Genomic DNA, 131,786 nt, shown 5'->3' on the forward strand with positions numbered 1-131,786 from the left:
ACTAATCATGACTAACCTCCATGCCAAATATGAAGACTGTGGGTCAAAGGAATCTTAAGTTATTGGGCGGACAAGCTTTTTGAAGTCAAGGCCCCTGTGACCTTGACCTTTGACCTGGTGACCTCAAAGTCAATAGGGGTCATCTACTAATCATGACTAACCTCCATGCCAAATATAAAGACTGTGGGTCAAAGGAATCTTAAGTTATTGGGCGGACAAGCTTTTTGAAGTCAAGGCCCCTGTGACCTTGACCTTTGACCTGGTGACCTCAAAATCAATAGGGGTCATCTTTTAATCATGACTAACCTCCATGCCAAATATGACGACTGTAGGTCAAAGGAATCTTAAGTTATTGGGCGGACAAGCGTTTTGAAGTCAAGGCCCCTGTGACCTTGACCTTTGACCTAGTAACCTCAAAATCAATAGGGGTCATTTACTAATCATGACTAACCCCCATGTCAAATATGAAGACTAAGGGTCAAAGGAATCTTAAGTTATTGGGCGGACAAGAAAAAACCGACGCCCGGCCGTCCGGACGGCCGGACAGCCGGACGGACAAGCTGATTCCAGTATACCCCCCTTACAACTTTGTTGTGCGGGGGTATAAATATGTCCCTCGTATATCATAAATATGCCTTTTAAAAAGATAAATAACTAAAAATCAAATACAGTAGACAAAAATGGAAATAAGGCAAAAAGGAAAAGGCTTTATAAAACTATAAAAATGCTCACGAGTTGCAATACGGTACGTTTCGGTGATCTTAGTGAACATATACAATGAACCACGACCAAATTCATACTTGAACTCCTTATTCCTAAGATGTAACTATATGTCAAATTTGAGTTGAATTTGTACACCATTGGGGAGGTAATGGACGGAAACTAAAAATTTCTGATTTTTTTTTCAAAATTCAAGAGGAATAACTATGTCAGCTATCATAAAACATACCCATACGTTAAATTTGAGTTTAATATGTACAAATATTGGGGAGATAATGAACGGAAACTGAAATATTCCCTTTTCTAAAGTGAAAGGGGGCATAACTCTGCAAAAAGTCATGGAACCATGACCAAATTCGAACTTGACCTGTGCATCCTTTAACGATATATATCCATTCATCAAATTTGAGTTGAATGTGTAATACCGTTGGGGAGATAATGAACGGAAACTGAAACTTTTATATTATTTTCAAAGTGAAAGGGGCATAACTCTGCCAAAAATCTTCGAACCATGACCAAATTCGAACTTGACCTGTGCATCCATTGACATATCCATATGTCAATTTTGAGTTGAATGTGTAATACCGTTTGGGAGATAATGAACGGAAACTGAATTTCTTATATTATTTTCAAAGTGAAAGAGGCATAACTCTGCCAAAAATCATCAAACCATGACCAAACACGAAGTTGACCTGCGAATTCCTTTGACGTATCCATATGTCAAATTTGAGTAGAGCCTGTAATATTGTTTGGGAGATAATGAACGGAAACTGAAAAAGTTCATATTATTTCAAAATGAAATGGGCATAACTCTGCTAAAATTCATCGAACTATGACCAAATTCGAACTTAACTTGCGAATTCCTTTGACGTATCCATATATTAAATTTTAGTTGAATACGTACACATATTGGGGAGATAATGAACGGAAACTGAAAATTTTATTTTATTTTCAAACTGAAAGGGGCATAACTCTGCCAACAATCATTGAAACATGACCAAATTCGAACTTGATCTGAGCATTCCATTTACGTATCCATATGTCAATTTTTGAGTTAAATGTGTAATACCGTTAAAGAGATAATGAACTGAGACTGAAAATTTCATATCTTTTTAAAGTGAAAGGGGCACAACTTTGCCAAAAATCATCGAACCATAACTAAATTCGAACATGGCCTGCGCATTCTTATGACCTTTCCATATAATAAATTTGAGTTAAATATGTATATCTATTTGGGAGATATGCCGTTAAAGAGATAATGAACGAAAACTGAAAATTTCATACTATTTTCAAGTGAAAGGGGCATAACTCTGCCAAAAATCATCAAACCATGACCAAATTCGAACTTGAACTGCGCATTCCTTTGACGTATCCATATGTCAAATTTTAGTTGGATGTGTAATACCGTTAGAGATATAATGAACGGAAACTGAAAATTTCATCAAGGGGCATAACTATGTCAAAAATCATCGGACAGTGATAAAATTCTTGAACTGTTTTTTCTCATGATATATCCATATGTCAGTTTTGATTTGAATGTGTGCAACTGTTACTAAGATAGTGAACGGAAACTGATGATGACGGAAGGACGGAAGGACGAAACAGGGTAACACTATATGCACCAGCCATTTTATGGCGGGGGCATAAAAAGCCATTATACTCTTAAGGTCATGTTTAATTAATTCCAAAACAGGAAATATATACAGGGTTATATTTCTGTAAAGTGGTTTTACTTTCTAGTATGTCAATATGACTAATACTCTTTTTAAATCATTTTTACCAATGAAATACCCTAATGCAGATTTTACACCATGATATTATTTTTACGTAAGAATTTATGAACGGACATTTACACAAGCAGGAAGAATAAAGATAAAAAATGGAATGAATGAATATAAACATATAGATTTGCCTTCAAATTTTTTTCCAAATAAAAGAGACTCACAGACCTTTTCGAAGATGAAGTCTCCGGTCTCGCGAGACCGCAAAATAATGCAAGATGACGAGCTCTGGGTAATCGGTGTAACGAGATGGTTCACCATGTAAACAAATAAAGTTTACCACTAAAACGCTGATTTCAGGCATTTAACTAAGTTTTAAGTAAAGTGTTGTTATAGTTTATCATTATTGCTAAGAATTTTATAACACTATTAGAATGCATTCGTAAATTAGAGGAAGTACTGTCTCCAGTTCAAGTAAAACGTGGGTAGGGTAATGTAAACAAAAACAGCTGATTTATCATTTATATCATTAATTAATACTTCGATGTTTAGGGTTAATTACTGAATTTGTGGTTGATATTTATTTTATTGCATTGTTCATTAACTAGGTTTATGAAATTTAAAAACTGTGATAAATATGGTAAATAATAGGCCCATCGCATGTGTTATTTTTAACTGTAACTAATATATTTGTCACTCAAATTAAACTAACCAATTTATTAAACTTAATTTCCAGTTACTTTGGGTTGTGGTTATTGCTGTGTGCCTTTGTGCGACCATAAGAGAAGCCGCGATAGTCTATGTCAAACTTTCTACACAATACGCAGATAACCAAACTGGCTATATAAACAGTGGCAGACACGCATTTAAAGGTATTACTAAGATGACACGAGGAACAACTCAGAGGGCGTCCTTGGGCGTGCCGTTCTTTTTGTTCTTCTTTAACCGGCTCGCGGTGAAGTCGCTCTAACGACGCGAACACGGTCCGAGAACATTGTTCCCGGGTCAAAATTTCACACTACCTACTAACCGGGAGGACCGGGAATTACTCCAGAACAAAATGGCGGAAATTGAAAGAAAGACAAATGTTAACATAATTCATAGCGTAAAATCTCTCTTAAGACGTTAAAAGAATGTTGTAAATTAACGAATTACAACAGTATACACTGATAACCGTGAATATAGATTACATACAGTGTGTCTAACGTCATTGATAGTACATGTGGTTGGCTAAGGGCGTTTCGTACTCAACTTCTTCGTAACTGTCAAAATAATTTCATGGCATTAGTCAATTTAAAACAATATAATATTAATATATTTTTTATGTTACACTTTATTATTCTGCCCACATAATTCTCGTATTTTACTTGTTTTTGTACACGTGTAATAGTTTTGTTCAAGCTCACGAGGTGGGATTCCTTGCGCCAAAATAATGGTGGACCAAAGTGTTTTTTTAAATGACATGTACATATTAAATGTAAATCTTGTTAGATCTATTTATATGTTACATAAATGTGCTAGTCTAGAAAAATATTTTATTAATAAATAATTGAAATCTTTTGGATTTCAGTCATTCCTCTCAAAAAATTTGAGGGGTGAACTGTTTTACCAATTTAAGGGGGTGAGTTGTCTTCAGTTTTTGAGGGGTGAGTTGTCTAGTTACTTTTTTACCCCTTGTGGTATACTATGTCCAATACTTTAACATATTAACTTTTTTCTTTCAGATGTCTAATATAGATGGACGCTGGACTTGTTACCTTTGCCACCATTGCCCTTCTTCAGCTAATTATCAAAGCTTATCAAAACAAGAAGACAGTAAGAAAACGATTGTTTTTGTGGATACAGATTACAGGTTCTTATTTAATCATGTTGATATTGCTTGATTATGTAATAATATGTTAAAGATCAATTTAGTATGGCATGACAATTTATATAATGTGGCATGAATTAAATGTGCCGGCTGGATTTTAGAAATGTATAACTGCTTAACAATTTAAAAGGAACAACTCTCAGTGCAAGATCTATTTCATTGCGATAGAAAATAGAATCATATAGCATTTTGTATTACAATATAAACTTACAGTTTGAAAGCACTTCCAAAAACATATCTGGTTTTGGTAGTGTTGTTACCAGTGGAAGAGGTTTTTGATATAGTTAGTATAGTATATTTATTCTCTAATTCAAATCCATGTTGACTTGATCCAGTTGCCACCCATTAAAAATATTTGGATATATATTATTGTATTGTACTTTGCTTAAGAAGTTACGATAATGTAAGAGAAACTATTTTCAGGTTGTATCTGCGCTGTTGCCATTGTCATTTAGCCTTTCATCCTCAGTGTGAAGTGTTTGAGCTAGAGCTTATTCTTACTGGCGAAGTAAAAGAAATTTTGTGCACACCTTGCGCAAGCAAAAATGGCTGATGATAATAGGTAAATAAATGAGAAAATAAAGTTATCAAAATATTATATCTGCATCAAGTAATAGTCAACATCTTTGATGTTATAATGTGGCTGCCAGTATTTTTATTATTGTGAGGATATTATTGAATTTGGTTATTAGTATATATATTAGTATATGCATATATTAATATTGAAATATTTATTCATCATATTTATTTTTAATTCAAGACTTTGAAATATGAAAAACTTTTTAAACACAATGGTGAAGTATTAGTTTGTGAAATTAAGTCTACATTCCTGCTTGTGTATTTGCATGAATTTTCATGCCATTGCCACAGTAATTGAAACGCTTTTCATGTATCAGTTATAACTGTTATAGCACATTATCATAAAGATGTAGACAGTTTATTGTAATTATTCATCAAAATTGTTTAGTTGTTTTTGATAAATATTGGATCTCCTTAAAAGCTTTAAGTTTTTTTATCATTTTTTCAGACTTGGTAAAAAACATGTAACACAGATAATTGTTTGACTTCTTCTTTTCAGAGTCTATGTACAGTTGGAATCAAGTGGAGGTGGCCAGACTTTACTTTTGGTTGATAGTGATATGGCTAAACAATTACAGAATGGTATGATATATTATTATCTTAAATTTATGACATCATTATACATGTATGAATTGATGTATGTAACCTTCAAGTCAAAAGTAGTAACAAGCATACCTAGGATTCCAAATTTACATAAAAAACCAAGTTGATCTGCAAGACCAGTTTCTCTACATACCATCACAAACTCCAGTTTCTCACTCTCATTTTTAAAAATTTATAGTCTTTAATTAAGATATGCTAAAGAATAACTTAGCTACTAAGTTAATGTGTTTGTTTATATTCATCAACAGGTCAGCTCTGGGCAGGATAATGAACATGTAAAATTATTACTGGTAAAACCCAAATCATTAGTATGATCAAGTATTCTGTTATACCAACTGTTTCAGATAATTTGTTTCAGATGCAACTTTCCGAAGAAAATTTTCAAAGGTGCCTCCAAGGATCAGAAGAAAATAAAGCTGAAGACAATTCATGTAAATCTGAAGAAATAATGAAAGATGATAACAAAGGAGGTATTGTATACTGTATTACAAACTTCCTGGTAAATCTCAAAATAAGCTAATATATCTGCATAATGAATAAATACTTTTAATACTTTCCAACTGACTGGAGAGGTGCATGATATGTTAAACACGATATACATGTTTACATGTATGTTAAGTAAATGGCATAACAACTTTTGAAAAAGGAAGTAAGAAATTAGATGGCTTCTTAACATCAAAATATCATTAAATATGAAATCTAATGTACTGTCCAAATCCAATGATAATCCAGTGCAATATCTGAACATCCACAGCTGTTAAGTTATTAAAAGGTAATTTTCTGTATATATCTTTGCAGAGGTAAGATGGCAACCTCAAGCTACCCAGCTACTTGTTTCAATGCGTATTGAAAATGATGTAAAATTCCACATGCAGAAGACTCACTCAACTTTGTGGGATGAAATTTCAGCAGTTTTGAAAGAAAAGGGCTACATTTTCACTGGGAAACAATGTAGCAACAAATGGAAGTCTCTAAAGAGAGACTATCGGGCTGTTGTCGACCACAACTCCAAAACTGGCTCAGACAAGAAAACTTGTAAGTTTTTTGATGACTTTAATCAACTCTATGGAAATAAGCCAAGTACCAGACCAAGTTTTACTATCAATAGTGGTTCCACTACAAGTGCATTATCTAATCTTCAATGTACAGATGCTGGGTCAAGGTCAAATGCAGAAGTTTTCGCCAGTGAAATAGAAGATACAACTGACAGTGAGGAACCACCAGAAAAGAAACCAAAAACACCAGGCAGAAAAATAAAGAAAAAAGAAACTGGTGTTGTTAGAATGGTTAGCTTTCTTACATCTTACCAGGATGCCCAAAAGCAGATGCAAGAGGAGCATGAAATGTTTGTAAAAGAACAGAATGCTGAAAAGCTTAAAAGATTTGATCAGTTGTTGGACATTTTAGCCAAAAAGTAATATTATTTGTCTTCCATAGAAGATAATTTTAGTGACAATGAGGACCTTATTATGTGCCCATCATTTGTTTTCTTTTCTATAAATAGTTGGATAAGAGGTTTATCAATTTAATACATTTTTGTTTATATTTCACTGTTCATAAATAGTTATATTTACCATAAGCTGTTTTATTTCTTAGGATTGAAAGGCAATAGCACTTGTCAAAATTGTCATGAAGATTTTGTTATTTCCAACTAGTCATATTTGGTACTCATCATTATGCCATGTACACATTTGGAGAAATTGTTAGAGTTATATTCATTATTGTTGAAAGGCAATAGCACTTGGCAAAATTGTCATGAAGATTTTGTTATTTAAAACAGGTCTTATTTTGTACTCATCATTATGCCATGTACACATTTGGAGAAATTGTTAGCAATAGCACATGGCAAAATTGTCATGAAGATTTTGTTATTTAAAACAGGTCTTATTTTGAACTCATCATTATGCCATGTACACATTTGGAGAAATTGTTAGAGAGTTATATTCATTATTGTTGAAAGGCAATAGCACTTGGCAAAATTGTCATGAAGATTTTGTTATTTAAAACAGGTCTTATTTTGTACTCATCATTATGCCATGTACACATTTGGAGAAATTGTTAGAGAGTTATATTCATTATTGTCATGAAGATTTTGTTATTTCCAATTAGTCATATTTTGTAGTCATCATTATGCCACATACACATTTGAAGTACTTAGTTATATGTGTTATTGTTGTGATTTATTGATAATTATTGTGATATTTTGATTGTGTAAATGGCATCATTATTCAGTAAGAATTATGTTAATGATCTCATTATTCAGTAAGAATTATGTTAATGATCTCATTATTCAGTAAGAATTATGTTAATGATCTCATTATTTAGTAAGAATTATTTTGTATTTATTTATTGAGTTTATGTTGGAACTTGGCTTTCTACACAAACAGTGTAATAAAATTGAAGTTAAAGTTATAGTTTTGTTGCATTATTTTTTTTTTTTGATGTTTACATGTAAATTATACAAATACTTATTGCTCCATATAGATATGTATCACCAATCATACTATGAGCTTTGGATGAAATTTGAATTTTCAACGACTGTTGCCATGGAAAATGAACATATGTTTTTGACCCTCAATAATGTCATTTATTTTAAACAAAAAAGTATGCTGCATCATCAAATCTTACAAAGTATTTGCTATGGTATCCCGAATTTTTACAGCGTCTGCATTGTTTGCAAATATGTTGGGATAGTTGTTGACATCCTGAGCTTGATTCATGTCAATGAACTGTTCAATTTCATCTTCACATAAAATACATAAATTGTGTAAGACACAAGCTGCTAGAACTACTTTACAAATATCTTCAATGTTATGACAATACAATTTCTGCAAACGTCTGAATCTGCCCTTTAAAAGTGCATTAGCTCTCTCAACACATTGTCTAGCAGACGATAAGGCACGATTAAATCTCCTTTGATTGATTCTTAAGTGACCATTGTCACGGTATGGAGTAATTAGCCAGTTCTTCAGTGGATATGCTCCATCCCCAATGATGAATTTTCTGGTAGATAGTACTCTTCCAGTTTCTGCATTATTGAAGAATGCAGAGTTTCTTAAAACTCTAGCATCGTGTGTGCTTCCTGGCCATCCAACATACGCATCCATTATCATTAAATTGTCATCAACAACCAACTGCAACTGTACCGATGGAAATCCTTTCCTGTTAATATAATCATTTTCACCACCAGGACAATTCACAATAGGTATATGAGTGCCATCTATTACACCCACTATGTTATCAATGCCACATGAATCATAAAATGAATAAGAAATTTCTACTTCCCTCTGAGCATTAGCCATTTTTATGTAACAATCACTTTTATCACAAATGCACTGGGCTACACTGTGAATAATTGTATTAACACTCCATTCACTCAGTCCAAATAGCAAAGCTATTTCTCTTTGACTGTTTTGATTAGCAACATACCACAAAAATACAAAAATCTGTGTCTCAACAGAAACCGGTTGATAGCCTCCATGAAATTCTTTGATCAAATTTGGGGTCAGTTTGTCAACAATATGCTGGAATACATGCACACTAACACGAAAATGACGGCTAAACTCAGCACTAGACATTTGATTTACACAGTCCAAAAATGTAGTGACTTTTCGTCGTTCTGTTTTTTCAGCAAACAGTCCAGCACAACAAGCCAATGGATAATGTCAGAACTAAATGGTGCATTATCATTCTCAAATAGGTCTTCAAGGCACTGGTAAGTTGCTAACATACTAGCATCCATTTCTCAAATCATTAACCTGAAAAAAGTAATAAAATGCAGGTGTTGGTTTCATTCAAAACAATTTACAAATGAAAATATAATAACCAGCCAAATTAGTATTTCCATGTTTACACATAAGTAATGAGTGTATTTGTTAGATCAACGTCACTGCAGTACTGTAGACGTAAACATATCTTAGTTTTGTAAACATGCTTGTTTGTGTCCAGAATGAATGAAATCTGTGTGATTCTAATTGATTTTGCAGTAGAAACAACTGAAAAATGATGTACCATTTAATAAATGAAACATTACAGAATCGTGTTTAATGTAGGCCCCTACATGTATATTTACTAATTAAGCCTCATAAAAAAATATCGCGAATATATGTTAAATTAGGTTTTGCAAAAGAAAATAAGTTCAATGTAATGCATGTGTCCTAGCGAAATGAATAACTACGTTCTGCGCAATATTATTTTCATAAGGAAGTCATATAATCTTGGCAAAACTGTATATTTTTAACACTTAACGCCTCTTGCCATTTGTTTACTTTACCTGTGTTAGGGCATTTCGACACTAGTTACGTGTGACGACTCACTCGATTAAATCCGTGGAACAAGCGCCCAAGGACGCCCAGAAAGTGGGAAGCAACAGACAACCATCGTCTTCGTGACTGTCATTTTACGGAGGAAAAATCTAAAAGGTCGTAAGCCATCAATATTTCTTAATATATTGAAAAGCACAAAAAAGCAGAGAACCACCTCAAGGCAACCAATCGAGAATATATTCCTTCCAATGGCATATCAAAAGTAAACCAAAAACACTGCATTTTGTAAGTAGATCACCCTTTGTATTGCTTTAAATACACTTTGAACTTTGTATAACTTTTACTTTAAGAAATAAATACAAACAAATTGCAAAATAATGCAAAATATAACCTTATGCATGTATGTATGTGCTACATAAGGTCAATATGCAAATAATTACCCGACACACAAGTATTTGCTACATAAGGTCACAGTTATCATCGCATTTATTCATATAACTCATTTTTTTAAAGTTTAAATGATGTATTAGTTCTAAGTTTTCCATGAACAGGCTCAATCAAACCGAGCCTGCAACATTTTCAATTTTGTCGTGTTGGGCTTTCTTTAGGCATTCTGTATTTCTCTATTCCAGGCAACTCCATCACGATGCGAAAATTGTGACTTGAGTAAATTCTCTTGTAATTTTGTTGTGATAAGTGCTTTCGAGAGATCACTTTGTTTCCAGATTGTGAGTGACATAGCAACAGATAAACAATTAAGAGTTTATGTTTTTAAAATGAAGACTGAAAGATACTAGTGAGTTGACCAATTTCGCAATTTCAATTATGAACTTATCACAGTAATGTTGATGAATATATGTATATTTTAGCAAAATGTCTCACATAAGAGTGGCGTTGTGGTCGAGTAACGTGTCTGTAAGGCAACCTGACCGCGACGGTTCAAAATAGAGAGAAATAAGAATCCCTAAAGAAAGCTAAACACGGCACAATTGAAAATGTTACAGGCTCGGTCTGATTGAGCCTGTTCATGGACGGTACTGTCAACTGCAAACTACCGTCCACGCCCCCTAGCACCGGCTTAAGCAGAATTCAACATTTAACATGAACTGGTACAATTTTGAAATTTGAAACATCCGCAGATGTGTTCATATGGCGGTTATCATGGAACCTTCAATGTGACACTAAGTGCCATTCCATGAAAAGCGGCATAGGTCCCAAAGTAGACCACATATCCTAAGGGTGGAAGAATACTGGAACCACCCAACAAGAAAGATGCCAAAAAGAGAGAACGAAAAACCACAAGCACACAATAATGTCAGGGACAAAATATGATAAACAAGATTGACAAGGAAAGGCGGCGTTCAATAAACGCAGCCCCCACCCGACCCAGTAACAAGCGTCAGTGGCAAGGAGCCCAGGACCCAAACAAAAATAGGACAGGGCATAAGGCAGAGCACGGGCACATAAGAATAAGTAATTAGTAACTGATAAGGAACTAAAAGAAAACAAATAAATGATTGAATATTAGGCCCATAAAGTCAAAAGGCACAGGGAAAGGGGACATGAGACCCGGGGAAGGGGGGTACAAATAAAATAAATAAAAACTAGGGGCAAAGGGGAAGATACTTACCGTAGACGAGAAACAACAAGAGACACAAAAGTGTCAGCATAACAGTATAAAAAAACATAGATATACATCTGAGGAACACAGAGGGGCGCCGCCTTGGAACGGTCAGCAGCATAAATACTGCTGGGGAGTTTAAACCGGTTAATGGTGCACCAAACCTACAAGCCTTTGTTTCCTTGAGCAAGAAACTTTACATCATTGCTTAGTACTGGTAAGTACCAGGAGAACGGATTCAAGAGTGTTGCTATAAGCATATAGCTTCCAACACAACCGAACTAAATTAAATCTCTTTAAGCTAAAAAATATAGCTAATAAGATTGAATTACTTGTTTTGTTTTTGTAGTTTTTGTGAGATAATTATGTACAAACATTTTATTTAAATTCTATACTTTAAGTAGTTTACGATTATATTGCCTTTCATGTACCTTTAAAAGAACAAGATCACACAAAAAGTGTTTATAAAAAAGTATCCATTTAAGAACCTTTCAAAAACCTAGGTAAACTGTTGACTAAATAAATTACACAACGTTCTTATAGAATATTTACCCCATAATATTATAATAACTTTTTATTGACAGAGCCAATGCAGAGAATAATATATGATAAACAAGATCAACAAAGGAAGGCTGCGTTCAATGAACGCAACCCCCATATGTTGAAGAGGAGGAGATGTGGGCTCCTCATGGTCATGATTATATGAAGACACATACATTGGGTCATCTTTTGAACTCCTTGAAAGAGAACAGAGTTTTTAAGTGTGTGTTAGAAACTGCCAAAGTAAATGAAGATCTTGCAGATAATTTTAAGTCTGTTGATGACAATTGGCAGATTCTCTCCCTGCGTTATGCTAAGGCCAATCCAAAAATATTCAAGTACTATATAATCTTTTTTATCAAATGAAGTTTGTGAAGCTTTATATAAATACTTAGAACCTAATGCTTGTTTTAAGAAGTACCCATATGGAGAAAGAACATTTTCACATTCGCATTTCCGAATTTAGTTAAAAAGAGGAAATGTTTATGACTTTAGTACGTTTACGAGTCGTCGCAGACACGGCAACTAGATATGGTTTTGCTGAGTCAACATACTCAAGCATTTTCACCGCATGTATATGTTTAATGGCCATATAATTGGAGAAAATCTGCCGAGTAAAAAATTATTGTGACAATCTAACTGAAAAATCTGAGCGTTCTCTGAATTATAGAACCTGAAAATAATTTAAGATTATACTGAACTGTTTGCAGAAACGCTTTCTTTATTGGCAGCACATAAAAACGTTTTTTCTTCTAATGACAAACATCATAGTACTATGATATTTAAGTAGGCGTGTACACGGGTGTTGCAATAACAAACATAGCGGAAATGTATGGAGGACAATCTTCTGACATTTATATAATAACTGAAAGTGTTGATTTACTGGTTGCGCTTAATTCTGAAGAAAAGATGATGGTTGGCAGAAGATTTACTATGTCAGGAAGAAAAGATGATGGTTGGCAGAAGATTTACTATGTCAGAAAACTTACCGCCTAGTGTCAATTTGATTATGCCATCATTTAAGTACTAAAATAAATCGCAATCCACAAAGGAAGAAGTCAAACGAAACAAACAATCTCGAGTAGCTAGAAGCTAGAGTATATATAGAACGCGACGTATAAACAATTTAAAATATTTTGAAGAGATGAAAATGACACAGAAAGACATATATGAAAATAAGTTTCAAACATGTGGGAGTCTCGTCAGCTTTCAGGATCCTTCCCTAAAAGTAACTTTATGCTGAAATCCTGGATGAAGTAGTGTCTAGACATAAAAACATTCTTGGATAAAAAAGTCATTTTCATTTTCATTTACTTATTTGTCTTCTGTACTTCATTTGTTGAACCTTCCTGATATAAACTATATTGACCAAATAGAGCATATTCAAACTCGTCATTCTTGGTAGCACAAACTGTTAAAAAATGTAAGTTCATGTTTAAATGTTGAATTCTGCTTAAGCCGGTGCTAGGGGGCGTGGACGGTAACTTGCACATTCCAGTACTGTCCATGAACAGGCTCAATCAAACCGAGCCTGCAACATTTTCAATTTTGCCGTGTTGGGCTTTCTTTAGGGATTCTGTATTTATCTATTTAATGATCACATCCGTGTTATTTGTGCCGTGTGGCGGCTGTAAAAAGTCTCCCCGTACATTTAATCAATGATGTTATATTTTCGATCCTTGAAGATCGTTCAGCACGACATTATTGTTGTGCTTGTGGTATTTTTAGTTTCAACTTTTCGGCATTTTCTAGTTGGGTGGTTCCAATATTCCTACTTGAATAATGTTGAATCACCCTTAGGATATGTTGCCTGCTTTTAAATTTGTCTTTTGACGTCTTATCTGTGATACGCAGGCTTCATAACCTCTGATCCCCTTTCAAAATTCCATTTTATTTAGTTCCGCCCATTGTTTTCTCGTTTAGGGCACACGCTTTTTATTACTTGGGGACCATACGCCGCTTTTCATGGAATGGCACTGAAGTGTCACATTGAAGGTTCCATGATAACCGCCGTATGAACACATCTGCGGATGTTTCTAAATTCAAAATTTTACTATTTCATGTTTAAATGTTGAATTCTGCTTAAGCCGGTGCTAGGGGGCGTGGACGGTAACTTGCACATTCCAGTACTGTCCATGAACAGGCTCAATCAAACCGAGCCTGCAACATTTTCAATTTTGCCGTGTTGGGCTTTCTTTAGGGATTCTGTATTTATCTATTTGGATTCAAACTCGTTCCAGAACAGTTTATTTATTGCTCTTATATGGATTTTCTTTCCATCAAAAATAACTAAGTCACTTAATGGAATGCCTGTTACTCCCATCTTACCTTGTATTTGGCTGTAATATGTGTGGGTTTCTTTGAGGGTCAAACAGTGTCCTTTCTTAGATTTTAAATGGACGTGCCTTCATTTACACAATTGTAGGGACTTTTAATTCATCTAGCCTTTGTCCGTGACAGTCACATTTGAAAATTATATCTGGAGAGGCACCAAATAGCAATGTTTTTGAAAAATAATTAACCCATTTTCACTTACTACACAATTAGTGTGTCCTTATTGCATTCCTCATTTTAAAGTTCTGCACCCTTTGCTTCAATATTTATACCACATATAGTTGCAGCACTGCCAGAATATTTGTTTCTATTAATTATACTGTCGTCTAAATTTTGAGTTGCATTTTCAGCTTAACTAGATTTTTTAGTTTTCCTGACATCTGCCTGGATATCACAAATAGATGCTGTCAGCAAACCCTGCCTGTGCATATGCCAGTGGCCCGAAGAAGACTGGCCACGAGTTATGTTCTCTATATTTTGCAAAACTTTCTTTTCAGCTGAAAATAAGTGGTTTAAAGAGCTTTTTGTTAGCAATCTTTACAAGGAATCAGTGTTTCCCTTTCTTCATCTATACAGTCAGACAGTTCAATCACAGGTGAGCTTCCATCAACTTAAGTTTCATTGCTTGAATTCAGTGTCTGTGAAGCAATCGTCATACAAGGCACATTTGGGCTTGCAAGACATAATGAGGCATGAAGTGTTTGTTAATCAGAGATATTTATAGCTTGAAGATGTTCAGGTACTGGATTGTACTTGTGTGCACGATACTGTTTTTGTTCTTTCTTCAATTTTAGGTTAACATGTTTCAAAATATTTGGTTCCACTTCTGAGCCTCGTGGAACAGTCCACCTACACAGTTTTCAGTGCAGCTTTGGCCATCTGGAGGACACTTATAACTGCGCAGTATGAACTCATAAAGACCAAATATCAGACTACCCACATGAGTGCAGGCTTCACCAACACCTTCTACACACATACATGTAGCACCGATTGGTTCTCCAGTTTCTTTTAGAATTACTATTGTATTGTACTGTGTAACACTAGTGTCTGAAGATGGATTTGACTTACACTTGACTGCACAAAACCTTTTACCTCTGTCAAATCATGATACTGATAACCACATACATGGTAAGACACCCACAAATCAAATGACCTAAATGCTTTGTAGCACTTCAGTGTTTTCTCTGTGTATACTGGTTTTTACCTGTAATGTCATGAGATACCAATAATAATTCAACACATTTTCAATTTTACATATCTTGGACCTTCAAATGTCAGTTGTCCAATCATCCTCAAATTTCCGTACATGTTCAATTGTTGAATAAAAAGGGTCAACATTTTCTTGATTAGTTATCATGTTTAAACTATTGTCAATCACTGTAATCATGTGGTTCCGCTTTCTCTTTAAAGGTAGTAAAAGGCTTCTACTGAGTCCTATCAATTGTGTATTGGATAAATTACTCAGGGCCAGGAATGCGGATGGTCGTGGTTCTGCATCCTGTAGAAAAAAAAACATTTTATGTATGTTGTGCAGTTTCATTTCATAGGTTATCTTCCTTAAAAATCAATTGGGCCATTCATTAGATATTTTAATATTGAATGTCTCTTGTGTAAATATCATATCATGTTGTTTTCAGTGAGTCCTACATTAATTTCTAATCAGCATTGGCAGACAAATGATCATTAGACAAAAGAAACAATATATGTTTGAGACAAATTGTAACAGGGCAATTTCATCTGACCAATGATCGAACCCTTGGACTACAAATCCTCTGATTTCACATAGTGAGCCAAGCTGGCAGACTGAGTAATGTAGCGTTAGAAAATAATTTTGACATTTTATATAAGGGTTATTTGCCTTTCAGCTTTATAGGTTTAAAGTAGCAAGTTCAAAACCCGATCGAGCAGAACCACCAACCTTTTGTAAGGTTGTTGAATAGATTCTTAAGCAATAATCCAAAGACAGCAGAGGGAAATGAACCTGCAGAGGTGAATGACATATTTGATATCAGATACCATAAGCACTCAACCATCGCCGGCTAAAGTATGTGTAGTTTTTGATAATTACATGTTTGAACAAGGCTTTACTTACATTGAAAAACTCCTTTCCTATGTCGTCAGGGGGCCTTTTCCTCTTTGTTCAAAGGTTTTGGTAATTGGCAAAATGGTAATAAGTATATTAGTAATAACACTATGGTTACCAGGCTCACCTAATCTGAAAACAATCAAATATATATGCAAGAATGGAAATAGAATGCCGCGGTTCTTTTAACATGACGCTAGACACTTTCTGCTTTTAAAAGATAAACATTATTACATGTAATTAAAACATTTAAATTGACATCTATCTCTTTCTTCGTTCCTAACTTAGCATTTCCTTTTAGCGTTGTCTAGACAGCGTGGTTTCTACTGACATACCGCGGCTTTTAATTTCCATTCTTGCATAATGATGTATCGCCTCTCTTCCTAAAATTTATGCTAGTAAAAGGAACATTTCAATTCTTAGAATATACAGTGTAGTATTTCCAGAACGGCCCTCTGTCCAACAACAGTAACACGCTCAACAAATGCAATTTGTAATTAATACGAGGGTTGTCCCAAAATATCGTAGACAAAGTCTGTTACTCAATCAATTATAAAACAATAGAGTCGTCAAGCTAGGGAAAAGTCAATACACCATTTATGTGTGTCTATGCAAAATTAAATCAAAATACCTCCAAAAATGACCAAGTTATTAAAATTTAAAGAATGCTACCTATACATACCCGGCGCACGCCGTCATAAACGTCATGACGTTACAAGATTTAAAAAAAATGTTTTTCAAAGTATTCTCCGTGTTTCTCGATCCACTGTCGGTGTCGGGCGACCCATTTATCATAACTATTTTCAAAAATAGTCCTACTTTAATGTTCTCAAACACTCGTCGAGTTCCTTGCTTAGTACCTGAAATTTTCGAACCTCAGGGTGACCTCGTAATTGTGATTTCACATAAGGAAACACTGCAAAGTCTAAGGGCTTATGGAAGTCTCTAAAAACCTATCACATCAAGTTCAAGCTGTGTCTCCTGAGATCTATGGCAAAGTGCATTATCTTGATAAAATATAATGTTCTCCATGTTGTCAGTTAATGCTGGACGCTTCTTGAACTGAACACAGTATTCAATGACATCGCGCTGCGCCGCATTTTCATCTGACGTCGCCATTTTGGGAATTTTCAAAATAGCATTGCTGTTACATATTATGCTACAGATTTTTTCAAAGTAGCGTTACATAAATGTCTGTTTGGGATATGACGTAAAAATGAATGACGTCGTTCCACAGGAATGTATTTAAAGGCATGTTTTTAAGAAGCATGCTCTCAACACTGACTAATATTTTATCGTGCTCCGGGTATATTGTACTGTTTGATATAAAACCCTGATAAAAAGCGTTACCTTATATATTGGCTATTTACTTTAAGAAGGTAAATTAACAAATGGCCAAGGAAGATATCTGGTAAATTTTATTAAGTTATGACGTCAGGTTGAAGAGAAAATAATGTAGTCTACGACATTTTGGGACAACCCTCGTATATGTACGTTTCAAATATATAACTGATATTCGAACTTGATTAATAGATGTACGTCCGTGTTCATTTATTGTAGTTATTTAAGTAATTATAACGTAATATCTTCAATGCAATATATTTTTTAATGAATTCTAAAATTAATAAACATCTGTCAATTTTGTTGCGCAATATATTGAACAACTTCTTATGTCTACGGTGACAGAACATGGAAAATAACATATTATCCTCAGTTTTAACATTGGCAGAAATTTGCTTATTTATTAATATCCAAAATTTAGTGATAATATTGTATATGAACGCAGATTATATCTAAAAAATAAGATAATTTAATTTCCCTATTATTTCTTCAGAAGTTGTTACAATACTTTAATATATACTAGGTTCAAATGTCTTTATTTACTTTTATGAAATGTGCAGTACCCAACCCACATTTCAATTCTCATTAAGCTCTTAAACTGGTGAAATATTTGAATATGTCAAATTACTTGCCTTACAGATACCAAGTAGTGTGTCAATAACTGTATATTTTATATCATGTGTCCATATAATTGATGAGAATATTTTGCACTCTTACACTGAATGATAAATGTAGGCTTTGATATTATTTTCTTGGACGGTTTTAACAGACTGTTGTGTAATATATCTTACAGTACATTTTAAAGCATGATGGTATTTTGCCAATAGCTAAAATGCGTAATAAGGTGGTTTCATTCAATATATAAAAATGTTTTTATAAAACAGTTAAACTTTTACACCTTTTGTACTGTCTAAATAAATTAGTCATTAATTTCAGTTAATAATATGCTAAATCTGTTTACTTGCTTCAATTCTTGAAAGCAAATACACTTCAAAAGTAAAAAAACTGATACATTACATTTTTGTTGTGCAGTTCAAACCAATATGTCATAAATAAGTAAATGTGTGAATGTTTTCCGTCCCGGTTAACAGAATAGTTAACTTCCTTGCTTGTACTAAGTGTCTATATAGTATCACCTTTGACATAATGCATTGCTGCATGTGTACAACATTGGAATATTTGGAATGAAATTTTAGACACAGGAATATATAACTATCATTCAGATACCAGCCTTCCCCCAACGTGGGTGCCCGTTCGTGTATTCTTGAAATTCTTGCATGACAGAGCAAATAATGTCTTTGTCCAACGTGTAAGATTTCAAGACTTTCTCAATCATTTAAGATAAAAGTTTTTTCGCCGTATGATCTTAATTATGTCAGTTGGACTTAAATTATCATAAACTAATCGTTCAGATCTACTAATTATATTAATATTATAATTGCTTTGCGTAGCCTATTCGCAATATAATTGCTTTCTTCTCCCTACCTTCGCTTTTCGCGCATTTCAATAAATTATACAATATCGCTGTTTCCATTATTTGTATAACAAGGAGATACGTTTATTTCTTTGACAACTTCTACAGAACCTCAAGATCATGTCCACGACAAGTGTAATTATGTTTCCATCCTTCATTACAAATAAACATAAATGATATCTAGTGATATGTTTAGGTATTTAGTCTATGAGCCTGAATTTTGTAATTAATGTTTTAGCCGGTGCTAGGGGTCGTGGACGGTAACTTGTACTTTCCAGTACCGTCCATGAACAGGCTCAATCAAACCGAGCCTGCAACATTTTCAATTTTGCCGTGTTGGGCTTTCTTTAGGGAGTCTGTATTTATCTATTTTTTGACATGGAAATGAATCCTTACATGTACATTACAGTTCACTGCGTTAATATCTTTAAAGATTTTCTTAATTGCAAATAAACGTTTAGAAATATATATCACACTTACCATTGCATTGACAAACTGAAAGTGTTATCTTTTACACTAAGTTTAAAAAAACTGTGTTCCGTTTTAACAGTAAGTTTGTAGCTTAGTACTTTCAATTAGAAAAGTTAAAACTTCATAAATTACATGAGAGAAGTCGATATATAACTATGTTGAGCATAATTTTGCAGGAATTATCTCCTTTTCTTGAAAAACGAGGTCAATGTTTTCTTTCATAATGCACTTATTTGTAGAAAGTGTATTGATGATCATCTCAGAAAACAAGGGTGAGAACAATAAATGTCAATACTTATTAAAGAAAATTATCCTTTCCAAGACCGCCAAATATATCTTCTAATACCCAGCTACATTGATTTACATTTTTTAGATTAATATCTGATACGTTTATATGCTTTGATGTATGATTATTACAAACAACGTAAATCTGTTAATGAAAAGAAGGAACAAAAAACATCTAAACACATAACTTTCTGTCTATAAACTAAAATGTGACCATTTGCGTAACGACAGTAATTGTTGATTTGTTCCATAATAGAACTTTGTTATTGGGTGTTAAGATATGTCTAGACAAGGGGATTGCCTACTCTTTAACTGAACACAAAAATGGCACTTTAAAAACTGAAATGAATACGACTGTCACTACAGACGTATCTAATAGTGAAAAGCAGAATCCCTAAAGAAGGCCCAACACGGCAAAATTGTAAAATGTTGCAGGCTCGGTTTGATTGAGCCTGTTCATGGACGGTAATGAAAGTTGCAAGTTACCGTCCACGCCCCCTAGCACCGGCTTAAGCAGAATTCAACATTTAACACGAAAATGGTGAAATTTTGAATTTAAATACATCCGCAGATGTGTTCATACGGCGGTCACCATGGAACCTTCAATGTGACACAGGAGTGCCATTCCATGAAAAGCGGCGTATGGTCCCCAAGTAAAAGAATGCTTTTGCCCTAAACGAGAAAACAATGGGCGAAACTAAATAAAATGGAATTTTGAAAGGGGATCTGAGGTTATGAAGCCTGCATATCACAGATAAGACGTCAAAAGACAAATTTAAAAAGCAGGCAACATATCCTAAGGGTGATTATACAGTATTCAAGTAGGAATACTGGAACCACCCAAATTGAAAAGGCCAAATACAAGAAACTAAAAATACCATATAAAATGTATACACAACAATAATGTCGTGCTGAACGATCTTCAAGGATCGAAAATATAACATCATTGATTAAATGTACGGGGAGACTTTTTACAGCCGCCACCCGGCACAAATAACACGGATGTGACAATGAAATAGTGAAAAGCAGAATCCCTAAAGAATGTGAATATTGATCCTTACAGTTAACCATTGCGTTTTTTAAAAAAAAGTTTGCGTGCTATATTTTATTCCACCGCCACGATTTTAGAGCATAGATATTTGGCATGTGACATAACCCTTGGTCTACAAAAAATTAAGTTTAAAAATTCAGTTTCAATTGATTAATTTTACATAATAAAGGATTGATGAATTGTTGTTCCAAGAAACTATATCACTTTTTAATTGAGTCATGGACAGATCCTTAATAGACATTTTATACCGAAAATGGACAACACTTCATTTACATATATATAATATTTCCTATACAAGATTTCCTTGTAGCCAAGGCTGACATTTGAGTGCGGTTTATTAAAAGCGAGTACAGTACATTTCTACAATTTGTAAAATATCGGCTTTTGGATTAATCTCTGATATATCTATCAGTCTTGTTTTTTTTAAAATGTCAAATATAGAAAAAGTGTGTCTCAAATTACAGCTTTATAAGAATAATTTCTTAGTTGATTTGTGCTTGTTTAAGTGTTTTGTTATAATTTTTATATGGCAATTAAGAAATAGATGTTTCTCCAATAAAATTTTGTCAGTGTAACTATTAACTTATTGTGTAATATCTATTCTGAGCATACCAGCGGTTCTTACATAGAGCGAATTATAAGCTAAGCTTTCTTGAAAAGATCAAAAACCATATTATTATTTTGGTTTTGTTTCGTTCTTTTTTTTGTCATACAATTTACAAAGTTTTATCTTTGTCGTCGTAATAATTTTCATGTTTTTTTTATTATTAATTTGGCATCATGACATTTTTAATATATTACAACCCTATTATTTCCTTTCAGATATTTTGAGATCACTCCTTTCGATTTACCGCTAATCATTCTGGAGAATGCCACACAATACACTCAATTAATGCAAGACAATCATGATTAAAGATATTGACCGAATCTATTCAAACAACCTTTTTTTATTTTTTAAACTATTTAAATGAAGACCTGGACCTGTTTTGCGGAAATATTGTTAGAGAATCACATTCTTAAGTCATGCCCCGGTTGACCTGACTATTCACTGTTGAGAGTTTTACCGATTCAACATCTGGCAATTTGAATTGACAACTTCAAATTCAAATATCATCGCAAATTATCAACACAATTCAAAGGTCAAATGATGAAACGTGCTTTCTTATGAAAGATATTTGGACATTATTTAAGAAATTGAGTAACTCGGTTTTGGAATATAAGGTTTATGCTTTCTGACACAATGACATAAGTTGCAGACAGTTTATTAACAACCTTCTCTGAAAACAGTGCCGAGAACAATAAATGTCTATGAAAATAAAAGCAAATGTCTATCAAACATACAGCAGCCAAGAAATTCTTAGCAAATCAATAAAATACAATATATTGCTCTATAAAACGAACACTACTTACTAACAATTTGGCTAAGTAAACACGCATTTGCCTTTTGGTAGAATTGAACTTATCATGGCTAATTTAATAAAGTTAGTTTGCAATGTAAATATTGCATGTGCATGTATAAGGGTTAACACGTTTTTATGACGTAAATTGCAAAACTTCATTTAAGAAGGCATTAGATTTATGAAGGCTGAGATTCGTGCTTCCATGAACAGGCTCAATCAAACCGAGCCTGCAATATTTTCAATTGTGTTGTGTTGGACTTTCTTTAGGGTTTCTGTTTTTCTCTATTTTTTTTGTAAAAATAGAAAGTGTGCGACACAACAATATCTGCATACCTGTTTTCATTGCTAAACTTGTTGTGTTGCCCTTATATTCCCCATACTCAAGTAATTTTAATTTACAACACCTAAATTGGATCACAGTTTGATTACATTTTGAATATTTGTTTGTAATAATACATTCTCATGTTTAAATTATTGGATAGATTTTTTTTATTTTTGTTTTCTTAACTAAATTGAATATAGAAACATTTCTTTCACTCATTGTCAAACTATATCTTTATATATGTGTACGATTTGCTTATAAATTAGTATAAACGATCATTTAAATTTGATCATCCTGTAATGTACTATTTCCTTTCAACAAATTATGAGAGAAAAAAATCAAATAATACTGAGCATTGATTTAAATAAAAACTTGCAAGTTGCAAATGATCAAAGACAGCGACACTTTCCTTTGCTAGAGTATTAATCATTCAGATCATACTGGATCAGTCACGTTCATCTGCAATTTTGATTTCAGCATTATTTTTCATAACCGTCATTTGATCTGTACGTCCCATGTATTCATTGTCAGTGATATTCGCTAAGAGTTGGTACAACAAAATTTAAAATGAAATGTCAAAATCAAAATATAAATTATAAGTTATATAAGACTGAATTAAATCATACGCATAACAAATGATGGATATAATAAAAATCAAGCGCTGAGTTAATTTAACAGTGTTGTTGTTGTTGTTGTTTTAAATAACTAAAAAACGACAGAGTTATATCAAACGTCTTACTATTTTCCGAACATCCCTCGTATTTTAAACCGACATAGTAATGACTATCATTTTTCTAAATATGATACTTATTCCTATTTTTTAGTAATTTTGTTATAATTAATAGATCAAAATATCTTACTTAGAGTTTATTGCTCTGTCTTCATTCAATAACTTCATGTTCTGCAAGTCAAAATTCATAGCAGTTTCACCATTTCAGGCTTCATTTTCCGAAACAAAAAAAGGATTAATTATCTTTTCTATAATTTACGTCACTCATCATCATTAATCAATATGAGTGTAATTATCTTGTTCTTTTCAATACTGAAAATATGTGTATGTACATTAAATATTCTTTTATTGGAATGGAACTCCACTTTGGTTTTCTGAAATGACGGGACTGCAAACGATTTTCCAAGTTTAATGTTCCATTTGATGTAGGCAAATACTAATAACCACCGCAAACAAACTTCCTTTCCTTGTTGGTTTTGTTTATCATATTTTACAGAAAAAAATTAAACAAATTATTGACGGGAAATATGGGGGCAGGGGACATATTCGAATGATGGCCCCGGTCAATTTTTTAATAACTCAGACATGGTGTTTTGAAGGTACTGGAAACTTCTGATATTTCTCTGTCATTGTAATTCTTTCTTGTTTGTGTGTAGGAAACGAACAGTATTTTTGTTGTTTTTTTACCCGAAACTAAGCATTTTGGTAGCTTTGTATGTATTTGTGACTCTCCGAATGGAGGTGAAAAAGTTAAAAATCAAGCTTTGACAGTTGGCGCCAAACAAGTAAGAATTCCGGATAAATTTTGTGAAAAATCTAAACGCATGACAGACACTTTATTGGTCATTTTTGAAAATGTCATAGCTTGCACTGCGTGTTAGTGATATTTTTTAAGGAATCGGGCGGATTATGGAGTATGCTGCACCTTCATGAAGATTGCCCATATTGGTATAATTTAGGTGTGACTTTGGCTGGGTGGGGGTAAATATAAATTGCTGTCAGTCATTTTTTAAGGAGCAATGCATGCAAACTATTATTTTCTTCAATGCCTGTGAAACAGATTTGAAATATTTGGAATTGTGTTTCTAGCCACACTGAATTACAAAATTGTTCATTTTTAGGTCCCTTGCCCCCTTTGTGTTTTGATTTAATGCAAATGATGAGTACTCTTTAAGGGGCGGTAACTTTTCCATTTTCGCTTCAACTAGAACATTTCCTTCTTAAATTGAGGTTAGTATCCTAAACAAATGATAATTTCGCGCAGGATTGATTCCGTATGATTTGATGATGGGCCACTTAATTCTTACACTCCTGCCAATCCTGGTAAATATAGTACCATCAGAATAAAATTGAAAATTAAAACATTCCACAGACCATATTTTAATGATACTAAAACATTTTACAAAAAATGACTATATTTTCCTTTGGATAACAAATTAATACACCCATTACTCATTATACCAAGATTTTACGCATTTTTGGGACTAGCAGTTGTTAAGGGCCGATTTGGTTAGGGGCGAAACGTCCTGTTTGCTCGAGGTGATCTGGTTGCGTTAACGGAATATTTTACAAATAACAAGGTTATAAGGGTGCCCTCCATAACATTTGTACCAATGCATCTCCCATCATTTCCTTGTGAGGATTGTAAGGTCCTTCCTTAGCAGTCCTTTATCACGCAGACTGCATTATACTAGAAGAAACCGGAAACTAAAAATGTAATTGCACATATTTATACATAATTATGGTGTTTAAAAGTTATATATAGTTAACAAGTAAAGTCTGTTATTTATGTTATTATAAGTTTATTGTAATATGCCGCTTTTCATGGAATGGTACTAACGTGTCACATTAAAGGTTCCATGATAACCACCATATGAACACATATGCGGATGTTTCAAAATTCTAAATTGTACCAGTTCATGTTAAAATGTTATATACTGCTTAAGCCGGTGCTAGGGGACGCTGACGGTAATTTGCACTTACCAGTAAAAGTAAAGTTATTGCATTTTATAGTCTAAGTTTCATGCTTACGCACGTTCACCGACTTTATAGCTATTACCCCTGGTCATCGGGCTACTGGTTTCTTTCTATCAATCTCCCTAGGGACTCTTTTAACTCCGCTTAGTGCAGCCGACACTTTGGCGCAACGGAATTATACCACCCTCGCAGGTACCCATTTACACCTGGGTGAAGTGAAGCAATCGCAGGTAAATTTCTTGTTCAAGGAAATTAGCAGTGCCCCTGGTGGGGTTCGAACTCAGGACCTCTCGACCCCTAAGCGCGCGTCCTACCACTGGACTACCAGTACCGTCCATGAACAGGCTCAAATTTTCAAATTTGCAGTGTTGGGCTTTCTCGAGGGATTCTTATTTTTCTCTGTTATATAACTACCACTCAAGCTTTATTATTATTATTTAGCATGAATGATTATATTTGATCCTTGATCTCATAATTATTGTCATTTTAAAATGTCATATACAATGTATTCTAATTAATAGGACCCGTGGTTGAAAAGATATTCCTTGCGTAAACTTTAAATATTATATTCCTTAATATGTCATTTGCCATGTATAAATTTATAAAAAAAAAAATTCAAAGAAAATTATTTTTTTTGATAATATTTTGCCATGGCAAACTTTTATGTACTTGCCATGGCAAATTTTTTCCATGGAATTGCCATGGCAATTTTGCCATGGTAGAAATTTGCCATGGCATTTCCATGGCAAAAATTTGCCATGGCAAAATGAAAAAAATTAGAGATTGCAATAAAAACATAAAAATAGCACCAAGAACATGTCATAGGATAAGTTTTAGAATGTTTTGTGATGTTTAAAAAAAAAAAATAATTATTGCCAATTGCAAATTTGCCATGGCAAAAATAGGAAAAATTTTGCCATGGCCATTCTAATTTGCCATGGCAAAATATTTGCCATGGCAAAATGCCGTAATGCCATGGCAAAACACACTTTGCCATGGCAAATGCAAACTTTCAATGCATTTTTACAAAAAAGTATTAAAGATAGAAAAACAAAACATATTAACTTTTAAACCTTTCAGTAAATATGACAATTTAAGATAGTTTTCATTTTTTTAAAGCGTGTAAAAATAGGGGTTGAATTTGCCAAAAACTGGCGCGGCAAAAAGAAACCGGCAGCTATTACTATCTAAATGAAGACCTGGACCTGTTTTGCGGAAACATTGTTAGAGGAGAACATTCTTAAGTCATGCCCTGGTTGACCTGACTCTTCACTGTTGAGAGTTTTACCGTTTCAACATCTGGCAATTTGAATTGGCAACTTCAAATTCAAATATCATCGCAAATTATCAACACAATTTAAAGGTCAAATGATGAAAAGTGCTATCTTATGAAAGATATTTGGACATTATTTAAGAAATTGAATAACTCGGTTTTGGAATATAAGGTTTATACTTTCTGACACAATGACATAAGTTGCAGACAGTTTATTAACAACCTTCTCTGAAAACAGTGCCGAGAACAATAAATATCTATAAAAGTAAAAGCAAATGTCTATGAAACATACAGCAGCCAAGAAATTCTTAGCAAATCAATAAAATACAATATATTGCTCTTTAAAACGAACACTACTTACTAACAATTTGGCTAAGTAAACACGCATTTGCCTTTAGAATTGAACTTATCATGGCTAATTTAATAAAGGTAGATTGCAATGTAAATATTGCATGTGCATATATAAGGTATAAGGGTTAACACGTTTTTATGACATAAATTGTAAAATTTCATTTAAGAAGACATTTGATTTATTAAGGCTGAGATTCGTGCTTGTAAAAATAGAAAGTGCGCGACACAACAATATCTGCATACCTGTTTTCATTGCTAAACTTGTTGTGTTGCCCTTATATTCCCCATACTCTGATGTTTTTCAAGTAATTTTAATTTACAACACCTTAATTGGATCACAATTTGATTACAATTTTGAATTTTTGTTTGTAATAATACATTCTCATGTTAAAATTATTGGATAGTATTTTTTATTTTTGTATTTTTAACTAAATTGAATATAGAAACATTTCGTTGACTCATTGTCAAACTATATATTTATATATGTGTATGGTTTGCTTATAAATGAGTATAAACGACCATTTAAATTTGATCATCCTGTAATGTACTATTTCCTTTCAACAAATTATGAGAGAAAAAAATCAAATAATACTAAGCATTGATTTAAATAAAAACTTGTAAGTGACAAATGACCTAAGACAGCGACACTTTCCTTTGCTAGAGTCTTAATCATTCAGATCATAATGGGTTTCATATGTTAAGATAACCGATCAATCACGTTCATCTGCAATTTTGATTTCAGCATTATTTATCATAACCGTCATTTGTTATGAAATTTTCTGTCAAAAGGATCTGTACGTCCCATGTATTCATTGTCAGTGATATTCGCTAAGAGTTGGTACAACAAAATTTAAAATGGAATGTCAAAATCAAAATATAAATTATAAGTTATATGAGACTGAGTTAAATCATACACATAACAAATGATGGATATAATGATAATTAAGCGCTGAAGTGTATGTTAATTTAACAGTGGTGATGTTGTTGTTTTAAATAACTAAGAAAACGACAGAGTTATATCAAACGTCAACGTATTTTCCGAACCCCCTCGTATTTTAAACCGACATAGTAATGGCTATCATTTTTTCTAAATAAGATACTAATTCCTATTTTAGTAACTTTTATTATGATTAATAGATCAAAATATCTTACTTAGGGTTTATTGCTCTGTCTTTCATTCAATAACTTCATGTTTTGCAAGTCAAATTTCATAGCAGTTGTCACCATTTCATGCTTCATTTTCCGAAAAAGAAAGGATTTAATTATCTTTTCAAAAATTTACGTCACTCATCATCATTAATCAATATAAGTGTAATTATATCTTGTTCATTTCAATACTGAAAATATGTGTACATGATGTATGTACATTAAATATTCTTTATTTAAATTGACTCCACTTAAGTTTTCTGAAATGACTGCAAACGATTTTCCGAAATTAATGTTTCATTTGATGTAGGCATATCTAATAACTTGTGCGCAAAATGTCAGATCATTCGCTCACTCCTTTTGTCCTGAATAATTATTTTAATTGTGAAATATGACCCACAATTGAAAATCGTTGGGACGATCTTAACTCGAATTGGGACTAAAATGACACGAAAATATGATTAATTCATTTATTCTGCATGCGGTTCTTTATAATCTTTTACGTATCTTTCTGTCTGCAGTGCACCAGCTGATCGTAAATTTTTTTTATGATTTAGGCTTTTGGACCTCGGCAGACAAAGATTAAGCTATTGATGAAGACAAATCAGTCATTAAACCAGGTTTTATTATTGTTTTTATTTTACAGTATAGACGGCGTCGCTTAGTAATAGTCTTGTTACTTAAAGCTGTCATACAAGTTAGATTAAATTGCAATATTATTGATTAAAAAACATATTTTTCTATTATAATCCTGTAGAGATGTCAATTTGAATATTTAATTTGTTATTTTTATTCTATAATAATATATATATTTTTAACAAAAGAGCAAAGTCATGTTAATACATCAATTTCGATGCCTTATCGTTGTTGTAAGTAGTGCTCTTGTAACATGTAATTCAAATAACATGAGTGTCATCGAAATAAATGTCCATAAATTTATTGACAGTTTATAAAATTCCATTAGCTTTGTTTGCATATAAATATACTTGTAGCATTATTGAGATTCAACAGAACTAACACATTTCTTCAATTTCTTTTCTGTATTGTGAATACATTCAAATATTTATTGAGATCTAGACGATTTAACTCTTATACCTGTTAAATATTATTAATTCTGTATCAAAGTTTGGATACTTTTTCCATGTAAACTGATATACTTCTACTTGTACATGCGAATATTAAGCATTTTCTTAATTAGTTTCCTTTGCAAACTGATATATTTCTTCTAGGACATGTGAAAATGTAGCTTTTCCTTACTCCTCATATTTTTTTAATTTTATTTTTTTATTTTATTTTTAGTTCTTTTTACAATTTTATGTCATGCTGTCGTTACTCTAAAATACGATAAGAATTTTATTTTTATAGCAACGTGTGTGAAATAAGTGATACGATTTACTGTGATTTAAAATTACAAAACTTTCGTCCAGCCAAATGGAAATATTTGGTCTATTTAGTCACCTTATATTGACACATTTATAAAAATGAACAAGTGTAAGGTTAACTCATGTAACAAATAGTTTATCACAAGTTACTACCTGCGTAAATGTAATAATAATTACTACAATCATTGAACTGGTAAGGTTATACGTACTAAGTCAATTTGAAAGGACACATTTTCGGAAAATGGAAAACCTTGTTCTTTTTTCAACGTGTAGGTATAAATTTTGGAAAATTGTACCGATTTGCTTTATAAAAACTTAATATACGTATAGCAATAAAAGGTCTTTAATGTGTGATTTTCAAAAGAAATATCTTAAACATGATGTGCCTGTTTGAAGTAAATATTTTATTTTTCGAAAATCAAACGGTTTGTAAATTTAGGCCTATGTTATATTCATAAATGGTTCTTGATAAGAATTGAAAAATAAGTAAATTGTATTTATACTATTCAAACAATATAGCATTGAATGAACATTTCGTGAACTCTATCAGAATCGGGAATGATCCAGTTTTCTTCTAGAAAAAGTACTGATATTTCCAAAATTGTTACATGTAACGTCTTATATAATATAAACAAACAGTCATATTAAAGAAATAATTCAACAAAAAGAAATACATAACCGGTGAACTTACGTAACGTTTATATTCAAATTTGTAACGCGCAAGAAAATCATAATTTAATGACCATTCAGGCATGTGTCATTCGATGTTAACTAATTAATCGTAGTGACAAAATTGGTTTTACTGGACCAAACGGTACGTATCTAATATACTCACTGCACATCATATTTTAGATAGTGATCTTTTTTTCTTTAAGTAACGATGTTTGGTTAAAAGTGATCCCTCGGAAACATTAAAAACAGCAAAATTACATGGAAATTGCAGATTCGGTTTGATTATTAAATGGTTCATTTTCCCTCACGCCCCCAATCACTGGCTTGAACGGGACTCAACTCTCAACACATACAAGTGCTAAAATCAATGATCCAGAAGGACCAGACAAAATATAAGAACACTGCATTGAAGTGGGTAGCAATTTTATACGGCTGCCACATAGCACTTGACACCTGCAATTGTGATATATAAACGTTTGGTAAGACCATCAAAATTCCTTGAAAACTTCAGACCTGGTTTGATGATTTTATTTAAAAAATAATTTATTCAATTACATGGGAAGTAGAAATGGTTGTCCTTTCTGTCGTGTGGTATGTTTGTTTGTGATACATATATAAATATAGCAAAACATGAAAGATATATCTTAAAGCACGTTATTTTAAACCTTACAAAATGCAATTAAGGAACTAAACAGACGTTTTCAACATGTGGTATCCCATGTTCATCATTTTTGAGTCCAATCTTATAAATTTAGCCATCGTCGTTATTTTTTCCGAGTCTAAATAAATACATATTAAATTGATATTGTACTTTTCCAAACCATGTTTTCATTTTTAGAGTCAAAATATATCTATTGTATATCATATTGTACACGAAGAAACTTAAGTTATTTCTAAATGTTAGCAAATTAATTTGGTAGTGTTAATTTAAAAAGTTATTTTACATTGTCTAGTACAATACAGATTGTATCAAACTCTTTCACATCGGCAAAACATATATTGGATGAGGCGCTACGTTTGATATTACGCTGTAATATCGTCCTTTATAATTTAGTATTGTACTCAACAAATCATAACAACCTTAATATAATTACTGGCACAGCGTCGCTAAGCGGTAAGGACACACGTTCCTTCATAAACCATTTGTGTTTGGCTCTTGAAGATTTTATAAGAAAAACATCACAGTCCGCAACTCTAAACGCATATAAAAGTACAGTGGAGTAAAAGGAAATCTAAAGATTAAGTTATTGCGGTAATAACCTTTTTTTATTAGATAACTCTGGAGCTGTTCCGATAAACAAACATGTTTTTTTCGTGGCCTTAATACGTCATATTCTTTGTTCCGATTTAGTTAAAAGCGCACTGACAATTTTAAAAAATACTTATTTAAGGACAAGAAGCAATAAGAAATATGTCTTCAGGTAAGTTTATATTTTGTAGAAGCTGAGATTTAAAGATAACATAATTATATTGAAGTTAATGTTGTTATATACTAATTTATGTTAAAGTTATAATATGCTCAAATGTTGTATAAGAAAATATTGATAATTGCTAAACAATCTCTATGTAAATATAAAATAGACATATTTTGACCTCACACAAAGTAGATATGATATGTTTGAAATTCAACAAACAACAGACGGTCACAATTGTATTGTGGCTGATTTGGTACATTTTGCGTGTGCGTTGTCGATAGCGATAACACAACCTATATCGTTATCACCTTTTTGTCTTGTCGCTAGCGAAACAAGCCAAGCGGTGCGTTGTCGGACTTTTGTTTTGTCTTCCTGCCGCTAAAGAAACACGCAAAACGGTGCAGTGTCGTGCGGCGCGATGTCACTTGATCTATATATATTATAAGAGCCAATCCTTCAATTTTCAACGAGCGACGATGTGAAATCGCGAGAACACGCCTCACGACAACGCACCGTTTGGTGTGCATCTTTAGCAACAGGACGACAGTGCGACAACGCGCCGTTTGGTGCTTTGTCGTACTATCGCTTGCGACAACACGACGCACAAAAGTGTTCAAAATCAGCCACCGTACAATATGAATATATATCGTCAAACAAAATGGATTTTTTAAAAAAATTAAAATTATATATTGACCTGTAATACGGAGTGTAGCTTCCCATACATATTTTTTTTCTCAATAAGACATATTCAGTAAGGACTTCATACATTTCAATAAATTTCGTGATTAAAATATTTTACTCAACGATGTGCGTAGTTTGTCTTAAACAAGGTACGCACTACCAGTAGCGTTATCATTTTGGACATCGGTGTTTCAATTTATGCGCAACACATTAAACATAATATTATCGTATAAGTGTACATGTGTGTATAAATGGTATCATTTGTGTGTGTCAACACCTCGCCAAATATGTCTAATTAGAGGTTATCATGAGATGGACAAAAATAGCTGGTACGTTGCTATTGTTCGCAGATGCAATTCGATCAAACAGAAATTCAGAATTGCAGACATTTTTCACAGTTGCAAAAAAATCTCTGGTATGCTTCGTTTTAAGGAAGCAATTATGTAAATCTAATGATAATTATAATTTTAGAAATATGGCCTGTCAAAGATAAATTAAACGGGATTTGAATAATATGAAAACGTTTGAATAATAGTATCAATGACGATATTTCGTTTTAACTTTATGTTTTCGGGTAATTACGAAATATTATTTCATTTATACGATCTGATTTCTCATATTTTCGTTTGTACGAAATACATTTGGCTTTTATGAAGATTTTTTACAAAATGTTATTTCGTTTTCCAAAAATGGGATATTGAATGGGTGTAGTTTCAATTCTGAATTGATTAAATGGGTAAAATGATATTATATTAAGCCCGCAACAGACTGGCATAATATCATATTATTCACCGTATTACGATGTGTACATAAAATGCTTTTATATCATCTTAGACATGGCAAACAGAATTATTAAGTAACAAAGTAAAAAATAGGGCAAATATCAACAAATATACGCATTGTTAGTAAAGTCAACGAAGAAAACTTGGGTCCTAATGACATGTAATGAAATAAACATCAAATTACCTCAAAAATGAATCGTTTTACGCCTACAAAGTTAAACTATTTTGGATAACAACCATGATCCACAAAATAACCAAGTTAGTATTTGACAACTCCGTAAATTTAACTTTGGTACATGTGACAGTATCCAATCTTCAGATTTGTGTTCTAAAAGCTATAATTCATAATTATTTTACGTATCTTTAAAATAAAATACTTCTCTGACCTAATGATGATCGTCTGCAACATTTTGATATATTTCAATGACGGACATGTACTCATTAGTAGTGTCTTTAAAAGGAAGCACAAGGAGGCACATTATAATGATTTAAGTCGCTAGAAACTGTAAACATGCCACATTCAAATAGTAGTTTTCTTTACGAATTATGTAAATTCAGGAAAAGGAATGTGCATCAAATTTATACAAATCATTGGAAGCTTACAGCCTAGAGAGAAACTAAAACAACATAGTAATATATTTTACGATGCTCTAAAGTTAATGGAATCAAATATGTCTTCCGCTCCCTTACAATTTCACATATCAACACTATTATCAACAACTTGAAAAATTGAATGACAAAGTTTCGTCTGTTTTAACATAAGATTGTACAGTGCCATCTTGTTTACACCTAAATGTGAAGCTCTACTATTTTGGGCTCCAATTAGTTCACCAATCAGAATCGACACCACACATAGTTTATTGTCACGGATTTTTACACAAGGTGCACCAGATGACCCTTTCCCCCATTTTTCCGAATGAAACAAGATGTATTTCTCGCAATGTGACGACATATCAATATTTCTCCAATTCAGGCATGTTGTTCGTTCCCTTTTCAACTTGTTGTTAGAAGTATGCCCAACAATGTAAATGTTATCACCAGGGCTTTCATTTGTTATATACAAAATAGAATGTTCTTTCTTTAAATGGACTTTGTATCTCCAGCAATACTACATCCAGTTCTCTTTTGAAAAATATTAGCTTCAGCTTTTTGTCCTTTCCTTCATCTTTAAATATTACTTCAATTTGATCTTGGTCAGTAGCTGGAAAAGGTAACATATTACAATTTTCAGTAAATTTGATATACAATGTATAAAATATTATATTGAATATGACATTAATGACATAAGAAAAACATGAACCAAACATATAAACATAGAGCTGACTTAGAATTCATTTATGGCTCACAACTATGATCCTTGTTATCTCGTGGCAGCTAGGTGTTTCAAAATTCACTAACGCATGGATGGGGACACTGGAGAGCATCACTGTCGAGAGAAAACATGATAAACAGACTTCAAGTACAAATAAAATGGTTTGATTGCCTTATAATTTCAGGTCTATGAATAATATATCAGGAAATTTATTGATGTTAAATACACTAATTTATAGTTTGGGCTAACATGCCAAAATGAGTCAACGCCACAAGACGTATTGCCTTTTTTGTGGACAAATGACCACACTGCAAATCTGTTCGTTCATACTACATGTCTGGTCAATATTGCCCAGTACAATTATTTGATAAGTTTAACAGCGATTACATATGGCCTAAACAATGGACTCTACATTGTAGTATAAATGCACAAGGTAAAATATATTTTTATGCAGGTAGTCCTATTGTAATAAAAGCGACACGCGTAAAAATATTAAATTTTCATTTTTACAATTTTTATAAATATACACATATTTATTATCTATGCTAAACTTTGAACGTGTGGTGCAAATTACGTCATTTTACATCAATGGCATAAAATCTTACGGAAGAACTCGGTGTTATAGACCATTATTCAGCCTTTACGTCAACTAACAAAATTAATATAGAAGTAAATTGTTCTTGCGTTAAACAAATACATGTACGTATGTTAGTGTGATCAATAACATGAGATATCTATGATTTGTAAACTGATAAACTTATACTAGTACATGAGAAAATGTAGCATTTTCCTTTTGTACACTGATATTACTAACTGCTCGCGTTTTCTTTTTTTTTTGTGTGTGTGTGTTTTAAATATATGTTAAGCTGGCGTATTTTGAGTAGAAACCAAATATGTGAATTAAAACCAGTGGACCTTTTCAGTCAAATTATACTGACACATATCTAAAAATATAAATAAGGGTTTGGTAAATTTACGGATACAAGTTATTACCTGCTTAAACAGAATAATACTGGCTAAAATTATATTGTAATGGTTAAACGTATTTATCTTAAGTACGCATTTTCGGAAAATAGAAAACCTTGTTTCGTTTATTTTGTACGTTTATTCTATCTATTTTTGTTTCGGTCATAAACGCAGTGTAGATAAAGTTTAAATGTAAAGACATGAAATCTATACATTTCGGACACTTATTATACCTATACTTACGATATTGCACCAGAACAAACAGGTTTATTCGTGTATGTATAATTTTTGGAAAATTGTTTCGATTTGTTTTCTTAAAACTTTGTTCTTTAATGCGAGATTCACAAAAAATACCTTAAACATGATATGCCTGTTTGAGATAAGTTTTTGATTTTTGGAAAATCATACAATGTGTAAATTAAGGCCTATATTATGTTCATAAATGGTTCTCGATAAGAATTGATAAATATGTAAAATGTATTTATACTATTCAAACAATATATCATTGCATGATTAAATAAAAATTTCGTGAATTCTATCAGAATCGGGAATGATCAGGTTTTCTTCAAGAAAAAGTACTGTTATTTCCAAAACAGTTACAAGGTTTACATAATATCAAAGTATAGTAATATTAAAGAAATAATTTAACAAAAAGAAAGAGATAATCGGTTAAATTACATAACGTTTATTTTCAAAATTGTACCGTGCATGGAAATCATAATATAAGGAGCTATTCAACAATGTGTCATTCGATGTAAACTAGTTAAACGTAGTGTCAAAATATGTTTTACTAGCCAAATGGTACGTATCTAATATACTTTATTAGATAACGATCTTTCTTTCTTTAAGTATCAATATCTGGTAAAAAGTGATCAGTCGGAAGCATTAAAACAGCAAAATTACATGAAAATAGCATACTCGGTTTGATTTAGTCTATACATTAGGGATAATAAAAAAGTGCAACATCCCTCATGACTCTAGCATCGGCTTAAGCGGTGCTCAATTTTCAAAACTTAAAGGTGGTGGACTGAAATACGAGGCAGCTTTTCTTTAAATAAAACATGAACAGATATATTTTAAGACAAGTTGTTTTAAACCTTACATAATGCAATTATAAAACTTCGGACTATTTCACCAAGTTATCTCCAATGTTAACCATTTTTTGGTCCACTCTTATCAATGCAGCTATCGTTCTTATTTTTCGAGCTAAATACATATCAAATTGGTAATATACTCTTCCAAACCACGTGTTTATTTCAGAGTCATAATTTATCAATTGTATATCAAATCGTACACGAAGTAACTGAAGTTCTTTCTAAATGTCAGAAAATTGGTAGTGTGAATTTAAATGTTTATTTTACATTGTCTACTACGATACTGATTATATCGAACGCTTTCACATCGGCAAAACATATATTGCACGAGGCGCTACGTTTGGCAGCTGTGATATAATCCTATAGAATTAAGAATTGTACTCATCAAATCAAAACAACCTTATATAATAATAGGCACAGCATCGCTTGTCCATGCGTTCAGGACACAAGGTTCTGCATAAATCAGTTGTGTTTGGCTCTTAGATTGTATTAGAAAAATGTCACAGCCCGCACCTCTAAACATAGTGTGACTTGGCGTGTCAAAGTCAACTGGAGTAAAATGAAATCTAGATGTTATTGTTATAATAACCCTTTTTATTAAATAATTCTTGTTCCCTTCCGATTAACAAACATATTGTTTTCGTGGCCCTAATACGTCATATTCATTGTTCTTATTTAGTTAAAAGTACACTCACAAATTAAAAAAGAGCATACTTTAAAGGACTAGAAACAATAAGAAATATGTCTTCAGGTAAGTTTATATTTTGTAGAGGCTGAGATTAAAAGACAACATAATTTTGTTGAAATTTATAAAACTACATAAACATTTATCTTGCTATAAATGCTATGCTGAAATTTGATATTAGAAAATATTTATAATTGCTACACAGTCTCTTTGCAAATATATAGTAACACGTTTTGACTTCACACAAAGTAGATATGATATGTTTATAGTTCTAAACACTACAGATGGTCACAATATGAATATATAGAGTCAATAAAAACACGGAAGCAATTTTAAGAAAAGGTCAACATTACTTGACCTATAATAAGGAGTACAGCTTCCCATACATAGTTTGTTCATTATTTGATTAGGCATATTCATTAAGGATTTCATAGATGTCAATAAATTTCAGTTATTAATAAATTTTCCTCACCGATGAGCGTAGTAACTCTTTAACAAATTACGCACTATCAGCAGCGTTATCATTTTGGACACCGGCAATACATTTAACATAATGATATCTTATAAGTGTGCATGTATGTATAAATGGTCTCATATGTGTGTCATCACCTCGCCAATTATACCTAATTAGAACTTATCATAGCATGGCCGAAAATAGCCGATTGGTTACTATTTTTCGCATATGCAATTCGACCAGTCAGAAATTCTTACTTTTCCGCCATTTGAACAACTGAAGAAATGTTTTACAGTTGCAAAAAGATCTCTTGCATGCTTCGTTTTAAGAGCAAATTTAATAACTTTAAAATAGGGCCGTCAAAAATAAAAAAAAACGGTTTGGTTTTAAATATCATTTTTTTTCTTTTCAAAATTTCTCAAAATTATAAAACAAAAATTGCAGGCTTTATCGATGGTAATTTTTATTAAAAAAAGATATAGCAAAATAATTTCTTTTATATATGTTCTTCGATAATTACAAATAAAATGTCATTTTTGCACTTTTTTTCTCATTTTTTCTTTGTACAAAAATTTCGTTTTAAAAAAAAAAATTTTTTTACAAAATTTTAAATTTACAAAAAAAAATTTTTAAAGGGTTTTTAATATTTATATAACCCCCACAACGGGTTTAGTATAATTTTATTTACCATTTCCCCATAAATTTAATAAGAAGCAACAGGATTATCATTTTTTATTTATACAATCTAAATAAAACTTTTATTTTTTAAAATTTTTATCGTGCTTTACGCTTTTAAGCAGAAAGCCCAACCATGAAAAAAAAAACATGGACTAATAAAAATTTTTTTTCTCACATTTTATTTTGGATAAGGAATAATTATGATATTATTCAATATGTAATTTTAATTATCATCAAAATTTGGTTAGGCATTAATAATTTTTAAATATAAATGAAAATTCCTAGTTTAGTCGATAATCTAGGGATTTAAAAAATGAACAAACATTTAATTTAGCTCTTAAAAATAGATGGGTTTTACGTAATATATTTGTTCAATAAATTTAAATTTATCCCGGTTTACTGGGGCTTTAAAACATTTTTTTAAAAAAAGCGTATAATTCAATTTTATTTTTGTTATAAAATAAAAAATATATGTAGTTTTCTTTTAATTCCACATTCTTAATATGAATTATTTTTGTTTTGTAGTCAGTTACAACCCAAATTTTCCTACAAGAAAAGGTGGTTTTTTGAAAAAATACTTCTTTTTATGGAAAAACCGGTTAACAAATACAGTAACAGTCATTAAAAGAAATTGATCTTGTTCAACTTGCCAGCCCAAAACCCCAAAAATCCAAAGAAATCCAAAAAACCCGTGGGATTAAACAAAGGATTCGAAGATACCAGCTGTTAAACCTAAACAGGAAAAGATTTTCTTCGTTTTGCATGAGGCTTGTGAGGGCAAAAAATTTTTCCCCCCTGGCATTTTGTGAAAATCAAACCCGGGAAAAGGGTTGTCGTAGCAATAGTAATGTAACGTTTGCGCCATACAGAAACAGGGTCATATCAAGAAAAAGATAAAAACGAGAGCTGAATTTGGTTCATCCCCGCGTAAAGCGTACAGAGGAGGGCTTCTAATGACAGATGGAAAAGGAAACAAAGGCCCACTCCTGGATGAACAAAAATTAAGAAACATTTCGATTGGAAACTAATGACCAATATTCGAAAAAGAATTTTCCCCGGGGTGAAAAACTTAAAAAAAAAACCAAGGAAGATATGGCACATAACTTTCAACTCACATGGCAACAATTTTTTACTACGTTTTTAAAGAAAATAAGGCCGATCCTTTTTGGACTTTAGGCTTTAGGGTTTAAAAAAATTTAAAAAAATTTAAACATAGCGAACTTTTTATGACACATTTTTGATAAAGAAATCGAATTGTATCAAATAATATTAGTGCCTTTCTTACTTATTACATAATTTTAAAAAACACTATCATTTTATCAAATTATTATTATAAATTGTACTTACAAAAGTTTAAAAATACTTCTTCGTTACAAAAACAACAAAAAAAAACATTTTTAAACAAAAAACCTTTTAAAAAAATTTAATTTTTACTGAAAATTTGAAACTTTATTATATTTTTTGCATTTTTGTTAGATAATTTTAAATATCAAATCATTCTTAAAACGTTTTGTAAGTCTTACTGTTTAGAATTTAAAAATAGTGATTTTTTGATTTCCTACTTACGTCAATCAGTTTTGAATGTTGTCTGATAAATAACTGAAAATAAAAAAAAAATGTTTTTTCTTGATGTCAAAGGGATATAAAGCTATAATCCCTTTTATAAAAGCATAAAAAAATTTAAAAAAAGTTTAAAAATTAAAAATATGCTCGTAAAAAATAAAATGCTTTCCGGAACCAAATGCTAATATGTACATTTAGTAGGATTTTTCCCCATAAACAAGCCCCTAGTTAATACAAAAAATTTTTTTCCACTTTATTTTACTCCCTATTTTTTGAATTATTTTTTTCAAAAAATTTAAAAAAAAAAAAATTTTAATCCCCCCCCCCCAAAAAGATATAGTTTTAATCTTAACTAGCTTGGGGTGTATTTTATAAAAAAAATCATTGAAAAAAACAAAAAAGGTTGAATTGTTTTTCTTTTTTTTCGGGGGATCCGAAACAAAAAAAACCACTGAAGTTTTTATGCTTAGAAAATTATTAAAAGAGTTCTCTAAATTAAATTACATAAGGAAATTATTTGTTAAAACCAAAAAATTTTATTAATAAAAGCATTAAACCCCCTTTGTTTGATGAAAAAAAACAACCACCCCAAAACATTAAAACTCTTCGGTTCGTCCCATTTTTCCCCCCATTTCCTTGTCAATGCCCTAAAATTGGGCAGAAAATCCCTGGAAAATAAGGCAAAAAAAATTAAATCAAATTTAATCAGACAACTTTTTAATTTTTTCAAAGGGAAAATCTATATTATTATAAACCTAATAATTATTTTATTGAAAGTTAAAGTTCCATTAAAGAAAAAATACATGAAAAGAGAAAAAAATTTAAATGTTAGAAAGGCCTCGGATAAATTTCATGAGATAAATAGCCCCTTTCAAAAATTTGTCCGAATGCGAAAATACAAGGTTGAAAAAGAATTCCAATCAAATAAATAAAAATGATTTCGACCTTTCCTTTTATTCGGGGAAATTTAATTTTCATATATCTGTTTTTTTTCCCCTTTTTTTTTACAATGAAAAAAATATCAAGTTTGTAGCAAAAGGTTTTACATTTTTGAGAAAACATCGAAGCCCACGAAAAGTCATGGCAGAAGCCCAAATGTTTTTTTCTTTGAAAAGTGGAACAAAAAAAAGGGAAGTAAAAAAAATTTTTCCCCAATACTTAATTCAAGGGGTTATTTGAAACCTTTTTTCCCATAAACAAATTATATAAATTATACCCATATCAAAAAAATGGCGATGTGTACATAAATGTTTTGATTCATCTAAAAACATGAAACAGAATTTTTTAAGTAAAAAAAAAAAAAAAAGTAAAAAAAAAAAAAAAGGGAAAAAAAAAAAAATCAAAAAAAAAAAAATTTTTTAACCAAAAAATTTGTTTAGTAAAATAAACGAAAAAAATTTGGGGTCCTAATGACATGAAATTGAAATAAATCAAATTCCCTCGAAAAGGGAATCTTTTTTAAGCCTCAAAGTAAAACTTTTTTGGATTAAACCCAGGGATCCAAAAAAAACCCAAAATTTTAGTTTTTGAAAAACCCCAAAAATTTAACTTTAGTACATGTAACAGTATCCAATTTTGATTTTGTGTTTAAAATTTTAAAATTCAAAAATTTAAATTTTAAGTTTTTTTTAAATGAAATACTTCTCTGACCAAAGATGATCGTCTGAAAACATTTTGTATAATTTTTCCCCAATACAGACATTTTACAAATTTAAAGTAGTGTTTTTAAAAGGAAGCACAAGGGCCATTATAATGTTTTTAAGTCGCTAGAAATTTTTTTAAAAATGCCACTTTCAAATTGTATTTTTCCCTATACGAATTATGAAAATTTCGGGAAAAAAGGGAATGTGCTTTAAATTTATACAAATCTTTGGAAGCTTACGGGCCAAAAGAGAGAAACTAAAACAAAATGAAATATTTTTTTCGATGCCTAAAGTTAAGGGGAATCAAATTTTCTTCCCGCCCCCTTTAAACATTTACATTAAACACTATTATCACAACTTAAAAAAATTGCATGACAAAAGTTTCGTCTTTTTTTTAACAAAAGATTATACAGGGGCCATTTTGGTTTTCCCTTTAAAATTTGGGGAAGCCTACTTTTTGGGCGCCAATTATTTTCACCAATCAGAATAAAACCCCAAAACATAGTTTATTGTCAGGTTTTAAACCCCAAGGTGCCCCCCAATGCCCCCTTTTCCCCCCTTTTTTCCCGAATAAAAAAGATTATTTCTCGAATTGAAAACATATAAATATTTCTCCAATTCAGGAAATTTTGTTCTTTCCCCTTTTTCAATTGGGTTTTTTAAAAAGTATCCAAAAAATGTAAATTTTATTCCCCGGGGTTTTAAATTTTTTTAAAAATTATAAAAAATAAAAGTTCTTTCTTTAAATGGATTTTGTATCTCCAGAAATTTACAAATTTTCTTTTTTAAAAAATTCAGCTTCGTTTTTTGCCCTTTTCTTCATCTTTAAATATTATTTAAATTTTAATCTTGGTAGAAAAGCGGGAAAAGGAAACATAATACAATTTTCAGAAAATTTTTGATATAAAATGTTTATTTTAAAATATGACTTTAAAGGAATAACAAACATAAAACCCAAAATTTAAAAATAGAGCTAAACAAGAAAAATTAAAAGGGCTAAAAATAGGGTCCTTGTTACCCTTCGTGGCGGGCTAGGTTTTTTCAAAATTCACAAACCCATGGAAGAGGAAAACTGGGGGCCATCAGGGGTGAAAAAAAAATTGATATACAGATTTTAAGTACAAATAAAAGGGTTTTGATTCCCTTTTAAAATTTTCAGGTCTATGAAAAATTATCAGGTTTTTTTATTGATGTAAAAACATAATTAAATTTATAGCCCCTTTTTTAAATTTCCCAAAAATAAGTCAACGCCAAAAAGACGAAATTGCCCTTTTTTTGGGGAAAAATGACCACATGAAAATCTGTTCGTTCAAAACTCCCAATTTTCTGGTAAATTTTCCCTCCATTACAATTTTTTGTAATTTTAACAGCGTTTTAAAATATGGCCTAAAAAGGGGATTCAAACTTTTGTAGTATAAATGCACAAGGTAAAATTTATTTTTATGCAGGTAGTCCTATTGTAATAAAAGCGACACGCGTAAAAATATTTCATTTTTACATTATAAATATAGATATTTTTATTCCCTATGCAAAATTTTAAACGTTTTGGTGAAAAATTAGTCATTTTTAAAAAATCAATGGCAAAAAACTTACGGAAAAAAACTCGGTTATAGCCCATTTTTTAGCCTTTACGTCATCTAAAAAAATTTTAATATAAAAGTAAATTGTTTTCCCCCGGGGTTAAACAAAAAAAATGTACGTTGTTAGTGTGATCAAAAAACATGAGTATCATGTTTTGGAAAACGGATAAACTTTATATTTAAGAAAACATGAGAAAATGAAAGCAATCCTTAAAAAATATAAAAAAAGGTTTTTAAGAAAATTTTTGGGGGATACAATTTAAATTACCTGCAAAAACAGAATAATCTTGTTAAAATTATATTGAAAAATTTTAAAAACGTTTTTATCAAAAAGTAGCTTTTTCCCCGGGAAAATAAAAAAACCTTGTTTTTATTTGTACTTTTTATTCAAATCTATTTTTGTATGGTCAAAAACGAGGGGTAAAATAAATTTTAAATGTAAAGACAAAAATCTATACATTTCGCACACTTATTATCCCTATACTTAAGATATTGCCCCAGAAAAAACCAGGTTCATTCGTGTATGTAAAAATTTTTTGGAAAATTGTTTCGAATTTGTTTTTTAAATGCAAAAAAAATCCCTTTAAAACATGATATGCCTGTTTGAAAATAAGTTTTTGATTTTTGGAAAATCATACAATGTTTTTAATTTAAAGGGCCCTAAAAATTTTTCAAAAAATTTGGTTCTCGATAAAAATTTGATAATATGTAAAATGTTTTTTAATACAAATTAAAACAATATATCTTTGGGAAAAAAATTAAAAAAAAATTTCGTGAAATCTATCAGAAATGGAATGATCATTTTTTTTCAGGGAAAAATATTTGTTATGGCCCAAAACAGTTCGGTTTTTCTTTACGAAATTAGAAAATTTTACAAAAATAATTTAAAAAAAGGGAAAGATATAAGGAAAATTACATAACGTTTATTTTTCAAAACTGCCCGTGAAAATGGAAAATCATAATAAAGAAGCTATTCAACAATGTGTCATTCAAATGTAAACTATTTTAAAAGTAGTGCAAAATTTGTTTTACAAACCCAATGGTAACTATCAAAATAAAAATTTTATTTTAAGATTTTCTTTTTTAAGAAACCAATATCGGGGTAAAAAGTGGTCAGTCGGAAGCATTAAAACAGAAAAATTTTAAATAAAAATAGCAAAACCGGGTTTTTGTTTAGTCTGTACATTAGGGATAAAAAAAAGTGCAACATCCCTTTTGACCCTACATGGGTTTAAAAGCGGGCTAAATTTTTAAAAAATTTAAAAGGGTGGTGACTGAAATAAAATTTTAAAAAAAAAAAAAATGAACAGATATATTTTAAAAAAAGTTTTTTTAAAACCCTTTTCATAATCCCAATTATAAAACTTGGGGAAAAATTTTAAACCATGTTATCCCCAAATTTTAACCTTTTTTGGGTCCCCCTTTATAATGCAGCAAACTTTCTTTTTTTTGGGGAGCAAAAATACATTATGAATATAAAATTGGTAATTAACTCTTCCAAACCACGTGTTTTTTTTAAAGAGTATGATTTATCAATTGTTATCAAATCGTACACAAAGTAACTGAAGTTCTTTTAAATGTCAGAAAATTTGTAAAAGTGAAAAATTTAAAAGATTTTTGTACATTGTCTACTACGATACTGAAATTTTAAACGAACGCTTTCAAAATGGCAAAACATAATTGCACGGGCTCTACTTTTTTGGGAGCTGTGATATAAACCTATAAGATTAAAATTGTACTCATAAATCAAAAACAACCCCTTTTTAAAAATAATACGCACAGCACGGGTTTTTCCATGCGGTCGGGGCACAAGGGTTTATAAAAAGTTGTGTTTTTGGGTCTTTAAGATTGGGATTAGAAAAATGTCACAGCCCGACCTCTAAACAAAGTGTGGGCTTGGGGTGTAAAGCCAAATGGAGTAAAAAAAAATCTAGATGTTTATTGGTATAAAAAAACCCTTTTTTTTTAAAATTCTTGTTCCCCTTTCCCATTAACAAACATATTGTTTTCGTGGCCCTAATAAAGTATTTATTTGGGGTTTTTATTTAGTTAAAAGTACACCACAAATTAAAAAAAAGGGATAAAATTTAAAAGGGCTAGAAACAATAAGAAATATGGGCTTCAGGTAAGTTTAATTTTTTTAGAGGGTGAGTTAAAAGACAACAAAAATTTTTTTGAAGTTTGGGGGAAATTTCATAAACATTTATCTTTTCTTTAAAAGTAAAGCTGAAAATTTGGGTATTAGAAATATTTTATTTTTAATTTTTTTCCTTTTAAACCCAGTTCTTCTTTTGCAAATAAAAAAGTTTTAAACACCCGTTTTTGACTTCCAAAAACCAAAAGGTTTTTTGAAAAAATTGAAAATGTTAAAAGTTTAAAACCAACTAAAAGAATGGTTTCACAAATAAAGAATATTAATTCATTTTTTAAAGAAAACGGGAAAAGCGTATTTTTAAAAAAAAGGTTTAACATTACTTTTACCTTTAAAAAGGGAGTTTTCAGCTTTCCCATACAAAATTTTGTTCAATTTTTAAAAATTTGGGGTAAAAGGGCATATTCATTTAAGGATTTTCAATTTTGTTTTCCCAAAAAATTTTTAAAATTATTTAAATAAAAATTTTTAAACAAGAGAAACGTAAAAAACTTTTTAAACCAAATTAAAGACTAAGGTTTTTTAATTAGCCCGCGTTTAAATTTTGGACAACCCAATTTTTCCAATTTTTTAAAATAATGTTTTTTTCTTTAAATAATGTTGGTGCATGTATGTAAATGGTTTTATGGTGTCTTTCAAAAATCCGCCAAAATTTTAAAAATAAATTAAAAAACTTATCATAAACATTTGGCCAAAAAAAAAAGCCGAAATTTGGGTTTTTAATTTTTTCCGGGATATGCAATTCGAAACCAAATCGAAATTTTTTTTAAATTTTTCCGCCTTTTTGAAAAAACTGAAGAAAAGGTTTTAAAAAGTTGCCAAAAAACAGATTTCCCTTTGGGGATCTTGTTTTTAAAGGGGCAAAAAAATTTGATAAATTAAGAAAAAAAAAGGGAACGGGGATTGGGTTTTTATTTGATAATTTTTTCCTTTTTTTAATTTTGCTGAATTTTTTAAATAAAAATTTGCAAACTTTAAACTTTGGAAAATTTTGGTTTAATTTTTGGGGCAATAATGATATTTTTTTGGGGTTTTATGAAATGTTTCGGGGGTAATTTAAAGAAATAAAAAGTCATTTTTGGGATAAATTTTTTTCTCAATATTTTTCCTTTTGTAAGGCAAAATTTCATTTTTCGGGTTTTACCAAAAATTTGTTTTTTTTAAAAATAAAATTTTTTTCAAATTTTCAAAAATATTGGGATTTTTTTAAAGTTCTGAAATTAATTATGGGGTTTTTGATATTAAAATTATTCCCGGGCCCCAGAGGTGGTTTTAAAATTAAAAAAAATTTTTTTAACCGAATTTCCTTTTAAATTTTTTTATGGGGAAACAACAAGGATTAAACATTTTTTAAAAAATTTTTAACCCTTCAAAAATTAAAAATGTTTACAGTTTTTAGGGGTTTTCGTTTCCTTTTAAAAAGCAAATTGTTTGAAACCCTGCATAACCCTTTTCAAAAGTGCAGAAAAGGGAAAGTTAAATAAGAAAAAACAAAAGGTTTTTGGATGTCCAAAATCTAGGGGGCACCGGGGAAATTAAAATTTTTTTTTTTCCCTTTTACGGGAAATTTTTTTGGAAAAAAATGAAAATAATTTTTTCGTGGAATTTTTTTATCTTTTTTTGGGTTACCTTTATTTCTAAAGATCATTTTAATTTGTTTGGGAGTTTTAAAAAAAATTGTTTAGAATTTTCAATTTTTAATCCGGGAGGATTTTAAAAATAATTTATTTAATCTCACGGGGGTTTTAAAAAAATTGAAAAAAACATTTTAATTTGCTTTTTTAAAAAATAAAGCCCGGGTTTCTTTTTGATTAAAAAAAATTTTTTTTTTTTAAAGCAAATTTTAATTTTCCCGGTTTTAAATTTTTTATGGGTTTTTAAATCCCAAATCATGGGGTTTTGGGAAATTAAAGTTTTTATTTTTAATGATTTTTAATGAAAAAAAATTTTTTCAATTTTAAATTTTTTAATTTTTTAAAGGGAAAAATTTTTTTTTAAAATTCCCAAAAAAACAATTTTAAAAAATTAATTTTTCTTTTTTTTTGGAAATAAAAATTTTTCCAAAAACTTCAATTTTTTCTTTTCCCAAAAAAAAACCAAGAAAAAAAACTTTATTGTTGGTTTGGGGGTTGTTTTTTTTTGACAAAAAAATCAAAATTGCTTTTTGTAAAAACGAAAAAGAACCTTTTTTTGGTCAAACTTGGATTTTTTTTTAAAAAAAACGATTTAAAAAGCATTCAAAAGGAAAATTGAATTTTTTGTTTTTTAACTTTTGCAACCCAATAAACCAGGCCCAAAAAAAAAAAGAATAAAACCCTCGGGTTAAACAAAAAGGGGGTTTTTTAAGTTGGAAAAGTGTTTTATTTTAAAAAATACAGGAAAGATTTCTTTTTCCTGCTTTTTTCTGTAGGCTTTAAATTGGATCCGAAATTGGTCAAACCTTTTTTTTCTGCACATTTTTTAAAAATAAAACAGGAAAAAAGGGTTTTTTCGTTTTCCCAAAAAGATAATTTTATAACGTTTGCGCCCCCCCTCAGAAATTTTAAAAAATTTAGGTCCAAACCAAAAAAAATAAAATTTTCAAACAATTTTTTAAGCTTAAGTTAAATGGTTATCCCCCATTTAAAATGCACCCCGGAGGGCTTTTTTTTTAATTTAAAAAATTTATTGGTAAAGGAAATTTTTTAAATTAAAGGTGAGGACCCCGGTTTTTTGGGTTTCCCATTTTTAAAAAAAAAATTAAAGAAAAATTTCGATTGGGAAAAATTTTTCCCCAAAAATTTTGGGGTGAAATTTCAAATATCCTTTTTTAATAAAAAAACCCAGGAAAAAAAATTTTTTGCATGGTTCATTTTAAAAAGGGAAAACTTTTAAACATTTCCAAGGGGGCAGAAGTAAAAAAGAGAGGTTGTTTAGGAACCAAAAAACATTTTTGGGGAAAAAGATTTTAAAACGAAAATGGCAAAAAATTTTTATTTTGGGTTTTAAGATTTTTTTTTGAATGCCGAAACCTTTAAAGGCAAAATTGAGGGTTTTAAATTTAACAAATAAAGGAAAAAGAGAAAGAATTTTGGTCAAATTTTAAATTTAGTTTGGTTGCCTTTGCTAACTAAAAATACTTTAAAAAAATTTAATAAAATTGAAAATTCGTTTTTAATCAAGGTTTGGGTCTTAAAAAAATTTTAAAAAAATATTAAAAAAAAAGGTTTTGTTAGTAAAAATATAATAGGGGTAAATAAAATTTTTTAATATTTGAAAATAAAATAAAGTAAGAAAATTTTGTTTTTTAAATTTGAGGTAAAAGGGAGAAAGGGGGGGAAAAATAAGGTTTGGATTAGGTGGTTATTTGGGTAAAAAAAAATAATTTTAAAGTAATTTATTTGTTTGAAAAATTTACAAACAAAACAATTTTTTATTAACCATTGGAAAAATTAAAAAAAAATATGGTTCCTTTAATGCAAAAAGGGGGGAAATTATTTTTGTTTTTAAAAAATGAAATATTTGGAAAAACGGTTTTATAAAATTTTTTGCAAAAATTTAAAATTAAAAAACCTTTTTAATAAAACCAAAGGTTTAAAATTTTAAAAAAAATACAAAATGTTTGGGGCCGTCCAAATTGTTTTAAATAAATTTAAAAATGGCAATCTTAATTTTTTTTTTAGGAATTTTTTGGAAATAAAAAAGCTTTCAAAATTTGTGAAAATTTTTAATGGCAGAATTTTAAAAATAGCAAAATTTTTTTGTTTAAAAAATAAAATATTAATTGTTTTAAATTTAAAAAAGGGCAAACCCCTTTAAGGGGGCCAACTATAAAAAAACTTAAATTTGCAAAAAATTTAAAAAAAAAATTTACATTAGGTTTTTAAAAAAATGTTTTTTAAATTTTTCAAATTTTTTTTATAACAAATTTTTTATGGGTTTTGGTTTAAACAAAATTGAAACATGATAAAATTGTCTGTTACATAAACTTGCAGAAAGTTTTTTAATATTAGGTTTTTAAAAGAAATGGAAATGGGTTTCCCCGGGGCAAAATTTTTTTCCCTAAAAATGGGAAATTTTTTCTTAACCAAAATTTTTTTGTTTTTTTTGGAAATTTTTTAAATACAAGCAAAATAGTTTAATTTAAAAATTTAAAAAATTTTTTCTTTCGGGGGAAAATTTATTTTTTTTTAGTAAATTTTTATCTTTTTTAAAATTTTAAAATAAAAATTTTAAAAAAAAATTTGGGCCAAAAAATTCAACAAATTTTTTAAAATTTAAAATTTTAATGGGTTTTTAAAAAAATTTTGCCCCATGGTTTTTTTTGTTACTTAAAAATAAAAAAATTTTAAACAAAGAATAAAAAGGATTGAAAAGGGGGAAAACCCCCTTTTCCCGACTTTTCCAAAAAAAATTTCCGTTTTTTTAAAGGGAAAATGGGCTTTAAAAAAACAAAATTTTTACCGGGGAAAAATTTGGTTTTGTTTTTGCTTAAAAAAAAAAATTCTTTTTAATTTTTTTTGAATGAAAAATTTTTTTCCCTTTCCTCAAATTTGTTTTTTTAAGGCCCTTGTTTGCCCCAAATAAAAAAGGTTTTTTTTTCAAAAAAAAATTTTTTTAAAACAAAAATTTTGACCTTTTTCTTTTGTTTTTTCCTTTTTCGTTTTTTGGTTTTTTTTTTACTTGGAAAATTTTAAAAACAAAAATTTAAATTAAAAAGTAAAACATACGGCCCTTTTATAAAGTTTTTCAATTTTTTAATTTTTTTTTTTTGCCTTTTTTTATTTTTTAATCTTTTTCCGGTTTTATTCCTTGTCAAAAAATTTTTCAAATTTTCCGGGGAAAAAATTGGCCCGAAAGCAAAAACTTTCCTTTTTTTCAGGCTTTTTAAACAATAATTAAAATAAATTGGAATTTAAAATTTTAAAAAGAAGATTTTTTTCAAAACCAATTTTTTAATTTTTTTAAAATTGTTTGGGGGGGGCCAAAAAATTTTGGTTTTTTTAATTTGGAATAAATTTTTCTTTTTTTTAAAAAAAAAATTTTTTAAAGGCTTGGGGGAATTCTTTTTTTCCAAAATTTTTTCAACTTTCAGAGTTTTATTTTCTTGAAGATTTTTAGAATCATCATTGAAAAATAATATATTAACTATAAGGCTGAACATAATATGTAACAACCGTCTGCACGTGAAATTTGTTACGCCATAAGCAAGGAGTTATGACTGCCGAGCGGGTACATCTCAAATCGAACAATGGATTTTTATAAGATCATGATAAAGAGCAGCAAATGCAATAAAAAGGTTATGTTACTTAAGACGGTACCGGCATACTTGGGCGGCATTAGCCCTCGGGCCAATATTTGTGTAAGTGTGTCGATATGTTTCTTAAGGCAAACCTTCCTTGCAAAAACCTATAATTATTGTTATCTAAATATGTTTTTTTTTTCTTCTTTTAGAGACGGGTCTACCTGATCACAGTTTCTTGAGACATGTTTTAAAGATTTTTATCGTCAATTTTGATGGTTTTACCCTGCACCCGACCCTGTTCCCGACTATAAGCACACACTTTAACGCAATCTTCATTATTACGCTTAAACTTCACTTCATCTATAATGTGATTTTCAATCAAATGGGAAATTAAATCTTTGTATTAACACTGAAAATGCAGTGTTGAATCGGAAATATTTGAATAAATATCATACACAGTACATTATCAGCAAAATAGTATGGCATCGATAAACAGACATAAAATTTAGACACAAATGTCGATTTTCCGTTGTAATTTGCTCATTCCGTTTTGCAATACACTGTACACTAAAGTTGGGCTATTTTGCAATCCTTGTACACTTAAAATCAATACTCGGTACACATTATTGTTTCTTCTTTGGCCTGTATCCTTTGTACTTTCACACTTTTTGCCTGAAATATGGACTAAACATACTTGGGTTATGAATAAAAAATGCTTGATTCAAATGTTTTTAACATGGTTATATAATATTTTCTTACGATTCTTAAGTATCGCGGTCAGTATTTTCTACTGAGCAGCCGAACCTTTAGGGTTCGTTTATTCAATTTTACAAATACGTTACCTGTAATACTGTGATGTCTTTTAGAACTACAAAAATACCTCAAGATATATAAAACCTATTGAGATAAATGAAATAGCCATTACTTCGGAAAATATCGTCACTGAACTTACCTTTGTTCCCCGATCCAAGTCGCGAAATGGGATGAAAGTCCTCATAATACCGAACAATATCCGGGGTTCGGTATACCGCAGTGGTTTGGCAACCTTTCTGTTGAAAATGTGTCAGAGGTTAATCGTATACATATACATGCAGACTGTGTTTATTGCGTATTAGTTACCCGCACGCCAGAGCATGCTCGTTGACTGGCTCATTTTCTTGCTGCGGTTTACTTATTGTGACAACGGAGAAAGGGAAAGCGATAGAACTATCATATTTAGATACTCGTTCATATGTTACTTTTTTCTTTGGTTTCATATCATGACAACATGGAACTTGATTTTATGCTTGACTATGATACAAAGGAGACAGTACATCAAAACACTCGGCAGTCTGATCGATACTCAGGGACTACACACCTTCGTACACATCAGATAGTCTAGTGTTTCGATGTTGTTTCTATTACTAAACATTCTTTCTTTCTTTCTTTCTAACATCTGACAGACATTTTAATCTAGTTGATAATGCTAGAACAACAAAAGGATAACAGCTGACACATCTTGGGTATAAACCCACGCTCCTCATTTTCAATTCAGTTCACAGTACTTCGAGTCAGAATAAACATTCTATAAAGTAAGTAATGAATTAGAATTGTTCGACTTTAAGCAAAGATAATAACTGTTAAAATATGTAATAGTATTATAAATCATAAATAGCGCGCATTTTAAGCTTTATGTATGGTGGCTGATTTGTGCCATTCGCGTTGTCGCCCCGCGATCCCGCTAAGCGAAAAGTCGAGAATTAACAAGTTAAAATGGCGGGGATGCGGAGCGAAAAAAAAGCTTTTTAACAGGGACGCGGGCGAGATTCTAAGACAGAAAACGGCGGGCGCGGACAATAATCACGCTAATTACCACAACCGCTTATAAGCGTGTTTTTCGTTCCGCTACCCGCCATTTTGACTTGTTAATTTTCGAGGGTCGCGGGGCAAAAACACGAATGGCACAAATCAGCAACCATAATTATGACATTGCATGTTTGAAGTTACCCATATTAACTATGTATCAAAGCTCGTTGCATCTCCTCTAGTAGATGATGCCTCGACAGGTGATACAAGTGTATGCGCCTGATTCAGCTTCCACTAAGACTGTCTTTTACAGGTTTTGTGGGATATAACCATACAATCGCCACAACCTACTTGGCTATGTTCGGGACAGAAAATTTGATAATCTCGTTCAAATGTTTAGTACAGGTACCAAAATTCGTTGCATCTCCTCTAGTAGATGATGCCACGACAGATGCGACAAGTGTATGCGCCTGATTTAGCTTCCACTGCTTATGAGTATCAAAACTTGTTAGACACATTTCTTCTTCACACTGTGAGAAAAACCATCTGAGAATGTCGTTGCCTTGCGCTTCTCACAAGGTGCACAGTAATTACGCTTCTGTTCCAATACCTCCATATTACATGGTCTAAGTTCTGAAACATAGCATTTACAATCTCAATATAAGTGTTTTATCTAATTTTACATCTAATTTTAGAACATGGGTTTGTGATGGCTTGAAATTGTCCATCTGACATTAATTGATAGAAAATGTTCAGTTTTCAAAGCATGGAAGACAGTAAGTCAAAGTTTAGTAAACAAAATACTGGAAACAAATAAATCCCTCGGAAGCATTAATCACAAAAAAATTACACGAAAATAGCAGACTCTGTTTGATTGAGTCTGTACATGAGGGATAATGAACAAGTGAAACATCCTTCACGTCCCCTAGCACCTGCTTGAGTGGTACTAAATTCTCAAAACTTAATAGTGCTGGCATTAAAGATACCGAAGGACCAGAAAATATAACAACACTGATGAGAAGTATGGGGTATCTTTTATAGCTGCTTCACGGCACTTGATACCTGCTGTTTTGTAGTATAAAAATCTTGAAACAAAGTGATCCCTTGGAACAAAATTACATGAAAATTGTAACGACCATTGGAAACATGGAATTTATTCAGAAAATCATTAAAATAATAAGACAGACCCTGGTAAAAATGTATATCATTCTATATCATACATATTTTTTTTATCATTTTATATCTATCACTCTATATATATTGATATATTCAGTATTATACGATATTACGTTATCTGTTTCATCGCAAAATGTGTAAAAATGTTCATCTCACTATATGTTTTCTAGATTTGTTGAAAAAGACCGTGCAACTGTCTTCCCAGCATCATGTTTTCAGACGAATACAATTGTTCTATTCTCGCAGTTATTTTTCGTGAAATTTACCAATGTTCTGCTTCAATGAAAGTATAATATCTTGCAATTACCCTGTTTAAATGCTTTTCGATAAAACACTTGAAACACTTAAGAATCACAATAAATGTCTAGGTTATTTGCTAGGTTGCTAGGGGTTGTCCAATCCCTGAATAAGACATTAATATTTCGTTAGATACATTTGTAATCGCCTCCGTGGTCGATGGGTTAGAGTCGATGAGTACATGTAAATACCAGTCATATTAACACGTCTGTGAATATTTCAAAGTTTAACCACTTTATGTTAAATCTTGAATTCTGCTTAAATTAAGTGATTGAGGACGTGTACAACATATTGCACTTTCCAGTAAGATCCTTCGCCCATAAAAGTAAGAGAAACGGAAATGCTAAAGAACGCTCAAAACAACAAGATTGAAAATGTTGCAGGCTTGGTTTGATTTAGACTTTTTATAGACGGCACTGACAAGTGTAAGTTTCTTAAGATATTCTGTTGTTTTTATTCTGTTTGTTTTTGGTTTTGTTGTTGTTGTTTTTTGTTCTATTTTCTAGACTGTGTTAAAATTCTGACAAAGAAGGCAGTGTCTTGATAATAGAGTTATTTTATTATTTACAGCTTGAGTTTGATTGTTCAGTGAGTCTTAAATACATATCAATAAATGTTGAAATAATAATGTGAAATTAATTAACATTTTCCTACTGAAACAAACTTTTTCAGAGAATTCTATAGTTTTGTTTTTGAATGTGATACCTATACATTGACGCTGTGCACTTTCACTTTAAAAAAAGCATATTTAATCACATTAAAATTGACAAATATCTCTTCTGCTTTCCTAATATAGCATTTCCTTTTAATATTGTCTAGACAGCGTACTTTTCCCTGACATACCGCTGCTTTTTGTATTCATTCTTCCATAATGAAGTATCGCCTCATTTACTACAATTTATTCTGGTAAAATGAACGTTTAAATTCTTAGAATATACAGTTCAGTATTTCTTGAACGGTCCTTTGTCCAACAAAAGTTCACTAAATACCAGGCTTTGTAATCAATATGTGTATGTATCGAATATATAACTGATAATCGAACTGGATTAATAGATGTTCGTCTGTGTTCATTTTTTATAAGCTAACGTCATTTCTTCAATGCAATGTAATTTTAATTGAAATGTACAATTACTAAATATCTGTCAATTGTCCTACGTAATATATCGACATACTATAATAAAAGTGTATTTTATGTCTACGTTGAAAAAAAAAGTGGAAATAACATATTATTTACAGTTTCCCCAATAGAAAAAAAAATGTTCATTTATTAATATCCAAAATATTGATAATATTGTATATGAACGCAGATAATATTTTAAAAGATATGATAATATTACTGTCCAATTAATCTTCAGAAGGTCTTAAAAGACTTTGGTAAATTTTATATTCAAATGTCTTTATTTTATTAAGTGTTTTTTTTATAGAATGAAAGTACCCTGAATTTCTCAAAAAGCTCTTAAGCTGTTAACGTTTTATGAACACTTCAATTACTCGCCTTCCAGATACCAAGTATTGTGTCAATGACAGTCTATTTTCTGTGATGTGTCCATATAATTGATAAGAAAATTGTGCACTCTTACTGAATGTTTCTTACATGAATGAAAACCTAGACATAATTTTCTCGGACGGATTTAACAAACTATTGTGTAATATACCTTGCAGTACATTTTGAAATAGCACAGTTACTGTAAAGATATTATGGTATAATGCCGATAGCTAAAAAACGTAGAAAGTTGGGCTATCTCAATATTATGGAAATGTCTTTATAAAACAGTGAAATTTTTACACCTTTGTACTAAATACATTAGTCAGTTATTTCAATCAATAGTATGCAAAATCTACGTACTTGCTACAATAATTGACAGCGAATAAACCTCCAAAGTAAATCCATTATTATACATTATATTTATATGTGCAATTCCAGCAAATATTATATTATATTATATAGATATTTTAAAGCTAAATTTTGTCGGGGGCTGCGTTCTGTGAATGTCGCCTGGTCTTGTTGATCTCTGTTCTCATTGCCATGGTCCATGTACTTTCAATTTAAAATAGAAGATAAAAGTTAATAAACTGCATAGGACAAGTAAATCTATAACACTATTAAGAATCATTTGACAGAGTTCCTTTCCTTGAATAACAGGGTAAATGCTTTCTTTCATAATCCAATTATTTGTAGACAGTGTATTGATGATCGTCTCAGAAAACAAGGATGAGAACGATAAATGCCAATACTTATTAAACAAAATTTTCATATATCTGCTCATACAGACTATACTGATTTACATTTCTTTGAGATAAATATCTGATATGTATATCCGCTTGGATGTCTGATTATTACAAAAAAAAGTTCATATGTTATATAAAAAGGGAAAAAAACATCTTAACACATTACTTTATGTCCACAAACTAAAATGTGACCATATTCAGTAATGGCAGTATTTGGTGATTTGTTCCTAAATAGATTTTTGTTATTGTGCGTTAAGAGATGTCTAGACATGGGGATTGTCTTCATCTTAACTGTACACTAAATGGCACCATAAAACCTGAAATAGATACAACTGTCACTACAGTCGTATCTAAGTTTCAATTGATTTATTTCACATAATAAACGATTGATGGGCTGTTGTTGAAAGAAACTATATCACTTTTAAACTGTGTCATGGACAGATCCTAAGCAGATATTCTATACAGAAAATGGACAACTCTACATTTACATATATATTATATTTTTTATACAAGAATTTCTTCTAGCCAAGGCTGACACTTGGGTGCAGGTTATTAAAGGGGAGTACAGTACGTTTCTGTACAATTTGTAAAATATCGGCTTTTAGATTAACCTCTGATATATCTTAAAGTTTCATTCTTTTTTCCCTTTTTAATAGAAATAGTGTGTCTCAAAGTACAGCTTTCTAAAAATCATTTCTCCAATTCTCTTCTAGTGTTGTATGCTAATACTTAATGTAATAATAACACTATCTAGTAGACAGTTTACTTTTAATGTAATTCAAAGATTAGATATAAATGATACCTATGCTATTTGCCGTTAAAGAAAATGTCTGTGCACAGAACATTGATCCTTACAATAAACCATTGCGTTTCAAAAAAGTTTTGGTTCTATATTTCAGTCCACCGCCACGATTATAGTGCATAGATATTTGGCATGTGACATACCTTCTGGTCTGCAAAATAATGTGTGTGAAGAATTTGACATGCAGGGATAAACGGAGAATTGCAGTAATGTTTATACTTGCGTTATCGTACGTAAGTCAGGTGGTTTTGACACCTGGTGATGCTTTAAGATTGTAACATCTGATATTGAGCTTATGACACACCAAATATGAACTAATTACTTTATTCTGCAATTTTTAATTTGACCTTTCCAAGCAAAGTATTTCAGGAGGAAGGCACACCAAGGTCATCATGTCTTTCTTATTTTCTATTAAAATTTAGTGGGAAAATATTGTTTCTCTATAAATCCTGATAGAGACATTTTTGTTTTATTACTATTTATATTATAAGTGATATTTTTGTTTGCTTATTTGTTTGTCTGCTTGGTGTGTGTGCTGGTTAGTTGATCTGTTTTTGGTTTCGTGTTTGTTATATATTTTTACAAGTTTTATTTCTGTCTTCATTATAATTTTCATGTTTTATCATTAGAATATTTTATTAATAATTTGGCATCCTTACATTTCAATGTATTACAACCAACCCTATTATTTCTTTTCAGTTATTTTGAGATCACTCATTCTGATTTACCAATGATTGAAAGTCTGCAGTATGCCATACAATACACTCAGTTAATGCAAGACCATCATTCTATTTGCTATAAAGACTTAAAGAGATTTTGTTTTGACAAACACTTATTTTGTTTGACAAGTTTCATCTGAAATAAACGAGTGCTTATATAAATGTTTTCGTACAATAAACACTTTGAAACCAATTTGTTTCACAATAATTGCAAATATTTACTAAAATTACTACACCGTTTCCGTCAAATGTACACAAACACTTAAAGACATAGGTTTATTAATTATATATCAGCAATATATGTCCATGTTATCAGTGCATCTTCTTTCTGGTGAATATATTTAAAGAACAAATTACCAATATAGGATTTTCGTTATATGAAGTGTACCATATGTCTGCTATATTAGCCAATAATACAATTTAGACTGAAAGCTCTTGGAATCGGCCTTTAGACACAGTTCACAAAGATTGATATCCTATTTTGAGAAGTAAATAAAATTTATGAGAAAATAAACTTGAAAATATTTTTGCTGTGATAATTCATGTAGTGCAAGGCATACACCATATCTAAAACCGAATTTATTAAGTAAACCTTAAATGTATTTACCTGACAAATAATAAGATCGTGTATCCAGTTTAATCATCATCTGGAATAAGGTTATTACTACATTACATAATAATTATAAAATGTCACTTCAAAATAAAATTAGAATGCGTTACACACCATTGACAATTAACCTTAGGACAAAGAAAACTGACTATATTTCATTTCTTATTAAGAATTATGACCGTATGGAAAGACAACCAGTCAGCTTTGCTTAAAATAATACAAACCAAACAAGGCATGGAAGAACTTAATCGATAGACATATGTCTGTAGTTTGTAATGCGGCTGTTTCCCTTTTATTTGTTTACTTGGTTTAGTCGTTGCGTTCGCGGTAAGTAAATATAGGCGCAATGTTTTAGACATTCAATGTAAGTGATTAAATAAACACTTAAGAAGACTTTTTATAAGTAATAAATTCAGGTCTTACATGTAATTTGGCGAAATGGCTGTTCAAAAACTAATGTCTTGTACGAATAAAACACGCATTGTTTTATATTGTAATATAGCACCATTACGGGATATTTCTATCGCTACCCCTTTCTCTGTCGTCACAATACGCAATCCCTAGAAAAAAAAGTGAGCCGATCAGTGGACATGCTCTGGAGTTTAACCTATACCTGTATTCCAGTTAAAGCACGTTGCATGTATATCCTTTTAAACTCTGACATATTTTCAACAGAAAGGTCCCAAAAATATAATACAATGATTAAATAAACATTTTTGAAGACGATTAATAAGTAAAAAATGTTCAATTTACTTACATAAAGTTTGGCAAAATAACTGATCAAAGACCAATGTCTTGTAAGCATAAAAAGACATTGTTTTATGTTATTATAATAGCACAATGACGATAACGAGTGTGTTTCTCCTCTGTATAAGCGTCTTGTCCAATCCCATCAATTATTCATTACAAGATGTGAATGTCTATACTTATATACAACCAGTACTTTTATCAAGCGATCTCGTTATTCTTTTGACAGCATCTTCGAGAAACTTATCTTCGAGAAACTTATTGACAATGGAGAAAAAGACAATGGAATGTGGTAAACAAACGATGTAATGATGATTTCCATTTCCATCATCTCGTATTCTGTATTTCATTTGGTATAGTTTAAGGCTCATTGTGACACAATGGCGATAAGTAATTCTACATTTGTTTTTTGTTGTTGTTGTTTTTTGGGTTTTTTCTTTGTTGTTTTCGTTTTTTTTTCATTTACACAAAGAAAACAATAAGGCATTCGGTCCTTTTTTGAAAGCCCAAAAGTTTTATTTCATTTCATTGAAGTGGGGCGAAAATGTTGTATGAATTGCGTATGAATATGAATAACATTGGTTCGTCCAAGACGGAGTTTCATCTTGATTTGACTTTTAATCTAGTTAACGATAAAACGTGAATACACATATTTACGGGATCTATTAATACAACTTTTTCATTTCTTTTTCAATTATCAAAATAAAGGCCAGGTCATGTATTACGGTTTTATAAACATGAGATTATTACCAAAGGAATCGAAAGTCGGTTGACCTGTCTTTGCTGTTGGTAGCTCCTATTTTGGTTCACCAAATCAACACCATTTCAACACCTGTTAGTTTGAATCGACTACTTCAAATTCAAATAAATTCTCAAATATTCAACACAATTCAAATGTTAGATGATAAAACGTGCTTTCTTTGGAACGAAATTTGGACATTTTTACGAGTTTAGTAACTCGGTTTTGGGAATATAATAGACAGTTTATTAACAACCTTCTCTGCAAAATAGTGCTGAGAACAATGAATGTCTATGAAAATAAAAGAAAATGTCTATCATACATACAGCGGCCAAGAAATTCTCAGCAAGTCAATAAAATACAATTATGTATTTCTCTTTAATACGAACACAGTCTACTTACTTACAATTTGGCTTAATAAACGCGCATTTTTCTTTAGAGTAGGACTTCACGTGGCTTAGTTGATTAAGGTAGATTGCAATGAAAACATTACATGTGTATGTATAAGTATTAACACCTTTTAGTGACGTTAATTGTAAAACTTAATTTAAGAAGTCATGAGATATATCTAAGCTGAGATTCTTGCTTGTATCACAATGAGTGTGCAACACAACATAAATTGCATAACTTTTTCATTGTAAAACTCGTTGTGTTTCCTTTTTATTCCCCCATCTTTGATATATCTCCAGTAATTTAAACTTACAAGTATACCTAAATTGGATCACAATTTGATGACAGTCTTGAATTTTGTTTAAATTGATATTGTTTGTAATAAAACATTCTCATGTTAAGGTTATTTGATATTTTTTATTCTTTACCAAATCGAATAAAGTAACAATTATATCACTCATTGTCAAACTATATCTTTATTTGTGTAAGGTTTGCTTATAAATGAGTATTAACAATCATTTAAATTTGATCATCCTGTAATGTATAACTTCCTTTTCAAAAAGTTATTAGAGAAAAAAAATGATACTGAGCATTATATTACATGAAACGTGTAAATAACAAACGGTCCAAGACAGTTAACCTTTCTTTTGCTAGAGTCTTAATCATTCAGATCATAACAGGTTTCATATGTTTAGATATCCGATCAGTCACGTTCAATTGCAATTTAAATGTACGAGTAGAACCGTCATGTGATGTAATGAAGCTTTTTGTCAGCAGGTTCCGTACGTTTCTTTTATTGATTGTAAGTAATATTGTCTTTGCGCATGTACAAGAAATTTAAAATGGAAATGTCAAAATCCAAACATAAATAATATAAGACTGAGTTTAATTAATATACGCACATAACGAATAATGAATATACTTAAAACAAAGCCCTTAAATGTATGTTAATTTAACCGTGTTGTTATTTTTCTTTTGTAAGAAAAAAGTTCAACTTTCGTAAATACATTATGTATGGATGTTTTGGAGTGTGCAGCTACGCAATAATCCTGTTGTGTTTTTCATTAACAATCATAGTTCACCGTACGTCTTATCAACCCAAAGACTTAGAAAGCATGAAATGCTAAGAAAGAAATTGTTGCTTTATCGAGGGAAATGCATATTTTTTCATGAGCTTTCTAAGATTGCCGGTAATATTTTTGATCTGCCTACTTACAATTAAAACTTGATAAAATTTATTACAGTAAGGTATAGTTCTGTCAAACGCACATGGACCGGCAGTACAAAATTGTAACCTTTGGTTTTATAATGCCAGTAATATTTTATTGTTTTTATATATCATTGTCCCGAAGAGAAAATAATTTTCGCTGTAACAGAACTTGTTGAAAAATCAATTTCAAAATTATTTTTTTTCAAAATGATACATAACATACATTTAACATCCAATTTGTTATCTTGTATTTTGGTCTTTTAATTATTTGTTTTTATTTTAAAACAATATAAAGATTTCGTTTTTAAGTATGTAACCAATTAAACAATGAGACACACAGATACTTTCTTATGCACAATAAGAAATAGTTACGACGGACACTAAATAGATCTAATAAAGTTTCCTTTTAAAAGGAAAGGCTTGCTCAGTTGTGCTTTCATCCCAACCCTTTAAAATTGTTTTTTTTTGTTTCAATTTATTATCACAATTTTTTTTTTGTATTACGGTATTTGTATATCATAAAGGGTTTATTTAGTTGTTTTTTTTTGTAAAAACGAATATTTTTTGTCAAAACGATTTGAAAGTATAAAACTGATAAAGAAAATAATAAATCGTAAAAATACTAACGTGGAGATCTATCTATCATACTGAAGGGAAACAAGTGTGCACATTTTATTTCCACTTTTTTCACAGAGAAATCATTCGTTTTGGCAGTTGCTAATTTCATTTATATAGCAGCTTTATAGACAAGTATATGCACTAAAATACTTCGTTACCTGGAACCAATTAATAAGCATGTATCAACTATGTTACACGATCACAGATACGATGCGCTATCTGTAGATCAGCACGTGGTAAGGTTAATGATATGCATGGGCTATTTTTAGATTACCTCACCAAGACGTTGAATTGCGTTTAGTAGATCTAAATATAACTCGATCATGCACTAATATTCTGTGTGATTTGGTCTTTGGAGACGGAATACTCTTACAGTAACCATGCTCTAATATTGAATATTGTATAAAACTAATACAGACAAAAACAATTATAAAAGAAACTAACTTTTGCGTCTTGAAAAAGAATTGAAACGGAACAATTTCGTTTATAATTTATTACGGTTTAAACCGATAAATCAAGTAAAAATAGAAATCCTATTTACATATTTAAACAAACTTGGATTACCGAAGTAACTAGAATAGCTTTGATTTCCGTCTGATTCCGCAGTATGACGGAATCGCCCGAATTGTCACGATTGCAATCGGAACTACATCGGCTATTATCATTTATCCGAAGAGTGACGGAAAAGGCCGAAAAGTTTCGATTGGCACGATTGCAGCTGGTTTCCCGTTCAATCATGCACTAACAAATGTAAGCAGGAAACCACCTAACCGGAACAACTTTTCCAAAACAGATGGCTTGCAGCCGTGGCTGCAAGCCAATAAAGTAATAGATGTAGTATTTCGTGATAGGAAACCGTTCTTACATCAAGTAGTCACATTTGTTACTCGTGCAGACAAGAGTTTTTGTCATTAATCTCATTTGTTGTCTTCTTGCCGGATATAGCACTATCTATAATGTATAGAAACTGATTGATAAGTTTTTGTACCTCCTTTCGTTCGAATCTGTACAAAGAAAATACTACATGGCGTGTAATAGTTCACCTCGTGCTCAGTCAAATGAAAGTGTGAGTTTAAATTACAGGCAATTACGTGTAATTATAACATAAGGGTGAAAGATTTCATACGTTAGTATCCATTGATATTCAAATCGCAACAGTCTTCAAAACAAATGAACTTGTAAAAATTAATGTAAATTTTGTATGTCATTTTCATAATTTATTAGTAAGTAAAATGCTGTCATTATCTCTTAAACATATTTTAAAACTGCTGTCTAACTGGTGTTCATGCATTCGTGTAACAATACATGTCATAGTAGATCAAGGGAAGTTAATATGTTACTCAACAAAATAACAAAAGTGACGCAGTTGATGTTCGTTGTGCCCTTACGTCGGGATATAAGTACACGTTCTGGTTATTGATCTTGATGTATGGTTATCAATGATATACATTTTAGAAGTATGACCTAATACACAAACAATGAGAGATAATAATGATAAAAAGTTCACCTTTGTTGATAAACTATTTTAAGCGATATAAAATAATAATTGCTAAATTCAGATGTTTCATATAATACAATGAGCATCGAATCACGAGAATAAAGTATGACTTAATACACAATGGTAGATAATAATGATAATAAGTTCACCTATGTTGATAAAGCATTTTAACCGATATGAAATAACAATTGCTAAATTATGACGCTTAAAATAATACAAAGAGCATCGAATCACGAGAATAAATAAAAATTTATTTTCAAAACAAAGTGTGTGACATAAGTGATACAACATATTGTGAATTAAAATGACAAACCTTTCGCCCAGTCTAATGGACATATTTGGTCTTTACGTAACTTGATATTGCTATGTCGACTTAAAAGTAAGTCAGTAGCAGGCACAGAGTTTAACTACCTTAATCCCAAAACCAAAAAAAGATTTATCACTTCTTTCAAACTGGCGGCCAATAAGTTTATTAAACGTTGACTATAAACTACTAAGTGAAGTAATTGCTTATAGAATTAAACGTGTACTAAATAACTTGATCGACAATAGCCGAACTGGATTTATTAAAGGCAGATACATTGGTGAAAATATAAGATTGATATATGATGTAATCGAGTACGCAGAACAAAACGAAAAACCTGGAATATTATTTTTTGCTGATTTTGAAAAAGCTTTCGATTGTTTGAATCATAATTTCATTTTAAAAACACTCGATCTATTTAACTTTGGACCAAATTTAAAAATCCGGCCAAGTTCAAGTTTATAATACCAACTTAAGAGTTATATAAAGTTGTATAAGGATCCCAGATCAGTGTCAGGTAAAATATTCATAATTCTTTATTGCATACAAACTTCCTGATAGGATTACATTTCGACGTCTGCTTGGTACAGAATTCAATACCCGTCTGACCCATTAGCTTAAATAGAATAGGAGCGCGCGACCAAGTACTTGTGACGTCACTCGCTACCAGAAACATATCGTGGTGAACGATTAGGCTTACCTGGAACTCGCATATCTTGATAAATACCGAGAGTAAAAAGCTAAAATCGGTCTCAAAAAGGAGCTAAAATTTATATGATTGACAGAAAAACAAAAATGCAAAAATGACATAATAAATATCTTTGAAATTAGAGTAATTATTTTAGTTTTGGAAAATCAAACACTTTGTAAATTTATGCCTATGTAATATTCATAAATGGTTCTAGATAAGAACTGATAAATATGTAAATTGTATCTATACTATTCAAACAATATAGCATTGAATGAAAATTTCGTGAAATCTATCAGAACGGCGAATAATCCAGTCTTCCTTGAGAAGACAGTACTTTTATTTCAAAAACAGTGACACTTAACATGATATATAACATCAACATACAATCATTGGAAAGAAATAATGCAACAAAAATAAACAAATAATCGGTTAACTTGCTTAACGTTTATATTCACATTTCTAATGTGCATAAAAATCATAATTTATGGACGTATTTATGCATGTGTCATTTCCTATAAACTAGTTAAACGTAGTGACAAAATTTAATCACCTTGACCAAACTTTGCGTATCCAATATTTTTCTCACTTCAAATCATATTTAAGATAGCGATCTTTCAGTCTTTAAGTATCAATATCTGGTAAAAAATGACCCCTCGACAGCATTAAAAACAGCAAAATTACATGAATATTACAGACTCGGTTTTATTTAGTTAGTACACGAGTCAGTACATGAGGGCTTATAAAAAATTCAATATCCCTCAAGCTGCTTATCACCGGCTTGAGCGGTACTTAATTTTTATCACTTGATCCTGGAGTACCAGAAAAAATATAACAACATTGAAGTAAGGTACGAAACAACTTTTGCGGCTGCCACACAGCACTTGACACCTGCTGTTGTGATGTATAAATGTGTAGTAAAAGGTTATCCATCGGAAGCATTAAAAACAGCAGAATTCCATGAAAAGATCTCTCAAAATGTAATAAATTCGGGTTAAAAAGTTATTTCACATTGTCTAGTACCATACTGATTATCATGGACTATTTTACAGCTGAAAAATATATATTGGACGAGGCGCTAGGTTTGACAGTTGTGGTCGATATCATCCGATATAACTAAACAAATCATAACAAGCTATATGATTTCTGGCACAGCATCGCTTGTTTCCAAATCAGTATTATGTGTGAGTGTGGGAAGGGCATACGCTTCGGCACAAATCATTTGTGTTTGGCTCCTATAGATTTTATTAGAACAAAAATCACCATCAGCTCCTCTGCACCTAGTAAGAACCTAGCGTATAAAAGTACACTCAGAGAAAACGACAATTTCCAGATGAAGGTTTTGCTATAATTACCCTTTTTTATTAATTAAGTAACTCTTGAGCTCTTCCGATTGCCAAACATGTTTTTCTCGTTGTCTTAATACGTCACATTCTTTGTTCAAATTTAGTTAAAAGCTCACTGAGTTATAAAGTCCTACGTAGGACTTTATAAGTAGGACTTTATAAGATATTTAGGAGATAAATAAAACCTAATTAGTAGTTTTAAAGTCCTACGTACTAGTTTAAAAGTCCTACGTAGGAGTTTATAACTCCTACGTAGGACTTTATAAAGTCCTACGTAGGAGTTATAAACTCCTAATTAGGCTTTTTAACTCCTACGTAGGAGTTATAAAGTCCTACGTAGGAGTTTGTAAGTCTTACGTAGGACTTTAAAACTCCTATTTAAGTTTTTATATCTCCTACGTAGGAGATATAAAGTCCTACGTAGGACTAATAAAATCATCCGTAGGACTTACAATCTCCTACGTAGGAGTTATAAACACCTAATTAGGCTTTTTTTATATCATTCATAGAACATGTTAAATTGGCACCAGGACGCTTCCGTAAATATGGCCTGTCAAAAATAAAAAAAATCGGATTGTTTGAATCATAATACTACGATTTTTTAAATTGCTCGATTCTGAAAGTATTATAAATCAAGATAAACCCTGCGATTTATAATACTTTATCATATACGAGTATATAACAATGGTGATATTTCGTTTTTTCACGAAATGTTATCTTGTAATTATGAAATAGTAGTTCAATTTTACGATCTGTTTACTCGTTCGTACAATATACATTTGGGTTTTGACGAAGTTTTTACAAAAGTTTACTTCGATTTTAAAAAAATATATGGTATTGGATGGGTGTAAGTTTAATTCTGAATTTATTAAATAGGTTAAATGATATTATAATATGCGCGCCACTGACTAGCTTTATATTTACATTTAATCATCGAATTCCATACATTTAATTATGAAGCTAAAGGAGTATAATATTCTACTTATTACATGTCCAAAATAATAACTGCTTACAGTTTAATGCATCGTAAGACCGTTTTAATAAAGTCACAGAAGCATCATGGTTATGTGATAAATGTTAAAGTACGAAAAAAAAACACTGTCACTGGGCACCGTAGTAAATCTTTCTTCTCACAGTTAATTTTTCGATATTAATGAAATATTCAATATGTGTACAATTGCTGATTTATCGAGTTTACAATGTATTATTATAATTGGATAAGCATTTTATAATTGTAAGACATCAGTGTATTCCGTAGAAAAATCTGATAATTTATTGACATACAATTGCTTTAAACAATGATACAATACATTTAATTATAATAGCTCTTAATAGTAATGTGCGGTTACGTAAGTATAATTGTTTCAATGAAATAGAAAATTGTTACGATTTACTTTCAGTCAATTAATCGGTTAAAATTCAGGTTATGAATAATTTGTGTACATCCGATATTATTTACCGTACGTAAACGTTTTACTTTCAAACGGACATTATGTTCATGCAAGGAAACAAGTGAAAGTCAAAATGAGTTTATGGTTTGCCATAATTCCTTTCAATTTGATAATATTTGTGCATGAGTGAAAATAACTCACGTGGACCTAGGAAAATTCTGTAAAATTAATATGCCTCGAATTTGACCTGTAACGCTCCATCAATAAAACAGCGGGTCAGTCTTATGAAATTTTCGGCATATTTATATCTTATCATTAACATTTATCAGTATCAACTGTTGGTCAGTCACCATTACGAGAGTCACTCTTTTGAAGAATAGTCACCTGAGTTTCACTTGACTATGAAAATGAGCGTAGTATCACTTAAATGTGGTGTTTTTCGATATTTCATACTGGGAATTGATTAATAACAAGCAATATTTTTTTTTTGCAAAATACCATAGGGGCGAGCTTAAGAAAACGTTCTGTTCTAGTTCTCTCCCCTGGCCGCAATCACTGATGAATTAATGCAAAGCGGTGAAGAAAATACATTAAAATGTTTGTAGTTTAAACATATTTATTTAAGCTCAATTGCGAAACAAGCTCTTGCAACTTATATTAATCACTTTGAAGTCCGCTTCCTGGAACCAACCAGCACTGGTGACACATCAAGAAATATGTTCGTGACCCGAGAAGGGCCCAAGCCCATAATCTCTGGGTTGAGAGGCAGACACCTTATATACCAGGCCACAGCTTCCCATTAAAATGTTTGTTAGGTATAAAAAATTATAAAACATGTCATATAAGCAACCACAGAACAAATAATTACGTCCTCAGCTCTCCGCCTCAGGTGTTATTAGTTCTCAGGTTGCACTATTATTATTCAATATTACTCTGAGGGACATGTGTAATTTTTATGAAAGTTTAGGTTTCTTTTATTTCAAATACTTCAATTACTTCACTTTCAATTTATGTTCAATTTGTTTTGCAGTCAAAATTATCAAAACGCTGGATTATCTTGCTGAAAAGAAAAGGTTGATTTGTGTTGGGATGTATTTGAATAATGATTACATTGCGTTTGTTGATCGTTAAAATTCGGTCCTTATCGTCACCAATACAGAAGATCAATCATTCAAAGAAATTGATCTTGTTCAACTTCTGCCAGTTAAATACCGAGACCAAAAAGACCAAAATCCAAAGAACATACCAAACCCGTCGGATGTAAACAAAGGATTCGAAGATGACCAGCTGTTGATTACATATACAGGCAAGGATTTCTCCCTCGCTATTGCATGAAGGCTTGATGAGGCTAAGATGGAATTAAGTTCTGTTCTGTCTGTTTTGAAAATCAAGTACAGGACAAGGTCTGTCGTAGCAATAGATAAATATAACGTTTGCGACACTACAGAGTACAGTTTCATCATCAAGAATAAATACGACAACGATGGGCTTCTAATGACAGATGGTAAAGGAAATGTCTATTATGGTGATGGACACAGTTTTGTTGGGTGCTACTGGGATGGAAAATAATTCAAGAAACATTTCGATCGACTGATTTCTACAAATATGCAATGGACATTCCACGTGGATCTGCCATTGAACCCACCTCAGGGCGAATATTTATATAGTTACACTGATTTGTCAATTGTTATTTTTGGTATTTCTAGCGACGGGAGAGACTTACAAACAGAGGTGTCTGACAAAGGGAAGCAGTATGGCGACATAGACTTCAACTCACATGGCAACATATTCTTTACTACGTTTTGGGAAGAAAATGAATGGCCGATCCTATATGGACTTGAGGCTAAATCAGCGTAAAATGAAAATAGAGATGGTATCAAAAGTTAGATCATAGTCGATACTTTTTATGACACATTTATGATTAAGAAATTGGAATTGCATTATATATACATATACATGAATAATCATTTTATCTAATTATTAATATTATTTGTGCTTACATAAAGATTAAAATATTTCTTCGGTATCTATACACACAGTAAAGAAAAAGTTTTTATGCAAATATGTGTCCTATTCTAAAGGGTGAACATTATTCTTTGTATTACTGAAATTTTGAAACGGTTTATTATATTATGTGCAGTCTTGTGTTAGATGATTTAAGTCACCAAAGTCAATTTTAAACACGTTTTGTAATGTCTTACTGTTTAGAATTGAAATAGTGCATCTTTAGATTTACCTACATCATTTGTGAATGTATGTCGTGAAATATAACTACCGTAGTAGAATAATAAGAAAACTGTTTTTATCTTGAAATCAACGGTTATAAAGCTAATTCATGTCATATTTCCATAAAAAATTTAAAATTAGTTTAAAAAATGTAAAATACGCTTTTTTTCATGATTTTATGGTGAATTATCGAAAGAGATGAAACATGAAATGTCTGGTTAAATACTGCTCGTAAACATAATAAGATGTTCCGGAACCAAATGCTTATATATGCTACATTTAGTAGGATTTTACCAGTAAACAATGCCACTAGTTAATAAGAAAATATTTCTTTCACACATGTACTGGTATTTAAGTATTATTCGTTTTCAAAATTCAAACAAAAAATTATAAGCTGCATTCAACAAAAATATAGCTTTATACAATGTTATATACTTTAACTGATACTATGGTGTGTATTTATAAAATAAACATTATTGAAACAAATCAATGAACTTGTTTTGACTTTTATTTCTTGAGGCGATAGGCCTGAACAAAAATACCTCTGAGGTTTTGTATGCTTAGAATCGTTATTATGAATGAATGTCATCTAAATTGTAATTGTTACCGATAAGGAAGTGTTTTTGTTCAACAAAACTTTGACTTATAAATGCACTTACATGTCCTCGTTTTGTTGTGTTACTGAACACACATTATACTAGTAGCCACCGGCCCTTTAACAACGTATTTTATTTATTTTTACTCTTCGGTTCGTTCCTTTTCATGGTTATCCCCGTTTACATTACTTGTCAATGCAGTAATATTGACCGAGAAGCACTTGCCTATCAGTCTATCAATGGTAGAATAAGACGGATAAAATCAAGATTATTTCAAATAATTATTGGAGTCATTAAACTACTGTTTTATAGTTATATTCTATGGCAAATACTATATATATAGAATAACACCATAGATACACTTACTTTATTGAAAGTTTGTAGATCCATTAATGAAAAAATACATACATTGTAAGGCTGATATTAAATGTTAGAAAGGCCTCGGATAAAGCTTCATGAGATGAAATAGCCTAACCACAAATGTGTCCGAATGCGAAAAGTGACAAGGTTGAAAAGCGAGACATCCTATTAAGCAAATAAACTAATTACATTTGAGAAACGACCCTTCCTTTTATTGGGGGCAATTAATTTGCATACATGTTTTTTCTTTATTTTGTGACAGGAAACAAGTATATCAAGTTTGTAGTGAATAGGTTTTATAGTTTCTGAGAAAACATCAATTTTACTCCATACTTCATTTAATGGTTACTTTTACATTCTTCCATAAACCATTGATATTAATTATACTCATACTCTAAAGTATTACGATGTGTACATAAAATGCTTTAATATCATCTTAGACATGACAAAAAGAATTATTAACTAAAATGTAAGAAATAGGGCAAATATCAACAAAATATGCGCATTGTGAGTAAAATCAACGAAGAAAACTTGGGTCCCCATGACATTTAATGCAATAAACATCAAATTACCTCGAAAATGAATCGTTTTAAGCCTACAAAGTGAAACTATTCTGGATAACAACGATGATCCACAAAACAACCAAGTTAGTATTTGCTAACTCCATAAATTTAACGTAGGTGCATGTAACAGTATTTAATCTTCAGATTTGTATTCTAAAAGCTACAATTCAAAATTTTCTGACCTAATGATGATCGTCTGCTACATTTTGATATATTTCAATGACGGTAATCTACTCATTAGTGGTTTATAAAGGTAAGCACAAGGAGGCAAATTATAATGATTAAAATCATGAGAAACTGTTTACATGCCACATTCAAATAGTAGTTTTCTTTATGAATTATGTAAATGCAGGAAAAGGAATGTGCATCAAATTTATACAAGTCATTGGAAGCTTACAACCTAGAGAAAAACGAAAACATAGTAATATATATCACGATGCTCTAGAGTTTATAAAATCAAATATGTCCTCCGCTCTTTACAATTTCACGTATCAACACTATTATCAACTACTTGAAAAATTGCATGATAAAGTTTCGTCTTTTTTTAACATAAGATTGTACTGTGCCATCATGTTTACACCTAAATGTGCAGCTCTGCTATTTTCGGCGCCAATTAATTCACCAATCAGAATCGAAACCACACATAGTTTATTGTCGTGGATTTTTACACAAGGTGCACCAGATGACCCTTCTCTCAATTTTTCCGAATGAAACGAATCTGACGACATGTCAATATTTCTCCAACTCAGGCATGTTGTTTATTCCTTTTTCAACTTGTTTTTGTAACAGTACATTTAAGCTAATTTGATGCATCAGCCAAACATGCAAACATAGTTGTGACTTAGAATTCATTTATGTCTCACAAGTATGGTTCTTGTTATCTCATGGCAGCTGTTGTTTCAAAATTCACTAACGCATGAAATAGGACACAGGAAAGCATCACCGTCGAAAGAAAACATGATATACAGTCTTCAAGTACAAGTAACATGGTTTGATTGCCTTATAATTTCATGTCTATGAATAATGTAAAAGGGAATTTATTGATGTAAAATACACTAATTCAATTATAGTTTGGGTCAACATGCCAAGTTGGGTCCACGACACAGGAACTATTGTCTTTTGATGGACAAACGACCACATTGCAGATCTGTTCGTTCAAAGTACCTAAAGGCACGGACAATGTTCGAAATAGATATCTTGACAACAAGAATTTGTAAAAGAGTTACCAACATCCCCACCTAAAGGAAATTTTACACGAAGCACAGACTATTAAATGATTGGTCAATATTGTCCAAAACTGAATGTCTGGTCAATATATTTCTCTGGTCAATATTGCCAAATATTACATGCTTCGTCAATATTGCCCAAAACAGTTTTTTGATAACTTTAACAGTGATTACATAAGTATAGACTAAACAATGGACTCTACTTTGTACATAAATTTATGCACAAGGTAAAATACATTTTTCATGCAGATAGTCCTTTTGTAATTAAAGCGACACGCGTAAAAATATTTCATTTTTTACATTTATTTACAAATATGCACAAATTTATAATCTTTGCGTATTTTTGAATGTGTGGGTTACGTCATTTTATATAAATTTCATAAATCTTTACGTAAACGTAAGACCGTCGGTGTTATAAACCATTTTCTGCCTTCATGTCATCTAACAAAATCATACACACTTTTTAACATGGCTTAAGATTAATAAGGAAGTAAATTTTCCTTCATACGTTAAACAAATAAATGTATGTTAGTGTGTTCATTGACATGAAACCTCAAACATTTGTAAACTGATAGACTTATACTAGTACATGAGCAAATGTAGCCTTTTCCAAACTGCTCAAGTTATTTTTTTTTATTTTTTTCTCTCATGCTATCGTGGTATTTAAAATCCTGTGTAAAATAAGTGATACCATATAAGCGAACTAAAAGAATAAACATTTCACCCAGCCTAGTGTACCTTTCAAATTGTATTGACACATATCTAAAATTATGAATCAGTGTATGGTTAATTCACGGATAAAAGTTATTAGCTACTTATCAAAATAATACTTACGTCAATTATATTGTTTCGTTTATCTTGTACTTATTTGTTATCGACCATAATCGCAATACGGACAAAGTTTAAATTCATAGATATGAAATCTATATATTTCGCACACTTATTATATTTGAGTTTGGAAAATCATACACTTTGTAAATTAAGGCCTACATTATGTTCATAAATGGTTCTCGATAAGAATTAAGAAATATGTGAAATGTATTTATACTATTCAAACAATATATCATTGCATGATTAAATACAAAATTCGTGAAATCTATCAGAACCGGGAATGATCCAGTTTTCTTACAAAACAGTACTGTTCAGTAGTTTTCAAAACAGTTACAAGTTTTACATAATATCAATATAATAGTCATATTAAAGAAATAGCTCAACAAAAAGAAAGATATAATCGATTAACATACGTAAAGTTTATATTCAATTTTGTAACGCGCCTGAAAATCATAATTTAAGAACCTGTTCAAGCATGTGTCATTCGATTCGAACTTATTAAACGTAGTGACAAAATTTTTTTCCTGGACCAAACAGTACGTATCAAATATACTCAATGCTCATCATATTTTAGATACCGATCTTGTTTCTTTAAGTATCAATATCTGGTAAAAAGTGATCCCTCGGAAGCATTAAAAACAGAAAAATTACATGAAAATTGCAGATTCTGTTTGATTTAGTATGTACATGAGATATTATCAAAAAGTTCAACTTCCCTAACGCCCCTAGCACTGGCTTAAACGGGACTCAATTCTCAACACTTACAAGTAAAGAATGTTGCAATTTTTTACGGCTTCCACACAGTACTTAACACCTGCTGTTGTGATGTATAAACATTTGTTAAGAACAGCAAAATTCCATGAAAATTGCAGACCTGGTTTGATGACTTTATTTTAAAAAAAAATATTCAATTACAAGGGTAGTAGAAATGGATGTCCTTTCTGTCGAGTGGCATGTTTGTTTGTGATCCATATATGGATATTGCAAAACATGCAAAGATATATCTTAAAACAATTATTTTAAACCTTACAAAATGCAATTTAGGAACTTCGGGCGTTTTCACCATGTGATCTTCCATATTAGTCTTTTTGTGTCAACCTGATCAATTAAGCCCTCCTCGTTATTTTCCGAGTCTAAATAAATACATATCAAATTGATATTATACTCCTCCAAACCACGTCATTCATTTACAGAGTCAAAATATATTAATTGTATGTCATATTGTACACGAAGTAGCTGAAGTTCTTTCAAAATATCAGTTAATTTGCATTGTGAATTTAAAAGGTTATTTTACATTGTCTAGTACAATACTGATTATTTCGAACTCATTCACATTTGCAAAACATATATTGGATGAGGCACTAGGTTTGACAGCTGTGACAATTAAGATAAATAAAGAATTGAGTATTGAACACAAAAAATCAAAACAACCTTATATAATTACTGACACAGTATCGCTTGTCAATGCGGTAAGGCCACAAAGTCCTGCATAAATCAGTTGTGTTTGGCTCTTATAGATTGTATTAGAGAATCGTTACAGCCCGCACCTCTCAACATAGTGTGACTTGGCGTGTCAAAGTCCACTGGAGTAAAATGAAGTCTAAATATTAAGTTATCGGTAATATTTAATAATTCTTGTTCCCTTCCGATGAACAAACGTATTGTTATCGTTGCCTTAATACGTCATTTTGATTGTTCGTTTTTAGTTAAAAGTGCACTCACAAATTAAAAAAGAGCACACTTGACAGGACTACAGTAGAAACAATAAGAAATATGTATTCAGGTAAGTATATATTTTGTAGAGGCTGAGATTAAAAGACAACATAATTTTGTTGAAGTTTATATTGTTATATAAAAATTTATCTTGATATAAATACTATGCTTAAATTTAATATAAGAAAATATTGATAATTGCTACACAGTCTCTTTGTTAAATGAATATAAAATAACAAGTTTTGACTTCACAAAAAGTATAGATGATATGTTTAAAATTATACACACAACAGATGGTCAAAATATGAATATATAGTGCCATTAAAAAGCGGAAGCTATTTTAAGAAAAAAGATCAACATTACCTGACATGTTATAGGGACTGCAGCTTCACATACAAGTTTGTTCATTCTATTATTTAAATACGACATATTCAGTTAGAATTTCATAGATGTTAATAAATTTCAGTGATTTAAATATTTACTCTACGATGAACGTAGTATATCTTTAACAAATTACACACAATCACCAGCGTTATCACTCTGATCACTTTAGACACCGGTGTTTTAATTCATAAGCAATACATTAAACATTATATTATCTTATAAGTGTGCAGTTATAATTGGTCTCATATGTGTGTCAACACCTCGTTGTTTGTTCCTAATTATACCTTATCATGGGATGGATGAAAGAAAAGCTTTATTATATGTTGCTATTATTCGCAGATGCCATTCGGCCAATCAGAGATTCTTACTTTCACGCCGTTTGAACAATTGAAGTATTTTTTCACAGCTGCAGAAAGACCTCTTGCATATTTCGGTTTAAGTTAGCAAAATTGTTAATTAAATAATAATGATAATGACAATTATAATTTTAGAAATATGGCTTGTCAAAGATAAAAAGACAGAATTGTTTGAATTGTTTGAACCATAATATTATTTTTACTAAATTGCTTGATTCTGAACTAAATGCGGCTTTATTTTGTTGTTTTCTTTAATATTTTATTATATATATCATAATAAATTATTTAGAAGATCTAGATATTTTTCGTGAAAACTAAAGACATCGGTAATAACGAAATATTTCATTTTTACAATCTGTTTTCTCATAGTTTCGTTGTACAAAATTGGTAACATGATATTAAATTTTGTCCATAATATCATTTTATTCGCCGGGTGGCATACATTTAGTACTAAAGCTATAGCAGTAAAATATTCTATTTATCACATTTCCAAAATGATTTAGCAGTAGATGTATCGGCTATAAATCAGGTCATGCCCTGCTAGTTTAATTACTTTATCATTGTTGTGCTTCCATAGAAATATCCAATGATATTACTGGATTCTTTTTATTTCACCTGCTTCACTACGATTTTTTTGTTTTGCAGTCAGAGAAATCAAAACGCTTGATTATCTTGCAGACAAGAACAGGTTGATTGTTGCCGGGATGTATCTGAAAAATGATCACATTGCGTTTGTTGATCGTAAAAACTCGGTCCTAATCGTTACAAATACAGAGAATCAATCCTTCAGAGAACTTGATCTTGTCCAACTTCTGCCAGACCAATATCGAGCCAAAAATGCAAAGAACATACCAAAACCGTCGGATGTAAACAAAGGATTCGAAGATGACCAGCTTTTGATTACCTATACAAATACCTATACAGGCAATGATTTCTCACTGGCTATTGCATGTAGGTTTGATGTGGGCATGATAGAATTAGGTCCTCCTCTGCATGTTGTGAGAATCAATGCCTGGACAAGGTCTGTCATAGCAATAGATAAAGATAACGTTTGCGCACTTACAGAATACAATGTCATCATCAAGAATAAAGATGACAACGATGATGCTCAAGTTACGTCTTATGACCGCATAAAAAGTGACAAAGGAGGGCTTCTCATGACAGATGGTCAAGGAAACTTCTATTATGGTGATGGACACAGTTTTGTTTGGTGCTACTGGGATGGAATAAATATTGACGAAAGAAATCGATTGACAGATAATGCCCAATGTTCGATAAAATTTCCACGTGGATCTGCCATTGAACCCACCTCAGGACGAATATTTATATGCACTGATTTGTCATTTGCTATTTATAGTATTTCTAGCGACTGGGGAGACGTAAAAGAAGAGGTGTCTGGCAAAGGGAAGCAGTATGGCGACATAGACTTCAACTCCCATGGCAACAGATTCTTTACTACGTTTTGGAAGGATAATGAATGGCCGATCCTTTATGGACTTGAGGCTTAATGTACATCATATGGGAATAGAGATAATATCCAAAGTTTGACCATAGTCGATACTTTTTATGACACATATTTGTGATTAAGAAATCGGAATTGTATCAAATAACATTGTTGCCTTGCTTACTATATACATATACATCCATAATCAGTATTATTTTATCTAATTATTATTATTATTTGTGCTTACCTAAAGAATAAAGTATTTCTTCGGTATCAATACACACAGTAAAGAAAACGTGTTTATGCAAATATGTATCCTATTCAAAAGGGTGAACATTATTCTTTGTATTACTGAATATTTGAAACGGTTTATTATATGCAGTCTTGTGTTAGATGATTTAAGTCACCAAAGTCATTTTAAACACGTTTTGTAATGTCTTACTGTTTAGAATTGAAATAGTGCACCTTTGGATTTACCTACATATCGTCCATAATTTGTGAATGTATGTCGTGATATATAACTATCGTAGTAGAATAATAAGAAAATTGTTTTAATCTTGAAATCAAACGGTATAAAGCTATATTCCATGTCATGTTTAAAAAAAAAATTAAAAATAGTTTAAGAATGTAAAATACGCTTTTTTCATAATTTTACGGTGAATTATCGAAAGAGCTGAAACATGAAATGTCTGTTTAATACTGCTCGTAAACAGAATAAAATGTTCCGGAGCAAAATGCTTATTTTGCTTAATATATGCTACATTTAGTAGGATTTTACCAGTAAACAATACCACTAGTTAATAAGAAAATATTGCTTTCACACGTGTACTCGCATTTTAGTATTATTCGTTTTCAAAATTCAAACAAAAAATTAGAAACTGCATTCAACAGAGATATAGCTTAATATACTTTAACTGATGCTATGGTGTGTATTTTATAAAATAGAAATTATTGAAACAAAGCAATGAACTTGTTTTAACTTATATTTCTTGAGGCGATAGGCCTGAACAAAAAATACCACTGAAGTATGGTATGCTTAGAATCGTTATTATGAATGAGTGTCATCTAAATTGTAATTGTTACCGATAAGGAAGTTATTTTGTTAAACAAAACTTTGACTTATAAATATACTTACATGTCCTCGTTTTGTTGTGTTACTGAACACACATTATACTAGTAGCCACTGGCCCTTTAATAACGTATTTGATTTATTTTTACTATTCGGTTCGTTCCTTTTCATGGTTATCCCCGTTTACATTCCTTGTCAATGCCGTAATATTGGCCGGGAAGCACCTGCTTATCAGTTTTACAATGGTAGAATAAGACGGATGAAATCAAGATTATTTCAAATCATTATTAAAGCCATTAGACAACTGTTTTATAGTTATATTCTATGGCAAATACTATATATAGAACACCTTAGATACATTTATATTATTGAAAGTTTGAATATCCATTATTGAAAAAATACATTCTTTGTAAGACTGATATTAATTGTTAGAAAGGCCTCTGATAAAGCTTCATGAGATGAATTAGCATAACCACAAATGTGTCCGAATGCGAAAAGTGACAAGGTTTAAAAGCGAGAGAATTCATCATTTTAAGCAAATAAAAAAAATACAATTGAGTTACGACCCTTCCTTTTATTCGGGCAAATTTATGTGCAGATATCTTTTTTTTCTTTATTTTGTGACAATAAACAAGGATATCAAGTTTGTAGCGAATAGGTGTTATAGTTTCTGAAAAAAAAACGTCGAAGCTGACGAAAGTGTCATGGCAGAAGCTCCATGTTTTCTTTCTTCGAAAAGTGGAACAAAAGAAATGTAGAAATTTTACTCCATACCTTATTCAATGGTTACTTTTACATTCTCCCATAAACCATTGATTTAAATTATACTCATACTCTAAAGTATTACGATGTGTACATAAAATGCTTTAATATCATCTTAGACATGGCAAAAAGAATTATTAACTAACAAAGTAAGAAGTAGGGCATATATCAACAAATATACGCATTGTTAGTAAAATCGACGTAGCAAACTTGGGTCCTAAAAGACATTTAATGAAAAAACATCAAATTATCTAAATAATGAATCGTTTTAAGCCTAAAAAATGAAACTATTTTGGATCACAACCATGATCCACAAAAACCAAGTAAGTAATTGACAACTCCGTAAATTTAACTTTGGTACATGTAACAGTAACCAATTTTCAGATTTGTGTTGTAAAATCTATAATTTATAGTTATATTATTAATAAATAATTTTAAAAAGAAATATTTCTCTGACCTAATGATAATCGTCTGCTACATTTTGATATATTTCAATGACAGAAATGTACTTATTAGTGCTCTATAAAAGTAAGCACAAGGAGGCAAATCATAATGATTTAAATCATTAGAAACTCTTTACATGACGCATTCAAATAGCAGTTTTCTTTATGAATTATGTAAATTCAGGAAAAGGAATGTGCATAAAATTTATTCAAGTCATTGGAAGCTTACAACTTAGAGAGAAATTAAAACAAGATAGTATTTATATTACGATGCTCTAGAGTTTATAAAATCAAATATGTCCTCCGCTCCATTACAATTTCACGTATCAACACTATTATCAACGACTTGAAAAATTGCATGACAAAGTTACGTCTTGTTTTAACATAAGACTGTACAGAACCATCATGTTTACAACTAAATGTGAAGCTCTGCTATTTTTGGCGACAATTAATTCACCAATCAGAATTGAATTAGTTTAATGTCATGGATTTTCACACAAGGTGCACCAGATGACCCTTCCCTCAATTTTTCCGAATGAAACGATATGTTTTCTTCGCAATCTGACGTCATGTCAATATTTCTCCAACTCAGGCATGTTGTTTATTCCTTTTTCAACTTGTTTTTGGAAGTATGCCCAACAATTCAAATGCCATCTGTTATATGCGAAACATAATGCGCTTTCTTTGATGTACTTTGTATCTGCAGCAATGCTACATCTAGATCTCTACTGAAAAATATGAGCTTTAACTTTTTTTTCTTCATCTTTGAATATCACTTCAATTTGATCTTAGTCAATATCTTGTAAAGGTAATATAGTACATTTAAGCTAATTTGATGCATCAGCCAAACATGCAAACATAGTTGTGACTTCGAATTAATTTATGTCTCACAAGTATGGTTCTTGTTATCTCGTGGCAGCTGTTATTTCAAAATTCACTAACGCATGGAATAGGACACAGGAAAGCATCACCGTCGAAAGAAAATATGATATACAGTCTTCAAGTACAAGTAACATGGTTTGATTACCTTATAATTTCAGGTCTATGAATAATGTAAAAGGGAATTTATTGATGCAATATACACTAATTCAATTATAGTTTGGGTCAACATGCCAAGTTGAGTCAACGACACAGGAAGTATTGCCTTTTTATGGACAAACGACCACATTGCATATCTGTTCGTTCAAAGTACCTAAAGGCACGGACAATGTTCGGCCGAAATAGATATATTGACAACAAGAATTTGTAATAGAGTTACCAATGTCCTCACCTAAAGGAAATTTTACACGAAGCACAAACTGCTAAATGATTGGTGAATATTGTCCACAACTGAATGTCTGGTCAATATTTCTCTGGTCAATATTGCCAAATACTACATGCTTCGTCAATATTGCCCAATACAGTTTTTTGATAACTTTAACAGTGATTATATAAGTATAGACTAAACAATGGACTCTACTTTGTACATAAATATATGCACAAGGTAAAATACATTTTTCATGCAGGTAGTCCTATTGTAATATAAGCGACACGCTTAAAAATATTTCATTTTTTACATTTATTTACAAATATGCACAAATTTATAATCTTTGCGTATTTTTGAATGTGTGGTTTACGTCATTTTATATAAATTTCATAAAACTTAAAGTACACGTAAGAACGTCGGTCTTATAAACCATTATTCAGCCTTATGTTATCTAACAAAATCATACACAAGTTTTAACATGGTTAAAGATTAATAAGGAAGTAAATTTTCCTTCATAAGTTAAACAAATAAATGTATGTTAGTGTGTTCATTGACATGAAACCTCTATAATTTGTAAACTGATAGACTTATACTATTACATGAGCAAATGAAGCCTTTTCCTAACTGCTACTCGAAAAAAGTTATTAGCTACTTATTAGAATAATACTTACGTCAATTATATTGTAATGGTCAGACGTATAAATCTCAAGTACACATATTCAGAAAATAGAAAACCTTGTTTCGTTCATCTTGTACTTATTTGCTATCGGTCATAAACCATGTAAACGCAGTAAGGACAATGTTTAAATTCATAGATATAAAATCTATACATTTCGCACACTTATTATGTCTGTACTTAAGATAATGAACCACAACAAACAGGTTTATTCGTGTAGGTATAAATTTTAAAAAATGGTACCGATTTGGTATTTTAAAACTTTGTTCTTTAATGCGAGATTCACAAAAAATACTTTAAACATAATATGCCTGTCTGAGGTAAGTTTTTGATTTTTGGAAAATCATACACTTTGTAAATTAATGCCTACATTATTTTCATAAATGGTTCTCGATAAGAATTAATAAATATGTAAAATGTATTTATACTATTCAAACAATACACCATTGCATGATTAAATAAAAATTTCATGAATTCTATCAGAACCGGGAATGATTCAGTTATCTTAAAAAAATACTGTAGTTTTCAAACCAGATACAAGTCCTACCTAATATCAACATATTGTCATATTAAAGAAATGATTCAACAAAAAGAAAGACATAATCGGTTAACTTACGTAACGTTTATATTCAATTTTGTAACGCGCACGAAATCATAATTTAAGGACCTATTCAAGCAATTGTCATGCGATGTTAACTAGTTAAACGTAGTGAAAAAATTTGTTTTCCTGGACCAAACAGGACGTATCCAATATACTCCATGCACATCATATTTTAGATAGCGATATTTCTTTCTTTAAGTCTCAATATCTGTTAAAAGTGATTCCTCGGAAGCATAAAAAACAGCAAAATTACATGAACATTGCAGATTCTGTCTGATTTAGTTATGTACATGAGAGGTTATTAAAAAGTTTAACTTCTCTCACGCCCCCTAGCACTGGCTTAAACGGGACTCAACTCTCAACACTTACAAGTGCTGAATGGGGCGATATTTTATGGCTTCCACACAGCACTTGCCACCTGCTGTTGTGATGTATAAACATTTGTTAAAAACAGCAAAATTCCATGAAAATTGCAGACCTTGTTTGATGATTGTGATTAAAAAAATATATTCAATTACATGGGAAGTAGAAATGGCTGTCCTTTCTGTCGAGTGGCATGTTTGTTTGTGATCCATATATAGATATTGCAAAACATGCAAAGATATATCTTAAAACATGTTATTTTAAACCTTACAAAATGCAATTGAGGAACTTCGGGTGTTTTCACCATGTGACCTTCAATGTTAGTCTTTTTTGGATCCATTCTGATCAATTTAGCCCTCGTCGTTATTTTCCGAGTCTAAATAAATACATATCAAATTGATATTATACTCTTCCAAACCACGTTTTCATTAACGGTGTCTAAATGTAGTAATTGTATATCATATTATACACGAAGTAGCTGAAGTTCTTTCAAAATATAAGTAAATTGGCATTGTGAATTTAAAAGCTTGTTTTACATTGTCTAGTACAATACTGATTATTTCGAACTTACTCACATGGGCAAAACATATATTGTATAAGGAACTAGGTTTGACAGCTGTGAGAATTCAGATATAGAATTGAGTATTGAACGCAAAACATCAAAACAACCTTATATAATTACTGACACAGCATCGCTTATCCATGCAGTAAGGACACAAGGTCCTGCATAAATCAGTTGTGTTTGGCTCTTATAGATTGTATTACAAAAACGTCACAGCCCGCACCTCTAAACATAGTGTGACTTGGCGTGTCAAAGTCCACTCGAGTAAAATGAAATCTAAATATTAAGTTATTGGTAAAATAACCCGTTTTATTAAATAATTTTTGTTCCCTTCCGATAAACAGACATTGTTTTCGTGGCCTTACTACGTCATATTGATTGTTCTTATTTAGTTAAAAGAACACTCACAAATTAAAAAAGAGCACACTTGAAAGGACTAGAAACAATAAGAAATATGTCTTCAGGTAAGTTTATATTTTGTAGAGGCTGAGATTAAAAGAAAACATAATTTTGTTGAAGTTTATATTGTTATATAAAAATTGATCTTGCTATAAATGCTTTGCTCAAATTTGATATTAGAAAATATTGATAATTGCTACACAGAGCGATTTCGTAGATATAATTGTTTCAACGCAACAGCAAATTGTTAATAATAATGTATTCCGATTTAGCAGCAGTCTTTTAAAACGGAATATGTATCGGTTATAAATCAGGTCATGCATTGCTAGTAATAAAAATATCCAATGATATTACTGGATTCTTTTTATTTCACATGCTTCACTACGATTTTCTTTTTTTTATTTTGCAGTCAGAGTTATCAAAACGCTTGATTATCTTGTTGACAAGAACAGGTTGATTGTCGCCGGATGTATTTGAATAATAATCACATTGCGTTTGTTGATCGTAAAAACTCGGTCCTAATCGTTACAAATACAGAGAATGAATCCTTCAAAGAAATTTATCTTGTCCAACTTCTGCCAGACCAATATCGAGCCAAAAATCCAAAGAACATACCAAAACCGTCGGATGTAAACAAAGGATTCGAAGATCACCAGCTTTTGATTACCTATACAGGCAATGATTTCTCCCTCGCAATTGTATGTAGGCTGGATGAGGGCATGACAGAATTAGGTCCTCCTCTGCATGTTATGAGAATCAATGACAGGACAAGGTATGTCGTAGCAATAGATAAAGATAACGTTTGCGCCACTACAGAATACAAGGTCATCATCAAGAATAAAGATGACAACGATGATGCTGAAGTTAGGTCTCATCCCCGCATAAAACGTGACAGAGGAGGGCTTCTAATGACAGATGGTAAAGGAAATTTCTATTATGGTGATGGACCCAGTTTTGTTGGGTGCTCCTGGGATGGAACAAAAATTGAAGAAACATTTCGATTGACAGATAATGCCCAATATTCGATGAAATTTCCACGTGGATCTGCCATAGAACCCACCTCAGGACGAATATTTATATGCACTGATTCGTCAAGAGCTATCTTAAGCATTTCAAGGGACGGCAGACACGTAAAAAGAGAGGTCTGTGACGGAACGAAGCAGTATGGCGACATAGACTTCAACTCAGATGGCAACAGATTCTTTACTACGTTTTGGAATGATAATGAATGGCCGATCCTTTATGGACTTGAGGCTTAATGTACAATATATAGAAATAGAGATAATATCCAAAGTTGGACCATAGTCGATACTTTTTTATGACACATAATCGTGTCAAATAACATTCAATTTGGTGCCTTGTTTACTATCTATAATATATAGTGTATATGAATGGATAATCACTATCATTTTATCTGATTATTATTATTATTATTATAATTATTATTATTATAAAGTTTAAGGTATTTCTTCAGTATCCATACACATAGTAAAGAAAACTTTTTATACATATAATGTGAATAAATATGTGTCCTATTTAAAAGGTAGAACATTATACTTTGTATTACTAAATATTTGAAACGGTATATTATTTACACTTTTAAGAAAATACCTGCTTAAAAAATAAAACGTCATTTTTAAAAGCGATTTGTAATGTGTAATTCTTCAGGAATGAAATAGTGCATCTTATTTTAGATTTGGCTACATACCGTCCATCTTTTGAGAATTAAGACGTGTTATATAACAGTCGTAGCAGAATAATAAAATAACTGTTTTAATCTAACTTGATTTTAAAGGGTAAAACGCTAAATTGGACGACATACTTCCATAAAATTTAAGATTATTTTAAAAACATTAAAAACCGGTTTCTTCCATTATCTTATGGTGCATTACAAAAGAGTTTTAACACAAATTTTTTATTGTTATTGTTTTATTGTTATTTACCTCATAGAATATTGTTCGTAAACAAAATGAAATGCTCTGGAACAAATTATTAATCTGCTATGCATAGTAGGATTGTGACCGTAAACGATAATTTTGTGCATGCGCCTTTGGCTGAAAAGGAAATATTTCTTCCACACAATTTTTACAAGAACTGCTTTTTTTCTAATATTGAAACAAAAATTTTGTAAACACCACTCAAAAAAGATATAGCTTTGTATACTTTAATTGATGCTATGGTCTGTATTTTTTTTTAATAAAATTTTATTAAAAAAGAACAATAAAAGATTGATGTAAACTTGTTTTGACTTTTATTACTTCAGGCGAAGGCCTGAACATAGTCCCACTGCAGTTTGGTATGCTTAGAATCTTTATTATGAATGAGTGTTATCTAAATTGTAATTGTTACCGATAAGGTATTTATTTTGTTAAACAAAAGTTTGACTTATAAATGCACTTATATGTCCTTCTAGTTTTGTTTTGTTACTTAAAATAAATTATGCTAGAAAAAATAAATAAGCTTCATTGGACTACCAAAAAGTTGACAAGCTTGAAAAGCGAGAGAACTCATCCTAAGCAAAGAAAATAATTCTAATTGAGTTACGACTCTTTCTCATATTCGGGAAATTGATTTGCGTATATCCTTTTTTCTTCGTTTGTGACCATACACAAGCATAACAAGTCTGTAGTGATTAGCTTAATAGTTTCTGAGAAAACAGACTTTAACTTAAATGTTAACCAAGGCCAACGTCGACACCGACTAAAGTGTTATGGAAGCAGCTCGATAATTCCTTTTTTCGAAATGTGGAACAAAAAACGAAATATAAAATTTACTCCATACTTCATTGGTTACTTGTACATTCTCCCATACACTATTGATATAAATCATAACCATACTCTAAAGTATGACGATGTGTACATAAAATGCTTTAATATTATCGTTAACGAACAAACAAACAAAATTGTGATCTAACAAAGTAAGAAATAGGGCATATATCAACAATTATACGCATTGTTAGTAGAATCAACGAAGGAAACTTCACACCTTAAGGACATTTAAAGAAATAAATATTAAAATATCTCGAAAATGATTCGTTTTAAGCATTTTATTTCTTTGCTGCAAAGTAAAACTAATTTGGATAACCACCATGATCCAGGGAATAAGCATTTGACAAATCCGTAAAGTTAACGTTTGGTACATGCAACAGTATTCAAGTTTCAAATTTTTGTTCTAAAAGCCACAATTCATAATGTATCTGTAACAAATATTCCTCTGAGGTGATGCTGATCGTCTGCTACGAAAAAAAAAAAACTTTGATAATTTTCGAAGTCAGCAATTTGCTTATTAGTGGTCATTAATGGAAGCAAAAGGACGCAAATTATAAGTAATTACAAGTGCGTATAAAATCCTCAGAAACAGTTTTGGAGATTAGCCACATAAACATGGTAGTCTTCTGTATAAAATATGTACATTAAAAAAACGAAATTTATACAAATCATTGGATGCTTACAGCCTACAAAGAAACTAAAACACCCTAATATATATTACGATGCTCTTGAGTTTACGAAATCAAAAATGTCCTCCGCTTCCTTACAATAGCACGTATCAACTCTATTATCAACTACTTGAAAAACTGAGTGACAAAGGTCTTTGTCTTGCTTTAACATAAGACTATACAGAGCCATCATGTTTACACCTAAATGTGCAGCTCTGCTATTTTTGGCGCCAATTAATTCACCAATCAGAATCGAAACCACACATAGTTTATTGTCATGGATTTTTACACAAGGTGCACCAGATGACCCTTCCCCAAATTTCTCCGAATGAAACAATATGTATTTTTCGCAATCTGACGACATATCAATATTTCTCCAATTAAGGCATGTTGTTCGTTCCTTTTTCAACTTGTTTTTAGAAGTATGCCCAACAATGTAAATGTCATCACCCGGACTTGCATCTGTTATATACAAAACAGATTGCACTTTCTTTGATGGACTTTGTATCTCCAGCAATGCTACATCTAGTTCTTTATTGAAAAATATCAGCTTCAGCCTTTTGCCCCTCCTTTCATCTTTGAAAACCACTTCAATTTGATCTTGGTCAGTAGCTAGAAAAGGTGATATTATACAATTTTTCAGTTAATTTTATATACATATGTATAATTTGATTATAGCATTGATGATATAACAATAACATGAAACAAAAATGTTAATATAGAGCTGACTTAGAATTCATTCATAACAATGGTTCTTGTTATCTCATGGCAGCTAGGTTCTTCAAAATTGACGACCGTATGATTTGATTGCCTTATAATTGTAGGTCTACGAAAACTATATCATGACATTGACTGATGTAAAGTACACTACTTCAATAATAATCTTGGCTAACAATTCATGGTAAGTCAACGGCACAAGAAGTATTGCCTTTTTATGGACAAATGACTACACTGCATATCTGTTTGTTCAGAACACCTAAAGGCACGGACAATGTTCGGCCGAAATAGATATCTTGACAACAGGAACTTGTAACAGAGTTACCAACGTCCCCCGCCTAAGGGAAGTATAACATGAAGCAAAATATTGTGCTATTTCAAATGATTTAGGTGAGAATCTGAACTTTCAGTTCAAAATCTTTACCAAAGATAGACCTGCATATGTAAGTAACAATAAATTCATAAAAGATATAAAATGGAATTAATCCTGTGTATGTGTCAACAGTAATGCATTTATTTAGTTGCTATCACTATTCAACAGCCACAAAATGTAACAAATATAATATCAATACAGGGTAAGGTCTGTTACAGGGTATATTTCGTTTCCGGTATATAGTTGTTTTCATCGATCAAGGTATGTGGTCGATTCACCAATGGAATTTTATTTGCATGGGGCGTGACCCTGCAACATACCATTTTAGGCTTTGACCTTAAAGTGTGATTTTGACCTTTGAGGTAGAGGTCTATGTGTTACGCCTATCATTTTAAACATTATTGAAAAATTTCTTGATTCGTGAAAAAGGTATATTCCAGATACAAAATATAATCTATAACAGACTATATGAAGCTTTGACCCTCCCCCCACCCATGTTACCTTTACCTTGGTCTTGCGTGTGACAAATTGTCCCACTATTTTAAATAATTGTGCCAGGTATTTTCAAAATCCCTTGAACGGTAAAATTGTTTATATACTGGACATATAATGTGACCTACAATTGGGAATAGGTGTCGCGCATGATTTGTGACAGGTTATTTCAAAATTCTATGATAGATGAAGGAATGTTATGGACTGGACACCATAAATACCCTTGAACAGACCACGTTGACCTTTAACCACTAAGTATGACCTGGACTTTGGAGGTAGGCGCCAGGATGTTGCGCACGACACGTAGTCTTGTTATTGTAAAATATGTGCCAAGTAATTTCAAAATCCCTTGATGGATGAGTAAGTTATGATCTGGACACAAAATACACCATATAAAAGACCATAATAACCTTTGACCTCACATTGTGACCTTGATCTTAGAGGCAATGGACTGGGTTTTGTGCACACCACATTGAATTATAATTTGTGCCAAGTATTTTCAAAATCCCTTTATCTGTGAAGATGATATTGATTGACACTAAATATACTCTGTAACAGGCAATGTTTATCTTTGAAATTCAAATGTGACCTTGACCTTGGAGGAAAGTGACTTCTTTTGGGGGAGCATGACATACAGTCTCATCGATACATCAATGCGAACATTTGTGCCCACAATTTCAAAATCCCAACATGAATAAGAAACTAATAGACCGGACGAGACATAACAATGTTGAATTTTAAATACCAAATGTGACTTGACCTTTGAGGTAGTAGTCCGGGTTTTTGTGCATGACACATCGCCTTATTAGAAAAAAAACATTTGTGCCAGGTTGTCCTAATGTTATGTTAAGTTATGGACCGAACACGAACGTCTGACAGGCGGTCGGGAAAACGGACGGATGGAGCCCATTTCTTAATCCGCTTTTTTTGTCTTTGAAAAGCGGGGTACAATAATTTCCATTGTCATAACACATTTTCTATTCAGTTACTAGATAGCGGCTCGATTAATGGATATTAAACCTCATCTTGATATAAAAATGTCAAACAATATTGGGTAAAAAGTCATAAAGATGCCAACCAAGGTCAACTACCCCGATCACTACCATTCAGCAAGCCATTCGACGATTGTTTCACGATATTTTTCTTAATTTGTTAGCAAGGTGGGCACTGCTTATTTTCAAAACTGGAACATTTTAAGAAATGTCAAATGTCTCTTTTCCGACTTACAACCAAAAAGTACCTATTATTATTTGCTGTTTTTGGGACATTGAGCTCGAAAAAAGTGGGTGTCAGTATAAAGTAGTTTTTTTTTAAAACAATATTTGCCCATTTAATACACATTTTAATAACATACCAGAAACAAAGTGGTACGTAGTCAAAACAAAGTCATGACCTGCCCTGAATGCTGTTGCTACCAGACCATTTTTGCCCTTTATGATCCCCGTCATATAACCAACCTCCTGATAATCAAGCTCATCATGTAACGCAAAGTAACGCAGTTTTCTGTGTTTGCCTGCAATATTGAAAGTTATATTACGTTTCATCACATGAAACAATTTTGGTAGATTTTCAATGCACTTATCCCCTACTTTCCTGCGCATCGGTCGAATGAATGTTTCACTATCGCTAACTTTCTTGTCTGAAGTAGCTTCAGTATCAATTCTCTGTTCCTCATCACTTATATATTCTGTTTCAAAGATGATCGAACTTACTAAGTTTCAAAAATAAAATATCCAGAGACAGTAGCAAAAAGCGAATGGGTTTGAGTTTTTTTTGACTTTCTCTTAGATAAAATTTAATGCCAGTGGATAATTTTAGCTTTCAAATTTAAAAACATATCTAAAAGAGCTATCTTAAATGCACGTTTAAAAAATTTAAATTTTCATTTGATAGATAAAAAATACTATAAATACAGTAAATGTAGATGAAAACAATAAATAATTCATTTAAAATAATAAATATTACCTTTATTGTCTGTGCTACCCTTTTGGTTACTCAAAGGTCGTACTTTTATAGTTGGATTGTTGTGTTTACATTCTAAAAATAACAAATTAAAACAAAATGACTTTAAGTCTCCTCTGAACAGTAACAGATTTAGAAACATTTGTTTTGTTAGCAAAGATTTTCTGAAATGATAATCACAACATGGAATTGAATCTGTGTTACATACTTCTATGACCATTATATAATAATAGTTATCAAGCATGATAAAGTACACTATGAACTATCGAAAATGTTATAAAAATTAGACTAACTTATCCTCTTCAGCGTGACATCGACTTCAGTGTTGGGCTTCAGTATTCCCTCTTTATTGATAGATGTTAAGGCAGCCTTTACTAAGTGTTCTGGTATATCACTTAGGCGAGGATTTGTATTTAAAATATCTTTCTTAGGTTTTACAGTTATACAAATTCCTTTATTGAGTTCCTTTTCCATCCCAAATGTTCCAATATAACCTGTTTTCTTATTACAATGTGAACCATCTGAATAGCGTGTGGTTGATTCGTTTTTATTTCCTTCGTCAAAGACACATTCTCTTTGATGAAATTTGATTTCGAGAAGCATAACAAACTGTATAAGATTAAAGCATTCCATGTCAAGAGACCGTAGCATGAACCGGATCAAGGTTTCGAATTCCGATGAAAAGAACTTGACGGGTAATTCTACTGCCGATTCGTTTGACCTTGACTTAAATGTTAACAGGATGCACCCTTTTTCAACTCTTACTACTTCAACATCTAAAACAGCATCCAATTCACTTTGAAATTCATCTAAATTAGATTGAAGATTTTTAAATATTAAGTCTTCGTAGTCACTCGTGTCCTTTGTACCATCTCCTTTGCAAGTTATTTTGAGTTTAATTTCAGCACCTACAACTATAAGCCATTCAGATTGTAAGGATGGTACAAATAAACGTACGCTAAGTAATGAAAATGATAAAAGTCATGTAAAAAGATATGGATACAAATTGATTCCTCGGAAGAATTAATCGCAACAAAATTACATGAAAATTGTATAACTGTTTATTTTGCCTTTCGTTGTTTATCATAGTGCCTGGTTTCATGAAAAAGCAAACTACGGAGAAGAAGTTATTGGCAAAGGATTCGATAGAAAGTAATTATGATAGTATTTGTCTAAGTAAACGTGTACAGGCCCATCTTTTTTAAATTATACTGACCTCGTTATAATGATACAAGTACTTTCATTATTCTGAACAGAGGAATGGGTTATTTGCCATATCTGAATATTCTCCTCTGATACATAAACCTTTATCGTTACATAGACATTTTCTTTGTGACTTTTACAATGGTATTTTTTTCTATTTAACTACAAACTATTTGTGTGGGAAAAGTGGATTATGGGTAATTGTGACAAATCGGGTTACGAATAGCAGAGGGAAAAAAACTTACATTCACTTTTGTTTTCGTAAAAATATTTTGCGCATTTAAGTACATCTTTTGGAGTTCGTAAATTACACCTAATTTGTTGGACGTTGTTAGTTCCAACTGTAATTGTTGTGATCTTTTCAAACACATCATCACAATCTAAAACGTTTGTTTGGTTATCTCCTATACTTATGACAGTCTGGCGAGGATTTGTGATATCTAGTTCTGTTTTATTTCCAACAGTGTCATTGTGACATATCTTGATTGGTCTCTCCTTGCTCTGTGTAATAGATCCTACAAATTATTGTATATATTTTTGAACAGTGATTATATACAGATATAAATTTTAATGTCTTGGCAGGTTTCCAAAATACATTTTCAAGACATTTAACATAATTGACACAAGAACATTTATTTGTTTACTTTAACTCTAAAATATTACCGGTACTTATCTTCTTTTATGTCTGTATATATATTTAACAAAATGTAATTAATTTTCGAATAAACAGTATTGACGATACATTTTAGCACCTTCAGCTATATTCGATATTTCTAAAATAATATATATCAAATCCATGAGATGAGAATAACAAAATTTATTACATTATTCTTAATATCTTTAGAAGACTTACCAGCAGCTGGTAAATCATCGATCGTGACTTTTGGTTCTGGCAGTTTTCGAAGGGAAACAAAGCGACTATTTCTAGTGTACCCGATAAATAACCCTTTAATTTGTTGACGTTCAGATGATTTGCAGTGTAATGGCCTTATAATCCTTGATTCAAGTGTTCCAGCATTAACTACCTCAATAGTTACCTTATAGATATTAGCTATAGCATACAACAAATCGTCGTTTTTAGGTTTTACCAATATGGCTTTAGCTTTAAGGTACCTGTATGCTGCCACCAAGTATGATGTGGAAACATTCTGAAAATATTCATATATATTTCGCTGTGTTTCCTTTACTGTTGCTTTCTTGTTAACACCTGAAAATATGAGTTGGTCAGCTACCGCCTCAAGCAAGCTATTATTGTCTTGTTGGAGTTGGACATTAACAACTGTAAATCCCAAAGTCTCCATTCTTTCATAATCACATTTATTCTCTATTCTTGATTTGTCTGAAAGACGTTGAAAGGACATATTAAATAACACTGTAAATAATAGTCAGTTATAATATTTAATGTACATACATGTACTTCATTCTGGAATTTTATAAATAAATAAAGAATTATTTTTAACCGTTTTAAAATTCTATACTATTAGAGAAATGATGAAGACGATTTGAGATTCAACTTTCGAATTTCATAAAATTGCAGATAAAGAATAACCGGCCAGCATGTCGCAGGTTTTGTTAAATCCCATGAGAATTGTTCGATCTTGAATAAAAAATAAGACTGAAGATCAGGAAGGCAAAAGCAACGTTCACAGGACGCAGCCCCCGACACAACCTAGCTACCACAGCAGGGTGTCCAGAAGGCACCACACCAAAGTTTATGGACATGATACTGTAATGCCTGAACTGTAAATGTGATATTACAGTATTGTTGCTTAGTTAAACATATTTTAATCATGCATCGTACGTCTAATGGATAATGCAGACAATGCAGAAGAATTAAGGGATTACGGACACGTGTAGTTATCTCTGTGTGCTTGTTGTAAGTAAATATTTGAAAAAAATTCTATAATTACGTTATTGTTGATCTTACCAGCTTTGTTGATTCTGTATCTCCATCGAAAGAGAAATAACATTGACGCTAGAAGACATAGAAATGACGTCAGTCCCGTTGCTACAACCAAACCACCAAAGTCCATCTTTGTCTGTGTTTACAGCCAGTTATCGTCTGTGTAAATATATTGATATGAAATTGAATTTAAAACATATTAATTTATTTCTTCAAAATTAAAAAAAATAAGGGCATTTATATTAAAGTACATGTATCTGATATGCCTCATCTAATCGTGTCAATAGACAGAAATATAAAATCCTTAAAGAACTGGCTTGGTGTGATTGAGCCTATTCTTGGAAGGAACTGAAAGTGAGACTACCCTCAACGCTCCTAGCACTGGTTAAAACAGAATTAAACATTTAACTTTTGTTGCTATGACAAATTGAAATAGAGTTAGAAAAAAACGTGTGCCCTAAAGGAGAAAACAGTTGGCACAACTAGATACAATGGAACTTTGAAAGATGACCAAAGATTAGGTAACCTTCACATCACAGACACGCTTCCCAGAAAAGCAGACGACATATCCTAATGGCTATTTAAAGAATACTAGAACCATCCATCTAAAACTGCTTTCCGACATTTTGCGGGTTTTTTTATACCGGTATGGTACAGACGAATGTTTAAGTCAATCATTTCTTGCTTGTAATTATTAATATAAATTTTGTATATCTATTTACTTTAAATACCCGTTAACATTATATCTACATTAACTTATGCAGTTATGTATTTTATACATTTTATTTTTCATTTACTAAAACAAGCACAGTCAAAGGGTAAATAGGGCTGAACTGAAGCTAACGAATTATGCAGTATAACGGTATGAAATAAAGAAGAAAGGGTGCCTAAAGATCGCCATTCAAAATGTTTCAGTCTACGTTTAATGGAGCCTGCCATGGAAGAGGTAATTGTAAGCTACCATTCACGCCACTATCCCTGGTTAAATAAATTAAGAAACACACCCTTCGATGTGATAATTATTCTTTGTTTACCCAATTTAACATCTGTTCTTCCATTTTAGATGACATTTTCAATTTGAAATCATATTTATGTAACTCCCTTAGACCTAAACAGTGGTGTTTGTGTGTTCAGACATCACCTTCAAAAAAATATTCCTCCGGATAAATTGGGTACATGGGTACATAACTCCTACATATCACCGTATTCGGTATTGAACTAGTTACACCCGTGGTCTGTATTTTACTCTCCATTTTTAAAAAGTAATTATCACTTCTGAAAATGATAAATGCGTATTAGATTTATTTTTTGCTGATGAAGTAACTTATATTGTTATAACGTTTTCGGTATAAAAGAATGATTGACAAACAGCTTGTTTGGGTGATTATGGATATTGTCAATCCTTGATCTCATATTACCCCGTTAGCTGAGGGGCAAATAATACGTATTGTAATCAAATAACTAATTTTAAACATTCTTTCTTCAAAGGATCTATCAAGTTTATAATATTAAAAGAATAAAAAAGATTAAACCTGGCCGACCTTTGGTTTACCAACGATCCTCATTTTCAACTCAGTTGAAAGTACTATTAAGGACAGATCATGCATTAACTATTAAAATATGTAGTAGCATTAGATAAATAGCGCTTTTTAAGCATTATGACATTGAATGAAGTTTCCCATAATACCGAACAGATAATATATATATAAATACTGTTTTACTTGTTTTTATCTAGTCACGCTTAAACAGTAACAAACAAAAAACCTCTTAAAACCTCTTAACTTCTGTTTCTCTTTTTTTATTTTTCAAATAAATAATGTCGGCCTTTGTAACGATCCTTAAAGTAAAATTAATAAATTAAACGAGACTTACCTGGAAGTTGAAGTTCAATTATTATTCTACTGCTACTGGACCACAGGGTTTAATGAGATGAACATATGATCTTATCAGATGACCAAGCAGACTTTCAGAGCATACATAATTATGCAAAATGCGACAATGGCTTATACATATGGGAGGGGTAACCGGGTGGGCATTAAACCCTGTGGTCCAGTAGCAGTAGAATAATAATTGAACTTCAACTTCCAGGTAAGTCTCGTTTAATTTATTAATTCTACTGCACTGGACCACCTAGGGTTAATGAGATTTTAGAGACCATGCTCGCATTTTGATAAGTCGTTAAAACTTCATAACCAAGTACAATGATAACGCATTCAATCTACGACTATTAACTTTTCAAAACTGAAAATGTAATGTACAAAATAAAGTATGCAATTGCCATATACATAAAATGCTGTAAAAGTAACAATCATTATAAAAGAATACTATTCCCTATTTCTACTGTGCGGAAAAGGTCATTAGGCTTGACCCCTGTTGCAATGTAACATTGCAAAATTGAAACATAATTTGCAATCCATGTGGAAAATATAAATGGATAATCAAATCAAAAACAGAAGTCAATTGTTATATCCAGAATATTATCACTTTAAATCAAATTATGAACAAACAAATCCGGTATTTAATCCATTTTACAAAAGTTATTAAGTAATTGTATTAATCCATTTAACAAGAATAATTGAATAAATCTTAATTCTAATAATAACACATAAACACATAAATTAAGAGAAATTAACTGCGGCCACTCTGATAGGATATTTTAAGCGTTCTGCTTGGTCATCTGATAAGATCATAATTTTATGTTCATCTCATTAACCCTAGGTGGTCCAGTGCAGTAGAATAACACTATTTTTAAACCTGCGCCAGTTTTACACTGAAAAACTAGTTTAACATTTAAACTTCCTGACTTCATTGATTAATCTACATTTAGATGTAAGTAAGCGAGTGAAGGACGAATGAACGCTTACTGATAATGCAACATCTGTTTAAGTTAGATTTAGAGTGGGAGAAGAATCAATAAATTACTTGTTCTGCTAAAGAGGAGCACGGACAATACAATTTTATTTCTATTTTCTTTTTATGTGAGGGGATGATACCGGGATTTCGATTTAGGAGACAGGATAAATAGTGCGCGTTTTATTTTTCAATATATTGCGGAAATAATAATCAGGATTTCTATTAGGGATTTCGATTAAGGTGCATGGAGATAATATCGATATTTCTATTTTTGATTATGTTCGGGGGATAATATCGGGGCGGGGATAGTATCAGAATTTATATTTTTGACTTACGGGCGTAATTTATATATTTTTTGTTAGTAAGGGTAATATCGGTCATTTTATTATCAAATTAAGAGCAAGATAATTACGGCAATTCTACTTTCGGTAAAAGGCGGGAAATTATATCAAGATATCGGTTCAGGGGTGAGAGATATATCTGGAGATTTATTTTTAATTTATACGCGTGGGATACTTCCGGGATTTCTATTTTCGATTAAGGGCCGTGTGATTATGCGAGATTTCGAAGAACGTGCAAGGATAATATCGGGGGTTCTTTTTTCGATTACGTGTGCGGATAATATCGGGATTTTTCTTTCCGATTTGAGGGTTGAGATAATATTTTGGTGTTTTTATTTTCTATTTTTGGGCGGGTAAGAATACTTTTTTTTAACGATGGTTTATATTTCAAAATTGCAATATTCATTTACGGGCAGAACATCGAAACGGATGTCATTTATCGATTTTTAAGGCGGGTAATTATATAAGAATATAAAAAATACAAGTGAAAGCTGGTAGTTAACATAGAGCAAAATGGAATCCCTAAAGAACGCGGTCGACTTTTCATCGCAAAGTCAGAGAAATTTTGGGCGAGGGATAACATTGGGACGTCTATCTTAAATTTTATATTCAAAAAGACATATGAAATACATGACTCTGACCTCGTTGTACTCTCAGCTTCTGCGAACAATAAATTCATTTTGTAAACAGATTACAATAAGGTTATAACATATAGAAACTGTTTAGTGTTCATGTTGGAAACGATTATTTAAGATTACTTTTCGGTAGCATTACATATAGATCTGAACTTATTAAAAGAAAAGAATATATCAAAGATAAACAATACCTCAGTAAAATATATTTTGTTTCCTGTCCAATCCTAGCCTGTAAAGATAAAAGAACACACATATTAAACGACCTTGATCTGTCTCACATAACTAAATTTAGTCACTCAGCAAATGATCTTTTCAGATATATTTCACGATTAAAGTCCATCATAATGAATTATATATTATGTGAAAAAGTTCCCTGAGTTTGAAATTTTTAACAAAAGAAAAACATAGTCTAGTTTACAGATAAAAGAAAACATAGTCTAGTGAATAATGATCTTCTAATTTTAGATCCAAGACATGTTGGAATACCATATTCGATTGTACATGTACTTAATGCATTATTGTATGATGTCCTGTTCCGTAAACACGCATAATTTATAGGCGCTGATTATCGCGTGTTACTGGCTAAGTTTTTGGACGAAATAGGACCCCGTTTTATTGACTTAAAACCTCAACAGACGGTAGGATTTTGCAGTACACTAAGATGTACAAGCAAATCTTAATGTGTGAAGTATACTATTTCTTGAATTTATACAACTTAATAATAGATTTACAGGATAGGACATGTTCCCTATCTTTATACTTGTTGTATAAACCTCCCACGATGACAGATGACATATTTCCCAATTATTCCCTGATAAAGTGTTAAGTGAATGAAAGCCCAGACCAATTAGAGCTAAAATGTAAACAAAGTAGTTAGATGGGGGTAAAAATGACGTTGGGAAACTCTTCAGAAGACCCAAATTCAGTGGTATGTTCGAATCCCTAATTATTCAAAAAATGATTATCTCTGTATTGAATTGTTCACTAATTAGGGGAGATAGTTTGTAAGCTGCTGCATAGCTCAGTCAGTAGAGCCGCAGTACGGTATTCCGTCGGTCCCAAGTTCGAGTCTCGGCCAGGCTGCACATTAGTCTCCTCCTGTGACAATTATAGACTTTCTTATAAAAAATAGAGAGTTTCAATCATTACTCGTGAAGAAAAGATAATATTTATTTAGAGAATAAAGTATGTAAGGGATCAATTGAGAGGAACTGTTTTTTTCTAGGGATACCTGATGACTCACACAATGCAGAATTACGGTCTGAATGCAAGTGTTGCATTGCTTTGAAAATTGTACATGATATCTCTTATTAAAGTCTGTTGAGGCCTTTAAATTACTAGAAAAGGTGTGTGTATTATGTCATTTGGAAGATAGCAAAAAGGCGTAAAGCGAACAGATTCAGTGTTACATCATTATTCATTAAAATGTCTCATATTATAACAGTTTCATTTTAAGTTCTTTTATAAAAGTAAATCTTTAAATTAAGTTTTAACTTGTGTGAACTGCATCCATTCATAGATGAGTGTGACGTTAAATAACAATATGAAGTATATAGTAGCATACTGGCCATAGCTTTCGCCCATCGCAGCGGCGATGGAGTATTCGTCGCAGAAGCGATGGATAAAATATGACCGTTTACTGTTGTCGGTTAGTAGATGACTGAATTTTGTTTTATATTTTAATGTTTTACTGGAAACACTTAGTGAGACTGGAGTCAGCATATGTACTCTTTCAACTTATTACATGCACACGCTGCAATTCATCGCCGTTTACATGGTTTATGCAAACACTTCTGTACAGATTGATGAGGGGACGCCACGTAAACTTTGCCTGATTTTGGTAAAAACACGTACAAAAAGTGGCGCCCCTCGCCAAACTGTACAGAAGTGTTTGCATAAACGGCAATGAATTGCACCGTGTGCGTTTTATAAGTTGAAAGAGTACATACATAATTCGGCATCTTAGTGAAATAACATAATAAATGCTTCTAAATTTAAAGACAGTTATTCGGTTATTGCACTATGGTGGAAAGTTATTATGTGGGCTCCAGTCTCACTAAGTGTTTCCAGTAAAACATTAAAACATAAAATAAAATATACTTACCGACAACAGTTAACGGCCATATTTTACCCACCGCTTCTGCCGCGAATACTCAACCGCCGCTGCCATGGACCCACCGCTTCTGTGAAAGCTATGGCCAGTGTGAGTAGAGAGAAAAGGAATTGTAACGACCGCCGAAAAACGGCAAGGATCAGTTTCATTGAGCTTGTCCATGGACAATACTGAAAAGTGCAAGCTTCCGTTCACGTGCCCAAGCAGCGGGTTAAGCAAAATTAAACATGAAGTGATATAACAAGTATATAAACTGTAAAATGTTGTTATGTTTTTTAGAAAAACGACAAAAATGTTTAGTTTCAGAAACCTGTCAATCATAAGTTTATTATTCAGTTTGTATACTATTGTGCTATTGTCGCATTTTGTTCGACCCATTCAATAACGCTTCGCACTATAGGATCTGTCACCTTCTCGTGGTCTTTCAATCAAACATTAATTTGCGGAAAAGCAATGCGGTTTCTAAAAACTGAGTTGGTAGTGAGAACAAACATGGCGTTGTCCATAAAGCCGACAGGTAAACTGGCAAAGCAATCTTGCCCATTAAAAATGACTCTTTCATTTCAAGGTTATTTGTTAAATTTGAAAATTACTTTAATTTTATTTTTCTAACAAAAATCAAGAATTTGTTTAATTTTGTTTAACTTCCACGGATAATGGTATTTTGATACATGTTTGAATGCAAAAAGGCTATTATGCGGTTTGATTGCATGGCTAAAATTAGCTTTCTCGGGAAATCTTAATTATAAAGTGCATGTAGGCGAAACATATACGGTGGTCATCAGATCTACATTGAAGAAGTAAGTAGACCCGAACTTTAGTCAACCTGACTTCGGATATAGATTATTAATTTCGTATTGGAATGGCATGAGCTATTTGTAATTTTTTAACTTTAGACAAGCAGTGCCAATATAATCCTAGGTTAATACTAGTCATAAATGTTTGACACAAGGGCTCTAAAATCATTATTTTAACATTTAAAGAATGTTTTCCCTTTCTAAAGAAGAATATATTTGTTTCTGAAGCTTAATGTACCTTTACAAAATTGGGTTGGAACAAATAACACCTAAATCGAAAAACGATTGACATTTTTTGTTGGAACTTTTGACAGAGCTATGCCTCATGCCTAGAAATGAGTATTGGTTACTTGCAAGTATTCAAAGATTTGAAGTATAACATTACCGGGTGAAGGAAGATTAGAAAATAACTGTTCCGAAGTTCTTTCAGTAAAAAATTGGACATTATTTGTTAAAATTTTAAAAAGAGTTTTGTGAACTTGTCTGGTAGTAAGGATAAAGCGTGATCACTAACACATATTCTAAAGTTTCAAAGTAATAACTTAAAGGCTATAAGAAATGAGTAAGGTGGTACAAAACAATAAGCCAACATTCTTCGTAGAAAAAAATGGGCACATTTTGACAATATTTTTGACAAAACTATGTTCTCTTGACCGGATTTTGAAGTAAAGGGTACAGAAAAAAATTGAGTGGTACAAAAAAATGGATACTATATTAATATATTTTAAAAACTTTCATGAAAATTAGCATGAACCTGGAGACATGATGCTTTAAAGAGAACATTATTGTTTACAGCCTTACTAAAAACATTTCAGGAATTTCAATTGTAAATATAAACACTTTATAAATAAATAATGTTATAACAAATTTACCTTTCTTTTACGCGACATGGCTTGTATAGGGAGAAAACTAGTTTGGATATTAACCTTATGATATGCCAGGGTTGTCTCCCTTTTAATAAATTGCAATAATGAGTAAATTATATTATTGCCTATTATATATAAAGAATACTAATTATTATTCTTGAATTGTGATTAAACATACTATCTCCTTTGGATGCTAAGCTTTTTAAATAGAATACACTTTCAAAATTGTATGTTTCCCGTTGTCTTTATTAATTTATTTATTCTGATATATAATATTTTATCTATTTTTAGGGGGTGGGCAACATTAAGGATCACCTCTTTTATTTAACCTCCCCGCCCAAATGATCAGTTTGCGTCGGGAAACCATCCCATACTAACCTTACAAAATCTCTTTTGCATTTACATATAAAGCAGATGTGAATAAACAAGAATACACGATTCCAAAAGCATAGATCACGATCCTTGATGGATTTTTAATTAATTACCCTTTTTATTGGATAAAAAGAAATGTTGTGATCAAATGTTAAAAACATGACATCCACTGGCTCCAATGAATGACAAATGCCTCACATCAGTTCATTTGTTCTTTCATGCTCGATGGGCGTGGGTAGATTTTATTCTAAAACTGCTCATTTTTAAAATTTTAACACAAAATTAACAAAAAGAAATGAGCCGCGTCATGACAAAACCAACGTTATGCGTTTGCGACCAGCATGGATCCAGACCAGCCTGCGTCTCCGCGCAGTCTGATCAGGATCCATGCTGTTCGCTTACAAACCCTATTACAAGTAGAGAAACTGATAGCGAACAGCATGGACCCTGATCAGACTGCGCGGAGGCGCAGGCTGGTCTTGATCGGTGCTGGTCGCAAACCCATTATGTTGGTTTTGTCATGACACGGCTCAAATAAAGTTACAGTACCATGTATTGACAGCATTGTATGTATATAATTATATACAAAAACTAAAACTGAAGACACCTATGAAGTGATCTTTAAAAAACAGTTAATTTATATTTGTAATTGAGCAAGGTTAAAAAATTATAAAGTTTGCACACTATAAACAATATCTAAAGTTTATATCATGATTTAGTTAAAAGATAAACTTCGACAGTAATCGACATTTAGTCAACATTTATACACATTGGCTATAGTTTCGTGTAGTCATTCATTTAAACAACGCCTCGACCATACATCAACGTTGTTTCAACGTTGCAACAATGTAGCGTGCCGGATTGAATACCTATGCGAGCGTTGTTAGATTTAGAAATGAAAGCTTGATCGTTATATATTTCGTTTGATTATTTTCGCTTTCGTTTTCTTTAATCAAGACAAAAAATAGAAGAAAATGACGAAATGGCACATAATAGAAATAATTATGTATTTCATTTGTCATACAATGTACCATGTATGCCTACAGTTTCTAAATATATCTTTATATAATGCGCAAATGTGACCTAGTCGAAATAAGCATACGTGCTGTTTTGCAGTTCCTCATTGTAGATACAAACGTTGTTGTGTACTTGTCTTTCGGGATCATTGATTTCGAACTTTACGTATTGAGGATTGAAGACATTCCACTGCTTTTAGCAGTAGCTAGGGAAGGCAATATCTAGCCTGCAGACTTGGATTTGACTTCTTGACCTAACTTTTACATTATTTGGTATTTTTTTCCTTTTGACAAAAATAAACACATACAATAACTTTATCAATTATCAATATTATTCTCCGTTGACTGAACAACCCGTACACGATGATATTTTTACCGTTACTCACAAACTCATGACTATTTATTTTATTACCCCGAACAATAACTGTAATGACTTTTTATGATGATTTTTATTTTCTTTAGAAAATAGACCATGTGACCAAATTTTATTCTGTTAAAAATACTGTTACCGTATAACAGTACAAATTTCTTGGTCACATGGTACACTTGCATTAACATTATATCTAACTCCCAGTGACATATGGGAAATTAACATTACACAAAATTGAGGGGCGATAATGCAACATGGTTAAAATCAGCCACCATAATTTTAAAATAACAGTAAAAACCAAAAGCAAAGAAAATACCAACAACCACAAAACAACAACACAAAAACAATAAAAAAATAATTGATATTTTATTTCTTTAAAATAACTAGCTTGATTTGAATATTCTATAAGTGTCATGCTCAAGAAATCCGGGAGGGGGCGGGGTCAAAATATATTGATCTAGGAAGTACAATTTGTTACATGTACGAGACAACATATGTGTCTGACTAAATTAATGTACGGTGTCACGTGGCATAAATGAACATTATTCATTGATTGATTATCCATTGTTTTTTTATTATTGTTAACACAATGAATGTTGTTAACTTCGTATTTTTCGAAACTAAAAGTACGTTTTATTAAGAGAAAGTGTTGACGTGTCTCCCTTCTTACAGCAACATGTCTCCAGATTAATACTATTCAAGATTTATGAGAACTTAGATGGAGATTTAAAAAGTATATTCCAATGCTATATCACATGTGGTTTCACGAGGGGCAAATGTCCGCCACCGCAAAAAGGGCGACAAACGTCCAGGATGTAACTGTCGGGGAGGGCAAATGTCTTATCACAGCTTCGCCTACCGACTGTTAACGTTACTTGCAAATAAACAATAATTGCCTAAAATGAAAAGCTTTGAACTGCGATAACATGATAACCACAGTAAATTCAATTGTTCTTAATGGTACAATTACTAACATGAATGATTGCTTTTCTTTCTGTAGCCAGAGCAATCATATAATGTTGTAAAAAAGGATTTATAACATGTTCAGATGCTTATCAACATGAAGAGAAAATAGGACAGATTGTGAACTAATGATACATAAAAGTAGGAAAATTTAAACAAAAAATATTCTTAACTTCCATGCACACGACTTTATTTCTAAAACAATACTTATTAGACAGAAAAGATTACCAAGCTCGATGGCTAATGAGTAACGATTTAGAAACTTTTGCAGGACACCAAACTTATAAAGCTCTTAACAAATAAAACATCTGGAATAATTAAGGCTTAATGGGCCTTTAAAACAGCATGCCTCCAGATTCATGCCAATTTTCATTAATATTTTAAAAACTAATTTAAACGTGAAATATTGTGAAGTGAACAAAGAAAAAAAATTACACATTTCAAACAACACTTGCAATACATGTAAATTACCAAAATGAGGTAAAATAAGCAAAAAAAAATAATAGCCCTTATTGCGTTAAAAACGCAGTAGAAATATGGTGATAAATACTGCAAAATCAGTCCATAATCACACATAACATGTAAATTATTACTTAACTCTTAAATCTTTTTACCTTTCTTAAAATTTTAGTACATTTTTCTTAAGTTAAATTTTCTCGAAATACTTTCGCTCATCTGGAGGCATGCACCTTTAATATATTGGATACAAAACATGACATTGTTATTATTTTCTGTTGAATCACAGCTGATGTAAGCAGCTTTAAAGTACAAATATGACTTGAGGCCGTCACTACATGTCATGTATACGTAATGTATTCTAGTAATGAATATTTTCAAAAAACAACATAACCTGTTGGTGAAACTTTTGCTTTCGTGTTTATTTTTATACTCTAACACTTTATGTCTAAGAAGTCATAAAAATAACAGATGTTTTCCAAAAATAATGATACAGACAATTTTGAGGACGTGGTTTTTTGTTTTTTCTTGGGGATGTGGGGTGAATGTTTTTATCACAACAGTTATATATCTATTTGTCATCATTTATTAGCACACACACACCATTTGGAGCATGTGTATAGATCAGTATTATATCACCTTGCCAATTTAAAGAAGCAAATAAGCTCTCTTTAATACATATATTAAGAAAGAAAAAAAAAATATTGAAATATTGAAATTCGTCCTCCAATGAATCAGAGTTACAGAGCAACGTGAATTAAACTCTGAAGTAAATGCAGTCCAACGTTGGGTGGTAGATGTCACAGGGTCATAAAAAATGTGCAGCCTGACATGGGACACGAACCCAGGATCCTCGAAATACCGCGGCTTTACCGACTGAGCTATCCAGCCGTTTATTACACACTTTATCCACTAATTAGTGAACAGTTCAATACCGTGACATCGATATTTTAAATTCAAAACAATATCGTTATTCTGCCTTACAATGTGTATACATTTTTAGTTGTTGTTTCTTTAATGCTTTATCATCATCTGTGTTTAGTTTGCAGAATAATTGTGTTCAATTCCCAATTTGGTGCAGTTTATAATTTGGTCTTATTAAGTATTTAACTAAAAGTATTTGACTGAGACAAGATGATAAGCTTATAAGCACATAAGCATCTTACATGTTCTGTAGCCATCAAAATCATAAGAAGTGGACATTTATTCGATTCTGGGGCAAATTTGGCCTTTAAGTACATGTTATTGAAGATATTGGTTGCCAATTTAATAATTACTTATGTTTCAATTTTTTTCTAATCTTTAAAGTACGAGTACAAACGGCGTTTCAAACGTTATTTTTTGTCTATTCAAATGTTCTTAATCTTCACAGGTCAGATATAAAAGTGTTCATGAAAAGACAATTCATGTACGATTCTTATAACAAAATTATTCATAAAACGACAATTCATATATGATACTTGTAATCAAATTATTCATAAAACGACAATTCGTGTACGACCCTTATAACATAAGAATTCTAGAAGCGACAATTCGTGTACGATTGTTATAACAAAAGAATTCATGAAACAACAATTCATGTACGATCCTTAAAACAAAATTATTCATAAAACGACAACTCGTGTACGAGCCTTGTAACAAATATATCCATGAATCGATAATTCTTTTACGATCCTTGTAGCCAAAGTATTCATGAAACGACAAATTATAACAAAAGTATTTATGAAACGACAATCCATGTACGATCCTGTGTATTCATACTGAATACAGAATATTAAAAAAAGCAAATAAGATGGGTTTTAATATTGCTTACTCAGTCATAACCAATAGATAAAATACCTGAATGAAGTAAAGCTGTTTAAAGTATTTTGTAAAAACTAATGTAACTTACTCACTCTAGACCAATGAATGAAGTTCAGCTGTTTAAATTTTTTTTTAAACTAATGTCGAAAAATAAATGTATGTTGTGAATTGATAAAACGGAGTCCTTAATGTTTCTTGTTAGAAATTTTGATTTATAATTTAAGTTAATCAATCAAACGTAAACTAACATAAAAAATGTAGAATCGAATTTTATTATAGTGTATTTTAAGAAAATTAACCGTGCCATTCAATTAGCATATTCACACCGTATTACCGGCGGCAGTGATGGCAGATCACTGCAGTGATGGCAGATATCTGAAAATTACCGATCGGTACAGGTAGGTTATAACTTTGGTTGTTTTAATTATATTACACAAATACGGCCCATATCATTGCTATAAAACTATTGTCCATTGAATGGAGATACTGTAAGGTAATTTTGGACTCGTTTTTTCCTGTTTTAAGACTATTTTGAGCAGGTTAAAAGTGAAAGCCTTAGAAAAATCCGTGAAAATGTCTGTTTTCTGTTCAAAATATCTCAAGTTTTAAGTAAATGGCAGGATTTCCTGTTATCAATATAGACGGTCATCCATTGGGGTCACGCAAGCCAAATATCTAACCCGTGAGTCTTTTCTTGAAAGTTTTACAGACGCTCAATCTTGTCCGGTCGAAGAAAAAATGCTGCCGTTGTAGGCAGATACATATTATAAATGCTGCCGTCGATGGCAGAAATACCATGAAAGTGGCTAACATTCTGACAGAAAATCAAGTTCAATCTTTTATCAATTCCTCTTTTCTTTGCGTCCTTTTAGTCAGAATTGAGACGTTAAACTATCATTTCTTATATTTTCTCAAGATAGAAAAGTTATTAACCCATTACCCCATGAGCATCTTGTGAAAAATGGCTGTTTTCATTGAAAATTCTCCCGTTACAAGTTCAAGTTGCTATAAAACTATAAAAACTGCTTCAATGCTAATCAAACTTGGCACAAATGTTAACTGGACCATTGCCTTTGTAACAACATGTTCAGTCTGAAATTTCCTGTTACCATAGCAACTAGGGGACATCTCAAGATTGCCAAAAATCACTATTTTGCGTTGATTTTTCCATCAAAATTGATTTCAAAGTGCTGCCACTTCTCAATGGATTGAGATAGAGTCAAAGGCTTTTCAGCATTGGTTACACGTTACCTTATGATCGACCTGGGGCCATTTTTAGCCTCCCACAAGTCCAAAGTTTTCTTGGCGATGAGGGGGACTCAGTCCCCCTTCAAAGCCCCCCAAACAGAAGGGGGCACATCCCCCTTCTGACAACCCCCTGATGTATCTTTTGGATGGGGGTGGGGGGCCGCGCCGAAAAAGTGGTCAATTTTTTAAACAACATTTATCAAACAAAAACAAGTGTTTGGGTGCCTAAATAAGGCATTTTTTCACCATTTGAGAAAGCAAAAAAGTGGGGGGGGGTAAAAAGGCGTAGAAAGGCGTATATATCTGGTAATGGGTTAACAGAAAATGATGAAAAAAAAACGAAATTACCCAAAAACGCGTTTTTCCATGTTAAAACATGGCCTCACATATAATTTTGAAGAAAATTTGCTGTTTTGTAGATTTTTTGATTTTTTTCATTAATGCGGTATGTGCATCGAAAAAAGCTTATTAGCAACATGCAGTTACAATACAAAAAGTTATGATTTAGTACCACAAAATTTCACTATAAATAGAGAAATGAACATGAAAAACTTCATTTTTCTATATTCATGCATGTGTGCTTGATCTGTTGTGTCTGTCAGCTACATGCATACAATACTATATGTATCTTAAGTTTAGCAGCGCACTCCCTTTTTAAGACATAACGCCAATTGCATATTACAGCAAGTAAATTCTGTAAGTGGATATTCATTTGCTAGCATATGACATTATTTTCTCGAGGTAATAATGTTCATCGCTTTATGACAAATAAAGGCTAAAATTTACTTAATCGGCGCAGATTATAAATTATTAAATTGATGTACTAAAAGGGAGACTATTAACCTCGCAACTGGCATCAGTGTATCAAACAATGTATGTTAATGAAAATTATAACACGACCCGCATATTTCCCTATTGAACATAGAAGAACCGAAAGTGTGTGTTATTATGCTATAAAATCACTGTTTGACGTTCTATATTTAGACATGTGACGTAATCATTATCAAGGGGAGGAATCACGCCGTTCGTTACCCAAACAAACAAGATGGCGGACGCAGCCAAAAAGTAGGTTTTTCCCTTTTTTCTCTGAAATTCGTGATGTTCTTGTGTAAAGGTACATATAACAACCTTCTCCACAATTTTCCTGGCACACAGAAATTTATTTCATGAAGTTTCGTCCCGTACTTCTTCTGAAATGCGCGTCACCAGATTCGAAGCGAGAGAATTTTGCACCGGTTTGATCGTGGTAACGTACGGCTTCTTCTCTAAAATTCACTGTTTTGTTTACATATATGTATATTAACTGAAATCACTGACATTAAAAAGTTGTAATATGTCGGCATCTAAGCGATTCATGCCCATTCTGGGCTCGAATAACCGCTGAAAAATATTAAAATCGGGGCATTTTCCGGAAATGATAACGTATGGCGCACAAAATATCAATGATAAGTACGGCGCATTTTTTTGTCTGCTTAATTGATTTTCTATATAAGAGAAAAGTTATGTTACCAGTTACCAGACATAAGAGGATGTGTAGAACCAAATAAAGAAACTGAATATTATTTAGTGTTTGCATAATATCTGTAATGTGTTTTTGTATCGGATAGAAATATCCGATCCAAGGGCTCTTTCGCATTGGGCTGTAACGAGTCTTGCTAACTTAAGCCCTTGTGCAGGTGCCAGTGGGATGGATATTAAAATCCGATAGGTAATCACGAGTGATATGTTTTTCTTGCATATCATACTCGAATATAGAGCAACTTTTCCACCTTTGGTGATCTTAAAGTTTCGTCAAAAAGTGAAACTTATCCCAAATTTTCAAATATCTATGTATATGTTAGTGCTCATCCGTACTGTTCTATAGAAATTATAGATTTTGACGCGAGCGATAGCGACAGAATGATGTTTTAATTTCTGTTAGAACAGCTACGGATGAATACTAATATACTAAGCGTCAAGCTTTTTTTGGCACTTTATTACGTCACTATGCTGTTCTATGAATTTTATTATGAGAAATCGACTATGAACGGAATTCGATAAAGTATCGTCTTTTATTCTTCAATGAAAATTAGCGCACAGATTTCTTTTAGAAAAACAGCGCTTTCATTGGGTGAGAAATAAATTTGGACACTACATAAACTTCTATTTTTTCATAGTGCTTCATAGAAATGTGTTCGTAAAAATAGACAAGTATAGTGACGAAAGAAAGTAAATATTAATGAAGCCAAATAAAGCTTGGCACTAAATATGTTAGTATTCATCCGTAGCTGTTCTACGGAAATAAGAAACATTCTCCGGCCGCTATCGCTCCTGTCAAACTTTTCTTAATTCTGTAGAACAACACAGATGAACACTAACTGATTACTAACGCTACTATGATATTATTGTTTACGAAAGTATATGTTACTAACATATACTTCGTAAACACTATTATCATAGTAGCGTAGTAATTTTACAGCTGTTCTTTCATAAAGATAATGACGTCATCTGAGCGCATTCATGAGCGGTCTAGCTTTAATGATTTCAGACGGGTTCTCGGTAATGGACAAAACATCGAAATCCAAATCCGATTTGAAACTTTATCATGGTCGGTAAAAATGTTTACCGCAAAATTTCAATGACACTCTTTTATTGCTGATACCTGCAATACTATTTTGTAAGAGATTGATTGTTTTTGTTGGGGTGTTTGCGAGAAAAAAAGCCAAAATATGATAGGCAAATTTATGAATTGGATGTAATTGTTTTGATCAAATCATTTATAATAAAAAACTGTACGGATGTGTCGTGCAAATATATCTGACGTCATAGTGGCACAACGTCACGCTAAATAGAAAACGTTTCGTCAAATAAACTGGAAATTTCTTATTTAAAAATATATTGAATTTTTTCGCAAAACATTATTTTCTAACTAATTCAATAAATTCAATATAGAACCTATACTGATTCATTATTCTCTTTTATGAATTTCTTTTAATGAGCGACCAGATTGTATAAACACAGGCTCATCTCCTCTGAGTGTAAGCTAGTCGTTTTGTTTATGTTTGACGTGGTTCAAATATTAAGATTTTCTTATCAGTAATTTGTTAAAGTAATTTTGGAAAAGAAAATATATCAAGTCTTCCGTACCATTTTAACATTTTTGCTCTGGTGAATGCATTTCTTCTTCCTGATAAGGGGATAAGACCATAATTATCGCACAACACTGGCGAAAGTTAATGTGAAGACAACAATACACAAATTTTTCCTAAAAGTGGAGGCTTTTATTTCCCTTCTGCATTTTATACAAAAATATTCTCAAACTATAAACCTGTGTTTTACTTGGTATATTTACAACGAATATCTATTATGCCACCAGCTAGAAAGATATTGATACCCGATGGTGCAGCATTGTTCAATAATTTATTTCTGAAATGACAAACTTTTTGTTTCAAATATCTATCATATCCTACATACAAATTATTTATCATCAGCTGACTGGACAAATAGAAATCCACCAAGTAGAAAAATGCGCCGTACGTTATCATTGATATTTTATACGCCATACGTTATCATTTCCGGAAAATGCCCCGATATTAATATTTACACCAGTAAATCTAGCCAAAATGGGCATGAATGATTACTTAACAACATATTACAAATTTTTAAAGTCAGTGGTTTCAGTTAATATACATATATGTAAAGAAACAGCGAATTTGAGTGAAGAAGCCGTACGTTACCACGATCAAACCGGTGGAAAATTCTCTCGCTTCGAATCTGGTGACGCGCATTTCAGAAGAAGTACGGGACGAAACACCATGAAATAAATTTCTGTGTGCCAGGAAAATTGTGTAGAAGGTTGTTATATGTACCTTTACACAAGAACATCACGAATTTCAGAGAAAAAAGGGAAAAACCTACTTTTTGGCTGCGTCCGCCATCTTGTTTGTTTGGGTAACGAACGGCGTGATTCCTCCCCTTGATTATACACTATGTGACTCGCTGACAATAAGTACGGAAACAAATCAGGCGCAATTAAGCTAATTATTATGTACGGCAGCATTTATTTGTAGATGTCGTGTTAGAATCGAAATAATATATCCAAATCGGTGATTTTATTACTTGATAACATCACTGTTTGTCGTTCGGATGCGCATCATTATATCACTCGGGCTACGCCCTCGTGATAATTATAATTCCCCGCATCCGAACTCCAAACAGTGATGTTATTGAGCAATAAAATCACAGTTTGGGGTATATTATTTCTTTAATGGAAAGATAATATTATTGACAGTTCAAATATTTTCCTATATTATCAAGTTCTTGAAAAACACGACAACGGCGATTCATTTCTTTAAAATTTCATGTTTGTAATAGCGCTGTAGTTTGCCTTTGAATGACATTTACTACGCTAAACTATTAACAACAGTTCTAACATCACGTGCTCCCATTTAACTATATATTTTTTCATTCATTTATGTTGTAACAACTTATAAAGATGAACCTTTCGATGATTCATATCACAAGATGAAAATAAATCCTGTATTTATAGGGAAAAAACTAGAATTTTTTTATTTGTTATATTCTTTTTCTCTTTTTTGACCTTTCAAATCATATGAACAGATCAAGCACACATGCATAAATATAGAAAAATGAAGTTTTTCATGTTCATTTCTCTATTTATAGTGAAATTTTGTCGTTCTAAATCATCACTTTTTGTATTGTAACTGCATGTTGCTAAAAAGCTTTTTTCGATGCACACACCGCATTAATAACTTTTCTATCTTGAGAAAATATTAGAAATGATAGTTTAACGTCTCAATTCCGACTAAAAAGGACGCAAAGAAAGAGGAATTGATAGAAGATTGAACTTGATTTTCTGTCAGAATGTTAGCCACTTTCGTGGTATTTCTGCCATCGACGGCAGCATTTATAATATGTATCTGCCTACAACGGCAGCATTTTTTCTTCGACCGGACAAGATTGAGCGTCTGTAAAACTTTCAAGAAAAGACTCACGGGGTAGATATTTGGCTTGCGTGACCCCAATGGATGAACGTCTATATTGATAACAGGAAATCCTGCCATTTACTTAAAACTTAAGGTATTTTTGAACAGAAAACAGACATTTTCACGGATTTTTTTCCAAGGCTTTCATTTTAACCTGCTCAAAATAGTCTTAAAACAGGAAAAAACGAGTCCAATATTACCTTACAGTATCTCCATTCAATGGACAATAGTTTTATAGCAATGATATGGGCCGTATTTGTGTAATATAATTAAACCAACCAAAGTTATAGCCTACCTGCACCGATCGGTAATTTTCAGATATCTGCCATCACTTCAGTGATCTGCCATCACTGCCGCCGGTAATACGGTGTGATATTATGGGGATAACTTGTGTAATAAAGTATAAATAAAACTACCAATACAATACACCGTAAAATAAACGGCGCCTTACCAATTTAATTTTGTAAATACATACTAATAAACTTTAAAACCTATATTACGTCATTCCAGCGCTTATCATTTACTTATTTCCAAGTAAGGAAGTATTATGATCCCAGTCTTGGTTGAATGGCAGTCAAGGGTATATAGATCATCTATTTAAAGAATCGGACCGCTTTGGTTAATTAACGACGATATGTTCGACAGATTATTTATATTAATACATATTAAAGGGACTCCGCTGAATGTTTTTAATAATTGTTCGAGATCGACAATCCATTTGATAGCAGTCTAGACCAGTTACGTGCGTGCAAAATTTCAGATCATTCGCTTCCTCCTGTTTTCTATAACAATTAGTCTACTTTTGAAAATGACACAATATTTAAAAGTGTTACACATGTTTTCACTCAAGTCGGGCTATGAACACAGCACAAAATTAGATGTTCAATTTACTTCTGATTATATTTCTTAACAATTCCTTTCTGTTTTTATTACTCGAGTTGATTTGATTTTAAATCTGATGTTTTTAGGTTTTTCAGTCCATAGTGGAGTCCCTTTAAACTGTAAGTGTGATGGTTGGTTTGTTTTAAAATAAGGAAAGCAGTTCTAGATACATCAGACATAAAAAGTTCAAATCATTATCAATAATTATTCATTTATTTCTTTCAAAGAGGTCCTGCCTAAATTGCTTCCCTCTGTTAGACCAAAATGTTTATCAACATTAAATGAGCCGTGTCATGACAAAACCAACCTAATGGGTTTGCGATCAGCATGGATCCAGACCAACCTGCGCATCCGCGCAGTCTGTCAGGATCCATGTTGTTCGCTATCAGTTTCTCTACTTGTTATAGAGTTGGTGAGCGAACAGCATGGATCCTGATCAGACTGCGCGGATGCGCAGGCTGGTCTGGATTCATGCTGGTCGCAAACCCACTATGTTGGTTTTGTCGTGACGCGGCTCAAATGTTAAATTGTCCTTAAACCGGTGCTAGAGGTCACGGACGGTAACTTGAACTTTCCAGTACCGTCCAAATTCTTGTATTCTGTTTGTGCATTAAGAAGGAATTATGGATAAGCGGTTATACAACCTGTTTCAAGAAGAAAAAAGACGCAAAACAGTTCGGTTTTACACTTTTATTTCAAATCACTCATGAACGCAACATAAATGTATTGCGGTGAAATAAATGTTTATGGGCATAAATACTAGTGCTTTCCTTTAAACCCAATTTTTTAGATATAGGTCAACAACATATTTAAAAACATTGCAGATGGTACATGATTCGGCATTGTAAATTGTTTTAACCCTGAAATGTTAACATAAGCTAGTAGGATCTGCTCAGAACTGTAGATCTTGTCATGTCTATAGGCACGTAGCCTAAATAAAAAAATTATACATAGTTACAAATAAATCTGTAAATAAGTAAAACATTAATTATGAATATGTATCATACGTGGAAAAATAATGAATAAATAATGAAAAGCAAAGAGGAAAATAGCTTACTCTTACAATAATGGCAAGTAAAAAATGCATCTTGAAACATTGCTTGAGCAATGAATGCTATACTTTTTTTGCCATTTGCATAACTTTTCCACTGAAGCAACTGTTAACGACAATGTGAAATATATATAGAAAGTCCCGTAGTTTCCAAAGTGATTAAATATGTAAAATAATGGTGTATAAGGGTAATATGAACACACACATACCGTACATTCATAAATGCAACCAAAACCCCACCACCAATGGACTGGCTTATAAATCACCATTAAAGTAAAATCATGCAAATAAACAATTTTAGATGCAACCAGTATTGGTTGAAATGTAGTGTTTGATAGAATTGCTACACATTTATAAAGTAACAAAAAAAAATTTATAGCCTTTTTTTCTCTCTCAAATTTATACGCCAAGTATGAACTTTAAATAACATAAAGTATTCACTTCTTTGTAGATCTATATGATCTATAAAGAACATGTTGCTTTCACTTCGTTGCAGTATAAGAACTTTGAATTAATAAAATAGATAACATTTTGCATTCACTTCTTATTGTATGAACTATAAATAACATTTAGCATTCACTTCTATGTATATGAACTATAAATTACATTTGGCATTCACTTCTTTGTATATGAACTATAAAAAAAACATTTAGCATTTTGATTTGTAATTGCTTATTTGTGCTTAACAAAAGTATGTATTTAACAACAAAAATCATGCATATCTCATATCTGTGACATTTAAACATTTTGTATAATTTATTTTGTTACAGAAAAATTTCATTATGAACATCTACAATCCTTATGTCAATGGATAATTAATTTCTTTTTTCTGTAGTTCAGTTCTTTAGAAATTTTGAAAGAAAATGATGTCTTAAAGTGACATTATGCCCATGAAATTGGTAGATGTTGAGGTAAAATTCAAAATAACTCCAAAATAATGAAATGCCATTTTGTCGTTAAATTTTGCCATTGTACTTGAAACATGGGACTATTTATAACAGCTTAACAGTAAAAAGAAATGGGCATTATGTGACTTTAACAAAATCTAAACAAAAACTTGTTTTCAAAATACAAATCTAGGAGCATCATATACAAATAAAAGTATTTAAAGAAAGGTAGTTTCTTGCAAATGTACAAAAAGCACGTGGACAAAAATGCTTGGGCTTGATGTATTTTTGGAATAGTGTTTTTAGCATAAGGTTGGCCTTAAACCCAATATACACTGTATTGTCTCATATGTATTGTAGCTCATCCCTTTGTTGGTCTGCTGATTCCTTTGATGGTTGTACGATGTAGAATCCGGAGCCCGACCTCTGACCTTGGTCTTATAGCATTAGCACTGGCAAAATGGCCGACAGCCAGGTTGTCGGTTATAACAAAGTCACCATCTTTCCACTGAAATAAAACACATACATTTAAAAAGGTTCCAAATACGCACAAGTCAGTTGTCTAACAATATTTTCTTGCATATTAGACACGATTGTCTACTGTCTACAGCGGCGATAGAAAACCCTGTCTAACACTCTTATGTTAGAGGAGTCGCGTGCTTTATATGACGTCACTTCCGCCCGCCTGGATGAATTGCGATCTTAGAATGACGTCATATTGCCGTTATGAAAAGAAAGAAAAAAGAGTACTAAATAAAAAATATTAGTTTTCCTAATTACTCGTATCTGTTTAGCCTGTAAACAGTTACCCTCGAGCTAAATATTCCGGTCTGTACCGGCAGTCAGTGTAAGATCCTAGCTTCGACTGTCCCGCAATGTGGAACACATGTGGTGGTTTCGTTTCGATGCCTGAATAATGGAGGACATTTTCAGCTCAAAATGAGGGGACTTATAGCGGGGATTTTAATATTTAAAAGTAACCATCAGGATTTGGACTTCACTAATAACTTTAATCACTTTAAAAATTCAAACGTCTTTGTTAACAAAACATCTTGTATGGATATTGGAACTGTTGTCTCCCTTTTGATATAAAGATTTCACTTCAAAATTGTTTATTTCCTGTCGTGTGCATTAAGTAAATTATCTTGATTGTTAATGTGTTGTTAATTACATATAATTTTTTAGAATTTTTACAGCTTTTGCAAAAGCAATAGCATTCAAATTTATATACATGTAACTCCAATTTATGGAAAGCCATTGCTGTCTTATATTGTTCTTTTTCAATTAATTTAACCATGTGGATTATATATAAAATCACCTGGACTATAAACACCTTCTTATTAAACCATTAGCCATTATATTAATCCAAAGTTATGATATATAATAACATACCGTCAGTGTATGAAACCAAGGTAGCAATTTATATTAAGATGATTTTCTCAATATATGATACCAATTTCTCTAATAATGGTACCAAAGTTGCCATATATGAAACCGGATATCTTTATATGAATCCGAATTATTAATATATTAATTAATGTTTCAATGTATAAAATCATGCCAGGTCAAATTCATATATTGCCGACGTGAACTTAATATATGATCCTTATGATTATATTAAATGAAGAAAATATATATAAAACAGCCATTGGTTGTCATACCTATTTACGTTGGTTAATTGCATTTTAGTTTTCTTTTTCTTAAGATTCCAATCAACACTGTCAAAAAAGATGGTGATCCGATTTACCAACGAAGCAAAACTTCAAACATTGCACAGCCCATGTGATATTCCATGCTCGATGATCGGGGGTTGTTGTTGGGCATAACTGACACATTTTCCTTAAGTTAGTAATAAACTTTTATTGTAAAACTTAAATAGATAGCCAAGTAATTCACAAACCTCATGAGGATAAACTAGTCGCCTTCCGTCTTTTTCAATCTCTTTTCGGATTTCTTCCAACAACGTCTTAGTCTCGTCTGCACCAGTTCTTCGTTCGTCTGCTGTGTCTTTGTCCCAAATGAAAGCCTCTGTCATGCCAAGATGTATGCACATTGCCTTAAATGTAAAAATGTGTAAATGTTTAAAGTTTAGATTTAAAAAATAATTATGAATTTTAATTTCATAGCCTATAAAAAACATGTTGTTTTCTTGATTCATGCATTATAATAAGTGTACATATACAAGTTTGTATAAGTTTAATTTTCATAATTTCATAAGGCCATATGGCCCGTGATGCTATACAATGCATAATATATGGCAAGACAGTATAAAGCATAAATGTACAAAGCAATTGAAACAGCTAGCGGAGAAGGTTTACAAATAATTACATGTTGAAATGTTCTGATGATAATAATAATGCATCTGTAAATAAACAATCCCATGAAGCATACACAAAACTTGCTATTGCAATTTAAAGTAGATTATTGTCTTCCTTAGTAGTATATGACATTAGATATTTATAATCAGATTCCACTTTGGTATAATTTAAATTTTACAATGAAAAAAATCACAGTGGTTTTCATGTTTATACGAGTATATATAATAATGATGAGTGATGAGGCAAGTCAAATATAAAATATATGTTCTGTTCTGTTCTCCGATCTGTTGTGTAAACCTTTAAGTGATTATTCAGTTCATAGTCATTAAAAGTTTGATGTATTAATTACCACTTGAACCAATTATACCACTGATATCACTTACACAAACTGTATTTACAAATCCGAGATAAACTGTTAAAATGTTGCTCTGTAATTCAGTCAATGATAATTATAGATATCAAAGTTTTATTAATACTATATAATTTATATTTCTGATATCTGATATATGTTATATAGTATGAAATCAGGTTTAAAAAGTAGTATACGAGTAATAAAGATACAATAAAGTTTAATAAAGTCAAAGTTAAGTATTTTATTGGCATAAACAAATAACATGTCCATCCCTAAAATTTATGACTAGCGGTTTATATTTACAAAACCACTGTAATATAGACTGGTAAATAAATGCATAGTAAATAAATCATGTACAAAGCATACATAATAGTAAGTTCAGGAAAGAATGATGATAGTTTGAGATTCAATTGGAATGTAAAATCAAATTAAATTTAATGCTTTTTATTTATCAATAGGGAATATATGTGCAAAAATATTAACCACTTAATGTCAATTTTTTGAAGGATTTTATTAGTCAAATCGTATACATTAATGATTTATATTGGATATCAATATTCATATAAATCCGAAGGATTTTTATAATTTAACCCGAAAGACAGCATAGAATACTCCGAATAAATTAAGCTACCTACTATTCTTCTATCCGACGGTATTTAAGGAAAATAGATGGGAGATAAATACACTTACAGGACCGCCTGTGACTGGATGAGAGTAAACCAGTGGGTGAACAAGTTTATCGCCCTTGTCCGACACCATCCAAAGGCGCTCCCATCTTGCTCGCATTTCTTCCGGAATACTGTCGAGCAGTTCCTTAAACCCGATAAATTCTGTAAGGAAAAAAAAAACATTTATTTGTGCATAATTTATATTGTCTCTCCAATATGTATCAACATTATGATGTATATATAGTATAGTTCTCCAAAAAGAATTTTGCCGACCTTAGTGCACATGTCCTCACGTGAAGTTCAAACATCAGTCAATTAACTATCAAAACAAATATTTTTATAAGACATATAGTTCACACATGTGTCACAAAATGATTGTTAACATTAATAAACAGCTTGCGAACAATTATAATGAAACATCAATATGTATTTATGTTTGCTGTACTTTAAAATTTATATGTCTACAAAATGAGAGGGGGTGAACGCTAAAATGATTTAAATATTGATAACCTATGCAGAAATAAAATTCTAACTATGTTATTGACATTAAAATTAAGTAAATAATTAAAAAAACCTGTGGCTCCCGTTTTCGGCACAGCTGGCATGTGGTACAAAGCGTATCCGAAAGGTTTCTGTACGAAACTACCGTCAATATGCCAACCGGAACGCCCGGCGTTTGTGCAACCTTCTTCCGGGTCGTTTGAAATTCGATGCACATCTGGATGCGGACATTTCGGATGGGAGAAAAGTGGGTCTCCCTCGAACACGGTTCCGTCAATACTTCCAAACCATTTGCTAATTTCCACCTGTTTTTCTCCGCTCACTTCGCCCTGGTCTCTGAAAACCACAATGCGATGTTCGTGAACCAATTTTTTAATTTTCTCGACCAACTCTTCCGTAAACAACTTCTGCTCCGTAAGTCTGAAACCTCTAACTTCTACACCTAGATTAAACTTCGTTATTTCCATTTTTAACGACTTTTCTTAAAAGCGGTATCGCTCAAAAAATGATAAACACTGGCCAGGCCACAAGCTTTTATACTGTATTGACAAAAAGCCACTCCGCTTTTCGAGGAAACTTGTATTACGTGTACTTTCAAAATTTATTGCGAAGTTATAAATATACGGGAAATCCGTACAGATTCATGTGATAATGTTAGTATGAACAACTCATTTCTCAATACATATAATTCACACAATATAGATTAGATCGATACTTGAAAGTATTATTTTCATTCAATTATCCAAAGTTTAAAAAGTATTTCCTTAAACGGGACTATGGCATGTTAAACGTTGCAATATTCAATAAATTAATTTTTTGTTCTATCTCCAATATTTATATTGTATAACTCTAATTTTATATTATATACCATAATATTTATTCAATCTTGCTATCATAAAAAATATTTGTGTGCGATAATTTTCTATATGTATGTTCTATATTTGAAAATATATATTGTATAATTAAAATATTTATTGTATAGATCTACTTACGATAGGTCTGAGTGATTAATTACAAAGCATTTGAACGAAAAACGTGCATTATTATACAATAATGCACGAAGAATTAATATCTATTTCCATTCTAACACGTCAAGAAAAAATATAATTATTATTATAAAGTTGGACTTTATGTTTGGTGGTTAAATTTGTTTTCGCCTCTGAGTATCCAATAGAAACGTTCTTTAAAGGCTGTTCCAGTGGGTTGAAAAAACAACTGTCTTTAAATCTACCGTGTGTAGGAAAACGTTAATAAAAATTTGTTTGTTTATTTCATTTCACTCTATAATTTTCCAAGCGAAGTACAAATTATTAAAAGTGAAATAAATATAAAACTTAACTCGTTTGCGACATTAAAATAGCGTACTTGATTTGATTGTTTTGCACGTGCTGTTTAGCGCTACATTGTGACGTCATGTAAACAACACTTTAAACGTCTGTGCAGCGTTAACGACATAATTAAAGATATTGGTGTTCGGATTCGTTTTCTTAGTTAGACCATTTTCTTTCATTCTAGATAGTTTTCACAACAAAATTCGACAAAAAATTGTTTTTATTTATCAGATTTTTCAAACAAAATGGCGCCCTCAATGTGAAAATACACAGGGAGATAATAAGAACGGCGAGTGCATTGTTGTAGAATAATGCACGCTTCGGGCCTTATTCGTTTTTATCACACACCCGTGCCGATTTTGCGACTCCGTAAATATGGTATTGCACGACCGTGCATATATTTTGACGTGACGTCATTAGCGTTATACAAACATAGTGTAAAGACGCGCTAAATGTTAGCGTTATACTACAAGCGCGTCAATGAAAAATGACTCTTATTTCACTTTAAACGGTCTTTATTTTGGGTATGTGATAAATAGAATATTAAATTCGTGTAAGTTCATTACTGAATTTATTGCACTCGTTGAATAAAATAATATTATGCTCGCCAGAGGCTCGCATAATATAATTTTATTCAACTCGTGCAATAAATTCAGTATTAAACTTACACTCATTCAATATCCTCTATATATAGAAAAAAATCCGATAGTGTTGGAATGAAAACTATTTATTCGATAATTTGAATCATGGGATAGAACACCTATTATAGCATAAAATCGGCTATTTTTCCCTATTTTGCCCATGTTATAACGGGACCAAAACCATGTGTTAACATAGTCACGCGCTCTTGTTATAGCCCGGTTTCACCTATGCGCAATACATACAGGGCCCAGTAAACAAACAAACAAAAAATGACGATTTGGCCTGTTTGCCAAAGAGTCATGCGCTCTTGTTATATTGAAATTTATTGATTCGAGGGCCTCAGTCGCATATTCAAGTAACTATGCCGGAAAAACGGCGTATAGACATCGGTGCTAATCTTGGTTGTCGCCCTTTCTAAGAAACGGACAGTTGTCAATGTAAACAAATACAGTAGAATCTACCTGTCATTCAGTTTAACACTCCGATTAACTTACAAAACTAGATAACACAAAATTACTCTACCCGGGGCCAACAACTTGGAAAATTCTCGTCCTAGTTGTTGGCCCCGGAAAAATGAAACGCATACGTAAAACATAGAATTGGATAAATACCGTCCAAGCACAAGAATTTAATGTAATTGTGTTTTGTATAAACTATACATCACGAATCTGTTTGAAAATTTTATGCTATAATAGCGTCAACGCACGTTTATTTCGTGTTATAAAGTCTGCAGAGTCCCTCGGAACTGTTGGAGCCCTCGCCCTACCGGGCTCGGGCACCAACCGTTCCTCGGGACTCTGCAGACGTTATAACACGGAAAAACGTGCGTTAACCCTATATTATAATAGTATAAAATCGGCTATTTTTCCCTCTTTTGCCCATGTTATAACGGGGCCAAAACCATGCGTTAACATAGTCACGCGCTCTTGTTATAGCCCGGTTTTACCTATGCGCAATACATACAGGGCCCAGTAAACAAACAAAAAATGACGATTTGGCCTGTTTGCCAGAGTCATGCGCTCTTGTTATATTGGAATTATTAATTCGAGGGCCTCAGTCGCATAACGGCGAGCAGCATTCAAGTAATTATGCCGGCAATACGGCGTATAGACATCGCTGCTTATCTTGGTTGTCGCCCTTTCTTAGAAACGGACAGTTGTCAATGTAAACAAATAGAATCTGTCATTCAGTTTAATCCCCCGATTAACTTACAAAAATGGAAAGCACAAAATGAATATAAGAAAACGTTGCTTTATTGACGTTTATATTGATAAATGTTCTGTATGTTTCTTTGAGTAATGTTTTATGCCTGATTTTTTTTTAAACTTGCGTGCTGAAAAAACCCGATTCTGAATTTTAATCTGATGTCACTGATCTTTTTCCTACTCATGCTACCGCCAATCTGTAATCATTCTAGGAATTTCTGAGGCGTCTGTTTTGTCTTGGGTAGAGTAATGTTATGTTTTTCTTAAGTTAATATATCTCCAAAGTTAAACTTTGTTAAATCAATTAAAATTCGAAATTTCGTTCGGTTCTCAAGTTGTTGGCCCCGGAAAAAATAAAACGCATACGTAAAACATGTAGAGTTGGATAAATGCCGTTCAAGTAAAAGGATTTAATGTTTGTGTTTTATATATAATATACATCATGAATCTGTTTTAAAATTTTATGCTATAATAGCGTCAACGCACGTTTATTTCGTGTTATAAAGTCTGCAGAGTCCCTCGGAACTGGTGGAGCCCTCGCCCTACCGGGCTCGGGCACCAACCGTTCCTCGGGACTCTGCAGACGTTATAACACGGAAAAACGTGCGTTAACCCTATAGTATACTAAGCCCCGCCTATAAAGTAAGCACGAATTTCTAATATTTTTTTTTATTTTAATTTTCATATTATTTATTTATTTATTTGTTTGTTTGGTGGTTTGTTTGTTTGTTTATTTTTTTTTTTTGCACCATGATAGTTCTTTTAGTCTGAAAAGGGAACATAACCTTGTTAAAGTTATGGGCATTTATGTGGAAAAATAAGTCTTAGGCCTGTTGAATGCTTTTGATAAAGAAGCAATTGTGCAATTACGGGCGCAGATGGATATTGCCTTAACCCAAAACAACAATGTCTTGGCATAGTGGGGATATGCACAACTTCATTCATTGTCTTTTTTGTTGTTGCTTTTGATTTTTGCAGCGCAATAAAATTGTGCTCAACCTTAACGAATGTTAGCTATGTTGAAGGAACGTTTTTATATACATGTACACCGCTAAAAAGAGACGTGCAATTTCAAAAAGTTGTGGCATGTTGTAATAATGATCTTAGATACAGAGAATTGTTATATATTACATGTATTAAGCCTCTCCCTGAAATTTATTTGGAGAAAAAACTACGTAAGATATAGACCTATATATTGATTCATATAATGAATATTTTAATGTTTCTTTTAAACCGGACAGTACCCTTCATAACTTTTAAAGCAGCACACCTCCAGATTCATGCTGAATTTCATGAACATTTGAAAATATATTTAACAGTGTTTTATTGTAAAGTGACCGATAGAATGCGATTTACACATTACCAATGGCACTTACAACCAATGTAAATTACTATAGAGAGGTCAAAATATGCAAAATAGCCCTTACTGCGTTAGTAACCCAGTAGAAATATAGTTATACATACTGAAAAATTCGGTCATTAATCGCACATAAAATGTAAATTTTTACTAAAATTTTGAATCTTTATACCTTTCCTAAAATCTAGTACAGTTTTCTCAGGTTTGATTTTATCGAAATATTTTTGCTCATCTGGAGGCGTGCAGCTTTAAGGGGAAACTTTTAAATTACATGTTTGTACGGACAGAATGGCGAACGATGCAGACCATGATCAGACGGCACGGGTGTGCCGCCAGTTCTTTTTTGTCTGCACTGATCACATGGGTAGAATCTGTTGCCGACAGCAGACTTAATGTTAATGGGTGGTGGTGTTGATAGTTTACTTTCCGGATAATGGCAGGGAACCAAATTGAATTTACCGGAGCTCAGTTCAGCCACTGTATCGTTCCTGGGTAAGCTGTCAGGACGTTTACCAGTACTGGTTGCATTCGCTTTCTCAAGAATCTGAAATATTCTGTACATGTCGGAGCAGTATAGTGCGAATGACCGTAGATAAGATTTCATGATCGAACACAACGGAAGTGACCTGCGCTGTCCTGGAATCAAGCCCGTGTCGCCCGATTCAACATGACATAAGGTAAAACAAGGCTTATTTTCATTTTGGTGGTCTTCTGCGCGATTGAATAGCCTCGAGTGTACCCTTTGACTTGAAAGAAATTTAAAGTATGAATGATTTTTTTTTTTCGTTTTCTTTCAACAGTGAAATACATGAAAGAAAACGAAAATAAAAAACAAATGCGCATACTATATGTGATGACATGTTTATTTCGTCATAGAATGAACAAGTTCTAAATATATTTTGATATGAATATATAATAAACATGAATTTTTTGTGGCCTGGTCAAGATACAGAATAAAAAGGAGATTAGTGTCTCGTAATCTTTCTACATGGAAAACCGTTACATCATAGCTATTCCTACGACTTACCAAAACTAAATCAAGACATTTTGAAATCGCGACAAAGTGAAATGACCACTGAGTCAGATAATAGATCATTATTCTTGCAATGAAAAAAATAGAATATGATAATTGTATACATGCTATTCTGTTCAAATTACACAGATTGCATGTACTTTTATATTGTGTAAATCACCGTTAATTATAAAGAATCTTAAAGTCCTTATCATAACTCTTTGAATTATATATTTCTGCTTAAAAATCGTTTTTAAGCTTGTTCAGATATTTTTTATAGTTAATTGAAAAAGTGACATTTGTTATTGTCTTTGATATTATCATTATAATCGGTAACAATCATCATCATCATCATCACCACCACCACCACAATCATCACCGTCATCATGAATTTCATCTTGATTGTCATCATCATCATTATATTCATCTCCATCACCAACACCACCATTATCATCATTATTATTATCAAATTTATCGTCATCATCATCATTGCAGTCAAAATAATAGTAATAAAAATGATAATGATAATAATATTAATAATAATAATAATAATAATAATAATAATAATAATAATAATAATGATAATCATCATCATCATCATTATCATCATCATCATCATCATCATTTTTATTATCATAATCGTCATCATCTTTGTTATCATCATCAACATCGCCATCGTCATCGTCGTCGTTGTCGCCGTCATCACCATCGTCGTCATCGCCATCGTCGTCATCACCATCGTCATCATCATCATCGTCATCATCATCATCGTCATCATCATCATCGTCGTCGTTGTCATCACCATCATCATCATCAACGTCATCATCATCAGTATCATCATCATCATCATCAGTATCAGTATCTTTACCTTCACCGTTTTCTCCAAATACATTTTACTTCATTATTGAATGAGATATCGTTACTCTGCTATATACTGATTTACTGTTGACCGGAGACTTTCAAGTGTTATTTTCCGGTGCTACGTCCGTAAGAAAACTAATACTTATGTGATCTATTAATTGACAGGAAACCAAATTGATTTCAGATAAACAAAAGGATATATAACATGACGTCATAATGAACCCGTGTCATATTTCACTCAATGTAGGACTTGGCTGAAAACGGATTTGAAAAGATTCACTTTGTATTAATTTTAAGCAATACTTTCCTGTTTGAAATGAAAAAGATTGGTGTAAAATGTAGTGTTAATATAATTAGCGCGTCTGTAATCGCTCCAACAATTATTTCGTCTCAAAAAATAAAACATTTAGTGTTATTGTAGATATTGTTTATATTCCATTTTTACATTTACAGTGTATACATGCATATAATAATGAAATCATATTAAGTGTTAAACACAAATACTGACAAGGGAACGGTATAAAATCCGCATTGTGTAAATACGCATTGTGTTAAGATCTGAAAGAAAGATCTTTTACTCAGATTTTTTTACTCAAAACAAATAATGTTAATAAAGAAAAAACTGGAATTTGAGCCCCCCCCCCCCCACCGGTTTCAAAGCACGTGTCTTATCACTGGGCCACTGCTATTTAGGTACAAAACTTGCAGATGTAAAATTAAGAGCCTATGGACACAATGCCAACCTTTTCGTATCGAAAAATGACTTCGATTTACGTAGAACATACTTCAACATACACAATAATGCATAGTGTTATGGTTTTCGTTTTCGTAGGCGTACGTGCGCATGTGTTCGTGCGTGCATGTGATATGACACTCAGTACAAAAGTTAAACTGTGAAAATAGTTTCAATCTGTGTAATTTATTTAACATTTACATGAAGTGCAAATGTTCACCGCTTATATGTATAAATATTTCCAATTCAAGGCATTTTATCATTGTTTATGTTATCATCCTTACCTAGAAAACAATTATATTTTTGTTCGATTGGTCAGCAGATGTAGTTAGGTTTAAGAAAAAAGTCCGATACAAGATGTTTTATCAATTTTTATTTTTTTTAATTTTTGTTGTTCAATTAAACGTGCAGAATGTTTGTTGAAATATGATTTAAAGCAGCACGCCTCCAGATTCATGCTGTTTTTCATGAAAAAAACTGAAAATTGATGATAAAGTATAAAATTGTGAAGTAACCAGAAGAAAGCAATTTGCATATTATCATTGGCACTCGCATTCCATGTAATTTACCAAAACGAGGTCAAAATATGCAAAAAATAGCCCTTACTGCGTTAATAACTGAGTAGAAATATAGATATTATTACTGAAAAATCAGCCGTTAATCGCACATTACATGTCAATTATCAATTGAAGCTTGAATATTTTACTTTTCTTAAAATCTTAGTACCTTTTTCTCAAGCTTGACTTTAAATTTGTGAAATATTTTGGCTCATCTAAAGGCACCCATCTTTAACTGGACTTATACAATAAAAGTGCAAGCATACAAGTGCACATTGTATTCGTTGTATGGAATAATACAAATTTTCAATAACATTGACTGAAAATGAGTCACTAATTGCTTGTATATATCTATTAATCATTTGAATAAGTTATGATAAATATTTTACATCAATGTCCACATTTTCAAGACTTAAAAAGGGACACTTGTATTATTATTTTTTTTATTATTATTATTATTATTATTATTATCATTATTATCATTATTATGATTATTATCATTATTATTATTATTATTATTATTATTATTAATTATTATTATTATTATTATTATTATCATTATTATTTTATTATTATTCATTATTATTATTATTATTATTATTATTATTATTATTATTATTATTATTATTATTATTATTATTATTATATTATTTTATTATATTTTTTTAACTAGATTGATTAACTTTTGTAAAAATTGCTAAATAGATACTATATAAGTGTAAAATATTTAAGGCATAATTCTCGAGGAATGTATTATTGATTGCTAGGATGGGCACGAATTGGACTAGGAAGTACAAAAACTATTTTGTTATTTTGAAATATTACAGTTATTTACGGAGTCCGGTTAGTACCTTCTCTATAAGTATCAGTTGAGGCATTTGGATGTCGACACATGGCATTAAACAACACGTTTGATACAATACTTGACAATAAACCGCTACGTTTTATGCAATGCACGACAATAATCGCAATGTTTGATGCGATACATGCCACTATACACGACGCTTTATACGATACATGATAATTATCACAACACTTAATACGATATATGGCACTATACACGACTTTTTATTCGATACATGAAAAGTACCGTGCAATTAAGACGATAAATGAAAATGATCGCGACAATGTATACAATACATGACACTATACACGGCGTTTTATACGATACATGAAAATTATCGTGACAATTGAGACGATACATGGCAATTATCGCAACACTTTATTCAATGCATGATACTGGTTCAAAGCGCTATATACGATACATTACAGTTTTACGACAATTGAGACGATAATAATAGTCGCGATTTTTATACGATACATGGCACTGATACTCGGCACGATATGCGATACATGTCAATTCCGCGATAATTTGGGCAATATATGACAATTATCGCTATACTTTATACGATACATGGCACTGATACACGGCGCTATGAACGATACATGATAGTTTTTGTGACAATTGAGACGATACATGATAATAATCGAGATACTTTTGTCGATATATGACACTATACATGGTGCTAACACGATACATGACACCGAAACACGGCTCTATATACGATACATGATGATTATTGTGGAAATTTAGATAATACATGACAAAAATCGCGATACTTTATACGAAACATGACACTATACACGGCGCTTTAAACGATACAAGACACTGACACACGGTGCTATATACGATGTGATAATGTCGCGATAATTGAGACGATACATGAAAATTATAACTTTATATGATGCATGACACGATACATGACGCTATATCCAAGATAATTTTTGTTATCGCTTGATATGATACATGACAATTGATGTGTAAAGTGACATCCAAACGCGATTCTTTCATGTGAGGAAGCTATACATATGGCTTACGGAACGTCGGTGCTTCTACTCAGGTGCCCGTTTGTGCCTAAAATAATACACTTATGGGCACCTGAGGCCTTCCATATGACCTATATTGTGTCCATGTGACGTAAAACCCAATTAAACAAACACACAAATAAACATCCAAACGAGACGGATGATATATCCTTAGAATGGTACTTAACGGATTCCGTAGTTAATGATAATAAATTGCGATACTTACCGTTGCTTACTTAATACATTTGAATTAATCGAAACTAAAAGTAAGTTTTATTTACAGAAAATGCTAGTGACTTTTACTTTTTAAAGTGGGCACGCTTCCAGATAAGAGAATTAAGACGGCATTTTAAATCGTAAACTATGACGTATTTCTACCTTAACAGGGCATAGAACATCTTAGGTATTTTATTTATCTACCAATAAAGTTGTCAAACGACATTAAGGTATTTAACAAAGGTGTGTTTTGCATGACCGGCGTCATTTTTATATCATTTGATAAAGGTTTTCCCTCTCTTTGTTTCAGAGTAACCATTTTCATTCTACTGAATGTCCCTTAAATAGAAGAATTTAAACGCTTTTCACTCAAACAGGGCTAACAGGCACAACATTTTTAATTCAATTTAATTTAATTCTGAGTATACTTTTTATCATCTTTTGCATACACATGCATGTCAAATTTAATCGTCTAACATGATATATGTAAGCATTTTATGTTTTAGGCGTTTGGATCACAAAGGGGCTCCTTTACCAGTGTAGGTATGACTTAACCCTCCGACTCCCAACCCACTCCATCTAAAAAGTATAACTATTTTGTTACTGTGTAGGGTTGAAAACGATAGAACATTAAAATATTATTGAAGAAAAAAATCAGTCACAATTTACAAATATAAGGCTTGGGAATACATTGATATATTTCACATGATGCGATAGTTCTTTCTTTTAATAATACGTTTATCTATACAAATGAAGAAATCATATGACTTGAGGTCATCGCCGTCTGCTTACGTGTAATGTTTGACTAAATGATAACAAGTATAAGCTGCTGTTGATGTTAAAGAAACAATATAATTTGTTGGTGAAGCTTTCAGTTTCATATTTATTTATAAACTTTATGTCATAGAAGTCATATTGTTCCGGGGAAAAACGAGAAGGTAATGGTATCGAAGTTATATTTCAGAATAGAGAAAAATGGAATTCCTAATGATCCTCCAAAAGGGTAAAATTGAAATTGTCGCAAGCTCTATTCTATTCTATTTCATTCTATGAAATGTATTTAGACGTAATGTCGTGCACCGGTATAGTTCCCAAGAAAAAGAATGCCTGTGCCCTGAAAGGGCGACTTTTAATAAAAAGGAATTTGGAAAACATCCTTCTTTACTAATGCATTTTCTTTTCTATAGCACATACATAGCATACATATTAAAAAAGCTTACATTTTATCTATCTTTAATACGTAATAAGTATTTTGGTCTTAAAATAAATAGTTTTGAATATCGATAATGTTTAGAAGTCTTTTTGTATGTTTAAGAGGGTTAATTTGTGCAACTCATGTTAATAAAATTCCGTTTTTTTTTAATATTTGACATGATGGGACTGAAAATTATTTTTCCAGATAAATATAGGTTTAGACCACTAATCTTTGTGCAAAATTTCAGATCATTCTCGCACTTCGTTTTTCCAGAATAAATATTCAGATTGTAAAAAAATGACACAAAATGAAAACGTATATTAAACACTTTTCACTCAAATCAGGCTAAGAAAACCATAAAAATACGATTTTTAATTCATTTCAAAGTATATTTCTTAACTATCTTTGCAAATATTTCTGTTAAAAGTGCCCAAGCTCATTTATGTAAGAAATTCAAATGTTATGGTTTCAGGCTTTTAAACCTCAGTGGAGTCCCTTTAAACAATGTCAATATACTAGGAGACATGTAAAACACGTTTATTATTGGATATACATGTATTGTAATGTAAGAAGTAATGAATGACTTTACAAATTAACCAATCGCAATAAAAAACAAACAGGAAGCTTCTGAAAATCAATAGTTAAATATAAATATATATCATGAAGCAAAACAAATTATTCTGTTTTTACCTTTCTTTATTTTGACATTAAAAAAAGATTTATCATTTTTATCGACAAGGAACGGTTGTATGGATGTATGGTTTTATAGCATGATCACGTTTAAGATATACAATAAACTATATGTTTGAATAAAATATATTAATCACAGAAATTTATTGAAATCTATGAAACTCTCGCTGAATAGGTCTAATTTGATTATTTAAATGAATGAATAAAGTTTTTTAACTATGTTTTGGAAGCAGCGTTCTCTATTACATGTCAAGTAATAATGGTCTTCTCTGAAAAAAAACTACCAGTTTTTTTAATGACACAATTATTTAATTATACAAGTATTCATAATGTGATCAGCTATACGTAGTGTGCATAATTTTAAACATAACATGTCTACTTTGTGTGATATCAAAACATGTTTAGAAAAAGACTATGAAGCAGTTATCAATATTTTCTAATATCAAATTAATTTAAGCAAAGTATATATTTTACGTTTCATTTTTCTTTAATGAAACGTGACAATTCATGAACTTTGAAACTTGACGATTCATGAACTTTGAAACATAATGAATTATGAAATTTGAAACTTGACATTTCGTGATTTTTGAAATATGATAATTCATGAACTTTGAAACATGACAATTCATGAACTTTGAAGCATAACGATTCATGCACTTTGAAACTTCATTTCATGAACTTTGGAACGTGATAATTCATAAACTTTGAAACGTGACAATTCATGAAATTTGAACATAGATAATTCATGAATTTTGTAACTTGACAATTAATGAACTTTGAAACGTGACACTTTAAGAACTTTGAAACTTAACAATTCATCAACTTGAAACGTAATAGTTCATGATCTTTGAAACACGACATTTCATGAATTGATGCTGATAAACTGTACAAATATCCGTTTTACTATTAAATCTTCCGCCCTCTCACAGAAAAAGATCCATCCATGCCACAGGTGCTATGCTCAGCACTGTCCGCTCTTCAGTCAGTACATATTTTTTTTTAATTTACTCTAAAAATGATGAATGGTTATGTCTAGATTGAAATGAGGACAATTCTATAAATACATTTTGCATGGTGAGGAGAATTTTGAAAGTTTACGTGACACTGTATCTTAAATCTTCAATTCAGAAAACATGACAATGTACTGAAAAGTATAAATAAGATAATAAGATACCAATTTTTTTCCTTGTTTTTTTTTCTTTAGGTTAATTTATGTTGATATCGATGTTGTCATAGCAATTATGTTTAGATTTTATTTGATAAATTATTTCTTAAATTAGGATCGAAACTAAAAGTTCAAACCAAGGTCATATAAAGATAGCGTACCCGTCACATCAACAGCGGTACGTAAATGATTATGATGATGAATAAGTAAAAGAAGAAGGGGGAAAACAATTTTCAAAAATGAGAATACAGCAGATGAAAATTTAAGTGTCCGAGATTTTAATTCCGGTACACCTCCGGCCTGTCCCAGCACTATCGAGGCAAAAACAAAGGTTTTGATGGTGCTAAAATAGTGAGGAATCTTTTCAAAATCTGACTATTCCCGCAAGTCATGATCTTGGTTTTGAGCTTTAAAAGATACCCTCTGGTACCCGAAAGTAGGTAGAGCCGAGTAACAAATGACAATAGCATACATAATAGCTCGAGACAAATATACCATGTATAATACTTATTAATAAATAAATAATAATTATAAGTGCTCACGACATATAACTTAAAACTTTCAGTATTGCGCTTGGCTAACTG

General features: G+C 31.6%; 5 protein-coding genes and 1 long non-coding RNA gene across 10 annotated transcripts; 3 read left to right on the forward strand and 3 right to left on the reverse strand.

Moving 5' to 3' along the window:
* Positions 1-3,567: 3,567 nt before the first annotated feature.
* On the forward strand, positions 3,568-6,911 carry LOC132722723 (uncharacterized). The gene is made up of 5 exons (XM_060707259.1): positions 3,568-4,256; positions 4,735-4,873; positions 5,390-5,472; positions 5,852-5,963; positions 6,292-6,911. Exons 2-5 carry the CDS (start codon positions 4,864-4,866, stop codon positions 6,909-6,911), a joined length of 825 nt encoding a protein of 274 aa, XP_060563242.1. The 5' UTR covers positions 3,568-4,256; positions 4,735-4,863.
* An 86-nt stretch (positions 6,912-6,997) lies between these two features.
* LOC132722717 (uncharacterized) lies at positions 6,998-7,905 on the forward strand. The gene is made up of 2 exons (XR_009624652.1): positions 6,998-7,273; positions 7,375-7,905. It is a non-coding gene; the product is annotated as an uncharacterized LOC132722717 (long non-coding RNA).
* A 212-nt stretch (positions 7,906-8,117) lies between these two features.
* LOC132722793 (uncharacterized) lies at positions 8,118-9,071 on the reverse strand. The gene has a single exon (XM_060707358.1). It carries the CDS (start codon positions 9,069-9,071, stop codon positions 8,118-8,120), a length of 954 nt encoding a protein of 317 aa, XP_060563341.1.
* Positions 9,072-31,527: 22,456 nt separating this feature from the next.
* On the forward strand, positions 31,528-84,148 carry LOC132722749 (uncharacterized). 5 transcript variants are annotated; one of them, XM_060707310.1, is made up of 3 exons: positions 74,530-74,574; positions 74,798-74,902; positions 75,890-77,825. In XM_060707310.1, exon 3 carries the CDS (start codon positions 75,949-75,951, stop codon positions 76,750-76,752), a length of 804 nt encoding a protein of 267 aa, XP_060563293.1. In that variant the 5' UTR covers positions 74,530-74,574; positions 74,798-74,902; positions 75,890-75,948; the 3' UTR covers positions 76,753-77,825. The 5 variants fall into 5 exon arrangements, with proteins under 5 accessions (XP_060563311.1, XP_060563278.1, XP_060563285.1 ...); XM_060707328.1 differs by lacking the exons at positions 74,530-74,574; positions 74,798-74,902; positions 75,890-77,825 and adding exons at positions 31,528-31,632; positions 83,219-84,148; XM_060707295.1 differs by lacking the exons at positions 74,530-74,574; positions 74,798-74,902 and adding an exon at positions 37,168-37,212.
* A 138-nt stretch (positions 84,149-84,286) lies between these two features.
* On the reverse strand, positions 84,287-97,118 carry LOC132722775 (uncharacterized). The gene is made up of 8 exons (XM_060707340.1): positions 96,916-97,118; positions 92,920-93,054; positions 91,846-92,331; positions 91,238-91,507; positions 90,083-90,703; positions 89,793-89,864; positions 89,182-89,340; positions 84,287-86,857 (listed from the first exon to the last, which is right to left on the reverse strand). The coding sequence occupies exons 2-8, from the start codon at positions 93,023-93,025 to the stop codon at positions 86,295-86,297; spliced, it is 2,277 nt and encodes a 758-aa protein (XP_060563323.1). The 5' UTR covers positions 93,026-93,054; positions 96,916-97,118; the 3' UTR covers positions 84,287-86,294.
* A 16,152-nt stretch (positions 97,119-113,270) lies between these two features.
* On the reverse strand, positions 113,271-118,950 carry LOC132722784 (alpha-ketoglutarate-dependent taurine dioxygenase-like). The gene is made up of 4 exons (XM_060707350.1): positions 118,446-118,950; positions 117,894-118,033; positions 116,434-116,589; positions 113,271-115,041 (listed from the first exon to the last, which is right to left on the reverse strand). The coding sequence occupies exons 1-4, from the start codon at positions 118,837-118,839 to the stop codon at positions 114,895-114,897; spliced, it is 837 nt and encodes a 278-aa protein (XP_060563333.1). The 5' UTR covers positions 118,840-118,950; the 3' UTR covers positions 113,271-114,894.
* Between the last annotated feature and the right edge of the window lie 12,836 nt (positions 118,951-131,786).

Source organism: Ruditapes philippinarum, unplaced genomic scaffold, assembly GCF_026571515.1.
Source record: "Ruditapes philippinarum isolate M1 unplaced genomic scaffold, ASM2657151v2 ctg3210_1_1_1_1, whole genome shotgun sequence".
In the NCBI taxonomy this organism is placed as follows: Eukaryota; Metazoa; Mollusca; class Bivalvia; order Venerida; family Veneridae; genus Ruditapes; species Ruditapes philippinarum.

What these genes read in the sequence shown, in the direction of transcription:
- LOC132722723 (XM_060707259.1), top strand. An exon ending in GGCTAAACAATTACAGAATG is followed by an intron (nt 5,473 to 5,851) that starts GTATGATATATT and finishes AATTTGTTTCAG; the next exon opens with ATGCAACTTTCCGAAGAAAA. An exon ending in GAAAGATGATAACAAAGGAG is followed by an intron (nt 5,964 to 6,291) that starts GTATTGTATACT and finishes ATATCTTTGCAG; the next exon opens with AGGTAAGATGGCAACCTCAA.
- LOC132722793 (XM_060707358.1), bottom strand. Translation starts at nt 9,071, where the DNA reads ATGTCTAGTGCTGAGTTTAGCCGTCATTTTCGTGTTAGTGTGCATGTA.
- LOC132722784 (XM_060707350.1), bottom strand. Translation starts at nt 118,839, where the DNA reads ATGGAAATAACGAAGTTTAATCTAGGTGTAGAAGTTAGAGGTTTCAGA. An exon ending in GCCGAAAACGGGAGCCACAG is followed by an intron (nt 118,034 to 118,445) that starts GTTTTTTTAATT and finishes TTTTCCTTACAG; the next exon opens with AATTTATCGGGTTTAAGGAA. An exon ending in ATCCAGTCACAGGCGGTCCT is followed by an intron (nt 116,590 to 117,893) that starts GTAAGTGTATTT and finishes TTTACATTTAAG; the next exon opens with GCAATGTGCATACATCTTGG.
- LOC132722775 (XM_060707340.1), bottom strand. Translation starts at nt 93,025, where the DNA reads ATGGACTTTGGTGGTTTGGTTGTAGCAACGGGACTGACGTCATTTCTA. An exon ending in ATACAGAATCAACAAAGCTG is followed by an intron (nt 92,332 to 92,919) that starts GTAAGATCAACA and finishes AACGTCTTTCAG; the next exon opens with ACAAATCAAGAATAGAGAAT. An exon ending in CGATGATTTACCAGCTGCTG is followed by an intron (nt 91,508 to 91,845) that starts GTAAGTCTTCTA and finishes AATAATTTGTAG; the next exon opens with GATCTATTACACAGAGCAAG.